This window comes from Ciconia boyciana, chromosome 1 (genome assembly GCF_034638445.1).
Source record: "Ciconia boyciana chromosome 1, ASM3463844v1, whole genome shotgun sequence".
In the NCBI taxonomy this organism is placed as follows: domain Eukaryota; kingdom Metazoa; phylum Chordata; class Aves; order Ciconiiformes; family Ciconiidae; genus Ciconia; species Ciconia boyciana.
Window position 1 is genome coordinate 121214722 of NC_132934.1, and position 120234 is coordinate 121334955.

At 42.3% G+C, this 120234-nt stretch overlaps 2 protein-coding genes across 2 annotated transcripts; both read left to right on the forward strand.

Annotated features, from left to right (window-relative positions):
* Positions 1-23447: 23447 nt before the first annotated feature.
* BACE2 (beta-secretase 2) lies at positions 23448-78591 on the forward strand. The gene is made up of 9 exons (XM_072846880.1): positions 23448-23901; positions 45939-46027; positions 53080-53296; positions 54715-54843; positions 56081-56215; positions 59418-59519; positions 63571-63720; positions 64887-65055; positions 71140-78591. The coding sequence occupies exons 1-9, from the start codon at positions 23590-23592 to the stop codon at positions 71391-71393; spliced, it is 1557 nt and encodes a 518-aa protein (XP_072702981.1). The 5' UTR covers positions 23448-23589; the 3' UTR covers positions 71394-78591.
* A 6164-nt stretch (positions 78592-84755) lies between these two features.
* FAM3B (FAM3 metabolism regulating signaling molecule B) lies at positions 84756-98313 on the forward strand. The gene is made up of 8 exons (XM_072852171.1): positions 84756-85097; positions 88828-88971; positions 89800-89923; positions 90638-90696; positions 93013-93063; positions 94267-94354; positions 95207-95339; positions 96252-98313. Exons 1-8 carry the CDS (start codon positions 85076-85078, stop codon positions 96336-96338), a joined length of 708 nt encoding a protein of 235 aa, XP_072708272.1. The 5' UTR covers positions 84756-85075; the 3' UTR covers positions 96339-98313.
* Positions 98314-120234: the final 21921 nt, after the last annotated feature.

The window sequence follows — 120234 nt, forward strand, 5'->3', positions numbered from 1 at the left end:
AATGAAAAACAGTAAAACCAGAAAACCCAAGATACTCATAAACAAATGCAATCTCCTTCCTGCTACTTGCCCTAATTACTGAACACCTCTACTCTCCAGACTCTGCCCTGAGTTCAAAATCAGAGACTCGACCTTGGCATTTTGGCATCCTGGGTGAGTGCCAGCACCATCAGAGTAAAGGCTGTTCCTTATAGACTACATTATCCGGGACCTAAAGAGGTGAATGTGCCTTACAAGACTGCCATGACTAATAAATTCTGGCAGAAAAGCTTTGCACAGCTGGAATATTTCTTCTTGCTGGTGCCTCTTTTTATCTATATCATACTGACATCTGGTGGGAATGGGCATGAATTGACCTACGTGAGAGGGCTTGGACTGTTCGTGCTTTAATGTAATGGCAGACAAGAATGTATCCTGAAATGTCAACAAATTATGCGAGTAGAAGGTGAAAATTATTTATAATTAGACTTCTTTATAAGAATTTAAAGACTTTTGAATGTAGCTTCTTTAGAGAAATCTATGAAAGATTTTTTTTATCAGGTTGTTGGGTTTTTTTGTGATAATATAGGCATAGCTAAAAATTTAATGCACACAGTTGACACAGGATGTGTCATTATTACTCAAATATAATTTTTCATGATGCTTACTGCTTCTTTGTATGATGAATCAATGCCAAAATACAAATACTTTTCCACACAGAAGCTGATGCTCCCATCTTTGCAAAATCTAAGATTGGAAATAAGCTTACCAAAGGCATTCCTACCTTGTCAATTTGTTCAAATGTGTAAACAGAATTAAATCGCTGTACAGATAAACAGTATTTTTCTTTCATATAGTATGCAAAATATAACCACAAAAATTCACAATACTTTAAAGTATTTACTTCTGAAAAAGAAAGCATTCAAGTTACAAGGACAAGATTATACAGTGAGTGTCTGAGCTCTTTATCACCAGTTATCTCATTTACATGTCTCACGACAATGTTGTTCAATTAGAAAAATAATTAGTGGTCTTGGAGAAGTCATCATTCCCAGGGAGAAGAGAGCTCTCTGCATTTACAGAGCAAACTCCTGTGTAACTGAATGTAACTGAAGTCAAGACCAGAGATATAATCTTCTCAATACACAACATCACAGTAACCGTTCTGGATTGAAAGCTTTTGCATTTAAGGTGTTTGACAGTAGGATGCCCACTTTCAGTATCACAGACACTTCACCCTCTTGATGAAATTGCCAACAGCAGACCATAACAAGTATATCGGGTTCCTCCCTTGACCTGGTACCAATAACATCTCCAGTTTTGCTAGACCTCTGAGGACTCACTAGCCTCAAAAGAAAAAGGAAAGCTCGTCCTTCTTCAAAAGCAAAGAGTGTATGTGACCAGTTGTTCCATACAGTTGCTCCTAGATCTTACACTGTTGCTGGTCTGTGAGTTTTATGAGTGAGACAATGGTCCAGCCTTCTTGTCCCCTGCTCCAACTGCATTTTCACGAGGTTCTGTATCAACATATTGACACCTCATTGGGCTTAAACAAAATCTTTCTCCACAAATCACAGCATATAACAAAATGCTAACTGGAAAATATTCCAGATAGTACAGAAATGAAATCTTGGCTCATACACATAACATTATCTTCATCAAAGGAAAAGTACTATTGTAAGTAGTTTCATTATTTGAATGAGAGACTGAGGTGGGTGACTCAATACATCAGCATGCAAGGAGCCTATGTTTCCTACACCATTTTTCACTGAGAATGCTTTAAAATGCAAAGTCCTTCATAACCTTCATCATTAGTCATTTCACTGACTACAACAGCTATCTTTCACTTTGTTCTCAGATTTGATTCACTCAGTAATACAAATATCTGTAAACTATGCATCATACATGACTGGTAACCCCTTGAAATTTCATCAGCGTACTTGGCACAAGCATGGAGAAACTGTCAGACTAAGGGACTCTCTCTCATAGATCACAGAGCTACCCCTGGACAAGTTTAAGCGCAGTTCTCAGCAGCTTTCAGCTGCCCTAGCTCTACAATTTATGATTGTCCTCTCAAAGCAGACCCTCCTTGCTTTAAACATGTTGTGATCTATGGAAGTGGTTAATTATTTATTAATTTCTTTCCATGGTCAAGAACAATGTTGCATATTTTGCAAAACAAAGTTTCTCAATGTTCCAAGCTGTTCTCTAAAAGAAGTTGATAAAATTATTCAAGGCTGAAGCTAGAAATAACACTACCTTGTGTTTAATTGATTCTTTAATGGTAATGGCTCTACAAGGTAATGTTATGTCTTTATGTGCTGGCCCCAACCAGGACTCTAAATATTACCCTTTCAGCTTTCAGAGAGACCTGGTGACATCTGACCTGTCACAGCAGAGAATTTATAAAGCTGAGCAAGCACATGATCTGGACAGTCATGAACTGCCATCACCCAAATGAATACCCCACTGGATGGGGGGTACTGACCACCCTGTGGTCAGATGGCTGCACTGCCCCAGGGTGATCAGAGGTTACACCAAGGCTCTTCTCTCATAGCTTCACTTCTACAGCAGCTGAAGCAAGTCAAAGTCCACCAGCCCATATTACTTTCTCCGTAACTGTTACTGCTGTCTAATCATTGCTTAGGTAACCCGCTTGGACTTTCCGCCTAGTAACCTTTTTTACTTGCATCAGAACGTAGCCAACCATGTATTTTAAATACACTAAATGTATTTTAGCTTCAATCTAGCCATTGCTGTCTAACCCCAAAAAAGAAAGTTTTTTACTCATTTGCCTATTTTGTACTCAAACGAAACAAACACTATCAAACATTTCCCCCTGTGTATGTAGATGTAACATCCTGTCGAGCTTTTAGATATCCAGAAGTCCTTTCTGCTAAGAAAGCTTACAGTTTAGGCCAGCACATGCAAAATGAAATATTATTTATAAAGTAATTTTGGTGTGTTATTGTGGAAATTGTTGGGATGTAAAAAGACTAGAGTCTAATATATGCTCTGTCCTCTCTAATTGGACTTATAAGAGCTCAGTAGTTTGCAGACAAGGGATCTAGGATATTTCTATACAGTTTTAGTCTCAAGAAGTTGATCAGACTAGTTTTAAATGACTTAAACAATTCTGCTACATCCCCTGAAGTCTTGCAATGAAAGGCTTCCCTGTTATCTGTCCTAAACCTTCCTCTTCATTTCATACTGTTATATCTAATTACACAATAATTTTCTTCCTAGCCCAATATTTATGTTGTTTAAAAACATGCTAAAAGTGTTTTTAGAAAAGACAGATAACATAATACAAAGCAATGTTTCTCTGATAAGAGGAGAAAAAATGTAGCATAAAATACCAGTTCCCAAGACTTTAGAGATGAGATAAAGTCCATGAGAGAAAAATCAAGGCTGAATAAAGAAACTGTGCAAGGCTCCCAGCGCAGATGAGACTCCAGCTATTATGATCTTTGGAATTCTGCCCTGCAGCCCAAATAGGAAACAGATATTAATCTCATGTCTTATGCCCTCTGCTTTTTCCCTGGGGACACCTCCTTCAGCACTTAGAATCATAGAAAGATTTGGATTAGATGGGACTTCTGGTCCACACTACTCCTCAGGGCATGGCCAACTTCACAGTGAGATCAGGTTGCTCCAGGCCCCATCCAAGAGAGTTTTGAAAATCTCTGAGGATGGAGATAACACAACTCTCTCCAGGCACCTGTTCCAGTACTGAAACACTCTTCTGCATGGGATATTCCTTCCCAATTCTGGTATTTCTTTCTTCGCCAAAGAATCATGAGATGAGTGATAAGTCTGCATGTAATTTATTAATCACACAACTACACCATGCTCCAAGTATGCCACTTGCAGTCCAAACTACCTAGTCTGGCCAGTGGCCAGCTTCAAGTTACTTTCTATTCTTCTCAGTCTCTCCATGGCAGTCTGGTGCAACTTGGGAAATTCCACGTAAACAAACCAAAAATCAGCACATACTTCTCCCCAGCCTTCTTTTGGAGTCCCTCAACAGTCAACAGGTGGCAATTTACTCAAACTCTCCCTGACCCCAGGATCATTCACTCAGTCAAACAGTTTCAAGATAGCTTTCGTGAAGAGAGAATAAGAAAAAAGCTTTGTCTCCTATGAAGGATGGCAGTCATTTTTAATGCCTTGATTCCCTTTCCCAGTTGCCTGCAGTTCCAAGCAGTCCCCTAGATTACAACCCCTAGTTGACATAAATATTTTAAGAAAAACAGAAACTTAGAACACTTTGCCATCCCAAATGTTCAGTGCATATATCACCAGAATATTAAATAGTAAGCAGAGAGACAGCATTGACACTTGGCCTAAGGCTGGCACAGCCAAGTGATGTTTAAGAATGTCTCTTTGAATTCTGAAGCACTCTTATGCTCTTTTCTGTTCATGTACCCCTGCTTTGAAGTTCATAAACATTCCAGTGAATAGCTTTTTGATTCATGTGAATGCTTGAAAAATATCTATTCTCTACAAAATGCCTGCACATAATTGAGTTTTTCAATGCAGCAGCACAAATATTTACTATTCAGTATTCTACTGCCTAAAAATCTGTCCTTCAGTCCAGGAACAACTATGTAGCCACGCAACCAGCCATATATCAGAGGGGGCAAATAGTCAAACTAAATAGTTTGCACATGTAAATTGAAAATTGTTCATCTATATGATCCACTGAACAGATATGCAGAATCCAGATACAGTTTATAAACAGTTCATGAACAGCGAAAGTATTTTCACAGTACTCAATATTTTTACTTTTTGGACCATTATTCCTTATTACCTTTTGCTTAAAGGTAAGAAAACTACCAGATATTTAAGTGCAATGCTTTTTCATGTGCATTAATGACAATGAATAATGAGAGTCTGCTGCATTTGTCACCTGCAGATGAGATAGTTTGGTACTGCAAATCATCACAACATTGCCTTGGAGCAAATACCCCAGCACACTAATTGCCTCACATAGGACTTGCTGGACATTTATTTAATCAGGGAAGTTTTAATTATTAAAGAGATTGAAGTGTTTTGCAATCTTCACACACTAGTCTTACATAGACAAAAAGAGAAGAATTGTGACTCAAGGTTCAGCATTTATGACAACTACTAAGCTTCAGATATTCCCGAGGAAAAAATGAAATCCATAGTGTACCCAATGGTTAGTATAGTTCTGTGACTGAAAGTACTCCTTGCGAGCTTAATTCTGCATGTTAAACTTGTGTCCTGAAACATTAGCTATATTCCCAGCTGTATCTTTAGCATGGATACAAACCTTACCTTTGGATGTTGTGGAAGGGCAGAAATAGCACGAGGCACCATGAGGCTTTACACAAGGCTCATTTTCCACCAGGAAAAGCTAACACATTGGCCTTTTGTTGGCATTTCTCCTGATTCCTGCTGAAGGAGGGTCTGTTGAGATGATGCTGGCACGTGGGACACAAAAGGGAGCAGCATCGCTCATAGATTCAGCCTCTTTCTCCTTTACACAGCTACAAAGGGCCAAGGGACCTAGCAGGTAACTAGAGCTTCCCCAAAACCACTCCAACTTACACCAGGCACTGGGCAGCTGTTTGCCAGGCTCTGAGCTCAGAAGGCGCACAGACTGGTGTGGCTTCCTCAACGGTCCTCAGTTCCTATGCTATGAGGAAATGAGCCCTTCACCTCTCTTGCCTGCAGCAGGTCGCTATTACACAAAGCACTTGTGGTTTGAATTGTTTGTTATGAATTCACCACCTTTCATTCTTGTAAGGAACTTCTTCTTTGAAGTGGGAAAGAGAAAAAAAAATACTTGTTTCATAATCTTTTAATCTGAACTCTTTACCAAGTTATACAAGCACTTTGTTTAAGGTTCCCATTGTGCAGAAGCATGACTTTGTCCTGCAGTTCTGGTCCACCTTATCAAATTCTTCTGATCTCTCAGATAATTTGATTATCTCTTGTTTCAAATGATAGAAGACTGTCCTGGTCAACTCTTGTTTGGAGCATTACCTATTAGTAGAAGTAAACCAAGGCAGGATGTCAGTCTCACATGGTTCTGTTGCCCTTGCCCTGGTGGGAACACAAATACCCTAAACACAACATATGTCCTGAGTATGAAGACTTGTCTGCCTTCCTCCACATTACTTTTGTGCAGCCCCCTCCAAAGCACTCTGAGGACTACATCGCATTGCAACTTAACAAATTACCATGTACCCGCTGAGCCATGATCATTATATCAGCATTACTGTGCTCTGAAACCATATAAAACCTCAAGGAAAGCATTCAGCACGGATGCACATTCTTTTGCATTAGATGCAGTTGTAAAGCATGACTGTTTCATCAAAATGAAGGTTGCCTGAGACATTTTCAACAGACTTTTTCAGACAGAACACACTGCACCTCAGCTAAGACACAGTTTTGAGTACTACAAACAGGGTCAATCTGCCGCAATGCAAAGCTATTATTTTTTAAATCAGCATTGGCAGTTTACACTAACTCTCTGAGAACATCCCAACAGTACATGCACAGACAGTGTGTACTTCGGCGCAGGCACAGAGATGGACAATGCAAAAAGTGGCAATATATTCAATGCTTTTTTTTTCCCTTAGTCTTCAAAGTTAAAGCCTTGTCCAATTCCTTTGTGCTTACCACAGTATTTGGGAAGGAGGACAGCCAACAGTGGGAGAGGAACTGGTTGCAGACTGTACAGAAAAGCTAACCCAGATCTGCAGGATTTCCAAAGAGTGCTGAAAGTGCTGTCTGATGTGATAGCTAGGACCCTGTCTACCACTTACACAAAATCATGACAATCAGGGAAGGTGACGTGACTACCAGGAAAAGGGGAGTAGTTGACATGCTGAATGGTAGAGCTTGGATCCAGAGGAACCTTGTAGAACAGGAGGACTGGGCCAACAGAAACGTCCTGGCATTCAACAAGGAGAAGCACAAAGTTTTGTAGCTGAAATGAAACAACTCCATGCATCAGGACAGACTGGGAAGCAACTGAAAAGGACTCAGAAGGACTTGGGGTGATGGCGGACACCAGGCTGTATAAGAGCCAACACCATACATGCCCTGTGCATACTTTACACCAGGCCACATTTGGAGGGCCACATATGGACAACATATCCAAGGAAGACGCTCTCCCCCTCTGGTCAGCACTGGTGAGACCACACCTGGAATAGACTGTGGCTAGCTGTGGGAACCCAGTTCAACAGGGATCTGAAGAAAGAGAGAGGGACTGGCAGAGGGCTACCAGACAGATGAGGGTCCACGAACACAGGACCTGTGATGAGAGGCGGAGGGGAGCTGGGATTCAGTTTTGCAAACAGAGGCTGAGGGGAGATCTCACAGCAGCTTACAACAACTTGAAAGACAGTTACAAAGATGACACAGCCAAACCTTTCTCTGCAGCGCCAGACAATAACACAAGGGACAACACCCAGGAGTTATATTTTGTGAGGTTCAGGTTGAACCACAGGAAATATTTCCTCCGCTGGAGAGTGTGGCACAGCACTGAAACACACTGCCCAGGGAGAGCATGGATTCTCCATCCTCAGAGATTTGCAGGAGGAGTTGGCTGGGCAGAACCACAGCTGACCTAGTGTCAGGAATATTATGACTGCAAGCGGGAGCCTGATCTCTGTAACCTGCAGAAGTCCTTTCCAACCCGATTTTTCCATGATTCTATGATATTTAAGTGATTGTGTCTCTATGTATGCAGAGACATTCATTCAGGTATATTTCAGGGGAACAAAATGCCAGGGGAGAGGAGGAGAGAGGACAAAAGAACTCCACAGTCTCCAAGTTTAGATGGTAACAAGCACAATGTCCTCAGGACCATAGTTTGGACTGAAATGCCTAAAATAGACATAAGGATTTCATGGCTTTTGAATATGTCTGTGCAAGAAGTCAACAAGGAAAATGAGAATCCACTGCTGACACAACAGAATGCCATGTTATGTCTTTTGCCCAGAGAGGCATGCAGACACCCTGAAACAAATATTCCCTTGCTATTGCAGGAAAGTGGGAAACACATGCAAATCTCTTCCTTCCCACCCCTTAATCCCAAATTAGCCCAACTAGACTACCTGCCAATTCCTATAATTCATTGCTAATACAGCCCAGCTGTGAGTCTGCATGAACACTCTTTCAGGGCATGGAAGAAACTATACTTCAGAGAGGCTTTTCTCCTGGAGAACAATTCCTTCCAGAGCTGTTTTGGAAGTGCAGACAATAAAACACCCTGCAGTGCAGGAGACAGAAAATGTCCACATGTTGAGTCCAGCATGCAGACCAGTTTCATCAGTCTACATCCATCTCATAGTTTCAGGTCTGTCTACATCTTTCAGACGACCACAGGACAGATGTTCCCCAGGCCAACAAATCTGTCTGGTTCAGCATAGCAGCACCCACACATACTGGTTGAGGTTCAAAAGCTCTATAACTGTGTTCTGCAATCTGACATTCAAACTAAAGAATTCCCCTAGATGGGCTGAACTACTTCTGCATCTAGGCAGTCTCCTGAGGTGTCAAGGAAGCAGCAGTAAATTGGCTATCAGAACCCCTGAACTAGGCCCACTGGGTTAATAACATATTGAAAGTGGCCACAGGCTGGTCTCACCTTCCAGGATAATGAGCATCATGACTCTCACCTAGTGAGAAATCTCCTGACTGGAGATTTCCCTGGAGGAGCCCTTTTGACTCCTCTATCTGTCCCTTCCTCCCCCCATAAAAAGCCCAGGGCAGCTCTATACAATGAAGACCAGGATCCCTCAGGCTTCCCTTACCTGAAGCATATCCTTTCCCTTTCTGAGAAGCACTATTAGTCTCCCCGCTCTATGCTGGTTCCTATAAGCCAGACAAGAAATCAAATGCTTGGCCTAAATCCCTGCAGCTGTGCATCACTGAATTGCACAGGGGAGCCAGCCATCCTTCCAGGTCTTTAAAGAGCCTGCGAGCTTTATTACAGGTCTCCAAGCTTCACACTTCTGAACCAGAGGCGTAAACCCACTCCAGACTTAGCTACAGCTAAGAGCATTTTAAGAGATCTTTATCCTCTCAGGCATGCCTCCACATAAAACGGTTTCTCATAACTCTCTCCCAGTTTCCTCAGTTTGTACATGATGGGGCCTTTCCCCCAGTAATTGGGGGAAATCATACAAATCATACAAATCCAGCTTCTTCAGTGATTTTCCAACAGAAATACTCCTCTCCCCCGCTGTCCCTCCTATTACAAAGGCCTACCAAAGGAAGTGATCCTTCCACATCTCCCCACCTCTGATAGGAATGAGAGGTATTTGCATTCAGTACTGTCAAACTCTGATTGTGATGGCAAATGACAAATCACCTGTCCCCCAAATCAAGAAGATGGATTTAAAAATCATAATATGATTTTTTTTAAATTTTAAAAGTTTTAGAAGACTTCATACAACAACCACATTCTGGTTTATGAACCTTTCAGACATAGTGACATCAAATGTTCTTTCCTGTAGATATGTAAAGGATAGAAAAATGGGGTTTTTTTAGTGAAAGGGGATACTTGCACCAAAAGTATCTGTCTGCAGGAGCTGAGTGTTACATCAAATACAGAAAGACTAGAGATGAAATCAGGACCCTAAATAATACAGTGAATTCCCAAACCAGAAGTATTTTACTTCAACTTCTACAGTTGGGTTCTGCCTCCAGGCTTCCAGGCACCCATGAAGCACAGTTTTGTAGTCTTTTTCTTTCTCCTTGCAGTCTCCTTTCTTTCTCCTTTTCTTTCTCCATTCAGCACTTCTGAAATCTGTGGCCAACTGTATTTGGCACATGGCATGAAAATGCATCAGATGATAGATAAAAAAAGGCCAAGAAACTGTCTGCAGCCCAAGGTGTTACATGTAGCTGGGCCTTGAACCCTCTCCAAAGTTTTCCTCTCCCTTCCGCAGTTGGATTGCCCAATGCAATATTTTTTCAGGCACTGAAGAAGATGCTTGTGAGTTCTTATATCTTTGATCCCTTTCAAATGAAGTCTTCTTATATTTTTGTCTTTCTGGGAAATATAATCCTAAAATTACCCTAGTTCTGAGCAGAAACAGAATAATGACAAATCTGGAAATAAAAGGCCCATACCCCCTGTAACTGTTTCCAATATGACACTTGGAGGAAGATTATATAAAGAAACAAACAACAACAAAAACATAAAAACATCAGGCAAGCTCAATACCTCCCAGGGTAGTATAGCCCCGTAAAGAAAACAAGCAATGCTGATCCATGAGAGACAGTATGCTTGGGATTAAGTAGCAAAACACAGAAACTCCTTTTAAGAAGAGATTTAAACTATGGAAACAAACAAGAAATGAAAGGGGTTAATGAAAAAGTTCCAAAGGACAAGATGAGAAAAGCATGATGTAGAAAAAGCAAGGAATGAGAAAAGTGTGCTAAAAAGAAAAATTTGAATTGGCAGGCAGTGAGGGAGCTGAGAAGAATAAACAGAACAGCCATAATAAGGATAAGGTAAGAATATTAGACTAACAATAGGTAGTCTTCAGAAAAGATGGGGATCATGAGGAACAGAGTAAAGTGAAAAATCAGTCTGATCTGCATGAGCTTTAAGAGCCTGCAGAGGGTAGGTAGGGAAATGAAGAAATAGGTATAGATAATATGGTTGATGTTGAGGCACAAAACAAGAGATACACGGAAGGGCTTGTCCACTGAACCAAAATTAAGCATTGCAGTGAACTGTGCTTAAAAATATACATGCTTCTTTTGATAGTGTGGGAGACAAGGGTCCGGAGCAGAGCACCACTGGTTTTTAAAAAGGTATTTTCCTGGCAATAACAACAAAAATGACACAAACATTGCTAGTGAGAAAAGAAAGATGAATAGTGAGAATCAGAGGGGAAGAAAAGAATTTCTGTTTTTGTTATCTTTAAAGCAACTGCATCTCTCCAAGAGGGAGATAAGGGAGGTAGAAACAGAATTATTGATGAGTACGTGAGCAGACAAGAAAGAAGGAACATACCTGGGTGCTATGAGCATACCAATATCACTGGCCAGGAGCAAAAGTGCTGCTGATAGGGTAAATATAAAGATAACATAGAGACCCTGGGCACATTGCTAAGAGAAGCGCCTCAAAACTGCTAAAAACATGAGCAGAGTCAGTCAGTCAGGTTGGAAGAATGGTGAACTGAAACTCCAGTACCACGTACCACGTACCAGAATTGAAACTCCAGTACCAATGATGAAGAAGAAGGAAACAAACTGCGGTGTCAAACACAGCGCGGGTGATTTGATTCCTGAGCAAAGCAAGGATGTCTCGTAGTAGGATGACATGGAGTAAGAGCATTGAAGGGCAAAGTGCTACAAAGTGGCTCATCCCTTAATGCTTGAGGATTATCATTAAGGTTACATTTCTTTCCTGAAGAATCTCTTTCTAATGCGGTGTGTTCCTAACTTGATGAATCGCACTAACTTGTGCCTGGGGTTTCTCTTCCCAGAAGGGGCAAAGCAGTCTTACAGCACGGTGAAGGAACAAAGTCAGAGGTGCAGAGAAGTATAGCACCACCATTTTTCTCTGCTACAATAGGTATACCATCACTGCCCACTCAAGAAAATGGCTATTGTGACCTTACACACTTCACCTGTAGCACAAACAGCTCTAGGGAAGACTTCAAAAACAGGAGAATGGAAGTGCTGCGTGACTACAGCCAAAATAATTTACAGGGCAAGGATGAGAACAAGACGTAAACACTCCTCTAGTCTGTTGTCCGTAGAATAGAAAGATGCTTTAGAAAGCAATGTTAGTGCTTTTACAAAAAAATGTTGATGCCAGCTCATATGGTAGGAAACCATTTTAAGCTTACAAAGAAATATATGGAGAAAGAGGAATCAGAGCTCAGGAAAAGAAGGCACTGATAAACTCACTGTGAGACTGAAGAAAGCATAAGACAAAAACACTGATCAAATGAACTTGAAAGAGTTAAAGTAAGAGTTAAAGTCTTAGAGAAATAATCCATGTAGATGAACAAAAATAATAGGTAAGTGCATCATAGGTACCTTGATAGTTTCCGTAGTAACATACCTCAATCTTAAATTGACCTATAGGGCCCCTGGACAATGTTCAGCAGTCACTCAGGAGTGGTTGCTCTTTAGTCATTAGTGAATTCCAGTATGGCAATACTTGTAAGAGTCAAAACTGTACAGAAGAGACACTCCACTATAATCCCATGTTTTCACTGACTCAGATCTCCCCAGGGGGAAAAAACTTACAGGATCATTTCATGTTCCTAAGTACAAAGGGAGCTTCCTCCCTGCTCCCCCCGCTAAAACTTGAGAATTATTCTTTGAACTACAGGGGTTTGCAAAGAGGGTGTGTGTACATAGATAAACATGGTCATGTGTATACTAGAACTCCTTCAAAAGAACATTAAGGAAGCATAGTCAAGCACTAAGTTAAAGTCAGAATTAAAGCTGTCGGTATAGTTTTCCCTCAGGCTCCCTCCCTTTTTACTAATTATTATTTAGCATCGTTATCACATTCATATTTATTCTGCAGGACCTCTTCCTCATTGAGCGCACAAGGTGGGCAGCAATCACTAAATGGACAGCTATTCAAAATTACCTTTTATCCTCACTATTCAGTGCGTGCTCCATGAGTTAATTATCACATCACCCGAATCCTGCCTTTGAGCTTTTCTATGATGCCCTTATTGTAGCATACTAGTTCTTCACAAACAGTAATGTAAATGTAAATACATTTTCACCAAAATCCTCATGTGACTAACTGGTATTATACCTTACTGACTAACTGGTATTATACCTTACCACTTGAAGAGCTTAAACAAAAAGTCATTTAATACTCTATACCACTTAATATGTATGCCCACAGTGTCCTAGGAAAAGTCATCCTGAAGACCAGATTCACTGTCCATCCGGACAGCAAGCCTGGAAGAACAAACCTAGGCATGGCCAGAGCGTACCTCCATATCGCACAGAAAACCACTCGGGGGTTAGGACCCTCTGAAGCAGACTGTTTTAAATAGGACCTTATATTTGGAACTGCGAGGGACTACTGAGCAATTTCACTGGAGTTTTTCACAACAGGGATACCAAAAAGAGATATTATAATATTCCAAGGACAAGAAGTCAAGGACATTTTAGGAGAGGCAGTGTGTTGGAGGGGGTGTATCTCTCTCTCTCTAATTAGAAAGACCTGCTCTATGAGACTTCATCTGTCTCAGGTTGATGCGAGGACCCTAGGACTACCTACACAACAGAACCCTTCTTTCAGACACTTCCCTTTGGTATTCACAGAACCACACAAACCTGGCAACACTGATCTGCAGGGACAGGTAAGGAGGAAATGGTCTCCATGCATTCTTCTTCCTCCCCACTTCTATTATGAAGAGGAAGTACTGCCTAAATTTTACAGCTGAAACTGGGAGTCAGAGGCTGTATGCAGCAGCATACAAGGGCACTACAGTAGCACACTAGTATGAATAATAACTTGCACACCCTCAGAATCATTATAAGGCTGGCATGTGCACATCACCCATTACCACAGCAATGATGAGAGCATCGATTTCTGTATCACCATGTAATGATGCTGCAAGGTACCAATTTGGTCTATACTTTTTCTGGCAGTTATCCTGCAATTCTTTTGGAAGAAGAATAATGCAAGATGAAATTTAACTTTTATATAGTTTTCCTAAAGCTGCTTCGCTCTTATATGGGGCTTTTAACTGGGAAGAAAAGGGAGTATGGAGGGAGAAGATACGTCAGATTATCCCTCACATCCAGACGCATCTACAGCAAAGAGTGGAGAGAACATTCCTCAAGACAGGTAATGAGATTCTTCAGCAAGGAAAGAACAGTACAAGTCTCCCCTTCCGCACATGCTTCACTCTTGGAAAAATTGGTGTTGTAAGTTTAAAACCCTCCTTTTGGCTTGCGTGAGCTGCATTTCCTCAGCAGATTATCCCTGATCTCACTGCCCTTGGCAGCATTAGAGGGGTCACATTTTTACACGGCTGAACTACTTGAACAATTTCTTCAAAGTATGAAATAAAAACGTTCTTTCCTTCAAAGCAGCCATGCATGCTTTCTTCTTTATTCTGTTTGTTCAGTTTTTCTTTTTAAGTCAATAACACTTTATACCTTGTATTCATTGCAAGAAAAACAAATTCTACTCTATTACTAGTATCTACATTCTGTTTACAGCATCAGCTGCTGAAAATTAAGTATTTCACATGTGTCTTAAATTCCCTTCTAAGATTTAAGTGCAACCCCTAAATTATTTTCTCCCCAGCAAAAGTTCTAATTATATTTGGCAGGAATGGAGTAGGGAGTGACATCTCTGATTATCTTCTGCCAAGCCTCAAAGAGCTGCTGTGTCCTCTTTCCCAGCTCCCAGGAGAGAACCAGTACAGTAAACACCATCTTCGTACTACATGTAACAGCAGCAGACGCATTTGCAAAGGTCACCTAGCAGAAGGCATTCCTGCCAACTTTCCTTCAAATCCAAATGGTTATTATGAACTATTTAAAGCAGAGTCTGCTTACACATGGTGACATGAACCCAAACTGCATGTTATAGCTCTTTTTTGTTATAAATGGATAAGATTTACCCAGGTGTTAACAGAGTACAGGAGATGGATAAGGATATTGCTAGTATAAGGTAACTGAAAACTTACTCAGTCCTTTTATATGGTCAAAATATGGCACTTCAGCCTATATGAGACCCTAGAAAGATGAAACAGCCATTCTTGAATGCTTTTTCTCTTTGAAACATGTATTCTCATACAAGTCTAATAAAGAAGATTACCTCCAACATTGAGTCAACTTCTATTTCTTTTTTTTGTTTGTTTCCTAGGCAGACTAATAGGATTATCAGTACTATATCCTGAAATTCATATTCAAAAGCAATAGCAGCCGAACCTTTGCCATGGAGACCAGAGTACCGTGAAGGTTTTTTTGTGTGGTTCTTCAGAAGGTATTAAAATGCAGTCAATAAACTCATCCAGCAGAGAGAGACTATGAAGGAAAAAGCAATGACATGCCTGTAAGAATCCAGAAGGTCTAGTTGCTCTCAAAAAAAAGACAGAACAGATTCCTTTATAGGAAATCTTAATTAGTTAACAAACCACTTCATCTGAGGCATATTGGATTCATGCACTCATATCCTCATTTGGTAGGAAGTGCTTTAAAGATGGGCTCTTCTGCTCTGTGCCCATAGCCTGTTCCTGTCGTTCCAACATACTTACCTTTTTTTCCCCTCCAAGTCATGCCACTGTGCAGGTCCATTCGTCTTTGCGCAGCTCTTCTCTCCACACCCCTGTGCATGCCAAGTCCTGCTCCATTTCAGTGTGGAAGCTGTCTTGTCCTCCTGTACTCTCCTGAGAGGTCTATTGTTGCTTCTGCAATCTCTGTCCCTGTATCCAGCACTGCAGTGCCCAGGAGCAGTAACTCCAAAGAAAGTCTTACTGAGCCCCACACCAGGACCAAACAGTGCTCTCCAGCTTGAAGGTGAAGACCAACAAAGAGATGGAATGTGTTCCTTGTGAAAGGGGCCCTTGGAAGAAATTAGCTGCTAGATGGGTTGCCACTGAGCACGTGTAAACTGATTTTTTATAGGATAATAACTATGACTATGTTCAGATTTGTTGTTATGAAAACAATAGAAGAAATATACTTCACAGATAGGCAACTTTCCTTTGAGTCTTTTTTCCTAGTACCTGGACATTCCAGATCTGCTTCTCACACAGAAATACCCTCAAATGGACTGGGTTTTTTTTAAGCTGCAGAAGAATATGCTTTTGTCCAGTGCGTTTCTCAGAAAGGCCAGGAACAAACTTGCAGAAAATAGGATGAGTCTCTGGCAGACCTGCAGCCCAAAAAACTTCAGCCTCTGAGTTTAGCAAAGTTATAAGCTTCTCTAATTTGAGGTTCTGGGCATTATCAACCAGAAGTCATGCAACCAGCTCAAAGTAATGTATTTCTGATGCCCAACATAAGAAATAGTATAAACTATGAAGAAGGAAAGAAAAATTGAAGTAAAACAGCTAGACCTTGCCCTTATGAGCAGCAAATCAATCTAGTTTACTTCAGCGGGCTCTACAATTACAAATAAGGGAAGAATCACGTAAAGTTTTTTAAGATCTGTTTTCAGACTTCTGCCTCTTTTGGCTGGCTGCCTGCGAGAGTCTGCATCTCTGAAACAGCCTCCCTGATGCATTGTTTCCTGAAAACAAAGAATACGAAAAGGCAAGCATAATTATTCACATTGTTGGATACTTGAAACAAACGGCAGGAGACATAAATTATGAGAAGACCTATAAGCCTGTATCTGATGAGGAATAATGAACTATTGTAAAGACAGAGAAAAATTAAAGTGCAAAGGCATGTAACATTTTACAGATTAATAATGTAATCAAACTTTCTCAGATCACAGATCGTTCTCATTTTTTTAGAAAGGAATCAGAGTGTTTTGCCTTAGGGCATATTTTATCTGGACTATTTCATCTACTGTCATTACCAGGCAACTGTAGAATAACAGTCCTTTTACTAATTGACTTATTTAACCTTAAAGCACCTAAACAATTTTTTAGCTCTATCCTGCAGGAAGTCCAACATTCACAGCTGAAAACAGTTCATTATCAGTTTCTTAAAGTATGTGTGAGTTTTAAGTAGCATTTGGGGCTTATCATTACCACAAACACTCAAAAGGCTAAATATACCCTGGTACATCATGAACTAGCATTACAGTTGCCACTGGAGTCCATTCTGTAAAACACAATTCCATTTCACCTTTCTCTAGCCCCAGTAAAGCATTTCAGGGGTCTCCAGAGGCCCAGAAGGATAACAACAAGACCTTATTTTACAAAGCTGATAGCTGCAAACCTCTCTTAAATGCACTAGGTTTTCCCCATGGCTTAGAAGCCAAGAATATTTCAGCGCTTGTGGACTACTTTGCTAGCAACATATTCATTTTTCATGCACATGTTTATCTTTATGTGCATGAACAGAAGAACTTCAATCTTTCTAAGAATTTTGGAAAAACAGAGCTCAAGTTTTGGGGTTTTTTTATTAGAAAGAAATGGGATATAGAATAGGTTATTTAGATCAAGGTCACTGGGACCAGTGTAATAATTTTGTTTCCAGTGGGATGAAGACTTGACTCACATCCCTGTTACTATTTTGGACCAAAAAAAGGCAAAATTTATAAACAAAGTAGCATTTCAAGACTAAAAAGCCAAAAATAAAAAATAAACAGCTCATTGTCAGGCTGCAAATAATCTTTTATCAAAACAAAAATATTTTTTTAAAATCCTTAATTAATCCTACTAAATACATGTACTTAGGTTGTCATTCCAAATTCTCCTTCATCCAAGTGTCACTCAGACACTTGGTCTGAAGTCTGTGGTTCACGCTCAGTCTTCAGCATTTGGGATTTTATTTACTACAGCAGCATATCTAAACTAGAATCCAGAAATTTACTGGTCCAGGAGGAGAGAAAAGGAAGGAAGGAAGCTCTATGTCTAGCTGGCAGTCACTGAGTTGAGGAACACAAGTTAAGGAAACCCAAGTAGGGATCTTTATAGATTATGGCAAAACATACATGCTGCATCCAGTCTTCAGAGGCTCTGCCACAGTCAGCATCAGGGTGATAAAGGTGGACAAAAAACAAAAAAAAAAGCAAGTTATAAAGATAAAGACAGGCTGCAGGAACTAATTTTGCTGTGCATGAGATCCTTTATTTCTTGAACTTCCTAGGCTGAAGTGGTTATGCAGACTACCACAAAGAAAATGAAGACAGCCAGCAACTTCCCAACTTAAGGTTGGCTGTTCAGACAACATGGTCCATCACAAAATTTCTCAGTCTCTCCAAGAATGGGCATAAATACAGACTTACAGCTCTATTAAATGACAAACTTATTTAAAAAACATTTCTGATTGCAGCTTTAAAGTGGGGTGCAGCCAGGAGCATGCCTGTAATCTCCTCGTTGAATGCCTGGCACACAGGTAGATTGGAACAAAACCATACTCCATGCATTTACCTCCCCAAAGTGACTAATACCTAGACATCCAGGAGGACTCTCTATCCCATGTCCTTCACTTCCCAGTAAACATTGTGGAGGTCTAAGCACTTCTGAAAAGTCTTGACCAAGCGGACTAGTTTCCTGAACATCCACTAACAAGCAATTCCTACTACTCTTACTATAAACAATAAATGAATAGTCTACCAGTGCTGGGCAAGTGGATTGCAGCCCTGCACGTCTATGAAAGTATCTGAGTAACCTCAGCAGTATGTGCCAACTCTCAATGTGTTGTTTTTAAAGTGCTGTTATAGTTCACTGCATGTTTAATTTTTCATAGTTTATAAATTTATAACCATTGCTGTTTGTGGTGTAGGAAGGTCTAGAATCAGAAGGTCAATATTGGATCATTTTAAGGTCTAACCCACAAATTATTTGTTCCATGGTGCCAGCTAGAAAGTAGAGTTGAGGAAGCCTACAGAGCTTTCTGAGGAAAAATAACACTTTTCTGAGAGTGGTCAATACATTCATCAAGAATTCTGCAGGCTGCCTCAGATGTAGAGCAGAAGCTCAAACGGCCACTCTCCCAGATAGCAATGAGCTACACCAGGCCCAACACTAGCAAGATTCAAACAAAAGGTCATAAAAACCAGACAAAACAAACACAATCCCAAAAGTATTGACAGTACCGTAGCATCAGGATGTCCATGACCCTAATCTTGACTTCTGTTCTGTGCTGCCCTTTGAGCCTACGGGGCCTGAGTGAGCCTTACTTTGAGCCACTTGGACCTGCAGCTGTGTTTCTGCCTCCCCTTCCTTTGCTCCCACTCCTTTCCACAAAGGAGGGATGGTGGCTTCTGCACAGCCCCTCTGTTCCAGCACTGGGACAAGCAGAAAACAAGCTGGGGTTTGCATCTCTTCCCTTTGATTGGTGATACACCACTTCGTCAGAGAAAAAGCGATGAGGTCGGACAGAGGGGAAGGTGTTGTGTATGTGAACTTGAAGACCCAGGGGAGAAAGAAAACATTTTGGGGCATGGAGATTTCTATAGGAGAAAGGGCCTCATGCTCCAAATGGAGAGAAGCTCACATCCTGTGAAATCTTGCTGGGGTGGAGGACCTTGCTCCAGGGAAGAAGATGCAAAATAGGGACCTCAGCACCCAACTGGGTGACAACCTCTACCACAAAACAAAGTCTTGGGATGACTTTTGAGATCAGCTCAGCCAGGCTCCACCACTGATTACATGCCTTCAGCAGCAACTAAGGATGATGTTTTGCTTGTTTTTTAATGGAACTTTGTCAGAAGACAGCTGGATTGTCAACATCTTACATGTTCAACTGTAGCCAAAGGGATATATCATCGTTCAGAAAACTAATTGCACAGACAGTGATCAAAGAAGGCACCCCTACCCATAGATTCTCTACCCACAGTTAAGAGATGAAGGGCACTAAACATCTGCACCTACATCCCCAACCACATATTCTCCAGCCACAAGATTCATTTTGGATGAGCTCTATACACAGTGCATACACTCAGTCCTTAAGCAAGCCCCAGAACTGTCCTTGCCCTCACTTTGGCACAGGAGATGTTACTAGAGCCCTAGCAGTACCACTGGCATAGCTCTCCTGGGTGGCACATCTCTCATCCCATGGGGCAGCTGGTTTGTTCGTTGCCTTCAAAGACATACCGCCTTGGCAGACACGCAACAGAGCCAAATCTTGTAGCCTCTGCTGCCACTTGATTGTTTACTGTTCTGTCATTTATCAGCAGCATTTCACTGGATTAGGCCCAAAACATGAAAGCACTGATTGCAAGATGACCACAGACAGAGAAGACCATTTCCCAGTCAGGTCCAGGAAGAAAAAAAATCTCCCCTCTCCTAAGGCTACCGCATTCTGCAAATTAACCATTTGTACACTGCAGGTCCAGCTGGGTTTCTTTCAGTACTAGTGTGCAATTAGCAGTAAAGAGCAATCAGTCTTCTTAAAAGTGAAGTATTGATTATGCTAGCAGTAGGAACACAGAAAATAGACAAAGCAATTTTAGAACAGAAGTCTTTATTTTGCATCCATCTGCCCTTATCGTTGCATAACGACAGCACAGGTCAGCCCGACTTCTTCAGACGCACAGCAGAGAACCGCTTCAGTCTCAGCAGTCCCCTAACAGCTTCCCCTTTTGGAAGGAGAGGATCTCTTTTTAGCCATCCAGAGTTCCTCTGCTCGGATCAGTTCCAGCACTTCCTCTGCATCTTCAGCCACCTTCTCCATTCCTTCTTGTTTTCTCAACAGTCCTGATTTAACATCTCTGTGTAGCAACTGTCCTTCTGACTTAGTTAATATACCTTGTCCATAACACAGAGCAGTTGCATTTTTATGATGCGCTGTATTCTGTAAATCCTGGTGGAAGGTTATGTTATAGAGGCGTACGTTAATTCACTGTCAAGTGGCTCAAGCTTTAAAGCACCACAATACCATCAACTTAAATTAATGCAGAGTTGTATCAAAGTCAAGATATACCTGCAAATTTATATGTGGACAAAGGACTTTTTAAAGGCCTATTCACAGGGGCTGATATTTAATTTTTTTTTAATTATTTACTCAAAGAATACATATTTGGAATAACAAAAATACAGAAAACAAGATTCTCCAAATATTCTAGAAAACAAGCAGTACAGACACTAAAACTTGTGTCTATTTCTAGCATTTCATTTATTTTCTGTATGTGATACACAAAGAAATAAATGTGCACATTGACTGTAGTGGCATTCATTGCATACAGATGATTTCCCCTCCGAGGAGTGTTTTGGTTGTAGTTCCGTTCAGCTCTCTGGGAGGACTTTATAATGTCTTCTTTCAAAAGCAGTTGTTTACACTGCTCTTTTAAGGCCCATTCCTGCCATTGCTCATAAATGCATTGGGACTACTCACCTGCACATGGCACAGTCTAAGCCTTATCAGATACTTAGGTAAATAAAGGAGCCGACGAGGCAAGGCAGAAACCTCACAACATGCTATTGCATGAACACGAGCCCTGCTGTGATGATGTGATGGGAGGACAGAAAGGTTACGCATACACCATTTCACATGCAGCAGCTGTCTGATATGCATTTACTAAAAGACTTATCTAGGACTGTGGAAAACAGGACAAGAAGAACTTTTAACAAACAGGATGAAAAAAGACAAGTTTTCTCTTGAACACTTGAAGGCTATGCTATATCTGCTATACTTCGAAAACTATACACTTCTTTTGACTGGGATTGCTTTACCCAGAAGCATGGTAACGTATCTTAGCAACAGTGGCAAGGGGGAAGACTTACTGTACTGTAAAAGAATTAAAACAAAATGTATATAGCTGCTGACTGTTATAAATACATCCCCTACCACTCTGAGGGGGTGTTCAATTATACTCCTGATTACTTTTCACATTTCCTTTTTCAAAGGGGCAGGGGCATTTCTCCAGTTTTCAGCTCACCCGTGAAGAGCCCTAAGCATTTTAATTCCTCTTCAGCTCTGACTAGACAGGCCTTACAGTATAACCTGTCACTATCCCAGCTACATTAGAAAAAGCCATTACTGTAGCACCCTGGAGATAACCTCTTTGTGTGAGCCAGGCTGCCACTCCCTCAGGTGTTGAGCTGCCATCAGCCTACAGCAGCATTTTCCAGCTCTGTCTAGAGCAGGTGAGACTAGACATACCCGGACTGCAATATTTCACATTCCTACTTGTCAGGCAAATAGAAAGCTTCCTGCAGAGGGGGAAGTTTGCACAAGCTCACCTTTTACTAAGATGCGTAGTTTCCCACAAGTAAAATAACCTCCTGAGCGCAAGCTTCATCCATGCCCTCTACCCAAGTCCCCAGCCAGGCCAAGCCCTTTGCAAGCTTCCCACCTCCCGCAAAGCGAGGTTAAGAGCACTACAGCGCTTTCCTCCGCCTACAGAGAGCTCTGTGGGCAGCAGGGACAGGGACTGCATCCACCTCCTGCTGTGGATACAGGGGAAAGCGCTCAACTGCACTGGGGACACTGACCCAATCAACGGGAGGCACTACGAAGTGAGAGCAAGGGCTCCGGATTTTAAGTGACCGAGAGCCCTAATACTGAAACCATCAGTGAAAAAAGTGAAAACACCTTTTTTCTTCAGCAAGGGCAGGTGGACTCCAATTTTCTTTTTAAGGATTATCCTCTGCAAGCAGCTCTGGCAATGGCTACGGATAACAGCCTCACCTGGGTACCCTTCCAGCAAATAGTTTGCTCGGCCTTCCTGGGAATGAACACTACCGCTGTCCACCTCTTAGTGAAACTTCATTTAATACCTGTGAAACACTTGGAAATTTTGCAGGCGATTATTCCCTCTCAGGGAAGGGAGGGAGAAAGCCCTTGCTGTTTACTATAGCAGGGGAGGGATCTCAGTCCACGCAGCTTGGAGCAGATTTACACACAAGGTCGGACCAGGTGGTTGCCTAGGACAGCAAATTGGTCAGGGGATATTGAGAGTGTGCACAACTTAGGCTGGATATTTTTCAACTTTATCTACTATAGAGGATGGGGGGGAAGGGTCAGAAACAAACAGAAAGTGACTCTGCTTAGACTTGCCCAGTGTTATTTTTCAAGGCTTTTGGACTATCTGCTCCATCCAACGATCTGTCTGGCACTGTCATTACTCCAGAGGTGTAGAGACTAATTCCGTCCTAAGTGTTCCCATCTTTCGAAAGGCCGCACCTGAGTGCTGTTATTAATTCTCTGCATGATGAAGACATTTAAAGCCTCGCAGGCTTTCTCACAAGTGGACGTCTTTCATGCCTCTCTCTTATTAGTACAGCAGATGAATTTCCACACACACACGCATACACATGCCCGCTCCTCACACCAGCCGCCGCCGCTGTGAAACGCGGCTGCCGTCACCTGCGCCACAGGCACACACTGCCACGGACACCCGTGCGGGAGACAGCCGCATCCCCGAGCGGCCCCACACCCGGCTCCGCACTCGCACTCCCACTCCCACTCCCACCACCTCCTCCTCCTCCTCCTCCTCCACCTCCTTCTCCGCCCCCTGGCCGGCCACTGCCTCCGCTCCCGCGGGATCTTGAGGCGAGCGGCGCCCCAGGGGGGCTGCCAGAGCCCGGACCCCCGGCGGTGAGGGTCGAGCCGCCGCCACACCGGGAGGGACCGGAGCCTCAGTCGCCCCCAGCGCGGATCCCCGCTCGCCCGCCCCGCCGCTCTCCCTTTAAGGCTTTCGGAAACTTTTCTCCCCACCGTGCCATCACACTCCGTTAGCTGGGCTACGGGCCGGGCTGAGCCGAGCCGGCAAGTTTCTCCCGCGGGCGCCGGGCCGGAGCAACTTTCCCGCACGGCCCCCGGGCAGCCGGAGCCCCGGCTGCCCGGGGGCCGTACGAGAGAAACGCGAGGAGGAGCTCGGTTCGGGGGAGGGGGAGATGAAGCCGGGGCGTGGGGAAGCCGCTCCCTTCCTCCTCCTCCTCCTCCTCCTCCCCCCCCCGGCTGCTCCAGCCTGGCAGCCAGGCGGCCGCTGCCTCCGGCCGGAGCCGCTGCAGTTGGGAAGCGCCCCGCGGCCCCCGCGCTGCCGCCGGGATGGGGACGCCGCTGGCGGCTCCCGGCCTCCTGCTCCTCCTGGCCGGCACCGCGGGGCTCTGCCGGGCTTTCTTCTCCCTCCCGCTCCGTGTGTCCCACCCGGCCGCCCCCAGCGGGTCGCCGCCCGCCCCGGTGGTGTTGCGGCCGGGGAGCGGCAGCCGGCAGCAGGATCCCGTCGCTGGCGGGGACGGCTTGGCCTTGGCCTCGGATCCCGCGGGCACCCTCAACTTTTTAGCCATGGTGGAGAATCTGCAGGGGGACTCCGGCCGCGGCTACTACCTGGAGATGCTGATCGGGACCCCGCCGCAGGCGGTAGGAGGGGGATGGGGGGGGGGCAAACTTCTCCTCGGTGGGCGGGAGTCTGCCGCCCCCCAGCCCGAACGCAACTTTCTCCCGGTGCTCAGTGCTGGCGCCTCCCCCCACCCCCCGAAAGACCGGTGCCGGTGCCCGGCGCGGGGGAGCGGCGGCGGCAGCAGCGAGTTTCCGCGGGCCGGGCGGGAGGCGCGTCCCCGCCCGCCCTCCCGGGGCCCCGGCGGCGTCGCCGGGCGCAGCGGCGCGGGGGAGGCGGCGGGGCGGTGCGGTGCGGTGCGGGGAGCGGCGACGGGCAGCGGCTGCCTGCGAGAGGCTGCCCTGCCCCGGCCCGGTGACTGCTCGGGAAATCCTGCGGGGCTGGTCCCCGGTTTCAGGCTGTCTCACGGCGTTTTGACTCGAAGCGAGTTGTTCTGTCAGTCGAAATAGCTGTGTGTTAGAGTCGGAGGGTGCGTTTTTATTCTTTTATTTTTTAAGCTGCTTTGCGTTGTGATTGGGTGCTTTGATCGATCCTCTCGGTGCCCCCGGGAGAATCACTCGAAATCTTCCTGCTGAACTAAGTGATGGCTAGGCAAAACCAGCCCCTTCTTTCGGGAATTCATGTGTTACTCATTAATAACACAAAGAACGTGTGTGTTTTGAATATTGTTTTCAAGCCATGTTTCCTTGAATCTCCCCCATCTGCCTTCACCAGCATTGCTGAAGTTTTTTTGCAATGTAGTTGCTCTTTCATCTGTGTCATGAGATCCCAGGAGGAGCAGTGCTGGGCTGCTGGTGGGGATGACTGGTCAGCTGAGTGGGGATTAATTTCCTGAAAACCCTCGGGGCTTTCCCTCAGAACTTCGTGTTTGCTTCGGGAGTTCAGGTCCTTGCGTTCCCAGTGTACTCCAAAAAATCCTTATTCTTCTGAATGCCAAATGAATGCCAAAATGCCTAGCCAACAGGGAGCGTTCAGCTGTTGTTACATTTTTGGACTTCTGTGAGCTTGTGATTTTTCACACCTTGAATGTAAGAGGATCGGTCACATTGTCACTCTAATTGAAATGCATGACAGTAGGATCAATACGTGTATTGAGAAAGGGTGGCGTTGTTTTATGATCAATAGAGTTTAAAAAAAAATAAAGCTAACTAGGTCTGATGTGTGAAGGTGTGGCCCAATAGCCACAGGGGCCGTGAAATAATTTTTCCTCTGTGTTGTGCGCTGCATATTTGACTAGTTCTGTTAGTGTGGAGTTGTATGTGCTTCATTACTCCAGGGAACATTCAATATTGGTTTCTACCAGAATCAAGATACTGGATTTGATTGGACTAATAATCCAATTCACTATGTCTTAAATGAAAAAAATAATTTTAGGTAGAAGAAGTGACTACCAAGCGTATCATCTCCTTACATGTCTAGGGGGATTCTGAAATTGGAAGAAATGGAGAAGGAAAAATATGACAGGCTTTTGATAATGTGACTGGAGGTCTAAGAGGGAGAAATGTGCTGCCCTCAGTGCACCTGGTGGCTTCACTTAGGCTTAACAGCTAGTATTACTTGTATTACGTGTGATGGAAGGTTTCAGATAAACTTGCCTCAGTGGTTTTTTTCCATCTGAAAAAAGCTCTGAATCTAGTTGCAAAGCTTTTACTATTTTGAACTAGTTCTGAGTTCCTGCAAAGTTAATTATTTAAAAGACCACCGCTGGTGTTTAGCACATGTGAAGTTTTATTCATGAGTAGGCCCACCGAGGTTCTAAGTAAGGTTGTAAATGCGCTTGTGTTTCCAAAATCAGATCTTGGCATGTAGTGACTCAGTAGAGTGCAGTTAAAATTTATTCTCTACTTTTGATGGAGACGAATTTGTTATCTCATTCCCTGCCTGAAACTGGAAGACTTAAAGATCACAAATGTACTTGTTTTTCTGCTTTGCAGTGAATAGTATAAAGCTGCAAAGCCGCTACAGGCTAGTGCTACTCGAATCCTTCACAGTGCTGATACTAAAAGCGAGTATCTTGATACTGCCAAGCGTTGGGATCGTGTTAAACTCTTTGGGCAAGTAGTTGCTGGAGTCAGAGTGGGCCATGATCAGGTAGAAAAGGAGAGATGTCTCTTATTGAGTTAAATGGTCCCCCCAACCTGACTTTGCCTCATGTTAGAAGCTGCAGTGTAAAGTGATGCTTGGACACCTTCCTTTACTCTTGCACCCCTCTGGCATGGGACTTTCCCCCAAGCTAACTCCCTTCCTCACCCAGGCCTCTCCCAGGACTGCCGAGCCCACACAGCGGGTAATGCTGCCCTGACATTTTGCCAAGGGGGAAGAAGGATACTGGCAATGAAGAAGAGCTGCAGAGCAGCACGGCTTCGCTTCTGCGCTGTCGGAGCAGAAACGTGGATGGCAGAGCTGCTGCTCCGGACGGTGTCGCAGGGAGGGGGTGGGTAAATGCAAACAAGGCAGTAGTGGACCAAGACCAAGTAGCAGGTTGTGAGAAAAGAGGCACAAGACTCCGTGTCGCGGTTACGGTAGTGTTGGTGCCTGGTAACTTTGGAAGCGTGTGCGTTAAGTGTTGAAAGCTACGGTGCCAGTATGGGGAATGAGCATTTGTGAAAGACTTCAGCACCCCTGAGCTTGCTTTACTGCTCAACTGCATTTTTAGAAATTTTCCTTTTTTGATTTCTGTTCTTGGAAGGAAGTTACTACGAAAGAATTTCCTTTTTCAGGTCATTTAAGGCACACTGTTTGGCTTTCGTTCCAATTCTGATTTGTCACATAGCAGATAAACACAGCACAGAACTGAGTTTCACAATGGCAGTTCTGAAATACTTGTTCTGACGATATAAAAATAGAGCAGCTGTGTGAAGTCAAATTTATTTTATTTTCAAGAGAGAAAACTTCAGTGCAGTCAATCCAGTTTTGCAAAGTGTTTGCAGCCAAAGTGTTTCTGCTCGTTTCCAATTTTATAATACAGTATCCTTCCTAATCATATCAGATCTCCAGACTAGCTACCAGGTCGGTGTCAACTGTCATTACCCCCATTAATTCTCATTCATTCACATGCAGATCTACTTAAGAATTATGTGAAAGGTGAAAAAGAAGGTCTATTGTATTGAAGTGCGATATATTTGTCTCTTATTTAATGGATGCATTATTGTGTCCCACTTCTGATAAGGATTATGTGCCTTACACCTGTCTGTATAGGTGCACTTCTTCCAATTCCAGATTTAAATAAGAGGTGGCAAGAGCCCAATATGAATTGTGTGCACTGTTCTTACTTCTTATTTCTTCAGATAATCTGATGGAATTCCTTTGCTCTATCTTTTATTATTTTGCCTGCCCTGAGATTATAAGCACTGTGAGGAATTGAATAAAAGATCATTTAGGGGTTTTTTGCTATCTTCACTGCAGTTCTCTTCATATTAATTTTGTTTCTCCTACAAGCTTTTGACCAATAGAATAGTCAAACTCTTAAAGCACCCCATATTCTTTCACAGCTTTCTTGAAGTCCATCTGGACTGCATTAAATGTTTGCAAAGAAAGTACTGTTGCCTCATCTTGCCTCTTGTGCTAGTTTTCATTGTATGAGCTAGTGGTAGTCCTGCCGGTCCCACTGCATTTCCAAATTGTGTTTTTATTAAGACCAGGTAAATGTTATTCCTGCAATTTCATTGTGAAGAGAGGCCGGGCATGTGCCTCCTGAGAGCTGAGGGTTATGTAGCTGTGGTCTGATTAGTGGGTATTGAAATCACGATAGGATCTGACTTGTGCTCTGAATGCCACAGCTCCTTTTTGAAATTTCAGTGTCAATTTTTCATTCTATGCCTGAAGAGGTTTTGTCTATTGTTTTTTCCTAATGGCGGTTTGTTCTGTGCAGGGGGTGAGCAAAAACCTGTCCTGTACACTTGCTCTGAAGTTTTAAGGTCAACATGAATGTTGGGTCTAACGGCCTTCACTGTGAAACACAAACTCCCATTTCCATGTAATTGATGGGAGGTTATCTTTCCTTCAATTTCTTCCAGCTATTAAAGAAAAGAAGAATAGAGAGGGGTATGTATTAAACACCTCAAGTGTGTCATGAACTCTTATAATTTATAGCTTGGTATTTTGAAGATGATGAACACACACATTAGCACGTTCTGAACATGCAGCCATTCTTCCTTAATTGTTGATAGCTCTTATTTCCTGAGTGTTGGAAGGAATGAAGATTGTGAGGAAAGATTCACCTGCTCTTGTAATTTCATCGCTTCACTAGTCTTGCTATATTAGGTGATAAGGGCCTGATTTCTGGAGCTGTGCTATTCCAAAAGAAGCTAAGCTCTGCTTAGTTTTGCTGAAGGGAGGTTTACTGTCTTTCTAGATACAGGAAGTTTTGAAAATGTGATCCTTCCATGTTCAAATACTAGCAGGCAAGCTCCAACTCAAGTCTCTCTCTCTCTCTCTCTCTCTCTCTCTTTTTCTTTACTTTTTTTTTTCCAGTAATTATGTGGGTCTCTTGTGTTTATTTTTGAGCTCTTTATGAAAGCTGAAAAAAGTTGAGGAGCAAAGACTAGTGCTGTGGTGTATTGGAGTATTTTGAGGTGGCAGCGTCAAAATCCCTCCAGATCCTTCTAATGGAAGTACTATTGAAATGCAAAATATTCCTGTTGTTAAATGATGAGTTGGGTAGATTTTGGCTGTTGTTGTTGGATGCCTGCAAAATAAAAAGGACAAAGACCTGAAAGTCATAAGACAGGACTAATATAGTGATGTACTGTGGTGCAGTGGGGTGTAATGTATTTTTGACCAAAGACAAAGCAAACAAACATACCAGGTTTGGGTATGACAGAAAGGTCCCTGCCTTGACAAATTAGCATTCTGGCACCTCCTTCCTTACAAAATTAGCCCTCGCAAGAGGGACTGCATGGAGGTAGTGGAGCCTGTGCTATAAAAATAACCTAAAACACGAGTATTAATTACAATGCACTTGCCCTGAGTAGAGTATAGCAGAGTTAGTGTTTTGTAGCAAGGCTTTGCCTTGCTGTGTTTGTAAGCGGGCTGCAATGGCCTGTGATGTCTATGCGCAGGGTGACACTGAATGGAAGAGGCTCATCATGGTCATTCCTCAGGATGTGCTCCTCTCCCAGGGTCAGTTGGATTAGAGCCCCACTAACTGCTCCTTTAAAGGTGCTTTCTCTCCTTCAGAGAAATGGTGGAAACTTTATTTTCCAGGGTCGCCGACCATAGCAATCATGCATTCAGATCCTGGTGGGTTGGAGCAGAAGATCTGTTGTGAGGAACAGGGATGGTGGCAACAGGTGTCAGGTTCACGCTTTTTACCACTCCTTGCATTTCATTCCCTATCAAGGCAAAAGCATCAGTTGAATTTGGAAAGAGGAAAGTAGAGAGTGAGCAAATAACTATTTTGCCTGTTATTAAGAAGTGAATTAGTTGGGATTTGGAGTAGAAATGAGATGAAAACAAACCAGTGGACAAAAGAAAGCCCATGTGGAATTCCCGTATGTTTGGGTGTTTGGGATTATTAAGAAAGGAATCCTTTTTCCTTTGAATTTTTTCTTTCCCCGCCCCCCCCCCCCCCCCGACCAGAGGGCTGTGAGCTCTAGGGATGGTGTCTGGAAAGACAGATTCAAAAACTACTACACCCTGCAGGGGTCTTTATTTTTGTGAAGGGCACTTATGACTTTGAGTCTGCGAGGACACATCAGCTATTACATTGCCTCCACATTTTATTATCTTTGAAAATTTCTCACTTATTGTAGGTGAAGTGAGTCTGACCTGAAATGTTATCTGGTCATTGTCAAGTATAGCTACATTTGAAAAAGGAAGCTGATACAATGGCATACCCTTGCACGTGTGCATCTCCCGTATGAATCAGACATATCTCTTTCCCTTTTCTTACTGGCTGTAAAATACAGATTTAATCATAAATTGTGTAAATAAGTGAAGGAACTTGTTGCTCCTATTTCTGCCCAGATTAGGACTTGAGATCAGATCTTCAAAGTAAAGGAGGCAGCACTCAGCTGCCTAAGAAAAAGGAAGTGTTTTTTCCTGCCATTGATGGGACTGTCATACATCTTGCTGCTTTTCAGCCTGGTTTTGCTATGTGGATCTGAGCTCATGAAGCAAATGCAGTACATGTTCTACAGATACCAGACTGCTGTTAAAATCAAAAGTTTTACATTTGAATGTGTACCTGTTTGTTCAGTGTCCTTCAAAGTACTTGAAATAGCCCAGGACTGAAATAGATTTTATTTGCAATTTTTTGCACATTAACTCCCTTGGTTTTAAAATAACAAGTTAGCTGACTATCTATCTCCTCTTCTCTGCATATGCCTACATCGCAGCCACTCGTGCGATTGGATTGCGGCGTTCAAGAACCGAGCTAGTAGAAACCAGCTAACTCAGGTTGGTAACTGTCTGGTTGTGACAACAAGGACCTCCGCATGAGCGATCTACCGTGCTTTTCCGGGTGGCTCTGCAACACGCAGCGAGCTCCGTTACTGCTGGCAGCACCTGAGGTAGCTCGAGCTCATCTGCATCCACCGCATGTTTTGGTTTTGCTACAGCAGCGGCTGCATGCTCTGCGCAGCAAAGGCTGCAGCAGCCCAGAGCCACCCGAGAACCTTGCTGAGGAGCCTGGTAAACTTCTTCCTCTTGGGATGAAAGTTTGGCCACTGAACCTGCTACTGCCCACGTGCCAGCCCTTTCGGCGGGCTTCCTCCAGGCATGGCTGTCCAATGGGCTTTTGGCCGTGCTTGTCCGAGCGCGGTCATGTAGCAAAGTCAGCTCTCATGCCTTCAGAAAGCCTTGGGCCAAAGTCAACGTTTGCTCCCTCTTTTGCCAAAGGTTGATAAAATAATACTCTTTCTCCTCTTCTCTCTCATCCACCAGAGTTGTTCCCTTGTTCTTCCTTTTGCCTGTCTCTCCTTCTTCTGCTCTCCCTGCCTTTTTATTTCTAAGAGTATTTTATGAGGAGGGTGGGGGGGGACAGATGTTCTAGAGCTTGGTTTTGGTTTTGTAAGAATCCTTCTTGAATAGATTAAACCTATGGGGTACGGCAGAGAGGGAATTTGAGGAAAATAAGCTACATAGGAAAAATCTTATTTGAGTGAAAATTACAATTCATTGAATACAATTGATGTGTCATAATTAAAAGGATCTTTTGAAGGGAGTCTGTTAAGACAGCAATTGCACTGTACAATCCTTTTTTCCCCTCACCACTGCTTACTAATAATTTGAAATTGTGAAAAATAACTTACTTGTAGATTTTGTCCTCTTTGCTCAGCTTGTGAGTACTAAAATTAGTTGATTTTATTTAGCTTTATGGTTGGTTTATTTTTGTACCTACTTACTAGCAAAAACTGCTGTTAAGCTAGACTGTATGTGTTTAGGGAAAATGTCTCAGTTGTTGCTAGTCTGGTTTTATTTTAAAAGAGGAAAGGTATTAACACTGCATTGGTAAGCTTCTCTTCCTTAAAGACACAAATGAATCCATTCCTAGGGATCTAAAACTGCTTGATAGCACTACTTTTTCCTATTAGATTTTTTGTTTGTTTTTTAAAGAACAAAATGACAACTCAAGAACTGAGAGTCACCTCTCCGCTTGAGGGAGGGAGTGTAAGCCTTCTCGCATTAAAAGCCAGCTCCTGCCATTTGGCAGGGAAAAAGTAATTGGCTCCTTTTGACAGCCATCTCTCAGATAATTCCTTGATATTAATTTGTGGATCTCTCTGAGAGAGTGGGCTGTAGATGAGCACCTCGGAGCCCACCGCGGTGCTGTGGCTTCTGCTCAGGCTCAGGTCAAGGCCAGATGTGAGAATTTTCTCGCCCACCCAGGCTCGCTCTGTTTCTTACTTTGCTACCATAGGAAGCTTCATATGAGAGAAGATCAGCCATTTGGAGCTTCTACAGAAACAAAAGACTTACCTGCTAAGCCATCGTATGGAAGGTTGGGTCCTGCGTGTCCCCCCTTGAAAATTTTATTGTGGTATTAGGGAAGAAAAAAATACATCAGGTCAGCAGAAGGTAAATTTTGAAGATTGCCTTTGGAAGCAATAGTTTTGGCATAGAAAATAATATATGAGGGTGTTTATTTCAACTGCAGGCTTCCAATCTATCTTTGAAATTGCGACTTTGCATAATCTTGAGGAAGGTTTTTTCTCTCATTTTTTTCTACCTAGTTGGAAACTTTACTTCTGAAATTCAGTTATGATACCTGTTGATACAGAAGCCTTGACTGTCAGTGTTTGCAGCATAAGAAATTAACAGTTGTAGCATCTTGTCAAGACAGAGCATGCTATGCCAATTTGGAAGGTCTTCAGGGCGATATTACCATGCTGTTTAAGCGTGGTATGGAGAGACCTATGCTTTCATTCACTGTGCTGTCTACTAGATGTCTGCTACGGGTAAGAGTGAAATGTGAGGCATGTCAGAAAATGATTCATCAGTCCTACTGATGCTTTTCTGTGACTAAAGACATTTTTATTTAATTCATTTGTTTTTCTTCTTGGTGACTCTCAGGTTGCAAGTAAGACAGAGGAGTCCAAAGGTGGTCACACCTTCAAAAAGTCTGGGAAGTGCTGTAGCAAGATAACATCTGATGCAGTCACAGTGCTTCAGTTTATCTGTCACAGAATAATCTTCTCATTACTTCACGGATGCAAAGTCCTTCAGGGAGTAACACAAACATTTCACATGATCCAAAGTGCCAGATTTTTGCATTTGGACTGCTGAGATAAATAATGTATGGGAAGAAAAAAAAAGAAGCTCAGAAAATGTCTCAACAGCTGTAGTCATGAATGCTGGTGTGTGTTACATGTTCCAGCTAAAGTTAACTTTCATTTGCACTGGCTGAGCCTTCAGGTTAACCTTTTCTTGGCAAGTGACCAAATACTAGTGATACTATCTGCGCATTTTTGTTCAGGTTTGGAAACTTTCTCCACGGCAGGTGTGCATGACGTTTGCTGATGGGTGAACTTCCACAATTCCAGTGGCCTGAGCACCATCAGCTCCAGCATGTAGGCAGCAACGTGGCTGCGCTTGCTGCCTTCCTCATAGTGCGTAAAATGTTGGAGCCCTGGGCTGCTGTGGGACCTGAGGTACCATCATCACGTGATGGGTTGTAAGCCTTGGCCAAAGTAGAAGGTAGCTTACTCCTACGTACAGGTTGATATTTGGAGGAATGGGTAGTGGGAAGCTGTCTTCTGTGTGATGTTGCAGTGCACAGTAGCAGACTTCGTCAACTTGAGAGCGTAAAAAAGTCTTTTAACTTCCTGCCCTACAAACTCAACCTGGTATCTGGAAATAAAGCTGTGTTCCTGCACGCCTCTGTGTTCTCCTGTGTAATAAAGATTTTTATAGTGGAACTTGGTTAACAATTGTAATGATGTATGAGCCACAGGCGAAGCTAGTTCATTTCCCAGAGCTGCTGCCTCTACAGTATTAGCCAGGGTAAAGAGTAAAGAGTGCATGTTTGAGAAGGAGAGAGAGAAATAAATGAGTCCAATAGCAGGGGGAGGAACACTGCTGCTTTAAAAAAAAAGAATTTTAAAAAAATCATCTCTTATTTCACTTGAGAATCAAATCTGCCTTTTAAATTGCCCTGCCAAATTTTTTAGTAAAAATGTTAGAATAAATATGAATATAAAAGATTGTTCTTATTTTTAATAAATCAAACACATTATTGTGACATTGCTTAACAGCTTCCCCCCCCCCTGCCCTCCCTCCCCCCGATCAAGTAGTCTTTCCTGCTATGATGGAGTGGAAAGCTGCTTTCTGTGTGTGCCTTTGAACTCCCCTGTACAATTCCAAGAAATACCCATGATGGCAATCAAATTCTGCTCTTTGGTAATATCCTACATAGGTCAGGTGGAATGGGGAGCAAAAGCCTTCTGTCTGTTGTATTGCCTTTATTAATTACAAGGGAAATAAAAACACTGGAGTTGCATCACCTTGTTTGTGCTCTGAGACCTGGGTCTGCCTGTGTACATTCCTGTGGCTGCTTAAGACGGCACGGACCAGCGGGCAGCTGCCTGACCCTACGCCTTTCCCCAGAGATGTGGCACAGCTTTTCTAGCAGGGAATACAATCTGAATAACCAAATTCCAGTCCTTGTGCTTGACATACCTGCACTTGCTTTTTTTTTTTTTTTTCCCCCTCATCTCTTCCCTCCCTCCCCTTGCCTGCAGCAGCAGATCCAGTCATGTCCCTTTACTGTCCATGTAGCAGCAACCCAGTAGGTGTGCGAAAGTATGCGATCGTGGCTGTTTCTGGGCAGAAAAGCAGCAACGGAGGTGGGAGCTGCTATGGCAGGCAGGGAAGAGGTAGTTCAAGGGAGTTAAAGGATGGGTAAATGCAGGGACCGGTCTTTTCAGCTCCCCAGGCTGAAACATCCCAGTCTGGCAATATGAAATACTGTTTCAGGTCTCATATGTTAAACAAAATCTGGCAGTGCTACAAGTCCAGTCCTGAAGAACAAGTTGTGGCATTTTTATAGCAGAGGTCATGCCTTGAAGTACAGGGAGTTCATAGCTGGTTTTCCAAGGTGTGTGCTAATTTATTTACCTCTCCATGTCCAACAATCTTGGCTAATCCAGGGATCCCAGTGCGTGCATGTGGGATTGTCGGTAGTTTCCTGGCCTCCAGGAGGGAGAGGCTGCTTTCACAGCCATGAACTTGATTTAAGCAGCAAGGTGGAGTTTCCCATGTAATCCTGTCCGTTGGCTTTCATGTTTTGGGAAGGTTGATCATTTCACCATTGCAACGTATGGATAGAGAAAACTCAAGAAAAATGATGCTTATCCACTTTGGTTTTGCTACAGTGTTTTAGGGGAACAGCTGGAAAGTATCATATAAGCATTCGGTGTCCTTATTGAAGAAAAGCACTGAAAAAACATGAGCAAGCCCTTCCTGAAAGCAGGCAGTAAGTGCGGCTAGAAGGACGTTACAGTGAGCAGCCCCACTGCGGGGTAGGGCAGCACCGCTGGGAACAGCCTGTTCTGGGGAGAACAGATAGACCTGACATGTCAGGAGTGTCCTGCCTTCACCTTTCCTTCTCGCAGCTCTCCAGGCTTTGAAAAACCTTTGCTACCAAACACCCATCTCCAGAACTAACATCTTGACAGAGGAGGGGAAAAAAACCTGAAAAGAATCGTGTCGCTACGAGAGCGAGTTGACGGGGGGAGGAGAGGGAAGAGATCGGACCCGGCGTGCAGCCTTCTCAAAGCACTGATTTTTCTCACTGCTGTCCTGCAAACTTCTTTTTCTTCCTACCTGTCTCCAAAATGCAGCCTTTTTCAAAGTTAATCGCTGCCTTCAAAAGCTTCTTAAATATTGCAGGAGCAGCTTTGGCACTTGGTTTCGTATCTCCAGTGCAACTTGAAATCCAGGTGTTTGTTTAAATTTGAGATTGAAGTTCAGATCTTTGGTGTGAGGGAGAGACCTTTTAATGAAGGTAGAAATACAGGAGCGAGACTGAATCTCTCCTGAGAGGCTTCTGCCCGCTGCTGAAGGGCAAGGGTACTATGGTGTCTTTGACAAAAGGGAGATTTAAAATAAAATAACAGCACTGGTGAGGTTAGAGATACCTCCTAGCCTACGCTCAAGAGCGTTAGGAATGGGCTTCGTAGGCTATGGTGAAGTTTGAAATGTGGCCCTTGATTAATTCTGATATTTCAAAATGGCACAGTAAACACAGGCAGTGACTCATGGTGTAGAAGCTTGTACAACATGAGGAAGGTTTAAAGATTAGTCAGTTCAAGCCTTCTTGAGTTTACACAGTGTAGCTTGGCTCTGTGCAAATGTGTAAAACTGTTTCAGTCTTACAGATACTGCAGTTGGAGGGTTGTTGCTTTAGTTTCAAAACAAACTTTTTTTTTTAATAGTGTAGGACTTCTGAGGCTAGGTAGAGAAGAACTAAAAATGCCTTTTTTTTATTTTTTTCCAGACAGCAATTTCTCTGAGTCTAATGAACAACAGAGGTAAAGAAAAGGGTGACCTGACAAAATGAATTGGAAGCTAATTTTGGAGAGCAAAAGCCTCAGAAAATTGAAATTCTGAACTGTATGCAGCTTCTAACTGTAATCATTCACTGGGTATAATACATTAATGTAGGCTTACTGATTTCATTTCCTTTAAAAAAAAACCCAAAGCAAAAAGCCCTCCTTGGATATCATATTCTGAAAGGTAGTGTATTAGCATGATGAGTCTCTTTCTCCTCTTTTTTTTTTTTTCTTCCTAAAAAAACCCCTCTGAGATTGTTTGACATAAGACTCTTTTTTAGAAGTATCATGCCCTAAGTAGTGCTGGTAAACAGAACAGACGTAGCAGACATTTAACCTAAGACACTTGAGGTGGATGGTTTGTTGTTTTTCAGTGAGGTGGTTGTCTTTTTTTACAGAGAAAGTTTAGCTTCAGGTCAACTGAAAAAATTTGACAGTGGTTTTTTTTCAGGAATGAAGCGAGACAGGCTGTGGTTAAGCACAAGGGTACAAGTGCATAGAGGCTTGCTGAGGGAGCTATCTAGGCACAGCAAACCCCTTTTTCGCTGGCTGGTGGTGTGTGTGCCCCTGCATTGTGAAACACAGCCGTGCAGCCCTTTGCCCACCTCCACTGCCCTCCTATTTACTGCGCAGCTAGAAGCTGTCCCTCTCCTCAGGTCCTCCTACAGCACCCATAGCTCCGTGGACTACCAGACGTCTGATGTGGCTGGCCATTGCTCCAAAGAGTTCAAAATCCTGCTGGGCAGCACCCAGCAGTGCTCGCTTGGTGGTTTCAAAGCAAGAAAGAGGTTTAAGTTGAGAAGGTGACTTTGAAATCTGTAATGGCATTCACGAGCGTATCTCCAAGAGTCAGGCTGGTGGTCGAGACAGACTTCAGGCTTTTCTTCAGTTTCTTTTTAGCTGTTGAATTATTGAATTAATAGCTGTCTCTCCAACACCTTTGTCCCCCACGTTGTCTGGGGATGGAGGAGTTGGGCTCTGGATGAGATGCTTACTAATTTAGATGTGGCACAGAGTGTAGACGTAGCTGGTCTCTAAACCAGGGCTGTGTGGGCACAGGGGTTCCTTGTGAGTCTTGCAGTTAGACCTGAGAGTTGGTCCCAGTGGCATTCAGCTTGCAGTCTCCCTTGTCTCATCAGTGCTGTACTGTAATTAGCAGAAAATTGATGGATTTAATTCCTATGTACCTACTAACAGGTGGAAACATGCTCTCGGATTTAGCAAGAGCTGTGTCCATACTTAAGTGCAATTAGCTGATGTCTTCTGCATTCATTCTTTAATTTCAGGGTGTGTTTGTGGGATTTTTTAAATCTTCTATTCATCTAGACACTCATTAATCTTTCAATTCAAGAACATGTTTAGTATAAATATAGAAAATATATAGATTTTCCTCACTCAAATTTTGAGCACTTGGGTGCCATACTGCTTTAGTAAGAACAAACAGTCTACCTGATGTTAATGTGCGTTACTGGCTACACTGGGAAAGGCTGATAAAGATATTAGTTGGCTCACATGCAATCCCTTTTTTCTGGAAGTTGCGGCTCTCAGGGGAAGTTTTTTTTCTGGAAGTTGCGGCTCTAATGTCTGTTAGAAGACTATCACAGTCTTCCTCAGTCTTATCAAACCAGTCCAAGCCTTCCAATGGGTATTTACAGGTGAGATTTTTCTAGACCTCTAGATTATTGTTGTTACTGAACTTTCTCTAACTAGGCCAGATTTTCCTTAAAACCCAATGCCTAGAACAGGGCATGACTTCAGGTGTAGCTGGTTTAGGTGAACGAGAGGGTTTCTTCATATACCTACGTTCTGTAGGGTATGGGAGAGGGATATGGGATATGGGAGAGCAATTTGTATCGGGGGGGGGGGGGGGGAAGAGGAAAAAAAGGTTAATCTTTTCCGAAACGTCAATGAGACAAAATTGCTACGATTCACACAGCTCTAAGATAAGCAAGTAATAGCTCATGTTCAACAGCAAACCATGTTCATATAGCATGAATAGGATGGATGAGTTGTATGATAAATCTAGACACAGCAAATAAATTTCAGCCTGAAAAATAAGATACCACATGAGACAGCATGTGCAGAAAGAATGCTAATGTTTAGGGAACCGAAGACATTGGCAGAAAGGAGAGAACAGAAATGAAGAATAGATATTTTGTTTTGTTACCAGGATTGATTGGCTGACTATTTTTTTTGTCTTTAAACCATAATAGCCTTCCCTTATTGTCAAAATGATAATATATATAAAGCACTTCCTGTAATATTTCTTTTCAAAATGACTATTCATCAGTCCCAGAGTCAGATGCTCATATTTCAACTCACAATTTAGTTTAGCAAGTTTATACTTCAGAGCAATCAGTCATTTTAGCATTTGTGTTTTTAATACAAATCTCAACTACAGAAGCACGCAGTGCTCTTAAGCACGGATAGATTGGCTAATCCAGATAGTACTTTGTAATCTTCTGGCAAAGAAAGAGATTATTGCTTTTCAGAGAGAAAAAAAAAATAGTAGAGTATTCCTCCCAGTCTAGCAATGCAGATCATGAAAAGATTGAGGGCAAAAGACTCTTGGTCTTCTGCTGGACCCAGTGCAGGTGTGAGAGTGTCTAGGCATAGCTGAGTGGTTTAGGTGGCTGGGGGAGAGAGTGAATGTAAAGGTAGTATAGATACGGGGTCAAATCCCAAGTCCTGACACCAGCTGGGAATGTGGTGAGGGGAATGACAGCAAATGCCAAACAGGTTCTGGTGGGCTTGATCTGCTACAGCCCTGAAGAGCTTCCATTTGCCATTTGTTCTTCTGCTTACTCCACAAGCTACAAACACACCACAGTTTCTGTGACAAACTTCTGCCATTGCAAAAGCAGGAATTATCTTTAGTGATATACTTGACTTTCTGGTTTGGCCAAGTTTTCATGCTGTAATAAATCACCTTCCTCTGCGTCCCCAGTGTGACGTTGCAGGGAAACGTGGGCACCACCTGCTGAACAAACGGCATTAGAAAATCATTAATCTCCGTTCCATTTTTCTTTCTCACACCACCTCTCTTATCTTGGCTGCATGGTTAAACCCTTCTTACAACTATGGGAGGATTTTTTTTGGAGGTAGTAGCAGATAGGTCTGTTTTCTCTGGTGAGGTGACCTCCCTCAGGGCACCACAGGAAATCCTTCTCCTCCCAGACTCTGCGTAACATGTGGGCCTGCCCCCTTCCTCCTCCTCCTCGAAGGTGAAGTTTGATACAGTCCAAGCTGCAGAGAGTTGTTTGGCTCTGGGTGGGGTGTTTCTCCATTGTCACCAGTGGCCATGCAGCTGTCATCCAAAAAGCTGAGTTGTTTTCTGGATTCCTCTAGTCAGCACTGGTGAGACCACACCTGGAGTGCTGTGTCCAGCTCTGGGATCCCCAGTACAAGAGAGACATGGACATACTGGAGAAAGTTCAGTGAAGGGTTGTGAAGACATTTAAGGGATTGGAGCATCTCTCACGTGAGGAAAGGCTGAGAGAGCTGGGACTGCTCAGCCTGGAGATGAGAAGGCTCAGGGGGGATCTCATCAATGTATGCTTGAAGGGAGAGTGCAAAGAGGACAGAGCCAGGCTCTTTTCAGAGGTGCCCAGTGACAAGACCAGAGGCAGTGGGCACAAACTGAAACACAGGGAGTTCCCTCTAAACATAAGGAAAACCACTTTTTCACTGTGAGGGTGACCAAGCACTGGCACAGGTTGCCTAGGGAAGTTGTGGAGTCTTCATCCTTGGAGATATTCAAAAGCTGTCTGGGTATAGTCTTGGGCAGCTGGCTTTAGGTGCCCCTGCTTGAGCAGGGGGTTGGACCAGATGACCTCCAGAGGTCCCTTCCAACCTCAACCGTTCTGTGAAGTGCCGCAGAGCAATGAGGACTGGGCTGCTCCAGCCCAGGGACCACTTACGAGCAACGAAAAATGGGGGAGTCCCATTCCTGCCCCAGTGTTCAGGAGCAGTGTGGCGGTCTATTGTACAGATAGACAAATTTACCCCTTTTTGGTTTCAGTCTTACCTGTTCAGCAAAATACGTATTACTCTACAAGCAGAAATGTGTCGTCGTGGAGGCTTTTTCGGTTTATGCCTAACTTTGCAGGCCTCTGCATCTAGACATGCTTCCAAAGATTCCTCTAACTCATCTTTTAATTAGGTTTTATTTCTGTATCTTAAGAGGAACAGATGAAGAATCTATATTAAAGCCTAGTCTTCTGAATTTTATTGGAAAGTAGGCCGTAAATGCTAATTCCAAGTAACACAGAAAAAAAGCATACAATAACTCTGCTTAAAAAGCCGCTGTATATTGTAACGTTATTAATTTGTAGAAACAAATTGCTGAAATAACCTGACGGATAGTCTGTGCCAATAATAACACATAATAACTGTAGGCAAACACAGCGTATAGTTGCTAGTGTGTTTTCTTTTTTGCATGACGGTTGTAAGCAATTCTTGCCAGATGGGCTGATAATGTAATTAGGAATCGTTGTGTTAAATGAGGCAGTATTTAAATTGGCAACTAATTTTCCTATCTATTAACCAGCTTGAAAAAGAAGAGCTGTTACCCAAATGATTTCTAGCTGCTAATCCCTAACAAGAAACATAGCACTTCTTTGCACCTTTTTTTAAGCACTGTCTAGCAAATTATTTTCTGTAGGGTTTATAATGTGTGGGACAAAATAAGAAAGAGGGAGTTAAGAGATGTTACAAGTTCAGGGGTTGTTAGATGGGGTGGACTTCTACTAAGCCAGTACATCGTGATGTGTGGTAACAGCTCATGAGCCAGTAATGGGATGCTTCCTATTTATAGTTTTTACATGTGGACAAAAAAACATTTTTACTTTGTGATAGTTCACTGTGTGGCATACTCCATCAAGCAGAGTAGGACTATAAGCCCTATTTTAAGTGTGTGTGTGGGAGAAATCATGAAAGCACAGCAGGACAAGATTTTGAACAGCATATGAATGTTAGTAGTGTGGAATGGTCGCTCTCTTTATTGGGGACGGGAGAGAAGGGAAGAGAAAGGTGTGCCCTTGGGTCAAGTTAAAATCCCAGAGAAGTCATGATCACTTGTAGTTTTCATCATGAACTCTTATGGAGCCAGCTTCTTTGGTCTGCTGGCACGTGTGGTGCAAACTATCAGTTGCCTATCATGAAGACTTTGACTGGAGCCCAGAGTAAATGTAAGGCTGAATGAGATTGATTATTATATTTATGGCTCTATCGGTGCAAATCTTATTCCTTCCCCCCCTCCCCCCCTGCCATGCTTCAGCTGAAGCAAGGTTGAAGAGCCAAATACATTTTTACAGTTTGGTTTCTTCTGTCCAGTGGTGAAACTTTATTGCTTGACCTAAGAGGATCAGACCCATTAACCTGAAAAAAACCTACAGTGGATTTTTCCATGGGCCAGTCTTTTAATGGGGATGAAGATTATCACTAGCTCAGTGTGGGTTACCCAGGGAATCACATCAAAAGCAACAGCACGACAGGGTTGCATGCAAGCCCTAGGATTCCACACCTGAAAAAGGCTGTGTATGCTAAATCATGCAGAGAGCTGCTTCAAAGAAATGCATTATGCATTTGTAGCCTGTGGGATTTGTTTTGTATATTTTTCTGAAAGTTACCAAAAACTCCCAACCTCAAACTAAAACAGGAAAGAGAAACTTAGGCGAAGTCTGAGTAGGGTGTAGAGCAGAACAGGGGCAAGGTCTGGCCCTGCTAGAGGTTGCTAGCAACCTCTATGCAACAAAAATTGAATGATTGCTACATTTTATCACTTTTCCTTGAAAATGTGAAGGAAGTCACTTTCTGAATGCACGGTGGGATAACTGCAAATTGCTGTTCACCAGGCAGTTAAATGAGGCATAGATAATGCCTAGTGTTGATGACGTATTGACACCGCTTGCTGTAACAGATAGGGCAGGTGCCTGAGCCACAAATGGATGAAGCTTCGCTGAATGAAAAAAAGATGACAGATCAATAGGCAATTTTTTTTTCTGATATCAAAATACAACAATATTCAGCAACTGAAAGCTTAAAAATATTAAAGACATAGTGGTAAGTTAAATTATTGAAGCAGGATAGCATACAGTAAGTGCTATTTGATGTTGGCACTAAATCAAGCACTGGAAAGTTTGAGGGATCCTTGAAGTATTGACAACGTGTTTGACTTCCAGTTGAAATAAATCATTATGACTGGGTTTTTTTCAGTGTCTCTACCCCTTCAGAGTAGAAAATATATAAAATGCATGGCGTAAGGAGGCTTCTGCTTTCAACGTCCCTGACTTTCAGTAAATAGTTTTGGATTTGTTTCTTTTTATAAGCACGACCTAATGGCATATAGATAGGCTGTCAGATTTCCTCTGTAAGTTTGTCATGGCAAAGGTGGATGTTACTATCTTTCTTACTCTATAGCTAGGGATCTTTATGAACCTCTTATTAATACTCACCCTATTTCAGTATAGGAAATGCATCCAGCAAAATAATCACCAGGTATGGTACTAGGTGCAGATTTTATGTCCCATGGCTGTGGTAAAGGTGACCTTCAGCGGAAAAAAAAATGGCCTTTTGCATTTGCTGTCTGCTTTGTGCTATATAGGTCTGAAGTTGAACTTGGAAGACACAATAAAAAAACCCCAAGGCTTTCCTTCTGTGCCTCCAAAAGTGAATGGAAAGTAGTCTGTCATTGTTTTTAATGCTGGGCACGTGATCCATCAGTAGTCTTTGGGCAGTTTTTCCTTCATAGCCTCGTTCAGCCGTGTCTTTCTGACCTTGGCTTTCGCAAAATCTGACTTCATCTGACACTTTCTGACAACACAGGCTGATCGCTAAATAATCAGCTCTCGGTGACAGGAAGTGATTCACTCGAAGTGGCTGTAATAAACCCAAGGAACCTGCTCCGCCTGCCCGCGAGAGCTCTGATTCACCATTTCTGGGGCTTCACAAGGAGGCAGCTGGAGAGGATGCTACCACTACTGTTGGCTCTGCCTCCACATCAGGGTCTTCTGTCCCTGGGGCAGAAAGGTAATGGCACAGAGAGGTATGACCGCTTTCCAGCTGTCACAGCGCATAGCTCAGTGAATCAAGCTGAGGTGCTGTTGATTTCGGGTTTTCGTTAGTAAGCCGGGCGGCACGATGCAGTGGCAGGGGAGTGAGCAAAGTGAGGAAGTTTGGCTTCATCTTTTAGGAGAGGGCAGGGCTGACCTCTGGAGATGGGGCAGGCCAGCAGCCCTGGACCATAGCTCCTTCGGTTGCCACCCTGTGACTTGCCAGATCTTGCCTGAAGCTCCCCCAGCAGCACCATTAAACCAGCAGCAGGCAGTGCGGAATGAAGTAGGCTCCAGTGGTGACATGAAAGTGGTTCTTAATGAGACGTGAAGGCACTAAAGAAAATTCAGGCCCAAAGGGTAGCCAGGAGAGAAAGAGAACTCAGTAAGTTATACCCACCCCAAAATGAGCTGCTAATCACTGGCGCTATTGTGAGGACTACAATAAATCAGTGTCTGCCCTGGCCGCCTGCATCTCATTATGCACAAACATGCGGATAGAGAATGTCAGCCTCAATAGCGATCTGTCATGTGAATGCTGCTGTGTCCGAGTGGGCTGGCACTTGCATGGTTAGCCGGCTTTGTATTTGCTTTTTTTTTTCTTTTTTTTTTTTTGTGGAGGATATCTGTTTTCTTTTGGAAATGTTGATTTGCTCAGTACTGTGGGTAGTAAATTTGCCCTTTTCTTCAGTGATTTGTGAATTCTGTGATGATTACATTGTATTTAAGGTGTGGGGGTAAAATATCTTTCAAACATGTCATATTTAGTGATTGGGGTTTTGTTTGGGTGGGTTTTTTTTTTTTCCCCGAAGTCCTCCTCCGTGTATGGTGTCATGCATATTACTGAAGCTAGGGCAACACCTACATGTATTTATGCAGCTGATGTATGGTTCCCATTACTCAAGCATCACAGACGGCCTCAGAAAGGCTAATTAATTTAAGCCCTGCAGCACCCCTTTGAGGCAACTTTTGTTGGTCCTGATAGATGCACACATTGTAGCTGCTCTTTGTTATTTATTTTTAATATGATTTCTATCCCAGAGAGGGGGCGGAAAAAGAACAGTTCTTACTTTGTTAGGTAGTTGACAAAATGTTAGGCTTTTGATATTGTTGAAATAAGGTATGTGGCAAACTTTGGATTTTATTGCAAGCCATGCCTCAGAGGTTCTTATTTTTTTTAAAGCCTCAGCTCCTGGAGCCAGGTGAACTTGTAGATGTCCTTTTGTTTTTAAATGTCTGTGTCTAGCTCATGTGGTTGCAAAATAAATTTTAATGTATTGTCTCCACTTAGTCTAAAATCTGGGATGCAGTGAGGCACTTGACTAAGGTTGTGGGTTTGTTTCTTTTTAGTCTTAAAATTTTTGCACGATTAGGACTGGGAATACCAATGAGAGAGTGTGCATGCAGTTCAGAAGAGAGTCCTATGTATTACTACTTGGTTTTGTGTTCATGTTTTAATTTCAGAGCTCCTCAGTCCCATAATATTAACTAGGTAAAACAAGGGTAACCATCTCCTCCCTCCCCTCCATGTGCAAACCAAAGATGTTCTTGAATGATGACTCATACTTTTTTTGTCTGTGCTCAGTCTTAAACTTATTCAAGAAGGATTCAGCATATCTTCTCCAAATTCTTTATCCTCCTTTGTCTTTACTCTCCTTTCTGAGCTCGGCCCTGTTTCTCCACTTCCTTTGTCAACACTAAACTCGTTTCCCCTGTCGTTCTCTCTTACCCTTCCCACGTCCACTTTCAGTGCTAGATCCCTAGCTACCTTACATCTTAAGAAGTGATGAGGACTACTAAAGTGGCTGGTTCGAGCTGGCTTTAAACCACGGGCAACCCAGTCCTCGTGTCTCACTCCCTCCTACATGAAAATTCTTAATTCCTTAATATTTTTCTGAGGAGCAGGTGTCCCCTACTGCCTAGGGCATAATTTCACGATCATTTTAAGGCAATCTGAGACCACACTGTCATCAAAGGAAGCAAACGCCCTTTTCTAGTATCTGTTCCTACCATCTCTTTTCAAGTAGCTGTCTGGTATGGCAGATTGCTAATTTTTTTTTGGTAGCTGTAGGTGAGGAGCTTGATCTCATTTGCATCACAGCCCCATGGGTATGAGTGCTTATGCCAAAAATCCCTGGGAAGCGTCCAGCCAAAAGCAGGGAAAAAGTGTGACCACTGTTTTTGGTAGCAGTACAGTCTCTGACTGACTGAAATTGTCATTTAATGCCACCTGTAGTTTCAAAGTCTTGCTGAAAGAGGTGATCCTGCATCTGGCTGCTCGCTCCCGTGCTGTTACCTTCTGATTTGTGTTAGCACAAGCTGTCATGCAGCTGTGGTGAACCAGCCTGCTAACTTGAGCCAAATGGGGAAAGGAAGCGTCTCGTTTTGTCTGTGTGGTTTTGTTAGGCAATTTTTGTCCTAAATCATCCTCCCAATTAACCGAACAAGTGGCCCACTCTCAGGCCGCCTTTCAGTCCATGCTTTTTACACTGTTTATAAATCTGCCATCCTCCTATTTAAAGGCAGTGAAAGCTGTGGTAGGTTGCTGCTGCTTGGGATGAACTGGGCAATGTTCCTGTGCTCTCCAAGCCACGAGGAAGCTTCGTGCTTCTGCTTACTTCTTCTCAGACTCGCACTCAGCCCCTACCTAGAAACCTCATAAGCTCTAAGGCAAACAGTGCTTTAAACAGTACGCAATTCAGCGTGTGACCCGAACGAGCCAGGTTGCCGAGACACATGGGTTGGGCCAAAAAGAAATTTAAGATGGTCGTGAATTCCTCTGCTGTGCAAATATGAGCTTGTTGGGTTTTCCCCTTTCCAGGAACATGACTGTTTTAAAGCATTTCAGGGGCTGCAGCAGCATATCTTTCCCAAAAGTGACACTTTGTATTTATTTTTCAGGGCAACTTTCATTATAATGTTAAAACTGAAGGTAGTTTAGAGAAAAACTGTAATGATTTTTTTGTTTGTTTAGTTGGATATGAAAAACACCTCTCCTTTCTTCTGTTTCGGCAGTTAAATATTCTGGTTGACACTGGGAGCAGTAATTTTGCTGTAGCAGGTGTGCCTGATCCTGATGTCACCTCCTACTTCAATACTGAGCTGTAAGTACCTGTTCTGCACGCCGTGATGGGTTAGGGTGTCTTTTAGATTCTGACTCCTCCATGCAAAAGAGATGGTAAGGCAGTTCGTGGGGCTCCTGTGACATTCCATGAGAGTGGGATGTTTGTTGCCTGAATGGGAAGATTGGCCTTGCCTGATGCGAAGCCCTGCCTGACACCATGAACGGTCCCACTGAGCTCTGAGCGCAGCACTGATTAGAGCTGGAGAAAAAATAAGATTACAGGGTAAAAATCGTCTGCAAAATCACACCTATTTCAGCCAATTTCTTATCCGAATAGCCTTGGAAGGAATTAAAAGTTTAAATATACTTTCCCTTTGTTTAGAAACAAAATTAAAACCCAGTAATTGTATCTGTTGCTTGACACTTCATCCAAACCCAAAATTGGTTAGTCAAATACTAATTTGTTGTTTAGTTTGGCCAAGGGCCTCAATCAGTTAGTGATCTCGACAGACCCTGCTGAATCTGGTTGTTTACAAGATACGACTTGCTGGGTTTGGTGCTTGTTATGCGCTAAATTTGCTGTGTTTAGCATGAGCTGACATTAGTCACAGCCACACACAGCTTTATCTGTCTGAATCACTCTCCCTCCTTTCTTCCTTCCTTTCTGCCCTTCTCTAGTTTCAATTATTTCAGGTAAACTTCTCCAAAACACAGTGTCTGTCTTTAGCTGAAGCACATGGATAAAAATACTTACAGGACTGGGGGGCTTGAGAGTATCACCATTCTCATTATCTCTTTATGTATTTTAACATGGAGTTTTGCACTTTTTTTCCAATCAGATGCACTGGTGATGGAGGGAAAGCCAGTATTTCCATCTGTTGCATATTCAGATGTTACTGGAGATATTTCACATCTCACTCTGATATGACACAGGTCTGGAAAGTCCAGAATTTGCACTTGAAAGCTGTTTCTGTGCTACTGCAGAGTTTTACATACCAGCTATCCCCTTCTATAGGTAGTGGCTAGAGGAAACTTAATTCCAAGGAATTAGAAGCAGAAGCATTCCTTCTCCCTTTTCTCTTAAGTGATGTTATTTTGTCTGGAAGGGCAAGGCCTCTCTCATAAGAACCATGAACCATTAGAAACAGCAAACACAGTTGTGTGTTGAGAAAGGCTGTGAAATCGCTTGAAGGTTACAGTCTCTTATCAATGTTCTCAGTGTACACTGTGTTTTGAGACCTTTGATATAAAGTTAATAATGAAACCTTGAAATTTAGGCCCTGAAGAGTTAAGGGTGCTTTGTAAAATGATTTGAACTCAAGTCATTATAGTCCAGAGCAATTGCAATAGCAATTTCTGGTTTGGGTTGGATTGATGGAGTACTGCAATATGCTCAGAATAAAGTGCAACCATTAGCATGCTTGAACCTGGCTACACCATGCTTCTTCCATTTTAAATACTTTCGATACATTTAAATAAACATCATCTGAGAGGGATCCTGGCCCCACTGAAATCAGTTAGATGTTTCAAATATGTTGTTTGCAAGAAAGCTCTGTAGGTCACCTAGGACATATCCCAAATGAGGCAGGGCTGTCACCAGATCAGGTCAGCTATGGCCAAGTCCAGCCAAGTCCTGTGAACCTTTAAGGGTGGAGAATCCATGCTCTCCCTGGGCAGTGTGTTTCAGTGCTGTGCCACACTCTCCAGCGGAGGAAATATTTCCTATGGTTCAACCTGAACCTCACAAAATATAACTCCTGGGTGTTGTCCCTTGTGTTATTATCTGGCGCTGCAGAGAAAGGTTTGGCTGTGTCATCTTTGTAACTGTCTTTCAAGTTGTTGTAAGCTGCTGTGAGATCTCCCCTCAGCCTCTTGTTTGCAAAACTGAAGCCCAGCTTCTCTCATCTTCTTGTCACAGGTCCTATGTTCATGGTCCTTGACCTATTTGGTAGCCCTCTGCCAGTCCCTCTTCTCTTTCTCCAGATCCATGTTGAACTGGGTTCCCACAGCTGGCCACAGTCTATTCCAGGTGTGGTCTCACCAGTGCTGACCAGAGGGGGAGAGCGTCTTCCTTGGATATGTTGTCCATATGTGGCCCTCCAAATGTGGCCTGGTGTAAAGTATGCACAGGGCATGTATGGTGTTGGCTCTTATACAGCCTGGTGTCCGCCATCACCCCAAGTCCTTTTGAGTCCTTTTCAGTTGCTTCCCAGTCTGTCCTGATGCATGGAGTTGTTTCATCTCAGCTACAAAACTTTGTGCTTCTCCTTGTTGAATGCCAGGAGGTTTCTGTTGGCTCAATCTTCCCATTTTTCAAGGTTCCTTTGGATTCAAGCTCTGCCATTCAGCATGTCAACCAATCCCTTTAACGTAGTGTCCTGTGCAAATCTGCTGAGGGTGCAGTCTGTCCATTGTGTAGGTTCTTGATGGAGATGTTGAACAATTTTTCTTCCTCTCACAACCCCTGGGGCACTGTGCTTCTCACAAGCCTGATGTTGAGCCAATGGTCACTGCCCTTTGGGTCCAGTGGCCTAGCCCATCTTCAACCTACACAGTGGTCTGTTTGTTCAGCTCCACATCCTCAGCTTCTGAATAGGAATGCCATGGGAGATGGTGTCAAAAGCCTGACTGAAGTCAAGATGTGCTACAGCCACTGCGCTCTCCTCGTCCATGTAGCCAGTCATCCTGTAGAAGGCAATGAGGTTGGTCAGGTATGATATGCCTCTGAAATTCCTCGTTGAGCATCCATGATTACCTTCTTGTCCTTCATGTGCTTGGGAACAGATTCCAGGAGGTTGTTCTCCGAGACTTTTCCTGACCTGAGGTGAGGCCTATAGTTCCTTGGGCCCTGCTGCCCGTCTCTTTGAGACTGGCCTTATGACAGCCTTTTCCCAGTAGTCAGGTTACCTTCCCTGATTGTCATGATTTTGCATAGATGGTAGACAGGGACCTTGATATCACATCAGCTGGATCTGTAAAATTACCTGAGTGACCTTTACCCATGTGTAAATGAGACAAATGATCCATGTGCACTTTTCTTCCACACTATGTGAAACACTTCAACATTAGATAAAGAGGTTTCCTCTCATCTGGTAACCATTCCTGCAGTTTTTCCCTATATTGTCATGAAGCGCTTCCATATCAAAGTCATAAACTGCAAATTGAAGATGAGGGGAAAGAAGGATTAGTAATTTGTTAAGTTAATGGCTCTGAGTTATAGATGTGTGCATATTAGAATATTAATACTGTCTTGGAGAAAGAGAGTGATAGGTCTGAATTTCCTGACTGACATGCTCTTAGTTTAATTTCATTCAAATGATCAAAATCTGAAATTAAATGCATGGTTGTTTTTTGACTGAAGTTGAGGAGGGTGCATAGGAAAGGCATTATCTTTGCTTCAAAGGACTCAGAGGGTGTGTTGTTCAGGAAGACCCCTCCTTGAGCAATTTTAGAACTAGCTTGCTAAATTATGTTGTGTTGTATAATTCTATTGTTTAATTATCTGTGTCTTTCTATACAAAATGAATAAAGCTGTTATCATGAACTCTTTCAGCTTGGACTTTTGAGTGGCTCTGACAAAACTTTGCTGTGAAAAGTTCTGAGTCTGCTGTGATGATCATGCTGTATAAGTCACCATGATGTATAAGGTTTTGGGAAATGGCCTAATTTGTCCCAAACTGAAAAGAAATCACAGCGTTTGTTTCTCATGCTGTTCAAAATAACAAATAGTTTGTGTTGAGTATGTTACTTATGATAAAAGAGCTACTTAAACAGATGTATAAAGGATTTTTACACTTGAAACTCAATTATCAGTCATGGCTCAGTAGCGGTATGTGAAAGAGTGATGTACTCTTTCACATAGTGACATACTCTGTCACATAGACTCTGTCACATAGTATTCAGCAACAGTATTCAGTTTTATTTCAGTGTGAGTACTACTGCCTCACCATCTAAAGTTTCAAGAGCAAACTGCTCAAGAGTTGATCATTCCAAGAGATAAGGAGGTAAGAAAATTATGGGCAATAAATTGAGGTAATACAGTACTAGCAAGCAAAAGTAAGCTGCTGCTTTGCAGTATGATCCTGTGAGTTTGGCTGTGTACACTGTACAGTTTATGGTTTGAGGTAAATTATAAACTTGTTCCAGAATCCCTGCAAATTAGATGGGACTTCTTGGTTAAAAAACAATAATTTATGTTGTGGAATAGTTTGCTTTTTCTTAAAGTTGTTTGCCCTGAATCTTGTGCCATCCATCTATCACTAGAGAGGAGATCAAAACTTCTGTTCAGATTTTTTTGCCCATTGCTGTTTTCTGTCCCTTCTTTGCCATTGCTGTGTGTGGAGACATTGGTTTGGTGCTTAGGAAAAAGTGAATGGGTGAGCAGGAAAATCTGAAGTCCTGGTTTGTTGCAGAGCAGCAAGAGAGCATGGAATTAAGAAGGAATTGCATGTGTTTGGTGAGGTCGGTGTTAAGCAGGGCTTTCTACATAGTGGATTTGCTGTTGCCATGTTGAGCTTCCTTCACATGACATGAGAAATAGTATTTTGGCTATATTTTGTTCAGTGCTATATGCTGGTAATGCTGGTAATGAGGAGTAACTGCATGAGAAAATGAACCTGGTGCTAATTTTCTCAGCTTGAGATCCATTTGAGGTTTGAGGACCATGTTTCTGTTTTGGAGAGAAGGTACTAACCAGCAAGGAGAGGGAGAAGGGAGTAGTGGCACTACAGCACCATAATCTAGGAGCCTTTTTACTTGCCTCTGGCAAAGATACACTCTGTCCTGCCAGAAGAGTTGAATATTCTTATTTTCTCATCATAGCCACAACAGCTTGTTTGGAATTTTTTGTGCTGTGTGTTTGTTTAAAACACTCAGCCCATGAATAAGAACAAGTCTTCAGTTTTGACCTCCAAAGAAGTTTTCTTCCTTTGGATCAGTGAGGTGGAAAAACACAGGCTGATTACAGTCAAGAAGATAGAGCAGGAAGTGTTTTTTCAGGACAGAATATAGTTACTGCCACAAGGATCATGTGAGATCCCTTCCACACTAGATATTTTGCTCCTTGAAAGAAATAATAAAGCCTTCTCTTCAATATGACATTTGTGCGCCTTACAAATGAGATGAGTATCCTTATACCTATTTCTACAGGTGGGGAAGCTGAGGCACAGAGGGTGAGGAAGTGACTTGTTCTGCCTTTCCACAGGAAAGTTTACCAGCTGTGCTGGAAAACGAACCCAGTCTTTCTGTGTCCTGGTCCACAGCTTAATCCATCAGGCTGTTACCGCTTACGGAACAGCTATGTGCTGCTGCGGTTGCTAGCCATGCAGTGTCTGCATTTGCAGATTTGCTTCACTTTATTCTCCCAGCACTCACTTTTCTCTCTGATTTCAGATGTTTCCTCTTCTGTTGCACAGCCAGACACTTTTCTACATGAAGAACCCTGTATTTTCCCTTCCTTTTCCTGTCCCCCCTCGTTTCTCTTATGTCACTAATTATTCAGACTCTATTTTGATTTATAAAATGTACTGCCGGTATCACAGTGGTCCTCTGAAGACCCTGCCTGAGCAGAGATGTCCCTTTGTATAAGTGTCATACAAATGCAGAACTGCGCAGAAAGTTAAAACAGCAGTAGCAGTAGAAGTGACCGGACCCAGGTAGTAACAGTATCTCTGGAATTTGTGCATTTTGAAACATAACCTGTGGGACCTATTATCTCATGTATCTCTGCTATCTTGGATGTTACAAGCTACTGAGCCCTGAAGACCTCTGGAGGGTTAGGTGTTGGAAATACCTAGGAACTGCTTAGGGTTAGAGCCTGGCCTCTTACTACTCCCTCCCTCCCTCAGCTAGGAAGAGGGATCAGTTGCATGGTCCATATGGCCAAATTGTCCCTCAAGATAAAAGTGTCTGCTCAAATGGATGGGAGTTGTCTGCGTTGCCATCTACAGGTTGTTCCCCATAATAGGCAAAATCACACCAACTTCATTCTGGTGAGCTGTACAGGGGGCCATGAAGCCACTTCATGTGGCTGTTTCTGTCAGAGCAGCCGTTAGATTAAAGCTGGGTTGATAAAACTGTCCACACTTGATAAATCACCTGCACTTTCTATTGTTTTACACACATGTAAAGGTGGTGTTATGAAATTATTTTAAACTTACTTTATTTTTGTAATTTACTTTTAAAAAAGCTGTCAAGTGAAAAGTCTGTTCAGATGAACCGAGCATGGTCATCTGTTTCGTCAGAAGGGGAAGCTGTATGCCGAGGAATGGGACCAAAAGAAATTGTAAGAGATCTAGAATTTTTGTAGCTCTTTAATAGTGATGTGGGTGGAAGATGATTACTAAGTTTATACTACAGGATTTTAAAATGAAATTTCTATTGATGTTTTTTCTAATGTTTTTGTTAAGCCTTCTAAACAGGATTCTCTTCCTTTCTTTGCTTGCCATACTTAACTGCTCCTTTGCCTTTGTTGCCCTGGTCTAGAAGGAACTCTTTCCTTTCCTCCTTCAAGTCAGTGAATCATTTGTTAATAATATCCAAGTCTACTTACTTCCTGACAGACAGACCAAACTACAGGTTTAGAAAACCTGTGTCTTACTGCTGATACGCACAATAATATTCCAATTTATCCAAAATGGATTTTTTAATAATATTAATGAGGTATTAGTCTACAGCTATTCAGTTAGCTTGGCATTTCAATTTTAGATTTGAATTCAGAAGCTTTTCATTTCCAAGCACCACTTAATACATTCCGTCTCCATTTAAAGAGTATTGCTTCTATTGTGATGGACCAGTCTGAGTCAGAGACACATTGCACTAGATGGCATAATATCGTAGATTTTAAAAAAAAAAAAAAAAAAGACACATATTGTGAAGATTTGAGTCGTTGATGGCTTCAGGATAAAAACAGGGCTTCAAGGTTTTTTTATTACTGCTTTTACAATCCATACCCCTTCTTCTGTGAGTTTATGTGATTGACTTTGCAGACTTCACTTTTTTTTCCTCTCTGGGAAAAATTGAGATTGAATATATTCTGTTGTCTTGCATTGTAAATGAACAGCTCATGCATAAGTGTATCTTTTGCTTTCAAAGGTCAAGTACGTACAAATCTCTAGGGATTGATGTCACAGTTAAGTACAGTCAAGGAAGCTGGACTGGAGTGCTGGGTACAGATGTCATTACTATCCCAAAAGGAATCTATGGCAGCTACACCATCAACATTGCTACCATTCTTGAATCGGAGAATTTCTTCTTACCAGGGGTTAAATGGCATGGGATTCTTGGTCTTGCCTACGATGCCTTAGCCAAGGTAAATCATCCTTTCCCCAGCTATTGTCTTTCACAATGACAATAAATAGAAATCTAAGTATTAAAATAAAGTGAGCAGATGATCTGTCAGCATTAGACTCCTCCCTTCCAACCACTCTTTCCTATGGATCCTTTGTGTTTGTTCCAGAGAGACAAGACTTGTCAATGCATTGATGAACTTACTTGGCAAAGCCCTTGGCAGTTCATCCTAACACATTCTCCATTCATCAAGTAAAAGCTGAGATGGAGGGCATATATGGATAATTTCAGAACAAATATTAGCTACAGTGTTTTCATGAACATAGAATCAAGCACATCCTGTTCTTGTGGAGGTAGGAAATTCAGGTAGAAGTTTAAATTAAAACCTAAAATTTATAGTCTAAAATTTATAACCTCATAATCTAAAACTGAAAATGTGATTGGAATACTACATAGTCATGGTTTTCAACCTACACATAACTGTCTGAGAAATTCACAAACTGAGATATATCCCGTTAGAACAAATGATTCAATACTGACAGCCAACTCTGGAATTAAAATGCTTTATCAAGAGTTGTGTGATCATTGTATTGACTTCTGCTGTATTTGCTGTCATACACTGTCAACAGACAGAGAAGAGCTGCTTCTCAAACTCTGGTTTGGGCAAATAGTGTATTCAGAGCATTTATTTTTCCCTTCTTCCAAAGACTTGAGTGTTGTTGGCTTCTGAGGCTGCTCTGTGCTTTGTGTAGTAAGAGCATTTGGCACCTCGCAAGCTCACCAGGGTCTCTGCCTGTCATGAGATGTACCTGCATGGAAATCTGAATTACAATGAAATTGCAGTACTCTAATAACTGCAAGGACAAACATGACATACAGTGTAAGAAAGAACCTGTTGGCCAGTAATCATCTGAAGTGAGTGTGCTGGGATATGAAATTCTTTACAAGAAAGAAGAGGAAATTAGGGCCATTGAATTCAAAGTTCATTAGAATTAAACTATGTTTAAAAACTTAATATCCTCACTTTAAAATTCTGCCTTTTAACTGTGGAAAGGTGGGAAGGGCAAGTTACATTTGACTGTTCTAATAACCCAAAGCCTTTTCCAAACAGAAAGCTTCGGTGAGAGTTTCTGCCTGAAACTGAAACTAGTATCTGAGTTTGAAAACTATGGTTGAAAAATACTCTCGTGCTTTAGGGATTTCTATGACAGTGGTCAAGAATAAAAATGTTTTTTAAAAACAACAGAAACAGAGAAATGACAGATGTTGGGTTTTTAATGACTTATTATCTAGAATTTTCATCACCTCATTGTCAGAAATTCAATTTATTTGTGAAAAGTGGTCTTGTTTGAATGATTTGCTCATTTCTGCAAAGAAACTTTTTAATGAATACTTCTGCAATTCTTTTGGGTTTTTGTTTTGTTTTTCAACACCTTCAAGCCTTCAAGTTCTGTGGAGACGTTCTTTGATTCTCTTGTGAGGCAGGCAAGGATCCCCAACATTTTCTCCTTGCAGATGTGTGGTGCTGGACTGCCTGTTTCTGGAAGTGGTACCAACGGAGGTAGTCTTGTGGGTATCTGTCAATCTGAGAGGGAAAATGTATCTTTGTTAATCTCTCTCCCTCTTTTCTATGACTATCCTAATTCTTCCAAATTTAGTGTTTAAATATATGAAATGTTTAATAATTTTTTAAGGAAAAATTAATTATTTAGGCAAAACTCTAGTGTCTGTTTTTATTCTCCATTCTTTTTTTCTCTCTCAATTTTGAGTAAACTTCTGCATTTCAAGTTTAATTTTAGTAAAGAAAAACACAAATGTTGTGGTGTTTCCTCAGGGCAAATTCTGCTACCTTTCTTAAACTGAGTAATCCCTTACTCAGCTGCTAAGCTTGTAAACTCATCAAAATGCTACAGTAATTTTTTTACATGATGTGAAAAGGGGGAGAGGAATCAAGGCTCTTTTCTTTTTTCTTTTTCTTTTTTTTTTTTTTTTGTGACAATATACCAAAGGAAATAATCTGAAGACCAGATCTTCCCCTTGTTGTTACTTTAGGAAGTCTTTCCATCAGTTTTAGTGGGACCAAGAATTGGCCTTTATTTGAATCATGAGTTGGAATGACTGTTCCTGAATTATGCTGAAATAAGCATATCAGCACAGGAGTTGATCACAAATAGTTATTTTGCTGTAAATTCACAAACTGTAAATGTTAACACACTTGAGACAGATGAAGCCCAAGAAAGAACTCACTTTTGTTAGTTCAGTTCAAAATCTGATGGTCTAGGATGTTCCCAGTCAGCTTCAATGTTAAGTCTTGATGGAAGCTAATAGTGATAGCAATGATGGGACGATCATATTCCATTTTGGATGTGTGTAAGAAAAATTAAGTGTTCTTAAGCAGTATTAAGGCTTTTCTGATCTGATAAAGTGCATTTATGATGTGCAAGTTTAATATTCTGTCCCATTTTTATACATTGCCCAGATTAAACCACTGAAGATACTGTTTTGATTTTAAACAGTGGAGCTTTCATAAGAGAATCAGTGTGAGCTTGTAGATGATAGATGCTGGTAATTTGGCCCAATATGGGAATTCTGTTTGACTGAAGCATGATCTATTTAATGTCTAGATGCTTCATTCTGCTTTATTATTTGCAAAGAACTTGTGAGTAAAGTCCTTACCAATGGTGCTAAATTAAAATTTTGATGCCGTGTGTATCACAATTAAATATTCCCCTTTTTTCCTGTACTTGCCCCAAAACTAAACATCCGGGATTTAAAAGCATGTGAATTCCTTTCTCCTTTCCCTTAGGTTCTGGGTGGAATTGAACCAAGTCTGTACAAGGGTGATATTTGGTACACACCGATCAAAGAGGAGTGGTATTACCAGGTTGAAATTCTCAAACTGGAGGTCGGAGGACAGAACCTCGAATTGGACTGCAGAGAGGTATTTGCGATAATGTGTTTCTGTCTATATAAAACATGAGTTTGGTTAAGAAAAACACTTAATTGATCAGTTTTGTCTTTGCAAGCAGATGTGTATTGCAGTCTCCTCTGAGAATTAAGGCTGCATTGTAAGTTTGAAAAGAAACGAACAAGTCATGTGAAATGCAGTGTGTACATTGAGCATGCTAAAATTGCTTTAAAGAGGACTTTAAAGTCATTGATAGTATTTTCAGTAAATTAGGGACTAAGCTACAATTGTCAAGCAAGCAGTCCACTGAAAATAAGGCTGCTGTGGTTTGGAAGGGCTCAGCCTCTTGAGTATTTTCAGTTGTAACGAAGGTATCTAAGCACTGAAGATGGTGCGTTGATTCAAGGAGTCTTTAAACAACTACAATTTATGGTTTTCTGTTATACAGTAAAATCAAACCAAAGGGTTTTAAAGCAATTCTGGTCAAACAAAGAAAAGGGAAGATTTTGGATTGACCCTTGTGGCGATGTCTAAGCGTGTAATTCACTATGGCAGTGGGCAGGTGTCATCCTGGGATGCTTCCCAAAGTTATCTCATCCTATGCTTCCTTTTTTTTATTTAGTTTTGTAATTTGCTTTTGCTCGCTTCAGCCTTGCCAGTTATTATTCCTGATGGGTATGTTTTCTGTTTTTATTAGGAATAATGTTCTGCTATCTCTGGATCAGTCTAATGAGACTGTGTTGTTGCAGTTTTTATTCCAAAGCTGTTTCATTTTTTTTTCTGGAGGATATGTATGTATGTGTGTATTTCATTTGTTTATTACTCTTGCTTGTTGCTATTCATGTTTTGATTTTAGTTCTGTAATTGTCATGCCCTGTTTTCATTAGACATCTTAATTTTCTCTTTATCTGGAAATCATTGGGACATGATAATTCTGAAGTTTTTATAGTACATACAAATTAAATGAAATTAATGATAAAAATCTTACATGTGCATAAATATTGTATTTCTGTACAAAATATGGAAATCATATTGCCATATAAAATATTTACAATGAGTCGTACTGCCTTTCAACTTAATAAGCAAAACAAGGTCTATTTAAATGCCTCTCTCTGTCATACTGTTAGGGAAGGAAAACTGCTGATCCTCTAACATAAATGTTTGTGTTTGCTTTTCTTTCTTGCCTTAAAAAAGAGTCAACATGTTTTTGAAGAGGAGCCCTTGTACTAATGGTTTAATACAAGCTGTTTCCAGAAAACAACTCACTTAAAAACCTAGTGGTGTTATGAAAGTTTCCTGCTATTGTCGCTCTTTTCTGAGCCAGGGTTTGCTGGCATTGTACGTATTAGCATAGTACGCTAGTCACTGTTACAGAAGGCATCATTCCTTTCTTGATCAAAGGAGATCTTCCCGCAAAAATTTAGAGGAGGAACAGTAAATTAGAGCTTGTATGATTAAAGTTTGGCTGGTTAGGGGCTTGCAGAGGATGCATAATTCTTGTATAGGGTGATGAACTATGTGCCCTCTCTCCTCTTAGTTGTTTTCTAGGAAATGGAACATTTTTTGTAACTGTAACCGGAGGCTACTCCTTTCCTTGCAAGGGAAAAGTAGTCCTCTCACTTCAGTGCCGGGAATCTGTCCAGTGTTAGGCTGCAGCTGTGGCCTCGAGCCTGGCAGACCAGGGCTGAGAGAAGTACTGAGCAGCCAGCAGTGCATGCTGCATAGGGTGCACTGTTAAATATTAACCGGGAAGACTGAGAAGGCACGAAGTTACTGCCCACTGCAAATACGCTGTACACAGCAGGAAAATCCAGGTGCTTAGTCCCTGGCCAAGTGATCCTGCTACTCCAGGAATTTTGCATGGTTTTATGTTAGTGATTGACCCTCTTGGCTGTGCCTCCTACCTACTTTTTTTCCAAGGGTGGCTCTCCAGGATGCTGGTGATTGTGTATTTGTGGTACAAATCTGTTAAAATGGACTCCACAATGCCTTGATATTTCTCTCCACTCTTTAGAAGTATTTCTGAGTGTATAATAAATGTGTTCCTGTTTGCTTTTTTTTCATCTCTGCTTGGCAGCCTATAGCATCTCTTCTTTCAAAAAGAAAACAACTAACTCAGAGTTACTTTTTTACTTTTTGGTGTGTTTTATTTTTGTCACTGCGCTAAAGATATTCCACGTGACTTGATAACATCTAAACCAATGTATTTTAAATTCACTTGCTGTTTGACCTCTTCCTAAAAAGCTTATGCTGTATATTACCTTGTGTCTTATGGTTATGCAATAAACATGCCACTGTTCAGTTATGTTGATCCTACTGCCTAAGCTGGTAACAAAAGTAGTTAATGCAAACAGTTGCCACTGCTACTTGTCTTTTTTTTTTTTCCCTCCACAGTTAATCATAGTTTTTAAGGAGTTCAGGAAAAAAGATGTACCTTTTAAAATGCTTATTCTTTGTTTACTGTGTCTGAAGTTTGCTGAAATCTCTTAATCTGAGGGTTGGGGTTTTAATAATGAAGAGAAATGTTTGCTTAGGGTTTTTTTAGTGCAGATTTTGAGGCAGCAAGATTGAAATTTCAAGTTTCTTTGCACTTGTTGTTGTCTGTGTTTTAGTGATTTTCAGCAGTCGAGAGAGAAAGGTGTGGCATTTGGCATCTGTACTCTTGAGCCAGTCCTGAACATGACATGTAATGGGGCCCAATGTTCCCTGACTATTCTTACATTAGATACGCCAGTCATTAAAAGTAGGCTGCTGTATTGTGTTTAAACTAGAGCGAGTTGTTTTCATGATAGCAGAGACCTTGATCCAGAGCTTGGACCTATATGTAAGCTACATCAGCATGCTTAGCATCTGTTTGCACTGACCATGAGAGTGCTTTTAGCCAAAGCATATGGGAAGTAAAGTGGATTAGCGCACACCTCTGAGAGGGGCTGGGCTTTACTTCTTTTTACAGTGATTTGGCCATTTGCAACAGCTGTGGTGACACACAGTAATTTCTTGAGTGGTGCAGATAAACTCACTCTTGTGTTAGGCTGACCGTGTCTTACTTTTACTCTCAGACTTCATTTGAATTCAAGCTATCAACTAGAGCAAGCTGCTGACAGGTATGACATGCAGGTCTGGGGAGACAGCTACCAAAAAGGAACAGCTTTGTTATTGTTATGAAACAGTGGAATCTGCATTACATCAACTACAGTGCATAACTTCTTTCCTTTTTTTTCCCCCCCTTCCCTAGTATAATGCTGATAAAGCAATAGTAGACAGTGGGACCACGCTCCTCCGTTTGCCCCAGAAAGTCTTCAGTGCTGTTGTGCAAGCAATAGCTCGCACGTCCCTGGTAAGCTAATGTCATTAAATCTGCTCAAAATGTTAAATACCTATTAAATGATCACATGATCTTTGAAAGGAGTGTCATCTTTGCTATCTACCGTGTAAGTCATAGGGTTTTAAGCTGAGGGGAGCAGAATCTTTCCTGGTCTACTCCTGTTAATAAGTGAGAAATGACTGATAGTCTTTGATGGAAATGGAAAAGGGAAAGGGAGGAGGGGAAAGGGGGGTCCAAGTACAGACAAGAAGTGTGTATGGAAATGCATCAGAAATAGTGCAGAGATGGAATATTTTGTTCTAAGCATTTCAGAAACATGGACATAATCCCTGTTGCTCTGATTCAAAATATTAAGAGTGCAAAAATCAGTCCTTTCATTCAAAACGGAATGTTTATAAAGTAGAAGAACCTGCCACTGCAAGCAGTTCCTTTCCAAGTATAATGCTTATTGTTGTATAGAATGGATGCCATTCATTAGGATTATTCATACCAATAAAGCTACTTTTGGCCTTCATTATTGAATTATTTATGTTTAAAAGCATCTTTCTTTGGAAATAAAGTGGGCTTTAGAAGTAAGGCATGGGTATGGTGGATTTCTCTGACTGTAGAGTAACTGAAGCAGCATTTTCTGGTTAATAAAAACTATTCATAAATTTTGGTTGAATACAATGAACAGCACCAAGAAGGTTAAAGAAGAAGAAATATCCCAGATGTTTCAGTGTGAACAATTTTAATATTTTTGTCATGGATTCACAATCAGACAGCAGTAGTCATTGCAAATCACAGGAAATACAGTAACTGGACTATTGGCCAGCTGCCCAAAAGACAGAGTATTTGCCTGTAGGCTGATAATTCAAGACTGAGATCCTTTTCCTACCTGATTGAGAGCAGAGATTTGGTATGAAGTGTTCTTCACTGCCTGCAGGTGTCCAGTGTCTGAAATACATGTACCAGTTATCTTATGTAGCTCAGCTTCCCTGGTTGAAAAGTTCTTCTCTTTGCAAAGCACTTAAATATTGACTGGAACAATTTCAGCCGATGGGGGGAGGGGGGGCAGGGATTGAAAGAAGCTCTTGTAAGGGCACCTTGTGGATAGAGCATCCTCCTGTGAAGTGGGTCACAGTGGTCCACACTCCTCTCTGATGTTGGTCAGGACATTTGAACTAGGGCCTTCCACATGACAAGTAAATAATCAACTGATCGGTAAGGTATTAGAGGGGAATCACTCACTCACTCTGCTTAATGGTTTTTGTTCTTCCTATTAAAAATGCATGAACTAACCCTAAATCTCAAGGACCTTGCTGCTGTACCCCTTTCCCTCCACACACACCAAAAGTTACTTTCACAGCTCTAAACAAAGGAGATAGTCTGTTAAATAAGAAATCAGTTACAAGATGTAAGGATCAGATTCCACCTGTGTAGGAGCAATGTCAGGAAAATGGGTATTTTCAGCAATTGTACCATGGCATCACAACCGTACTCTTAGTGCTCTGTGCTTCTGGCAAGCTATGTACCACTGAAACGTAAAATCACCTGCCGTAGTCAGACATACTTCTCTGACCACAGGTGACCCAGGTTAACAAGTTCCTGCTCCTAGCAGCTTGTTATGAGTTTCCCAGCAAGATGTTATTGCCCCCTCAGGTATGCTGGGATAACTGCATGTGAAGCATTCCTTTATTCAGCTCCATTAAAAACCAAGGCTGTGAGCTTTATGCTCTTTAGTGGTGCAGGTTGTTTTTTAATCCTTACTTATTTGGACTGAAGTCTTTCAAGGGAGCAGCTATAGATGCAGTTTGATGTTGGCAGGTCTGAAGGGTGGTGGCTTTGGCAGATGGGCAGAGATGAGCCACAGAGGGGTGGCAGCTACAACACTTCACTGAGCTGAAGTCAGAACAGCATGTCTACTCACAGCATTAATATAATGCTAAGTTAATAAGTTCAAGAAAGGAAGGCTCAAATAGACCTAAAATCTTTATTTTAATAACCTTTTAAGTATCATACAGCCAAATCCACCCCCAATACATTTCTTCAGCATACAGAAGTAAGGCAAAGAAATGCAATGTAATAAGCAGTCTTTCTGGGAAATGAAAATGGAGCACTCTATAGACTTGGTCCGTCCCGTCTGGGTGCTATCTTGCAGTTTTTCTCAGATCACAAGCTCTGCTTTCCAAGAGAAAATGGAAAGAGAGAAGAACTATATTTTTCAGCAGGTCTGGCCTGGGACTTAGCTGTGAGGGGCAGAGCATTCTGTCCTATGCCAAGAGACATACTTAAGCGTGGATTGAGAGTTAAGGGTAAAAGCAGTCTGTTTGTGACGGTAAGTCTCATGGCGTGTTTACATGAGTGTATGCTTGTTGGCCCAAGAACACAGATGAGCACCAGGAAGTATTAAGTCTCTAATACTGTGCAGCCCGAACAAATATTTCATTGGCAGGTATGTGGGATGGGGTGAATACTTGTCACCTGTAAAATGCCATATAACTAATGTATGAGCTGATGTTTACAAAATAATCAATATCACAGAGAAATACAAATGAGGGGAGCGGAGAGGCTAGATTCCATCTTTCTTCTTCACCCAAAGGGGAGGCTTTGCCTGTGCAGCGTCAGAACAAGACGCTGCCTTGGATGTTGCTTCATGTGTGTTGTGGTTTAGCCCCAGTCAGCAATTAAGCACCACACAGCCGCTCGGTCACCCTCCCCCCCCCCGCCCCGGTGGGATGGGGGAGAGAATCAGAAGAGCAAAAGTAAGAAAACTCATGGGTTGAGATAGGAACAGTTTAATAATTGAAACAAATAATAATAATAATAAATAGTAATGAGAAGGAAAACAACAAGGGAACAAGAGAGGAACAAAAACCCAGGGAAAAAAAAAAAGACAGTGATACAACCGCTCACCACCCGCTGACTGATGCCCAGCAGCCCTGAGCAGCGATCATTGCCCGCTGGCCAACTCCCCCCAGTTTCTATACTGAGCATGACGGCATATGGTATGGAATAGCGCTTTGGCCAGCTTGGGCCAGCTGTCCTGGCTGTGCCCCCTCCCAGCTTCTTGTGCACCTGGCAGGGCATGGGAAGCTGAAAAGGCCTTGACCAGTGCAAACGCCACTTAGCAACAACCAAAACATCAGTGTGTTATCAACATTATTCTCATACTAAAATCCAAAACACAGCACCATACCAGCTACTAGGAAGAAAATTAACTCTATCCCAGCCGAAACCAGGACAACATGGGATTAAGAACCAGCGCAAAGTAATGCACTCAAATAAGGAAGGTTTTTCCTCTGATCTGGCAGCAGATCAGCTTCAGGAAGCATGAACTTCAGACAGGATGTTTGTCTTAGGCAAACAAGCTCTGTAGGGGTTTGCTTTTTGCTTTGTTAGTGCCATGGATATATTAAGAAGTACTGTTAATCAACCTTATTTCAAAAGCATGTCAAGGTGTATTGGTAGTGAGTGGCAGGGAAGCAAAAGAGACAGAGGGACGTGTTTCTTTCCATTGACTGTAGCAGACCTTGATTCCCTTAGTTCCCAGGAGATTTTGACTTAGCCCTTGGCTTCAAAATCCTAAAGCTGAGTAAGAAGCTGTAGGGAGATGACTCCATTACATATTTATGTTGTTTGTATTTTGGTTTGTGTTTTTAAAAAAAAGCCTGCTGCTTCAAAATGTTGGCGTTTGGTCAGAGCTGTTCGGAGAAGAGGTAGATAGGTAGTAAAAGCCTGCTGATGCTTTGCCTCTTTGCGGTACTGATTGCTCAGGGAGGTCATAGGTGTCCATTGTGGAAGTGGAAGTAATAAGACACAAACGGGGAAGAAAGGGAGAGCTAAACTTGCTTTTGCCTCTTCCCCCTTCTTCCAAGTCATAATGGGTTATGACGCACCTCAATTTGTGTGTTTGGTTTTTGCTTTGATCCTTAAAGAAAAAGCTCTTTGTCAGACTTGCATTCATGCTTGAATTTCTGTGGGAATGGAAGAAGGATCAAATAGCAGTAGTGATCATTTACGAAAATCTATCAAAATGTATGTAAACTGTATGTATCACTTTTTTTTTTTTTTTTTTTAATAGATACAAGAATTCTCTTCTGGTTTCTGGACTGGTTCACAGCTTGCATGCTGGGATAAAACTGAAAGACCCTGGTCCTTATTTCCCAAACTCTCCATTTACCTGAGGGATGAAAACTCCAGTAGGTCGTTTCGGATCTCTATCCTACCACAGGTCTCAACCTTCTTTGTTTATTCAATTATGCATTTATTTTTACTATTATAAAGCACATGCTCTTAAAAAATAGGAGCTATTTTTAGCAGTAATAGAGAACTGGCTTATTGCATGCAAGGGAAATAATTTTAAATGAAATTTTTAAAATCAATTTTTAAATAGAGAAAATAACAAACTTGTGAAACCTAAAACCGAAAAAGGAAAGCACAGTTTCCCTCTGAGCGCAGTCCACATAGTTGGGAATTATTTTTTCAAATTGTCAGGAAAAAAGGCAAGTTTTTGTTTTGTTTTCATGAGCTTTAGCCATGTTAGATGTCAATAGAGAATGTCTATGCTCATTTTGATCTTCTCATTTTGGGGAAGGAAATCGATTTGGTTTTTGTGGCATTCTGAGTTGGAGCACTTCTTTTTAATATGACAGTCTTGGCAATGAGCCTATGTGATCTCTTCACCAGTTTCTTTACCTTGGTTGGTGTATCTTTTATTAATATTCCATCCCAGCTTTTAGAATATAATGTACCGCTTTTATTTTTCCTCTCTGGCTTCCCCTCGCAATACAGGCTAGTATCCTCTAACATTACTAATACAGTCTTTTACCTCAGGGGATGGTCAGGAGCAAAGGGAAGAATGAACCTATTAAGTACATTTTAACTTGAAATATAGGAAAGCCTTATGATAAGCTTTTTCTGTATTGATCATGTAGCTTGGCAATCTTTCATCTTCCCTGAGGAGACAAGGGGTAAAATGTGACTTGAATTTATGAATCTAGAGCCTTGAAGCTGACACTGAATGCTCTCTGAATCAATTCCATCCTGATAATTTTTTAAATAATAAAATTATTCTCTAATTTGAGTTTATATCCCAAGTTCTTTCTCAGCTATCCTTCCCTTATGGAAAATACAATAAGAAGTGGCTCTAACGAGTTTGCTGTTGACCTTCACATAGTGACTGACCATGTTCAAATTTAAGCTTAGAATCCAAGAGCTTTACCTCATACCTGCTTGTAAGCTTTGACCAGTTTTAAATCACGTACAGAAATCTGTTTGCCCCTATTCATTCTCTATCTCCAGTGGAGTTTGAGTGCTTGAATATAAAAATCAAAAGGTCTGAGCTTCTAAGTACTGTGTGGTGTTGCTTTTTACCCTCTGGCTTTTTTTTTTTAATAGCTTTATATTCAACCCATCCTTGGAATAGGAGAGAATTTACAGTGCTACCGATTCGGCATCTCTTCCTCCACGAATGCTCTAGTTATTGGTGCTACAGTCATGGAAGGCTTCTATGTGATATTTGACAGAGCTCAGAGGAGAGTGGGCTTTGCAGTGAGTCCGTGTGCAGGTAAGAGAAATATTGTTCAGGACTTGGTGAGTGAGGAGACACCTGCTCTCTCAGAAAAGCACCTTTGCCACTTATGTGATGGGGAAGAGCATGGTTACTCATGAAGTGTGAAGGGTATATTTTTGAGCAATCCCAAGCTATTCAGATTTCAAGGGGAGGAAAAAAACTGCAGTATTGCACGCAACAGTCTTTTGGCATGAAGTAAATCAGTGTCAGCTCTGGATATCTTAGCTGTGTTCTTCCCTCTGAGAGAAGATCTTCTTTCTGAGACATCTGTCTGTGTGTGCAGTTTCCCCAACAGCTACATGAGACGAGTCCCTGTTTTTAATGCAGCTTCATTTTTGTGTAATTCCTGTTCTAATTTGCGGATAAACGCATTCTTCAACTAACTTTTGCTATGTGCAGTGAAGTACCTTACTCACGCTTTTCTCTTAATGTAAATTGTGCCTTTTTCAGCCTCTCAGAAATACTCAAAGAAAGAGCCAAGATGAAAATGGAACTCAAATTAAGACTTGTGGTGTTTGTGTTGGTTCTAAACAAATAGTTTTCTCAGTGTAAGTAGAAAGCCATTAATTTTGTAATTAGCTGATGAGAAAATGTGAAAAAGCTCATAATTTTTGGCAGATTTTACAGTGCTGGTTAACTTTCTTGCTTTTTCATGATTTCTCTTATCTCAACAAGGGTAGCTAAAATAAAAAATTTGGGGGTTTCCTCCCCTTGTTGTTGAGACGTTGCTTTGGCACCACAAGAACATACAAGTGGGAGAGGAGGGAAAGGATGTGCACCCATAGGCAAGCCTCTGTCCCAAACAGAAGTGGTCTATGCCCTGAAAAACATTGTATCACCTGAGATTTGCATGAGAAAAGGACTACAACTGACAGTGCTTCTTTAATCCCCAGTATTTGTGTTAGAGAGGGTCAGTATTTGTGTTAGAGAGGGTAAGGGCAGTAAGTACTTGAGTGCTTAATGCAACCAGGTAATTGAGGGAAAAAAGAGAGACAGTAGCTAGCTGAGTTGTAGCTCCAGGGCATTTTAAAAGCTTCGGGTTTTTTTTTTTAATCTCTCCATTGTTAATGGGTTCAAAATTGTCGTCTTTGAGCTTGGTATGAAAGAAAATCTGGATATTGATGTGGGTTGCTTAATGAAGACCTCTATGAGGTACCATACAGTGATGAAAGACACATTTTGAAGGCATCCAGAAGGAGAATGTGACGAGACAAATACTGCAGACCAGGTTTTCCTGCCTTTCATTCTTCCTTGTGCTTCCTGACTGCAATTTTAGCAAGCACAGAGCTGCCTCCTGTCCCTGCCATGCCGCAGCCATTAATGGAGAGGGGAGGAGGCATTTTGACAGAACATATTGACCAACATCTGGTCAGCAGGGGACGCGAGCCAGCTGGTGCTCATAAGAACTGCTTTGACAGCACATCTTTGTTGAGAAAAAGAATCAGGGAACCATAATAGTACCTTAATGTTAATATTGCTACACAGAAGCATAGAGTTTGGCCACTTCATGTAGTTCTGCCGACCTCGTCTAGAGAGGAAGAACTGAGCTTGCTGAATAGAAATGAAATCTGAATTTACATGAGCTTGGACACATGATGATACCCAGCTGGTGCTAGAAGGCATTTCTTCCTTGTTTCTTTGTCCATGTTTCATGCATATGCCTAACCTAGCATCACGGGAACTTAGCTTCCTGAGAAATCAGATGACACAAGCCACTGACTGAGACAAGATATACTGATTTGTCAGACTCCACTCACATGGGGCAGATGACATTTTGCTGGATGTGCCAGTTATTCTGAATTCACTTCTTCACAGCTTGTGGTTTCCATATTTAACACTACTTTCATCAGAAAAGCACAACTGTGAGTGGTTAGCAGTCAGTGCAGTGTGAGGGATTAAGCTGCCTAACTGGCTTCCTGTGGAGGCCAGCCATGTCCTCCATAGCAACTATATTAATGTAATTTATTTGGAGCTTTTTAGTCTGTTCGTGGGCATAAATTAAATTGAATTACTGGTGGCATAAATCTTCAGAAATAGAGAAATATGAAAGACCATTTGGTGTGGCTTTGCAATGACCTATGCTTTCTTGTTTACAATAAAGTGTTAACACTAAATTTAAGCCCATGTTTTTATAAGATGTTAGACCGGTATGTGCTGAATACAAAAATGAGGAGAACAGGACTAAAAGCCTTAACTTCATTGAACTCCCAAGTTTCTATTGAGACTTGGCTAGAGATGAGAACTGGCTTATCCCACAATACTCCTTGCACCATTTTCATTCTCCAGGATGTACCAAGAGTGAAGAGAGTTAGACAGATGGCTGCAGGAAGCTATTCCATTGTAGTAAGAAAAGAAATTTGCTTTTTCCTCAATATGGGAAACCCTTTAAGACTTATTCTGCCTAATTTCAAATTGTTTCAGGTTGCCTGTTGGTAACTTCAGGGATAACCTACTGTTTACACGATGACTAGGAAAGGTTTTGGATCGGGTCCCTTCTTGAGACAAGATGTTCAGATCAACTAGTTAGTATTAGCAAAGCAACCTAATGGTACGTCGGCATTGAGCAGAATTAGACCCCTAGTATTTTTGTAGTAAGTGAGAAGATCATAGGAACAAGACTTGTGTATTTTTTAGGGAAGAAATGCACCAAGCACTGTAATAATAAATGGCTTCTGCACAAAACTGTGATGAGACAGAATGCACCCAAATTTGTGGGCACTAAACTCAGGAGAATGGATGGCATGATGAATAGCAGAGCTTCAATCCAGAAGGACCTTGGTAACCTGGAGAACTGGGCAGCAGAAACCTCAAGAGTTTCAGTGAACAGAAGTGCAAAGTTGTGCACCTTCGAGCAGAAAACCACCGTGCATGGGTACAGTCTGGGAAGGGAACAGCTGAGTAGCAGCCCTGCAGGAAAAGAACTGGGGATTATGGTGGGCCCTAAATTGAATGGAAGTCAAGGGTGAGTGCAAGTGAAACTACGTAACAAAGGGCAACATCCACCAGTTACATTCAGGAAGGTTCAAGTTGGACATGAGGAATTTCATCTTCACCAGGAGGGTGATACAGCACTGAAACAGGCTGCCCAGAGGGATCATGGGGTCTCCGTCCTCAGGGTTTTACAAGACCTGGCAGGATAAAGCTGCAGCTGACCTGATCTATTGATAGTGACAGTCCTGCTCTGAGTAGGAGGCTGGACTTAGGTGACTTCCAGGGGCCCCTTCCAAGCAGCACTTTACAATTTTATGATAAACTTGGTCTAACTTCAAGTTTGCTTCCTTTCCAAACCACCCCAGATGGGAGTTGAGACTGAGTGTGTCTGAGTTCTACACAAATGTTACAAAATAGCATTTTGCCAGAGGTGCCATTTTTGTCCTGCAATCATCAATAATGAAGAAAATCTCATTTATTCAAGGTCAAGAATTTATTGTAGGTAGATACCACCATATGTTCTAAAAAAAAAAAAGCCAAAATATCCTAATTCAGCTAATGTGCAATATGCTAAGTGTGTGTGACTGTTGGTTTATATTAAGGGCTTGTTTGAACAATTTAGGCAAATTTCCTCTCTTTTGATTTCCTCTCAGTTTCTCTGAGGGTGGAAGAGAGTGAGGGAAAACTTTTCTTTTTGGAGGGAAGAAAGGAGAGGCTGTGCTGCTATCAAGCATTCTCAAAATGTAATTTAAAATGTCAGCCACTATGGCAACAGTTTTGTATTGCCTTTTTTAATAGGAGTAATTATTGTACTCAAGCCAAACAATGAGTAATTAGGGACAGTTTATTTTCAAAGCTATCTCCAAGGTGGAAAATTGTGCTGCTTTTTTTTTTTTTTTTTCATTTCTTCAAAATACTAAATTCCTAAGTAGTAATACTTATGCCTTGCATTTCACATTAGTATTAAATGTGGTTTAGTTTGGTTTTGCTGCAGGACTGCGTAGAGACAGATGAAATGATGTGGGGGGGTGAGATGTCCAGAAGAAACAATTGCATGGTAGACAAAGTGCAATACTGGGACTCTGAACAAAATGGATTTCTGCCACACCTTCTTCTAGGTAGTCTTTTACAAGTCTGTCCACTACTGTGCAGCTCCCTTACCATATCTATGTAATAGCAGTGTCTTGGCAAAGATATGCTGACGATACAGGGTGCACAGGCCAGTTTATTACCATCTGATGAGTTGAGAGAGTATGTGTTTGGTATTCACCGGTGTTGGGGTGCTTGTGGGTGCAGCCTCAGGTTTCACCCAGTCCACTATAACAGCATGTTGCTGCTAAAGGAGTCTTCCCTCACTTGCAGCTGGAGAAGGGTTGGTTGAGTGATCCTACAGAAAATTCCTCGTTTGGGCATCTTGTTTGTTTTGACAGGTTGGTTTTCCATCAGGTCAGCGAGTTGCCCTGTTTCTCCTTGCAGCCTACCAGTTACTAGCACCAATACAGAAGAGGCAGTGAGAGACAGGAGTGAGGGCGAGCAGGACTGTCTCTTTCAGCAGCAGCCCGTGATTAGTTGAATTAAGTCTAATGAGACTTAAACCTTAAAATAATATGAGGTGTTGGGAGGCCAGGGACTGAATGCCAACTAAAATCTCTCCTAATAAATTGCAGATAAAGCAGCCCACCTATTCTGATTCTTTGTTTCTCCACAAAGAATCTTAAAGGCCACCTTCCTGCCTTTCCAAAACCCAGGCTCCCCTCTTCCTTCCGAAGGGTATTTTATGCTAATCTCTTTAAACATGCTTTCAGGAGTCGTGTCTAAGATATATGTAAATAAGAGATACTGTTTTCAGTAGGCAGGATCACTTACTTACAATTTGGCAAGAGTGTGTCTGTGTATAAAATGAACAAGGAATTAAGCAGGAAGGTTAAAACTGAGGCCTTTATAAGAAATACACAAATGTGCCTTGAAGTATCTGACTAGAGAAGTGAACTACAACTGTTCGGACGACTTGTTAAAATGCACGGACAGTACTGCGTTACAATTGCAACTGCAGGCTCCTAGTTGCCCCAAGCAAGCTAAAAGGTATCCATCCTTCCCCAGCTGTGCACCTGCAGATACGAAATGCTCTGAATATTTTGTTGCCCTAGGCAACTCACTTGCTCTGCCTTTACAATACGTGTAGCTGTGTCCACAACTCAGGGGAACTTTGCTGCGCTTGCCACGGTTACTGTGACAACCATGGGCAGCATAACCCTTTTTAGCAAATACTGGTTTAACAAGTAGAGGTTTGTGATGGTAATGGAGCAAGTCACACAGTCTGTGATGTTACTGAGACGGATGGCTGCTCGAAAACGGAGCTGCCAGGGCAGCCCTTCATGCTTCTTGCCTTAGCTTTGTCATCTCCATTTTTCGAGCTGCTTGGTTAGCTTCTCCCTCCCTGCCCAACAACACTGCTCCTTCATGGCCCCAGCTCCTCATTCCTGACATTGACCTTCCTCTCCACCATTCCCCTTTTCTGTGCAGCTGTCACCCAGCTCTCCTGCCTCACCTCCTCTTCCTTCTGAATTTTCACCTCCACTCACAAGAGTATCTGTGCTGCTTTCCACCCTGCACCTTGTGTTTAGGATACAGTCCTTTAAGATATCTGTGAAGCTAATGATCCTGCATGATGCTCCCTAAGGCCCTGGAAGATAGCAGACACAGAAGTTGTAAGAATCATCTGAGGTACTCTTCCAGTTGTTGCGAATGCCAGAAACAAACCAAAACTGCCCAGGCGCTGACCTACTCCAGTGTAGGTGTTGTAGGATTTTTAAGCTCTGTTAAATTGACATTTCTGAAAGGTTAGCCCAGAGAGAAAAGGTAATCCAGTGGCTTGGGCTTTAATTTGAGCTGTGGGAAAACCGATTTAAATGTCTGCTCTCTTGTTGACAGCCTGTGTAGATGTGGGAGTATCATGGTCTCCTTATGCTTCAGATTCCCATTTTATAATGTATTTTTATTGCAATGAGAAATACAATAAAACATGAGTATGCTGAGATGTATGATGATGGAGGAAAAGGGATATATAGGTATTTAAGCTAGATCTTTTGTTATTTGCTTTTAAATGGTGTCTGTAGATTTAATGTTTTTCTTTTTGTAATTTCTCAGAAGTTGATGGCTCTCCAGTATCTGAGATTGAAGGCCCTTTCACAACAGCAGATGTTGCAAGCAACTGTGTTTCTAGCGTTTCTTTCCATGAACCAGTGTTGTGGATTGCCTCCTATGCTCTCATGAGCCTGTGTGGAATTATCCTCCTTGTACTGATCATCCTGCTGCTTATTCCACCACGGTGTCAGCATCGCTACACCGACAATGACGTGGTCAATGACGAATCCTCCTTAGTGCGTCATCGATGGAAATGAGAAACTTGATTGTGAAACCTGGGACTTAAACAGAATGAAGAACAAAGTACTTTGCCAAGGGGAAGAAGCCAATGCCTCAGTCCTTTCTACGTTCGTTACAAATTGCTGTTGAAATCCTGCCAAATACCCTGCATCATAACTTTTTAAGCTTTATTTTCTAACACAGATTCTGAACCAAAGCACTGTTAACCACCTCTTAAGTGCTACGGTACTGGATTTGCTACTGCAGTACAATGAGCCTTTATGCTCTCAATAGTACCTTCTTTAAAAGAAAACAAAACAAAAAAGATGGGGGGGAACCACACCATGATGTTCTTCTACTGTCTGAACAAAATTGTCCATCCCTCTTTCACAAAAAAAGGAGCTGTCAGTATTTTCTAACTAATCGAGCCCTGACTGTAGAAAAAGAGAAAAAAGCTTAATAATCTTTCTTATTAATTGCATTAAATTAATAGTGCTTTCTGTTTACATCAATTCATTTTGAAACTGTGCTTATCGTGCGGGGGAGGGAGAAAGGTCAGACTTAAGCAGCAGAGAAAAGCAAGTGAGGTCAAGAAGAAATGTTGGTTTGTGGTTTTTTTTCCTCAAGATCACTGCTGCCACTTGAGAGGGTCGCCCTTCCTGAGTGTCACTGCAGAATAGTTTGAGGAGGTGAAAACTGGGAAACAAACTTGTTCAGCCTTAGTGTAAAACAAGACTACCTCTCTTAATTTACAAGGATGCTACCACTGGTAAGCGTGTGGCTTAGAACTGGTCTTGAAGCACAAGACGCTCCATACAACCAAATGCAACTCCTTGGCTTCGAAGTAGTGGATTTTATAAAAATTAATACTTCATGACTTTCCACTTTGGTGCACAAAAAAAGCCTTCCAGTTTTCCCCCTAATGTGGGGTTTTGTGGGGTTTGTTGGTTTTTTTGAGTTGAGGATGACTGATATTTAGAAAAGGCTGGTCTGCATATGTATGGACAGGTGATAAAGCTAAGGTCTGTGTTCTGCCATCTCTTTTGGTATTCCTAGTGAGTGTGTAACAAAAAGGAAACAACAAAATGAGAATGACAACCCTTTTTTTTGGCTGAGCTCAGCAACCTAGAAGTTCAAGGGAGAAGTATCTGTCTTCATGGACAGACTGTGAAGTGAAAGTCTAATGCTGGCTTGTTTTTCAACCTGAACAGCAGTTGGAGGTGTTTAGTTTAGCTTCACCAGTGTGTCAATCAAATGAAAAGCGTGTGTACTGACCGGCGGAAAACAAACATGTGGTAAGACTGAAAACAATAGTGGGAGAGAGCAGGGAAGAATATATTTGACGAGACCTCCATTGTGCAAGCGTAGATCTTAATGCTGAGGTCAGAACATAGTATTTTCTTTGCAGATAAGACATTTTTTCTTGTATCCAGTCAGTGAGTGTTGCAGGACCTCCATTGCTTTTCTATACCACTGGCGTAGTGGATTTGAAAGATAAACAATGCAAGGCTGAGGAGTCCAGTAGTAACTATTAGTTATCTGGGTTTTTTCCTTTAAAAAAAGAAAGGAAAAAAAAAATCCTTTGCATTTCAATAGCAACGCAGTTTGCATATCTGTGTGGGAAACGAGGAAAAAAAAGGAAGCTTAGCTCTGAATCTCCCAATCCCTTGCCTAGAAAATTTTCTGCCTATAATCCCTTCATATAGCTTTCTGATTCACACTGCCTCTGCATCTGACTCTGCATGGAATAAGCAAAGATTTCTTTTTTTCAGGAATGGTGCTTTAACAGAGGTGCACATAACGTGTGTGAAAATAAAGCACTGTTGGGTTTTTTTTAAACTAACTTGTGTATTTCACTTCATAACTGGAAGTGCCTGTGGTTTTCTTTCTTTTTTAATTCTTGCACTTTCAGATTGCTTGGCTGAATAGGGTGAAATAATTGGCGTTGTGATCCAGCATCTGAAAACTATTTCTCTTGGAATTAGGAGTTGGAAATAGGGGGAAATTTTGAATTTTCTTCTTTCTTCCTCTGCCTGTTAGTTTTTAAGAGGATAAAAATTATGAATTGTAAGGAATGTAAGAAACTATAGAGCTTAGGTGTTTTCTCCCTATTCTATATTCCATATGTCTCTCTCAATGTCTTATAATTAGAATTTTTAGTACACGTTATAACAAGAAGTTCCCTTGAGTTTTTCTTAAAGCAATAGACTTTGCTCTGAAAAGGAAGAGACTGATGTTTCCAATTCTGTGATTCAGTTCCATATCATCCTCCTGGGTTTGGTTTGACACATAACAAATAATTTCAAAGTTGTATTCCTTCTTCTACTGAAGGAAGTAATATAAGTAATGTTTCTGTCATTTGTTTCAAACAGAAACACAGTGTGAATGTTTGGATTGATACAGTGGTAAACAACGAGCCCATTTGCAGTTCAGAAAGTAATAACACTTTTATGCTCTTAAAATGTTTCTTAGCTGCTTCCCTCTCCCCACCCCCTCCTATCTCCTTACCACAAGGAGTTTAAGCAGGAATTTATTGGGAAAGGTTCCTAGTATGCTTTCTGATGACAAGCGAGATTTCTTCTGAGTTGCTTAACGAAGTCTTTCTAGTGCACTAGATTTCATATAAAAGCCATTCAGTTTTACCCTTTCACTTTGAATGTCATTGGTCAAGACATTTTAATAGAAACACTTGAATTATATGAGCAATAATCAAGTAGCACAAATTAAATAGTAATATATTCTTGAGTTTTCATGGCATGCCTTGGCACTAAAATTTGGCTTATAGTAAAAATGCTGTTAGCAACATCTGCTAGCAGCGCAAACTTCATCTCAGCTTGTAAATTGATACTTACACTGGCAGATATTCAGGTGAGTATTGCTTTGTTGCTCTGGCAACAAGAAGAGCAATAGAAACCCTTGAGGGTTCATTTTTAGCCTACAGTACATTAAGAAAAATAATGCTCTTGAGGATTTTTCTATGAAAGATGAAATACAGTGATAGACTACAGTGTTACCAAGTGTGTCTTACTAGTGATGTCTTTCCCTGATATATTTTCTTTTAAAGAAGAGTGCTGTGAGGTATTTTATACTCCTGTTAACTAACTTCAGAGATAAGATTAAACTATATCTTAAAAAAAAAGGGGGGGGGGGAGGGCAAAAAACAGAGCTTTGAGTAAAGTTGGTGCTGGAAAATATTCTCTATTATGGAAGACAGGGTGCTCCATATCACAGCACTCCAAATATTCCTTGTACACGTGTCAATATTTCTTGCAGAACCAGTGTTTTCCTAATGTGAATGCAATATCATGTACCATGAAAATGTCAGAAAGCCATGTTTCATTGGATGCAGCCTTTTAGATAATTGATGCTATCAGTTCAATCATTAGGGATTTGAAGATGTGTGATTTGAGTTCAAGCAGTTAAACCTGAGTTCAGGTATGGGAATATGTTAGTTCTATCCCGCTGCCTTCGCAAGTTTTAGAAATATTATCATGGGCTTTTTGGCTCAATTTAAATGCTGAAGAAAATAGATGAAGAATTTTAATAAGCCTTTTTTTCAGGTTCTGTAAAAGAAGTTAGGTAGAGGGGATTGTTCTGTTTTTAAGGTGAAAGAGCTTGTACTGTAGGATTTGTATGTTGGATCAACCTAAATGCAATATATCAAGGCAGTGTACCATTCCCGTTCTCAGCTTTGATGCTGTGCAGGTTAACAAGTGGTAATCACAGAGCTATCAGTTTTGGTATCTCTTGTTAACATATCAGTTGCTTAACAACAGTTAACTCTTTATCAGCTAAAGTCAACGTATGGGTATTCTACCTAGTTACTTGCTGTGCATCGGCTGGCTATGTTTCACTGAAGGATGAGCCATTTGTATACTAAGCTTTTCCTTTTAAATATGAAAAGGCTTATGAGTTGCTTAACACAGCACGTTTTCAGAGAGAGAGTGGTCCTTAAATTTTCTGATAATCCAGAACGATTGTGCTGCTGAAAGCTTCTTTGATTTCTGTAGAGGTTTCCAACAACTAGGTTGGTTGGTTGGTTGGTTGTCATATCCTGATCTCAGACATGAGCCTCATACATATAGGCAGTAATATGAGCTGCATAATGAAGGGGGCTGGTACAATGAATGACCTGTGGAGGTGAAAGTAAAGGAAATTATGAAAAGAAAAATAAGTAAGCTACCTTTAACTTCTCTTCATTAAAAATTGTAAGAGCATAATGGATTGATCCTTTTAAGAAAGGTCTGTACAATTTACCAAGACATTAGTTCCTGTCAAACTTGACTCCCTGGATTGATAAATTGTTCATTTCTGGCTGCTGAAGTTCTTGCTGCTGTTCAGAGAAGTGAAGACAGACTGGTAATGGGATACGAGCACTCTTCTGAGCCAGTCAGATTTTCTGGCTTCTGGGGCCTAATTAGATGTTAGGCCAGGCTTGTGAGTAATCCAGAGTCCTGGTAATGGCTCCTCAGGAACATTATCTGAAATATAATTGTTGGCTTCAGCCAAACCCCTGGATGAGATGGATCCATACCGCAAAAGCTACTGCTACGACTTGCACTAACTGACAGAGGGGCTATGGTGAGCTGAAGCTGCTGATGTTGTGAAATGTGGAGATGCTAAATAATTGAGTCTTCTACAAGACTTCCAGATCAAGGCTGAGGTACCTTGGTAGAGCAGAATGGGAGAGCGACTGCAGTTGCTGACAAGCTGCTGTAAGTGTAACGTCAGTCAGTCACCTGGCTTCTTTGGTAAGGGTTCACTTGTCTGAATGTTTTGAAAGCCAGTGTACTCTAAGGTGCCTATTGTTGCTACTGGGAATTATGCACTCACAGGTGAATAAGGGGCATGATCATCTTTAAGTAGAATCATTGGCCAGTTATTGAATATTCCCCTCTCCATATAACAAAGCGCATAGTGATATGTCTCACGCCTAGCAATAGTCTGTTTGTAAGAAACAAAACATGTTATTTTAAAACATGTTGACATCGGTGACTGTACAGTAGTAATATAAGAATGTTTTGTGTTTGCTTTTTTTTTTCTTTTCAATGTATCTAGGCTTTGGCTGGATCTTTGTAGTTGGGTAGTTTTTGAAATACTGGGAATTTTAGATTAGACTACGAAGGCACATGCAGAATTTCTTTTAAGTTAGCCAAAAAGTAAAACACAGAAGGTAATTTTCAGCATTTAAAAGGAAGTAGCCCTCAATAAGTGTTCTCTCCTTTTTTTTTTAATTGATGATAATCACTTAAAATCAATGTATTTTAGTATAGCTGCTGTCCTACTAATTCACTGGCTGTAAATCTTCTGATTTTTCTTGATTGTCTTTTGGCCCCCTGTCATGGTTTAACCCCAGCCGGCAACACAGCCACTCACTCAGTCGCCCCCAGCGGGATGGGGCAGAGAATCGGAGGAGTAAAAGTGAGAAAACTCCTGGGTTGAGATAAAGGCAGTTTAATAGGGAAAGCAAAACAAGGAATTAATTCACTACTTCCGATGGGCAGGCAGGTGTTCAGCCATCTCCAGGAAAGCAGGGCTCCATCACGCCTAATGGTTACTTGGGATCCGAATATCCCCCTCTTCCTTCTTCTTCCCCAGCTTTTTATGCTGAGCATGACTCCATATGGTATGGAATAGCCCTTTGGTCAGCTGGGGTCAGCTGTCCCAGCTGTGTCCCCTCCCAGGTTCTTGTGCACCCCCAGCCTCCTCGCTGATGGGGTGGGGTGAGAAGCAGAAAAGGCCTTGACGCTGTGTAAGCACTGCTCAGCAGTAACTAAAACATCCCTGTATTATCAATGCTGTTTTCAGCACAAGTCAAAAACACAGCCCCATACTAGCTACTATGAAGAAAATTAACTCTCCCCCAGCCAAAATCAGCACACCCCCTCATCCCCCCCCCAAAAAAAAGTTCCTAAAATCTGAAGACCTCTATATCCAAAATTCAGCCTTCTAACAAAAGATATGTTTTTCTTGGTGACCATTCACAGACCTGTTTTAAAGTAGTTTGTAAGGCTTTAGAAATTAACTCTTGTTGTAAAATACTTGCATTAGTATTAGGAGGAGAATTAGAGCCAAAACTTAATCTATGTTGGTGGCCCCTGAATTTGTCTGTGTGCAAAGAACTCCTTTGTGCGAATTTGTGTGAATTTGACTACATTTCCTAGACATCTTTCACTTCCCACCTGGAAATACTTAACCACTTGGTCTTCTTCAGTGGTCCTGTACGTTTTCCTTTTTCTCTGTCCTGATGAAATACAGGGGTGGAGGGGAGGACCACAAGGAGCTGTGAGAGTTAGTGCCATTCCTTAAGCAGATGACGGCCCCTTCCTTGAAGGCCTTGCCATTTTTTGTCCTTCCACCTACTACCACCCTTACTGTCTGTTGGCTCTTCTTGCTGACTGAGACACTTCTGCTTTTTCCAGTTGAGCAACTCAGCCTGCTCTGATTTTCCAGCGAAGTGGGCTTAGGCAAAATACTTGAATAAACTACATTGTTTGTAACCATCCTCTCATCACATCCCTCTTTGAAGAGGGAAATTTTCACAGAGCCATGTCAAACCTGAGAAGGGTATGTTTATTCCTGTGTTGTTAGAGAGGAATTATATAGTTGAATGTTTAAATGGCCGTATTTGCAACATAGCTGTCCTTTGGAAAATTCTGGGGAAAAAAATGGGCTTAAGCAAGTCATGTTGAAGTGGTACTGAAAAGACAGCTGACAATTTATTGATAGCACGAAGGCATGGATTACTGCAATATGTCCCAGAAAAAATTGCTTTGCTAGCCAATACTTGCTGTGTGCATAAACTATACAAGGTTGGGTGTTTAAATAAGATTTACCTGAAACAGGCAGTTCACATTTTTAATTGAAAATTTTATATGGAGATGCAGAAATCTTTTAAGACTTTAACACTACATCAACTGTTATTTGATAGTTCTTTAGGAAGCGTGGAAAGGATTTCACCTTTAAGGAAATTATTCCATCTTGTAGAGGCATTTGTTCACCTGATTTTTTTTTTTAATAGATGAGATGTAACATTGACTGAAAGGAAAATGGGATCAAAATGTTGAAAAAAGGGGTACAGTCTTTTTAATTCAGTCTTCAGCTGCATCCCACTTACTGTCAAGCCTCATTACTGAATTTTCCACAAGTTGATATTTTGTACTTTCAGGTCTTGCCATTTTCAGATAAACACTATGTAAAAATCAATTTTTCTGATGCTTAAAATAAATTATTAATTCTTTCAACCTATTCAGTGTGTCTTTTTAAATCGTGGTAAGGTGAACTTCCAAGCCGATAAATTATATCCATCCAAATTCTTCCTAGTACTTTGGGACTTTCAATTCTAACTTCTGAAAAGAAAGCAGAAATGCTCTAGATCTCATCTGAACCTTGAGGGAAAGGGAGGAGGCAGACAAGTTTAGCTCCCAGGTGATTTTTCCTGCTTACACCCAAATAACTGACATGTTCTTGCTTCAACTTTTCATCAGTTCATTTCAGTATTGAACAGAAATCGGGCACAGAAAACATTAACTTGAGACGATGAAGCTTCTGATCATCTGGAATGGATTCAAGTAATATTTTGGACTGGTGCTGTCTACTGCCCTAAACGATAAAAGAGGAAGGCTGTCTACTGCCCTAAACTATAAAAGAGGAAGGCTGTCTACTGCCCTAAACTATAAAAGAGGGAGGCACACAAATTGAATGTCCCTGTCCTTAAGACAGCCAGCCACCCTGAGAGTTGGTTTCTTACCTTGGGAGAGCCCGGAGGAGGGTGGTTACTGTGCTCTGTGTTTTGTACCCCGGGAGGTGGCGCACATGGTTTGTTTTTCAAATAGGAGAGTTTTGAGCCCTTTCACAGGAAATTCTGTTGTCTTGCTTGAATTCTATTAAAAGGACTTTCAGTTTTTCTCCCTTTTAAATATCCTACCTAAAAAGGTCCTTAACTTGAGGTCTCCTGATCATTTGGTAATATCCCTCTTCCCTCCCTCTAAAAGGCGCTTTTAAAAAGTCTGTTATTTTTAAGGCCTGAGCTTTTATCTTTAAAGGTAGCATGGTGTATGCATGTTGATAAACTTAGAGGATTGGTCAAGGAAGACAGATGAGCACCAACTGTGTGGTGCTAATATGGTAGTTTTATTTCACACTTTGGAAAGCTGGCTGGTTTTGCTTATTACTGTCCTGATATTTGGTAAAGCCTACCTATTATTATACAGCTCTGCTCACAGAGGTACTGTACAAGTTTTCAAATTTTTTCTTCTGCTTAAACTTCTCCTACGTTTCTGAAATTGCCATCATCTTCAGAGCACCCTCTGTGCTTCAAGCTTATTGAATCCAAAATTGTAAAACTGTCTGTTTGTTCACACTTGTCTTGATCATCTTTCCCCGTTAAAGCTGGCCCATCTAGACCTTTTAAGTTTGTGTATGAAACACGAAAGTAAGAATTTATTGCACAAACATGGCTTTTTTTGGTAACCACAGTGCAGTATAGACAAATACGTGAAGGTTTACAATTCAAGTGCTCAATGTAATTTTTCAGGACAACATGTAATTCTGATGGCCGCTTAAACTGTGAACATTAACTATTCTTCCCTTTCTGCACCAAAACAAACCTTTTAAAAATAAATGGTTTGGATTTTTTTTTTTTCCTTCTAGAGGCTTAGAAGTAACATCTGCCTACACCTTGACTCATTGTTTGTTCTTCTAGGAAATTCAATAGCATTTCCTAAGAAATACAGGTTATTGTAAAGACTACAAGAACCTATGCTGCTAGTGTATACATAAATATTAGCATATTGGATTTTTATAGTTGTTAGCTAGATAAAACTACTTTTTATGAACAAAAAAAGTATTGTGTTTTTCAACTTATTTATTTTCATGCACCCAGCACTGTTCTGAAGTACTATGCATGAAAACGCTACTTATTTTTCCTTTGGTTGAGTTTTTTTTTAAATTGTAAGCTTAACATTAACTTCAGCTTTCCGTATTCTTACTGTGTGAGGTTGTTTTTTATTGTTGTACATCTTGGACATTCTCTAACCTGGTGTTTTATACTGATTTTTAACTGCTGATGTGTTTTTACACAGCTTTCTAGTTTGCTCATATATTGCCTTTCATTGACTGACTTGTACCACCTTTTTCCCCACACTGTCCGGCAATATCGACCCGCTGTGACTGCCGACGTCTGTTGCCATCCTGGCCCACAGGTAAGGTGATAGCTTTTTTCTCTCTTCCCCCTCTCTAGAAGACAAGTCTGAAAGAAACCCAGCTCTCTCACTCTGTGTGTGGACTGGGCTTCAAAAGTGGATTTACTGTGTTTTTTTGCTCTTTTAGAACTCCAGCATCACCTTTGGGTGACCTGAGCCCATCACAGCAGTGTCAGCCTGGGTTCCTCTTGAGAAACCTGGTGTTGGCGGAATGGATCAGGGAAGAGCTCCAGGACATACCCACAGGATGTCATCTCAGCAAGCTACAAGTGCTTTGGGATTGCTGATAGCAGGGACCTTGCCAATCCAGCTCCGTCTGGTAAATCTCTACTTGATTGAGTGGGCTTACTGAATTGTTGATGTCCAGACTTGGTTGTAGACCATGTGGGATTGCACAGGGTCTCTGCTAATAGGGACCTGTAGGCCTAATGACTGTTGCTGACAGCAGCATTTCAAGAAAACGGACAACAGAGAACCTGTAGGATTGTGCAAAGCCATATCAAAGTATCCAGCATTTAATAGAAGGATTTTCCTCTCCCTCTCATTTTGCCCTTCTCCCTACCCTTGCCTTCCTCTTCTGAAAAGTTTGGGCCGCTATGTATTAAAGATGACTAGATTTAGGCCCATAATGTATTAAGCTATTGCTGCTAATACTGAGGAAACTGTGCCAGTCAACATCTATCTGGATGAAGTGCTATTGAATATATTTTCCTTGTATACCTTTGGATTAATAAAGCATAAGAAAAACACACAAATATGCCCCACCTTTGTGTTGTTTAACAGGCCAGCAATGTCCTGGCAGCTAGACTCACTAGCTTTACAGGTTTTCTAGGTTATCAGCTGGAAGTAATCATTGCTTGCTTTTTGCCTTTTGTTATATGATCCATTTTTTCATGTCTGGGGGCAAGGTGTTAAGTTTTTAATGTATCCACAAAAGAAGTATCTAAAAGCTGTCATCTTGTTCTAAGTATTTGCTCCTGGGTTTCATAAAGCTGTTCAAGGTATACCAGAAAAAAAAAAAAGTAATTGTATTAAAATATACATTTAAATCGCTATTTCTCCACATTACTCTTTATGCTACTGCAATTCTGGATGCTTGGGTTCTACCTGGATTATGGGCAGAGGCACACAGTGAAGCATGGCTGAGTTACAGCAGCTTAAAGAACTGCCCTTCCACATTGCCACTGCTGTTGTCCATGTGTATGTTCTTATCTGTCCCAAGTCTTAGGTAAAATTAGTTAACATAAACATCAGTTCCATATTTTATGGAGGTGGTCTAGTTTTTTAGTAGACCTTGAAGTCCTTGTGACCTCTTCAAGCAAAGATTTGGTACAATATTCTTTCTCTGCCTTACAAACTCTGCCTCCATTTTAAATCATTAAATTCTTTTAACTCATCCTAGCAGGATTAAAAATACATTGTTGGCCATTTGTGGATGAGCAGAAAACATGTAAATTAAATGGCTACGAGGACTGGAATGACACTTTCGCTAATTTGTTAGGCAAGTGAGGTGGATGCGGAAAATACCTCTGGACGTACAGTGGCTCAAAGGGCAAGCAGAAACTTGCTCAGCTGTAATTTTACAGTATTAGCAAATGCCCATAAACTTTCTCTGAGGACTGTGGCTTTTGTGATGATAAGACAAGACTAACACATAAGCACTGTGTACGTACATTCACCTGTTGCATTTAGCATCCGCAAGAGTCGTTTGTTTCCTGAGTAGATTTCCTGTGCTGCTTATCACCAAGGGGTCTTACAGCCTCACAAGCATCCAGAGTGAAGATTAATGTCTTGGAAGTTTTTCTCTAAGCTTTCAAATTACAGAATGAATGGTTACAGAATAAGAACAGAAACGATACTTCGAAAGTGTTCTGCATCCCACATCTTTGATTAAGTACTAAAGAAAGAACAGTATCCCATTTCTTTTGCAGACACAAAAGTGAGATACTTGAAGTAAAACATTTTAAAGTTTCCTAGTCCTTTGGTTATTTAAAATCCCCTCAGCTGGAGACCACTGGATCCCTGGGCTCTGGCAGGTAAGCAAACCAATTACTGTGTTGCCTGGTTTTGTAGCAAATGCCTGGGTGTAGTTCAATGTAGTTCAGGCAGTGATGAAAATAAGTAACCTGCTACATTTTTCTTGGGGATAAAAGCAGGTAAATTGGCAGTTATCCAACAGACACTGATCACTAATGGTGGGGTTTTTTCACAGTAAGGTGTTGAAGTGGTGACAAAGCTCCTAGGGGCTTAAAATTTTTATCTATGGAGTCTGTGACCCACCAATGTTCATACAATAAATTTATTTCAGAATTAAATTATCTTGACTCCTAGTTAATTTTCCTTGCTTTAATAAAAGTAGCAGAATTTTTCATTTGGCTACCATGAGCTGTAGCATTTTGGGTTTAAAGACACATTATTTTTACTTTAAAGGCTAGAAAAGCACTCTTCAATAGTTTCAATCATTTATTAGCAGAGACATCACTTTCTGATGCGCCATCTTGCAGGACAACAGTTCCTGCAGAAATAATTGCATATTTGGAAAAGTAACCCCGAACAGTGTTGTCCTTAACTTTTCGCTCGCCTCCTCATAACTCCTTTTCCTTTTTGGCCTATGCTTTTCATTTCTTTAAGTTTATTTGTCCCATGCTGCCACTTTAATTATTCGCGTGCCTAAGTTTTATGGGATGTTGCTTTTCATTTGCAGGCTCCGGTACATTTGAAAATAACCAGCAGCAATTACTCCCTCAGGTTTTACCTGCCATTTATAGGATACTATAATATCCCACGCACAAACGAGGACAAGAAACGCCTCTTCTCCAGGGACTGGAAACATTTATAGCTTTCATGTGTGTCCTGGGAGGAAGGCAAAAGCCCAGTCTGGCTGCAGTCCTGTGTGTGCCCTCCTGCAGGATTTTATTCATCTGTGTGCTGAAGTAAACATAATTTCTGTGCATCATTAGAGGCAGAGGGAACTAAGAAGCTTAAGGGAAACTAAACCAGAGAGTTTTAAGGACAAATACTAATTCACACTATAGTTTGAGCAATTTTCAAAATGAAATCACTAGCTTCCTTGTTTGGGTTTTGCCCAACTTGGGGGTCTTCAGCTCAGTTTCCTGAACATGTTTGAGTGGCTACTTCAGTCCTTAGAAGTTGTCTTTGATGTGAGCTGTGATTTCCTCGGTCCAGGGTCAGGGCTGACTGGTGCTGGTGGTGCTCGGCACCCATGCAGGCCTGTAAACGCCCATTGACTACAGAATGTTGGAAACTGGAACTTTTAAAAAAAGAGAAGCAAGCCGATGATGTGGGGCTCCAATGCTTTTATCTCGCCTCATCTGCTACAGACTAGAAAGCATGCATTGCCAGCACTGTGCTGTAGTTTCGCACTCTTTACATCTGGCCTGGGAGGCTGGAGAGCTGGAGAGAAGCGGGTGTGCTGCCCCACATCACAAGCACAAGCGGTGCCAGGTTTTTTGGTGAGGCGATGAGACCTGGGGACTGACCAACCTACCCCACCAGGAAGGAAGCGTCCAGGCGAGGGTGTGCGATGCCTTGCTCGCAGCACTGTCAGGGCCCGCCCCAAGAAAAGATGAACCAAGGGCTCGGCCCGGTGGGCTGGTGCCTATGGTAGGGCTTGTGCCATCCCGGTGCCATGGTGGTGGGTGGAGGAAAGAGGAGGGGGCTCCAGTGGGGCCCTGCCCCACAGCCTCCACAGCTAAACCACCAGGCAGACCCTGGCCATCGCCAGGAAAAAGCCCACTCTTGCTTGCTGTTTGCTTTCGGGGTTGGGTTCAACAGACTTAAAAATAACTGGTTCATTTTGAGATTTGGGGGGAAACAACTTTTCGAACGGGCTGCCGGATGGTGTGTCAGCCTTCCTTTTCATCCCGCTGGCCAGCTGCTTTCTTTCTGCAGAAAATAACTTTTAGCACTACCTCTTATGTTTGAGTTTTTAGGTGGCATCTACAGTTACATTTCCTTGGCTCAAAAGGGGCTTGGTTTGGCGGATGAATCCTCCCTCCCCTAATCCCGCATGTCCTCTCCCCCTGCAGAGCAGCCGAGGCCATTACGAGCGCCAGGCCGGCCCTTCACCGGCCTTTGCCAAGGAGGTAACGTGAGGCTTCGATGCCGCCCAGCCCTCCCCGACACCGCCAAGGGGCAAAGCGGCCGGGAAAGCGAGGGGGGCGTCGCGGCTCCGCTCCTCCGAGGTGCCCCGCGGTTCCCCCGCCTCGCCTGCCGGGGTGGCGGCGGCAGCCGCCGTCTCCCCCGCCGGCCCTCCGTGGCCTCCCCCTCAGAGCAAATCGCCCAGAGCAGCGGGGTGCGGGCCTCGACCGGCGCTGCCCTGCCCTGCCGTGCCGTGCCGCCGGCGGCGCCGGGGCGGTGCGGCGCTGATAGGTGACCGCTCCCCTTCCCGCGCCGTCCCAGTGGCTGTAGGACGAGGCGGGGGGTCGGCCCTGCCCGTCCCGAGAGGAGGAGAGGGACGTGGAGGAGGAGGGGTGGGCAGCCCGCGCCCGTCTTGAATGATGGGGCTGAACCGGCAATGTGAGTAGCAGCCCCGCGCTGGCGGGGGCTCGCCCCGCCGAGTGAGGAGGGAGGCGCGGAGGGCGCCGGTGGCGCCGCCCGAGCTCCCGGGGAGGCAGCCGGCGCCGCGCTCCCGCCTTGCGCCCTCCTCAGGTGGGTGCCCGGAACCGCTCCCCGGCCGGGCGAGCCGAGGCCGCTGTCGCTGTGGGGAAGGGGCGGGGGGTTGTTCCCGGCGGCGTCCCCTGAGGCGAGCGGGGGCTGAGCCCCCGGGCCGGGGCGGAGGGGCCGGTGCCTGGCCTCGCGGCTGGGCCCGTGGCCAACAGCTGAAAACGGAGGGGCACCGAGCTTTTTATGCTGGAGTAATTTAAGCTCGCGCCTTAAATAAATTCTTTTTTTCCCCCTGTTAAAGTCCTGCTGCGTACGGGTGGGTGTGTATTAGCGAGGTGTGGCAGCGTGGGGATTTTAAGTCAGTTAAGCACAAAAAAATTATAATATATGCTTACATTTAGTGCTTTAGTTGCTGCCAAGGGGCAAGCGAGCACCGGAGGGAGAAAGGAGATTGGGAGTTGCTGTAAGGTGGGAGTGCTAATCCTCTCCTTTTCCTTCTGCTTTGCTGTCTTACGCGCCCTGCCACACCGCCATCCGGACTGTCTGCACAGCTCCTTCCTCCCTGCTCCTCTCTGCCCTCGTACCGGTCTGAGGCTGAGAGTATTGCCGAGTATCTCTGGCTGAGTACCTCTCCCTGGCAGAAACGGAGTGAGGGAGCTTTGTGCCACCTGTCTGAGCACAGCAAGCCCCTCTGTGGCACGCCGTCCCCATACCGCTCCTCGGTGCTGAGCCGAGTGGTGGGCTGAGGGGCCACAGCCTCTACAATCAGCGGAAGCACAGTCTGGCTTTCGTGGAAGTAGACCGGCTTGTGCATTTTATAACTCCTAACTGCTGTGGATAGCAAATTTTAAGCTCTCTTAACTATCTTAAGTTTGTCTGAGCTTATGGCTTACTGCTGTTGTGTAGGGTTTTACGTGTGTCTATGCAGGTACTCAAAAAAAAGAGTGTACGTGTGCGGGATATGCAACCTCAGTAAATCTAAGAGATCCAGGTGGACCCGGCAGAGAGCTTCAATGCGGTCCCCCAGTGCCTTCTGAATCCAAGAAAGCAAAACCAGACGTGGTGGACAGTGAAAACATTTTCTGACAATTTTGAGAACTAAGTACAAACTGTGCAGGAGAGTTGGTAAATGTATTCCTTAAACCTTAAAAGGCGTATTTTAGAACTGTTTAAGAAGCTTGCGGTTTAAGTGAAACATGGAGTAGAGTAACAGAAGTTAGACATTCTCTACTTTCTCTTCTACTTAGGTAAAATGCTGTGCTATTGAGCCTATTTTGCAACAGAGTTGCTCCATAGTTTTGATGAAAAACAGTGCAAAATCATTGTAAAGATAAACCTGCTAAGCCAACAACAGAAAAGGCAAAACAAAACCTGACTGATTATCTCATAGATCTTTACAATGCACCCCACCCCCCCAAAAAAAAAATCACTGAAATCTTTAAATAAACTTCTAGTGTTCACTTAATTCTTCCTGGATTTTGTCTTTGAAACTTGTGACTTGGTTTCCTTTAAAAATTATTTTGTGTATAAATCTGACTTTTTTTTTTAATATTCAAAATGAGAAAAACTGAGTAAGTTTCATTCTGCATGGTTCCTGCAGCTTCCTTCTTCATGTGCGTGAGCTTTGTCAGTTTTCACGTTCACATTCACTGTATGAATTAAGTGTTGGAGTAATTTTCAGTATTATTTTAGTGCAGGTTTGCACCACTACTAGTGGTAGAGTGAGACAGATTTCTCTTAGACTGAGGTAATAGTTGGGAATTTTTGTTATATCTCTGAAGATTCATTATGTTACTTTCTCAATCTTAATCTTTCGATGAAAATGCAGTAAGTTTCTCACAGAATCTTCCATACAGTCACATAAATGCACACACTTATGGCTCCTTAAATACAGTGACACAGAACATTTTAAGAGCTCAAATCAGTATCTTAAAAGGGCTTCCTGTCCTTTCTTTTTGTCTTTTTGTCTTTTTTTTTTTTTTCCCTGATGCAGGAAATGAGAAACTAGGATTATTTACAGAAGAACGTTCAATGTTCATAATGATCTGCATTCTTCCTTACTGAGGTTCAAGGGGTAGAGTACAGCTGTGCTTCAGTTCTTAAGGATGACTGGGTCAGAGAGGGCCACCTGCTACTTCTGTTGCTATTATAAAGAAGGAGGAGTTCAGGTGATAGTACTGTTCAGTGTTAGCTTTACTAATCTGTGTTTTCTACAGTGTTTTGTTAGACTTTTTATTTTTAAAGCTAAGTGGAATGCAGGAATAACCACATGCACAAATATGGGATAGGGAATAGCTAGAGAAGTAAAATCTTTACAGGAAAAAAGATTTGGTCTTTATGGTGGATTATAAACAGAACCTGAGTGTAATTAAGTTTACTCTTAAGAAAAAAAGTCAAACTTCCTTCTGGCAGGAATAACCAGAATTAGAGCCTCCAGAACATGTGTGTTGGACTAGTGTGTCTATTCTGCAGTAAAAGATGCAGACCAATTGGGCAGAATTCATGGGGGAGCGGTAGGACCTGCAAAACAGGACTTGAGGAGAACAAGTGAACAATTTGGCCTTATTCTAGAGAAGGGGTAGGGCAGAAATCTTAACATTTATAAAAGGCAGTTCCAAGAAGGAAAGGAATATCTTCTTGAGTGTAAATTGTTATAAGGAAAATTTAGGCTAGATAATACACAACTATTTTCTAGCAGGTTGGCAAAGTGAACATATTGGATATTTTTGGACATTGGTTCTGATGAATTTGATTTTCAGGACTACGAAACAAAAAATTTTCCTTTTTCACTTCAACAGACCATTATGTTCAAGGACATGTTTCTTTACAGATCAGGAAGTATCTCGTGACATCAAAATGTCAGTGTTTCACAATTGCAGTGTGATATTTCCTTGTTTAGCATTACAAATTAAGTGGTGCATTTCTTCTAGATCAGGAATGCATGTTAGCATTTCTAATGAAGAGGAAGAGGAGATATCCAATATGGAATTGATTTATATTTCTTCATAGTCAGGAAAATTGTGAATCCTGTTTTCATAGTGTGTAGATGCGCTGATAATACAGTCCATGGAAACTGGGGTATAACTGAGAGAAGGTGAAACAGTCACTCCAGTCATGTTTGAATGCAGTCAGACCTCATTGTGTGAATGAGATTGTTTGGGCCTCCTTCAGTTATTTTTACCCAGCATGTGAAACGGGTGGATGGAGGGAGGTCCCTGTATGGTCAGCGTTTTAAACCATTCCTGTAGTGTCTGCCTATCACAGAAAATCAATAGTAACTGCAAACTACCTGTATAGTCACATGTAGTATCTGGTACGTACTTTTCAGAGTCAAAATCCTACTAGGATTAAGTTGAACTTCATGTTTCTTTGGGGTATTATGGGTGTGGGTTGAGGGGAGTCTTGGGGGGAGTTTTCTGCTTGAAGGCGAAGTTTTAGAAACAAAAGTGGTTGTGAGAGATGGGGATGCAACAAATACTCTATTGCCGCATCTCTGAAGGCTGTGGTTAACACAGTATATCAGAAATAAAATAGCCAGTTTGTATAGCAATGCCAGAGAAAATATAAGATTTTGTGTGTTGCTATGAAAACTTTTTTATGTCTCTGTGGTTTTCTTTCTTTTTTGTTTTTTTTTCCTTGGCAGATCTTGCGAAATTAGCAGGGTTCCTGTTGATATCGTGGGCTGCTTGGTACTTGGGATACTTACTCACTGTTTTTGTACCCAAAGAGACAATAACAACATCTATTGCTAATCTTAAAGGCATTGGAAAGAAACCGGTGTTGAGAGGTGTGTAGCTGTATTTCTTTTTTTTTTTTTCCCTTATACTGTATCTAATGTTGTGTATTTACATGGTAAATGACAAATGGCTTGTTAGCTAATAAGCGATTTGGTATGTGCTAATATAAGGATGAATTTGGCTGTGTAAAGTTAATTAATTAGTGCAAGTCTGAACTATTTCTTAGACACTGTCTTTGAAGAAACACAATGTCAGCTGGTTTTTGCCAGTATGCAAATATAATTAATTGAATAGTAATGTAAGAACACCTTATTTGTTTGCTGGCATACAAGCACAAAGCTGCAGCTGCAGCTTTGGTTCTATCATCACATGTATTTTACGGTTATGGTAAACTGTTGAATCACTAACCAAACTTTGTGACTAAATTCTCATTATTTCTTTCCTCTAATCTGACTGGGTGGCTTAATGTGTACATTTTTCTCATTCTATGACTATGTTATCCTGTGAAAAAGGCTTAAAATGAGAATGATAACCATTAACTTCAAGCTATTGGTAGGAATCCTTCATCACTCTAGCCCTTGCTTTCTGTTATATGAAATAGCACAAAGTAATTACTCTAGATTCAAATCAGATCATACTACATGGGGCATTTTTCCCTAGATAAGCTTGCTCTTGGTCCCAGCAGCTGTTTGAAAGTCAATGGTAACTTAAAGCCCAAGCAAATCTGTGATAATGTTGCCACAATACTGGAAAACTGGCAGGATTGCCTTCCGTGTATATACGTTTGAGCTTAGCATGTTGACATTAAGTAATTCTTTCCATGTAGAAATTGTTTATGCAGCATCCAAGAAAACATTTTCTCATCTTTATTGTTGTAGCCCCAGTCCCAAAAAGGCAGAAGTGTGATCACTGGTCTCCCTGCTCACCTGGGAACTATGCCTATCGGATTCTTAGTGGTGGTGGCAGAGAAAAGCTGGCTAAAATTTGTTTTGAGGATGAGCTGTGAGTACCAATCTAACTTTAAAGCTAAGCAAGTACTTTGTAGTGTGAAGAAGGGTGTTTCATTTTGGTTCACTAGCAGCAAGTAAGCTCCTACCAGGGGGCTCCTATTCTGGTAATAAACTTCATAATATATCTGACAGTGTTGAACTTTTTTTTTTCCCCCCTTTTTGTTCTTTTTTTTCTTAAATACCTAATCTCGGGTTATTTTCTTCCTTCCTCTACATTAGCTGCATTCAGCTGTTAGTTTCAAATATGATTTTTGATTTTCACGGTGCAGGGTAGCCAGTTTACAGTATGTTGAATGGTCAACACCTTCTGAAAGTGAAGTTCTTTCATGGCTTTTCAAACTGGACAGGTAGAGTGACTTCATAACCTTGCAATGATCTTTTGTGTAGATATAGTCCACACAGAATACTGCCACAAAACCACATTTTATCTTGTTTTTTTTCTACTTTATCTTTCTGGCTGCATTTGTATGAAGTACTTGCTTGATCTGGCTCAGTTTGAAAGACTCATTGTGCATCGTTGAAGGAAACTGACTGATATAATGTGCAAGATTTTTAAGCCATAGCTCTTTTTTACTACAAAGTCTTGAATTAAATAACTGAAGGAAACATGAACATCAGAAAGTGACTTACCATTAGTAAATATAACTTTGGATCACAGCTGCTGGATGGATGTATTCTACTGATACTGTGTTTATTTTGATTCCAGGCTTATAAGTGAAGAGAAAGGTAACGTTGGAAGAGGTATAAACATTGCCATTGTGAACTGTAAGTAAGAGAAAAAAGTGTTAGAGACATACCTTTGTACTGCAATAATTTACAAAGGTTTGGGGGGGGGGGGGATGTTTTGTTTTGGGGGTTTTTTTACTAGCTAGTATAGAAGGAAAGGGAAAGGCAAAAATTGCAAACTTGATTCATGTTAAATGTAAGAAAAACAAATCCGTGTTTGAGAGAAATAGTCTTCTGGATAAACAAAAGAAACTTGTTCATAATCAGTATAAGAAAATAGAAAATGTGTACATAGAAGCAGTATATGTGTATTTTATTAGATTAAAGAACTGCTTCTTATGTAACATAGTAAAAATACCTGTGATCTCCAGCAGTAAGACTCAACTTTCAGGTTCAGTCCTTGATAAAAGGTATCTGCTGCTCCACTGATACGGGGCAAGCAGTAACTGAGAATTGCAGTTCTGCCCCAAGGTACAACCAAGTTACAGCTTCTTTTTCCAGACTTGGTCAGTGCACAGAAAGACAAACTCAAAGCTTGATTAATATAAAACTGTCATTATATGTCTTTGCTTATAGTAGGAGCTATTGGAAAGCAGAAGGTGCAGTTCATTCCAGATCTGGAGGCACTATTTTAATTTAGATGAATAGGAATGGTGATGAAGTGCAGTGTATTCAGTAATGGATCCTGAGAAAAATGAAGGCCTAAATGTTGTGGGGGAGGGGAAGAAAGGGAGATCAGATGCACAGTCAAGTTGACTTTGATCACAAAACACTTATGTTCCAGTTTTTTTGTCTGAGTATTGCTAAGCAAGACCTTGACCTTGTCTAAACTTGCATGATTTTATTGAAGTCACTGGGTTAAATTACCATAGACAAGAATCTGTTCCAAAATTTTTTTTTCCCAGTTAACCACTGCATTTTTTTTTTCCAGTAAGGAATCATAAAAACTTTACTGGTTGTAACAGGTAAACAGTTTAAAATGAGTTTTCAACATACAGCTGTAGAGTAAGAGGGCAAATGCTCATCTTGAATGCATAAGCAAGATTATAGCAAATAGGAGTAGGGAACTAGCATTGTCTTTGCATCTGACATTAGTGAGGAAAAAGGAACGATATATCAATTTTTACACATTTTTAAACAGTCATTTCCTTCATCACACATATAGTTGTTTTAGCTACACTTTCATCTCCATCTGCAGGTAAATCTGTCCATTATCTTGAACCACTTTGTAGTGAGACATGTTTTCTACGTGTCTTCTAATTAGATCAGTCAAGCTAATGACTGTGCTCAATAAGTTTCCTATGGCATCACACTTGTATTTTATTCCATAATGATAACTTTCTTCTCTGAATGCATATGGTCTTTTGTAAGAAGGAAGACAGAACTATTAAGCCCAAGCTAACAACACAGAGGGAGAGAGAAAGAATTTTGTGGATTTCTGCTGTCCTCACTACAGCCTTTTCTATTTCTTTGTGATCTCTGCTCGAAAGAAGCCCAGTTCCAGAATGCTGTTTTACCACTGACAGATTTTTGCCAACTTTTCCCCTCCTCAGTGTGATAAACCTACCATTTAGAGTCCTATGTTCAGAAGAATTTGCCTTCATGATTTTACCCTATATGGATCAAAGATAAGCCAGAAAGAAATCAGGAACTGCTGGATCTTCTCACTAGAAATGAGCTGATGCACTCTAAATGGAAAAGACCCTCTCATGTAGCAGGGATCCAGGGAGGGTCTTGGATAACAAAAATCAATTAACTCAGTTGGTATGGATTTAGAAATTTGAAAAGTATTTCCAATTGTATATGTCTTGTTTAAACAAAGATAGCCATCTAAACAGCATAATTAATGATGAATATTGACTGAAATGTTTTGGAATTACTAATTGTTTGCATGCCCAATTTCTGATACAGTAATGACGAGTGTTGAGGTTCTGTCCACTGAGATTCAAATGGTATGAAAGCTTGCACATCTGAAATACTGCGCAGAATAGTATTAAGCTCATTCAAATAGTCTTAACCAATTTTCCCAGTTATGGTTGTGACCTAGTATAGTATATATAGATATAAAAATATGAAAATACACAGTAAACTGAATTCCTTCTTTAAAATAAAAAGTAATAAAAATGTTTTAGTCACATTTGATGATTCAGAGACTACATGAAACAAAATAGTCTCCCCAAATCTTACTTACGTTATTCCATATTCCTTCCAATTTAAAAACTTAAACGAAAGAAAACTCAGAAGCCCAATAATAGACAAAATTAGAGATGCCTAGCTTTAGCTGAAAATGCTGTATATGCTGATTGAATTTAATCATTTTTGCTCATATTTACACAACTTTTTTTTTATTTACAGATAAAACGGGAAAAGTTACATCGGCAAAATTTTTTGACATGTGGGAAGGAGGTAGGGAAAAGAGTACAATAGAGCTTTTGTTAGTGTTTCAGCATTAAGAAAGGACTTATAATTATCCTGCTCTTTCAAATTACTATGATTGTATTATCGACAGGGATCAGCTAGAAACAAACAGCTGTTGTCTTCATAAAATATGCTCTGGCCAGATCTGATGACAAATTTTGCCTGAAAAGCTGAATTTCTCCTGTTGGTTGAGATAGTTAATTGTCTTTTTTTTTTAATTGTCTTACTTTTTTTTTTTAATTGTCAAATGCCATTTTTTGTCTTTTTTTTTCCCTCTATTATTTCGGTCCAGTAGGAATAGCATTTAACGAGGTACCACATCCAGATACTTCACTCAGCAAAATTCCTTTTCCTGACATATTTTGTTCTATTTTAATTGTAAAATCGTCATAGGAAGTATGCTAGTCTGTCTCTTAACATCCTTCCATGTAGCTAGAAAGATGATCTGCTTTAAGAATAGCTTTGAACACATTTTCCAAACTTTGGACGATAGCAGTTTCCTTACCTATTAGTAAGGAGAAACAGAATGCTATGAGGCACTGTAAGCTGATTCTCTGACCACTTAAGAATGCTTGTGACCTTACATGCATTAATAGAAATCACATTGGGACTAATGATGGGGCTACAATTTTACATAGGGTATATAGACTGTAATGTCTTCAGGGTGCCTATTACTTTTTTTTTGTATGGAAAATTAGTGTCTTGTGTATGTTTAGCAATTGCAAAACCAGTAAATAGCTTAGTGCTGCAAATAGGCTGCCACTTAATGAAAGTGGGGGTACAGTGGGGTGTGTAACTCAGCTCTGCAGTTAGCATGGTAGTAGGAAGCCCACAGAATAGCAATGACTTCTCCTGGGCTGTTCCATACTTTGCTTGCACGTATAATATTATGTGAGGTAAACATAAGAAACGATGTATATACTTACCCTGGGCGTAAATGGCTTTTGTAGAAGGTCAGAAGTATCTTTGTTTACTATTGGGAAATGCAGATGAAGCTTTGGTCTCCTAGCCTTCAGTGAGAGCTAGCAGCTTTCTGCACCTTTCAAGATTAGGCCCTCTGCATGTAAACAGAAAAATTGCCTAATTAGGTCTCATTTTGAATAAACAAGTCCAAAAAGTGAAAACAAGTTGAAAGTAGGTGGAATACAATATGTGTGTAATGAATAATCAGTTGTGTAATTGATTCAACAGACCACTCGGGAGAGATGGTGACTTTCATTAAAAATGCACCAGAAGGGTCCCTCCTTTTGATGGTTACTCATGATGATGGAAGCACCCGGTAAGCAAGTTATTCATGACAGGCTGAGGAACAGAGCTTGAAAATCACTATTGCGTAATGGTGTAAAGGAATGGTAAATTTCACTCTATAGTCAAGGTTGTTCTATCATTTCCTGCCAAAAAGGTTTTGATTCCATGTCCATCCAGTGCTTGCCCGTATCAAGTATGTTGATGCTTCCAAAGATGGATAGATAGCGTTATACTTGTTTCAAAGCACCAGTCGTCCTCATAAAGGACATTGCCGTTACCTCTGGGTCACAACCTTCTGTTAGGAAGGTATCCACACCTCCAATTATAATGTATCTAGTTTGCTTTCCTTCCTGCATCTTAACCTGATTGTTCAAGTGCTTTCAAATCTTCAGTTTTTTTTAGTTGAATTCATGATATCGTAATTATACAGGGAAGGACTTAATCATTTGGTTGACAAGCATTTGATGCCCTTGTCCTTATTTAAGAAGGGTTGAAACATCAAATAGTATTTGAGATGCATTTTTCTTTCTGCTATGCTGTTACAAACAGGTTGTATTAACATCAGGAATGTAGAGAGGAGGAAGAAAAAGAATTTTGCTCTGCGAGTTTAATGGCATGCTACTAAGACAGCTCTCAGTGTTGTCCCAAAAATCGGGGTTGATTTACCCAGTGTGCAAAATGCCAATATAGGGCTTTCTATAGCAGTATCAATCATTATGTGAATTGTATATTTATATTTGATTACTACAACATCAGGATTTTTAGAATTTCTCAGTGTTGCTTCTGCTGACCTACTAATGTAAAGCATGAATCAGTTGTGTTCTTTTTCAGCACTTTTCACATCCTGAATTTTTAACACTTTTTTTTCACTAAATTTTCCTAGGTTGAAAAATGAAGCCAAAAAATTAGTAGAAGAGCTGGGAAGTAAAGAAATATGGAATATGAAGTTCAGGTCAAGCTGGGCTTTTATAGCTGCCAAAGGCTTCAAGCTGCCAGATAATATCCAAAAAGAAAAGGTCAGGTTCATTTTATTTTCACTTTGTATTTGTCTGTATATCAGGTATAACCTTCAGATGCAGATTTCTTGTTAGCTATAATAACTGTAGTCTGTTCAGTAAGCCTCAGTCGTACAAAGCAAGTTCCCTAAGGTGTTATCATTCTTTGCTTTGGATCTGGGCCATGTACAGTACTGACTTCTACCACACCAGCACTAAATCATCTGTAGACAAATTTCAGAAGTGACCAGCAATTCTAGAGAGTCTCAGTTTTGAAATGTCCAACCTGACATGCTGTACAGAGACTTACATTTTCTTCTGGAAGGACAAATTCCAAGGACTTCCTAAAAATAAAGACTCTTTTTATATGAAAATTGGGCTGTCTCAAATTGGCCGTGCAAATACAGCAGTGCTTGCATCACAAAACTTTTCTGAATAACTTGCCCTCAGGCTTCAGGAGGACTAAAGATACCATTTTTATATCAGATTTCTGTTTGCATCTGTGACCTTGTTGTATTTGCTTTCTATAAGCCCAGTAGTGCTCATCTGTATGACAGAAAGGCAGGCAGAAATTAGAAAACCCAATAGAGATGTCAGTTCCCTTGATGATACTGACTCCCTCCAAAGGCATGTGAAATTTCCGTAGTTGTTTTTTCTCCAGAATATTGTTGCAGTCTTCTTCACATTACAGAGCTTCTGCAGGAAAAAGGTATTCAATTTAGTGTATATTATGACAGCCATCTGAGAAATAAATAAAGCACTCTGTGTAAGAGAGAAACTGGTGGAATCTTCACCCATTATGTCGAGCAAGATGTGCAACATGCTACCTAGCTTCCCAGTCCTACCCCATTACCCCCTTCTGTTGTATGAGGTTTGACAAACTAGTTTGTAAATGGAGAACCAATTTTTTTTTTTTTTTTTTTTTTTAAACAGATAAACCACTCTGATGAGGACAACAGATACATTGGCTGGCCAGCTGAAATCCAAATAGAAGGCTGTGTCCCAAGAAACCTGATCTGAACAAATGCATACCTCATTAGTAAAGATGATTCTATATTTTTATATCTAGGACTAGTAAATTGCCTCTGAACCCAATAAGCATCTGAACACTAATTGTAAAATAAGTCAAATGCACAGTTTTTAACCTTTCTTTCCTATGTAAGGTTTTACTCTAATCTGAAAACAAATAGGTATTTTGATGACAAGTGGAAATAAAATACTCTGGTTTGGAATTACAATGTTCAGGAAGTCAGTCATAAAATACCAAGATTTTTGAAAGTGAGTATACATTGTCATTAGTAATTTTAGGGATTTGGTTTTGTTTGTTTATTTGTTTTTAGTATGTGTTTTCTTTTGGTTCCCTTTAAAGATTAATATGCAAATAGCACTTAGTCTAAATTACAATATAAAATCACTAGCAATAAAGAAAATTATTTTGATGTTAGTTAATTAGTAACTTCAGAAAAAGTATGAAAATAGCAGTTACATTTGCTGAGCTGGTTTTAGTGATGGTGACAACATGGAATAGCAATGTTAACATATAAAGATCAAGTTACTTGAATTATTTTACCAAACTTAATCTGCAAATCTACATGGTTTGTTTTAATTGTTTTTTCTTCTTCTAAGTTTAACTTACTTGTAAAAATGTAGTGACTTCATGCAAGCTTAGGTGTTATTCATGCTAACTGTAGAATCAAACACGTGATTGTAAGGAAACTGTAGAAGCCATTTATTCGATTTCCCTTTTTGTGAAGCACATCAAGTATGTCTGGACCTTTCTTAACTGGTGTTTATCCCCCTGTTGTTCTGAAGCCTCCCATATGGCAGATTCCACAGCTTAAGTTGCTTCCTGTAGCATTTCACTGTTATTCTATTTATTCCCCAAACATACTGAATTGACCTAAAAGGACCAAGCCGATTACATGGAGAATAAGTCATCACCATTCTTTTTATGCCAGTCTATTATGTACCTGAAGACTGTCCTCATCAACTCTCTCATCCCTAGACTGAACCTACCTGGTATATTTTAATCTTTCTTTACATTTTTCTCAACATTAAAACATTCATTTAGCAGCAACTTCCTTAACGTGCTGTGCTTCAAATGGGTCACAGCACTCTAGACTTTGGGCAGGAGAAAATCAGTAGTGGTGACCTGAGAGGATGGCTGCCAACAGCCAGATTCAGTCTGCTCTGGCTCTCCATGTTGCCTGGTTGAAGCCCTCTCAGTGGTGCTCCAAATCTCTACCCTGTCGCAGCTGCCACTACCTACTTGTAGTCACTGCTGTGTTCCCAGCAGCTTTCTGGTACCACATCCCCCACCAATTCCTAAAGCTACATTTCTTGCTGCCAGTTGGAGAACTGCTCCATAGCTCCGGGACACTGCCAAAGAAAGCAGTTAAATTAGTTTGACGCAGTTTGACTTTGGCAGACTCACAATGGTTGCTACTTATCACCTTGCTACTGATGAGGTGGTTACAAATTGAGTACTTAAATAGCTGTTTCAATATTTTTCCACATCTAAGTCATTATTCTTTTGTTATTTTTGCTTGTTCATCCTTGTCCTGGTTTCGGCTGGGATAAAGTTAATTTTCTTCCTAGTAGCTGGCATAGTGCTGTGTTTTGGATTTTAGTATGAGAATAATATTGGTAACACACTGATGTTTTGTTTGTTGCTAAGTGGTGTTTACACTGGTCAAGGACTTTTCAGCTTCCCATGTTCTGCTGGGCGCACAAGAAACCAGGAGGAGGCACAGCCAGGACAGCTGACCCAAACTGGCCAAAGGGCCATTCTGTACAATATAACGTCATGCTCAGTATAGAAACTGGGGGGGAGTTGGCCGGGGGGCCGCGATCGCTGCTCGGGGACGGGCTGGGCATTGGTCGGCGGGTGGTGAGCGGTTGTATCACTTGTTTTTTTCCTGGGTTTTGTTCCTCTCTCGCTCCCATGTTGTTTTCCTTCTCATTACTACTACTAATAATAAATAATAATAATAATTATTATTATTATTATTATTATTTTGTTCCAATTACTAAACTGTTCTTATCTCAACCCACGAGTTTTCTTACTTTTGCTCTTTCAATTCTCTCCCCCATCCCACCGGGGGGAGGGTGAGCGAGCGGCTGTGTGGTGCTTAATTGCCGACTGGGGCTAAACCACAACAATCCTACAAGTTGTGTAGGTCAGGGGCCTCGTTTTGGTATGTTACACATCTAATAGTAAATGAATGTGAACTGTTGTAACACCTGCTGAACTTGGCGTCATTCTTGAAAGCTAGGGATTTGGATGGAAGACCCAAGGTTTGCTAGCAGTTGCAGGCTACTTCGCCGTTAAGAAAACTTCTCTGCATCTGCTGCTGTTCCTTACACATGTGTTTTAGCAAGAGAGGAGAGCTATCATAGGCATCTAGCTTCCATATGAGCCTGTGGTAGGACAGAGCTTTTGTGAAGATAATTCAGTGCTCGTTCCTTGGGAGTTTTGAAGCAGTGGGTTCCAGGTGCCTTGTATGTGGTTCCTAGGGATGTTATAGCATTGCAGTGAAACCAAACCTCCCCTGTTGCTTCGGATAAAGTGATCTAACCAACTGTACATCAGCGTTCCTGTCATCCAGATCAATGCCAAGATGTATGGCTTCTGTATGTTTATTTTCTTAAGTGTACAGCTTCATGTCACGAGTAATTTATGCAGGCAGTGTTCATGTTACTGGCAGAACATTTATTCCTTTACATTGTAATCACCCTTTGTTGCATGCTTGAATTATGAAAATAACATAATTATAGTACTAACAGTTGGCAATCCTCAGAGTGCCAAGCTCTGAGACAGTCCTCAAACTCTGTGCAGTCTGACAGTCATTGCCTTCTACTCCAGGCCACAATTAATCTTACATAAATTACAATTACATTTTACATCAATTTCTGTTTAGCAGTTAGCCTGAAGTATGCAAGTACTCCAGGCACTCCATTCGCCGCAAGTACTCCATTCTTTACATTCTTTACATTTGCTCTGTTCTTGACACTCTGTGCAAGTACTCCATTCTTTACAAATGGAGTAAAAGGTGCATACCCATAATCTGAATCACAGATAAAATCACCGAGAACTTTTCACAGCACAAGTCCCTGCAAAATGTTCTTTAACTCCATCGTGTTTTCACTTTTTCAGAGATGCCATTGAGTCATCTAGACAAGAGTTAATAATCTGCAGTATTGAGTAGCTATCATCAGCTTTGTTTTTCTTTCTCATGCCACAGTGTTTAAATATGGTAGGCAGAGGAGCCTCAAGTACTTTGGTAACTCTCTGATCTCAAGAAATCATGGAAAAGTGGTCACTTGAGAAAAAAAGGTGCCACTTTTTCAATCACTTTTCAGAATAGAAGCAATCAGAGAGAGTTGGTTTGAAAGTGGGATTTTGACTTTGCACACACAACTTGAGCACTTTTAAATTAACTGCCTTCTAAGGAGGAGTGAAAAGCTTTTTCACGGACCTGTAATTCTGAAAAATTAATCTGGGGAAATGTTAAATAGCTTCAGATTTCAAAATAATCAAAAAAACAGCAAGTTAAACATTTAATTTTATTTGGGGGTAAGGTCCTAGGGTGTAGGATCCCTAATGCAGATCTCATTCCTTACCTTCTCTGTCATGTGCTCTACACCACAGGCAAACTTGAGTGGTGGAGGTCAATGCTGTCAATGCCAGGTGACACTGTCAACCACAAGCAGTGGGTAGGAAGTGATTTGCTGCGCTCTCCTGGGCTGGGTAGGTGCTGTGGTCTTCACCATGCCTTGTGAAGTACTTCTGGGCGGTTAGTACAGCATGCGGGATCACCACCATGAAATGAGGTTAACATCTGCAGAGCAATTCATCTTTATCTAAACACTAGTAAGTAAATCCAATGGGAAAACATGGGCTTTAGGCAGTAGCATTACTCAGGGCTTGGGTTTGTGTATTTAAAAGCAAAATGGCACAGCAGGTGGCAGCAGTGTCTTTCCAGATCGTCTGCATCTGTTTGTAGAAGTACCCAACCTCTCTGCGGTTACCTGTCCTGGACAGGCACTGGAAGACACAGACACAGGTGGAGGTCACCCTGCCTTTCACTCGCAGCTGGGAGGGAAGCCAGCAGCTTTGCCTCTAACATGCTAGTCTTTCTTTTCCTGTGCTTTGCCAGTGGCAGGCTCCCATTTCAAATATCCCCACCAGCACCAGCCTGCTGGTCGGCATTCCTCACAAGAAATATTCAAGTAAGTCCCTCGTGTCCCCTGACCATTTAGGTAGACGTTTTAGATAGAAGCAATTAGAAGAAGTAGCTATCATTTCCACTTTCCTCCAGTGTGAACATGACACGACCAATCCCATAAAGAACGAAGTACCTGGACAGAAGCCCTTTTTTATCTCTCCGTTTAAGGGAATGAAAAGCATTTCATGGTCTTGACATGTCTCTTAAAAATCCCTGGATCCCTGGCAGTCCAATTTGATGGCAGTGGTAGGAAACATTGATCAAATAATAGGTAACATTTTCAGTTTCTCAGTGGTAACTTTTTCTTTAGGCTCTTTGTGTAATGTTATCTACCGCAAAGCGGGAAGTTTCCACTATATTTAAAAGAAAAATACAAGAAAGGAAAAGTTCTTCAGTGAAAGATGCCCTTTTGCAGACAGGCTGTGCTTAAAGCAAAACTCTAAATGACTGCAATCCACTCAGAAGAGCAAAGAGAAGCTGATGCTTTTACTTATACATAATGCCTGGTGGGAAGTAATACATGAGTGTCGTATCTCTGATCTCTTCTTAGCTGGAAGTGAAATGCTGAATGATGACTAGAATTCAGGGGATTAAGATGGGTGGTTTTAATAATGTTTGAGCAACAGCAATTCCTCATTTCCTGGGACTCTGAAGTTTTGATTTCACTTCTCTGCTTGGTTTTTTGTGTCTTTTTTTTTTTCTTTCCAGGGGAGATTTTCAGCACTATAGAAAATGTAGATTCTCCCCCTTCAAATACAAACTTTACACTAGCAGCTCTAACGTGACTTTTTCCCTCGTCCAAAGACAAAAGCATAGCGATAGATGCTTTAGGCTGGCCCGGTCTCCATTGCAGGTCTCCATTGCAGGTCTCATAAAACAACTTTTTTAATAGTTGTATTTCAGCCAAAAGCAATACACATTTCAACCTTGTACTTCTGATACAAATCTTATGTGGTTATGCTTTTTATAGCTGCTTTCTATCTCCTGGGCATTCCCTACCAGAGTTCTCAGGAATGAGACTGAACTTCTACCTTCTCCCTCAGGCCAGGAGATCTATGACAACCTGGACTTGGAAAAGAGGAATGAGGTCTTGAAGTAAGACTTTCCAAAGGGTTATTAGTGCTTTGAGGTCGCATCTGACTATAAGTTCCAGTTTTGCTCCCATCCTGGTTCACTGAATACCATTGTGCCACACAATGAGATTTTATTGCTTTCAAGGACTAGAAATGGAAAAATTAGACTTTGAGTATCTCTGGATTTTACAGCCAGAACAGAAAACACCATGTACAGCTAGTTTCTTATTTTCCTACTGATAACTTACAGGGTAGAACTGGAGCCCAGGAGCAAAGCTCTGCTTTCTGTGAGAGGTGTGTCCATCACAGTGACCCACACCTCTGGATGTTTAGTTAATTGCTGAAGTCTCTACTTGCCACTTTGCTACTCACCAGCTAAGCAGGCATTCCTTGTGGCAGGTGAACAGGAGCTCAACAGTCCCAAATCAGCAGTCTTTTGATTTTTTGATCCCACTGTAACAAAAATTGGAAGAGAAAGACCACTCGTCCTCCATCCTCACCTCCTCCACATTCATGAGGGAGATTTCTGTGTGATGTGAGGTATTTGCTCTGCATGGTGGCAGAGCTACGGGAGGAGGCAGAAAGGTTAAGGAGCATCAGGGAGGCTGAGAAAGAGATAGACTGGTGGTGCCATGCTCTGCCCCCCCTGAGACAGGAACAGGAGCAGCAGCAGCCACCAGTAAGAACCCACAATCAAGGGGATCCTCTATCCCCCCCCCCACCGGGCTGAAGGCAGCAGCTCAAAGGAGGAGAGTGAATGGAGGAGAGTCCACGCTCGTGGCGGCAGGCGAAGGCCCTCCCTGCCCACCTCGCCTCCCCAGGTGCCTCTGTACAACAGGTATGAGGCCCTGGAGGTGGAAGGCCAGTCAATGGAGGATGGGGATGACAGTCTATCTACACCAGAGGTGTCGCCCAGGTCAGAAGAACGTACCTCTCGTATTAACACCACCTCCACAAGGAAGAGAAGACGGGTTATAGTTGTGGGTGACTCCCTTCTGAGGGGAACCGAGGGTCCGATATGCCAGATGGACCCTCCTCTTAGGGAAGTCTGCTGCCTCCCTGGGGCCCCGGTGAAGGATATCATGAGGGTACTCCCTAGCCTGGTACGGCCCTCGGACTATTACCTCCTACTGCTCTTCCATGTGGGGGGCGATGAAGCTGCAACACGAAGTCCTAGGGCAATCAAAAGAGATTTCAGGGCCTTGGGACGGCTAGTAAGGGACTCCGGAGCACAGGTTATTTTCTCCTCTCTCCTTCCAGTTGTGGGCAGCGACACTAGAAGGAGCAGAGACACCCAATCTATTAACTCATGGCTCCGTGGCTGGTGTCATCGCCACGGATTTGGTTTTTTTGACAACGGGATGGCTTACACAGCACCAGGTTTGCTGGTGTCTGATGGGATTCATCTTTCTCAAAGGGGAAAGAGAATCTTTGCTCAGGAACTTGCGGGGCTCATCAACAGAGCTTTAAACTAGACTTGAAGGGGGAGGGGGATAATATCAGTCTTGCCCGAGGGAACCTGAGGGACAACGTGCCACGGTTAGAGGGAGCGGGTGCCAGCGAGGGCACTTGGCCTGCGTCTCTGAGGTGTGCAGGGTACGCTGGGGCACAGCCGAAGTCGAACAGAGTTGAGCTAGGGGATACTGAGACAATAGGAGCCAAGAGGGAAATGCCACTGAAACGCCTCAAAGCACACAAGGGGTGTTCTTCTATGAAGGAGACATGGACGACAGCCCAGCTGAAGTGCCTCTACACCAATGCACGCAGCATGGGCAACAAGCAGGAGGAGCTGGAAGCCATTGTACATCAGGAAAACTATTATATGGTTGCCATCATGGAAACATGGTGGGATGACTCGCACAACTGGAGTGCAGCGATGGATGGCTATAAACTCTTCAGGAGGGATAGGCAAGGCAGGAGAGGTGGTGGGGTAGCCCTATACGTTAAGGAGTGTCTGGATAGTTTAGAGCTCGATGATGGTGACGATAGGGTGGAGTGTCTATGGGTAAGAATCAGGGGGAAGGCCAACAAGGCAGATATTGTGGAGGGAGTCTGTCACAGACCACCCAACCAGGATGAGGAGACTGATGAACTATTCTATAAGCAGCTGGGAGAAGCATCACGATCGCTAGCCCTTGTTCTTGTGGGGGACTTCAACCTACCGGATGTCTGCTGGAAATACAATACAGCAGAGAGGAAACAGTCTAGGAGGTTCCTGGAGCATGTGGCAGATAACTTCCTGACACAGCTGGTGAGTGAGCCAACTAGGGAAGGTGCCCTGCTGGACCTCTTGTTCACGAACAGAGAAGGACTTGTGAGCCATGTGATGGTTGGAGGCCATCTTGGGCAGAGTGATCACGAAATGATAGAGTTTTTGATACGTGGAGAAGCGGCGAGGGGGGTCAGCAAAACTGCCACCTTAGACTTCCGGAGGGCAGACTTTGGCTTGTTTAGGAGACGCGTTGACAGAGTCCCCTGGGAGGCAGCCCTAATGGGCAAAGTAGTCCAGGAAGGCTGGACATTCTTTAAGAAGGAAGTCCTAAAGGCACAAGACCAGGCTGTCCCCAGGTGCCAAAAGACGAGCCATCAGGGAAGAAGACCGGCCTGGCTGAATAGAGAGCTCTGTCTCAAACTCAGGAAAAAGAGGAGAGTCTACAACCTCTGGAAGAAGGGGCAGGCAACTCAGGAGGACTACAAAGGTGTAGCAAGGCTGTGCAGGGAGAAAATTAGAAGTGCTAACGCTGAGCTAGAGATCAATCCGGCTGCTGCTGTAAAAGACAACAAAAAATACTTCTTCAAATACATTAGCACCAAAAGGAGAGCTAAGGAGAATCTCCAGCCCCTAGTAGATGGGGGAGGGAACACAGTGACCAAGGATGAGAAAAAGGCTGAGGTACTTAATGCCTTCTTTGCCTCAGTCTTTAATAGCAGGGCCAATTGTTCTCTGGGTACCCAGCCCCCGGAGTTGGAAGATAGGGATGGGGACCAGAATGGAGCCCCCATAATCCAGGGGGAAATGGTTAGTGACCTGCTGCACCACTTAGACACTCACAAGTCTATGGGGCCTGATGAGATGCACCCAAGAGTACTGAAGGAACTGGCAGATGTGCTCACCAAGCCCCTTTCCATCATTTACCAGCAGTCCTGGCTAACTGGGGAGGTCCCAGCTGACTGGAGATTAGCAAATGTGACGCCCATCTTCAAGAAGGGCCAGAAGGAGGACCCAGGGAACTACAGGCCTGTCAGCCTGACCTCGGTACTGGGAAAGCTGATGGAGCAGATCATCCTGAGCGCTATCACACAGCATGTAGAGAAAAACCAAGGGATCAAGCCCAGGCAGCATGGGTTCAGGAAAGGCAGGTCCTGCTTGACCAACCTGATCTCCTTCTACGACAAGGTGACCCGCCTAGTGGATGAGGGAAAGGCTGTGGATGTTGTCTATCTAGACTTCAGTAAAGCCTTTGACACCGTTTCCCACAGCATTCTCCTGGAGAAACTGGCTGCTCATGGCTTGGACGGGTGTACTCTTCGCTGGGTGAAGAACTGTCTGGATGGCCGGGCCCAAAGAGTGGTGGTGAATGGAGTTTACTCCATTTGGCGGCCAGTCACAAGTGGTGTTCCCCAGGGCTCAGTATTGGGGCCAGTTCTGTTTAATATCTTTATCAATGATCCGAACGAGGGGATCAAGTGCACCCTCAGTAAGTTTGCAGACAACACCAAGTTGGGCGGGAGTGTCAATCTGCTTGAGGGTAGGAAGGCTCTGCAGAGGGACCTGGACAGGCTGGATCGATGGTCAATTGTATGAGATTTAACAAGGCCAAGTGCAAGGTCCTGCACTTGGGTCATAACAACCCCATGCAACGCTACAGCCTTGGGGAAGAATGGCTGGAAAGCTGTCTGGCAGAAAAGGACCTGGGGGTGTTGGTTGACAGCCGCCTGAATATGAGCCAGCAGTGTGCCCAGGTGGCCAAGAAAGCCAATGGCATCCTGGCTTGTATCAGGAATACTGTGGCCAGCAGGACTAGGGAAGTGATCGTGCCCCTGTACTCGGCACTAGTGAGGCCGCACCTCGAATACTGTGTGCAGTTTTGGGCCCCCCACTACAAGAGAGACATTGAGGTGCTGGAGCATGTCCAGAGAAGGGCAACGAAGCTGGTGAAGGGTCTAGAGCACAAGTCTTATGAGGAGCGGCTGAAGGAACTGGGGTTGTTTAGCCTGGAGAAGAGGAGGCTGAGGGGAGACCTTATCGCTCTCTACAACTACCTGAAAGGAGGTTGTAGCGAGGTGGGGGTCGGTCTCTTCTCCCAGGTAACAAGTGATAGGACAAGAGGAAATGGCCTCAAGTTGCACCAGGGGAGGTTTAGACTGGATATTAGGAAATTTTACTTCACTGAAAGGGTTATCAAGCATTGGAACAGGCTGCCCAGGGAAGTGGTTGAGTCGCCATCCCTGGAAGTATTTAAAAGACATTTGGATGAGGTGCTTAGGGACATGGTATAGTGGTGGTCTTGGCAGTGCTAGGTTTACGGTTGGACTCGATGATCTTAAAGGTCTTTTCCAACCTATACGATTCTGTGATTCTGTATTCCTGCTCCACTGTGTTTGCCCAGGGATGCCCACTGCAGGCACAAGACGGCTTGAATGGATTGGGTCCTTCTGCAAGAAACCTTCAGCCCTAAGGATAAGTCCCTTCTGTAGTAAATTACTTCCTGCTCTGCTGGGGCCTCAGTAATTTCCTTGAGAAGGAAATCTAGAAACAATCAATAATTTTCAAGTAAAAGGAAAGCGACATGTAAGAAAAGGGATTCTACAATTCACAAATTAATTTCCGCTTAGAAACATTTCAAGCCATTGGGTGGAGATAAAAAAGCATAGTTAACAAAGATAAAATACTGCTATCCATTTAGTTTCAGCTCTAAGCTAGCTGATTTGGGTAGGTCGCAGAAACTAGCCATAGCAATATGGAGCTCGGCAGACTAATGTAGGCAACGCTGAGCCTCATGCTGCTCCAGCTCGACTGCTGCCAAAGTTGGTTTCAAGTCAGCCCCTGAACTTTCTCATCGGCTAGTGGCCTTCTGGTGTTGCAGCACAGCAAAGCACTTACCACAGCACCATGCAATTAGCCCCACAGTTTACTGAAGAACTTGAGCCTTAATCAGTCCTGGAGAAGCATGGTTCTTGAGAACACAAAGAATAACAGACTTTTCCCTCATTTATTTTACTAGTTCTTCGTAAGCATTGTCCTAGCAGTAAATAAGCTCTTCTAGTATGAATTTTTCATTGATCATAATTTTAGTCCTTTCCTCTTGTTTTCTTTTTATGCCTATAATTATGCTTTGTCATTTTTTAAAAAAGGAAAAATTGGAAATATACCAGCCCTAATATTGCTCCATCTGAAAAAGCATTTAAGCACACAGAAGCACTGCTGCCCCAGCTGGTACAAGTGCTAACCCTGATTATCATCTGCTCCAGGAAATGGTATAGTGATATAAAAGGTGAGATTTATCTAGATCCTCTGAGATCTGAATTGTGCTATTTACTAAAGGCTATGGCATTTTATTTTATGTCTTCAGCTTTCCTGGTGTTTCCTGCAGTTCTTCACGTGTTTCACTGTGCTCTGATTAACACAATAATTAATTTTTCCCAAGTCATTCGCAATAGTCGAGGTTTTAACAAAAAGTACTGAGAATCCCAACGTTTATAACCACTACCGCCACCAGCTGTACCCTCTGCTGAGTGTGCCTGGCTCCATAGCAGAGGTGGCAAACAGGAATGTGTTCCCCACCTGACTCACTAATGGTCAGTTAAAAAAAAAAAAAAAACAAAAAAAAACAAACCGAAAAACCCAACCTGCAGACCTGGAGCTGGACAGAACTGGTTTTAGGGGGAGCAAAGAGAGCAAGGAATAGTATCTAATGTGTAAATGGCACTGTATATAGTAAATTCAGATGTAACCTGGAGCTGCAGACCAACGAAGAAAGAGAAAGGTGTAAATATATGTTAGCAAACTTATATATGTGACCCTAAGTGGAAGGAGGAAGAGAGGAAAAAAAAAAGAAAAGAAAGAAGAGAGGAAGAAAAAAACATCGACATGAACATCGTATTCCTCCCTGTGAAGGACTCCAGGTGCTGACAACTCGCTGTAATATCCCACCACCAACAACACCAGCATGAAACCACTGACCTTAGGACCCAGAGAAGCAGTGGAGGAGTGAGCTAAGAAGTGTGTGTTACAATTTTAATTGTATTATTGCTATTATTGCGACTTTCTCTGTATACTATCTGCATTATTGTTCTTTGTTTCTCTGTAATAATTAGATCATGTAATAATGATCCTTGAATTAGTCTGTTAAGATTTCCATTATACTAACAATCAATTGATGGCCTTACTATGTATACATATAGTGTGCTTCCTTTTTGCCCATAAGTAAGAGTTTGAATGTAAGAGTGCTCCAGGTCCTGCTTGCAGTGCACTTTCTCTCTGGTGACCCAGCAGGAGTGGAAATTTGTGCCTCTTCTACTACCAGCTAAGAGCTGCAGGAGACAACTTCTCAGGCCCTTTTATTGTGTTTCCCTTTCCACTTCCCGACCTAGGTATTCTTCCCACTGCTCTTTGAGGGAACCAAGCCTATTGCCTACAACAAATTCTTGCCAGTTCTCCAGGTAAGTTATAGGAGCAGAACATGAGTGTGTACAAAATGGCCCTACAGGTATTTGCCTTCCTTCAAAGCTGGAGCCATACAAACTGTTTTTTTACAGACTCAGAAGCACTCTGTTTTATACAGGGTGTCTCTGTCTGTATGAAGTTATTTCTCTCGGGATCATGGGTGTATATGCATGCCCTGAGTATGCACCTTCTCCATGTTCAGATGGGGACGTTACCACTGATTCATTTAGAGATATGACTTGGCAAGTGCCATTGAGAGGCTGTTTGGGAATCCCTTCACTCCTCACCCCCCTCACAACCTTCTCCTTTCCTGGAGAAAATAATGACAACGAGGCTATGAGAGTAATTTTGGCAGCCCAGATGCCATCCTTTTCAGTTTCCTATCTATAGCAGTCTAGACCGTCCCTCACTCCTCCCCCAAATATGTAATATGGAGAGATCATCTCTCACCCTCTTTGTCCAAGTTCTTTTGTTCTGCAAGGATAGCCAGCAATGCCAGGGGCTCTCCTTTCCAACATTTTCCAATGTGTGAATCATTTAGGAACAGCAAATGGGCTTGCAGGGTCTCACATACAACTAAACCTCACTGATCTACCCCATGTTTGCATGGAAGAATGAGCTAATTGCCCTAGGGCTTTTCCAAGCAGCAATGTGGAGGCAATGTTGAGGAAAATGAACTCCATTGAGCAGGAGACAGAGAAGCGGTAGGAGGAAGAGAGAGCAGTCTGCTGCTGAAATGGGCAGGCCTTGTGGCTTGGCCTGTGTTTGCCCAGAGCTCAGCTTCGGCGTAAACTGCCCCTCTCTGCCAGGGGAGCCAGGTTCCCCGCTCGCTCTGTCGCACACGTGCACGGAAATTCAGGACCCTCGCAGTGATCAGAGGCTTTCACCTGCTGACGGCTGCATCCCTGGGATACTATAAGCAAGAAAGCAATCTCTCCCGCTCCTTTCGACAGTAAGGGAGGGAAAGGGAACGAGAAAAGTTTGAGAGGTTAAATGGAGCCGAGAAAGAAAAAGCACAGAGCGAGCCCTAAAATAAGAGCCTCCCAGGGCTACAAAACCCAAGTCTGTGTTCAGCAGAAAATCCTTTCACACAATCCTAATCAAAGTCTCCTTGTTCCCAGAATAACAGCCCTGTCTACAGAATTAAGTTGTTTCCCTCTGCTCAGAGCTGACGGCACACAGCGGTCTTTCTCTGTGCTAACCTCACAGCCCTCATTTGCTCGCTCTGTGCTGTTCTCCAGGGAACAAATTGCGGCTCTGCAGGACTGCCCCTCATGCACAGAAAATCTCTCCTAAGACCAGGACGCTTTAACTTTTGCTCTTATAAATATGCCACCTTCCCAGCCAGCGCCCTTTTAGGCTCTCTCTGGGTTCAGCATCTTGAGCTCGTCTCCCACAGCTGATCTCACGGTCCCTGGCATCTGAGAGGCGGGGGACCTGATTTCAGTGGCTATACATGCTTGGCTAAATACACGTTCCACTAGCAGCCATTAAATCCTGGTCTAGGGACAGGAGACCCAATACTCAGTGTATCTACAGGGGTATTTATTCAGACGAGCTAGAAAAAGAAACCAGAATGGAAAATAACCTTTCGCTCACTTTGCCGCTGTAGGTGATATGTTCAAAGCAAAACAAAAGCAACTCCCTTCTGCAGAAAGAATGAAAAACAAATGTTCGCCTCCTCTTCGGAGGCCACTGCTGTGTGACCTCTCCCTCACGAGTCTGTCTTTTATAACTGAAGACACCAGCCATAATTGCTCTGCAGTTGCCCAGTGTTAAAGATCAAGGAATCTAACATTTATTGTGGTAAGTGCTTTCTCCTGACACAGAGGATTTTCTGATCAGGCTTTTAATCCCCTTCACTTAAAACGCACAGTGCTCTTTACCATTGTATATGTGCATGTGCAAGTGCGTTATAGTTAGACTTGTTTTACGAACTGGTAGCTCAGTTTGACAGACAGGGTTGGGGGGCAAAGCTACCCACGGGCTGCCACAGCTGAGAACCCCACTCGGGTTTCCCTGTCCCTGGGATCGCAGATACTGCCCGGTTCCCCTCCAGCTCGCTCAGGCCGTATCCGGCTCCCTCAGCAGGGACCAGCGGAGGTGGGGCAAGATACTGCCTGCCAAAGCCTCACTGTACACAGCTCCTGGGGAGGAGGAGGTTGCTTCAGATGACATTTTGTTTGCTTTCAGGGACTGTACACCTGAGAGTGACTGAGGTGCATTAGGTGCACTCCTGGCACACATCTGCTGGCTTGCTCTTGTCCAAACACAATCCAGTTTGGATGCACTGAGCCTCCCCTGTGAAGTGAGGCAAAATGTCGTAGTTGGGGACGATCCTGAGATTTGCTTCAAAAGCAAGTCAAAAGTCACGGAGCTGAAGCAAAATGCACCCTTGGACAAAACAGTGCTGCCTCTGCATGCCTCGGTACTGTAGGAGACTTGGAGAGGAAAGCTGATAAAGTGAACCCTTCCTGCAGTCTCCAGGAAAAGCAACACAGACAGGGCTTTTAGGATTGAGCTTTTGCCCAACCATCTCCGGTCCATGCAATTGCTGGCAAAGCCCGGCCATCTTCTGCTCTGAGGGCTCTCAAGCTGTCGATGAGTTAATGCAGGGCCAGGTCTTTTCCTCTCATTCACCGCCCAAGGTAATTTTTGCTTTCTGATATTAAAAAGAAAAATAATCCCCTATTGGTAAAAACAGGAGCTTAACTGCTGCTTTCAGTAGCTAGTCTCCCTGTGCGCAGGACTACCATCACAGTACACAGTGTTGGCTGAGGCTGAGTTGCTTGGCAAACAGCTATTACAGCCCAATACAACGTTTGTGTTTCTGTACCAGTAGAGCATCACTTGCATTGGCACTTGCTCTCAGAGACGCTCCAGTATATCATATGGGAGATCGGGATATTCAATGCGCAGTGCAAAGAGGTGATGGCTTAGATGTGTGGAAGCAGCAGATGCCTCCAGCTGGGGCAGAAAAGGGTTAGGCTGCAGGGCTTTTTCTGAGGGCCGCTTCTCTGGGCATTGCGGATGTTTGATCTAAAATTAAGGCTAATCTATTGATCTTTCGAGCGTGTTGAAAGGCTTGCTGTCGCAGGAGAAGAAAGGACCTCTTGCAGGAGTCATTCCTATACTGAATGAGGAGTTCCTCCTGAGTCATTGTTGTTAGCTACTACTTGAGGTAGCTTTTTATATCAAGTACACAAGCTATACTGTTCTCTAGTCATCACAAGAGGGTTGCAAAGGCTCAGCTGGGCATGCATGCTGATTTCATTGGCTGACAAGTCCTGTAGACTCAAAGCTTCTTTCACACAAATAAACAAGTGATTATTTTTAGAGACATGTAAAGTGTCTGGACCTCAAAATTTACCAAGAATCCACACATCCGTGTTCACTTCATCGACTACAGTGCTGGCCTGAGGGTGCCTCTGCATGAAAACCAGCAACTGCTTTAGAGTCATGTTTTCTGCTTTACTGACAGTCCCACCTCTGACGGCGCATATGAACAAACTGTGAGGGCTTTTTCATCCCTCTTCTCTAGGGTCCTGGGGTCCTGTTTCATGTCATTTCAGAGAAATGGGCCGGGAGCAAAGAAAGTTCAGGTCCCTGTGGGCTTCCCTGTCACAAAACCCATGTCCACATACAGCTCCAACTGATGTTGCTGAGAACGCCCTCCAGAGGAGGGGCTGAGGACTGGTGAGAGTTTGATGCAGAATAATCTTATTCTGGGAGACTGTACTTCCCCAAACACCTGGGGTACTTCAACAAAGAAGTGAAAGAAAATTTCTCTGCTGCTGCCCACAGCTCACACCTTCTGGATCAACGCGTAACATTCCCCTGAGATGGGAGCCCAGCCCAGCACCACACTGCGCCACGCTCCTCCCCTGCCTTGGCTAACAACCCCATGGACAAAAAAGGGAGGTCTTATTTTGTTGTTGTTCTCTTAACACTTCTACAGCATCGTACTGAAAACAAGGGCTCAAGAGTTTTCTATGATATAATTTCGCAGTGTTTCTTGCAGGGCACCTTGGCAGGGATGCAACACATCCCTTAGCTGTTGGGGCTGACTTTAGCTCCATTAGGGATGCAGTAAGACTAAGGAAAGGGAGGCTTCCTCACCCTGCTCAGCAGAGCGTGAGAGACTCCTTGTTTATGCGTATACCACTACAACAGTCATTCTAATGCTGCTGAAACTAATGTGTAATATGCCAGGGATTTCCCACAGAGAAATTTGCATTTACAGATTTACAAGATAAGGCATTGTTTCACATGTATATAATTTAGCCACAAAACATCAGTGAAACATATATACATTAGTCAGGGATCATGTCATTCCTTATAAAAAGGCTGTTTCTGAAGTACTTGAGCATTTGTAAGACACAACTGATGCAATTCAGACATGAAACTGGCCCTGCAGATTTCCTTATGTAGTTGTCCCTGTGTTTATTCCCAAGATGTGGTGAAAGAACTCTCCTTCTTTCCCAGTCCACTGCTTGGTGTCTGCCCCTCTGTTTGTTTTGCTGGAGTGGAGCTCAAACAGCTTGAGCTACAGACGTATTTCATAGCAAAGAGACAGCATTGATTTAGTTCATAACCTATTTTGCTAGTATGTCATGGAAGGGTAAATTCAAATTGTAACTGCTCAGCAATGGTCATTCATGACCAAGGAATGATCTGGCACGGAGGGCAAGAAGGGGTTACCCTGGCTGGAAGCAGGGATGCCAGAGACAGGACTGCTCCCTGTAAGGGAGTGAAGTTTCCCTGGGTCATGAGATAAGAAATGCCACAGCATTGTCATGTAGCAATGGCGGCTGTGAGAGCTCAGGGGACACCTTTGGGCAGCAGAGCTGGTGCTGGGGGATGGACCATGGGGCTGAGGTGCCCTGTGCTGATGCTCACATGATGGGTACAGGTGCAGGTGTGTATCAGGATTCGGCCCATGCCACATCTTTGCATAGTCCTTGTAGAACCACTTATGGTGGCAGGACTCTGCCCAATATATTGCCCATTAAATCTTCTTGTATTTAAGCACAAACGCGTGTTTAATTCGCCTCAAGGGGTACAATAAAAACTCCCCAACACTATTCTGCCAAGTCCTCTGCTACTATTTAGTTTCCTGTTGAAAGTGCTAACGTACATGAATTGAGGAGCTCATCTCAGTAATTTTTAATGTAACAAGATCAAAGGAACAAAAGTGGAGTAAGCACATGCAAAGCTAGTTCCACCTAAACAGTTCATGGGCAATCATATATACTACATGCAGTATTTTATGCTTCAGACTCCGCCTCCCCCTGCCCAAACTGTAACACTAAAGTGCTAAACAGCTGTGAGGAACTGATTTTATTTGCCTTGCCTGTAACAGATAATGCTCTTCTATTCCTTTCTCATTGTCAGAAGCTAGGAAAGTATGAGAAAGGTTGGGGAAAAATATCACCACTTGTAAATATCCAGAGGTCAGGATCCATTCTTTCCTGGCAACTGTTTAGATACCATCATCATAATGATCATTAACAGGTTTCAATATCCCTTGAACAAATAGTTTTAATACTCTAGATAACACAGTTTCAATTCTTAGCCACACTGCCTTATACAAATTGAGGAAATTGTCCCCCTCTTTGAAGGAATTTACATAACCTAAAATAAGTTTCCATATGCTTGATATTAATTCCAAAGGTTTTGAATGTACACCAGCCAGCCATTGCTCACGTCACCCAGGGAATGATGGAGTTTCCTACTCCAGGCTGACACTGCTCAGACTAGGGATGCATTGCATTGGACACTAAACCCCCAAACCAGACCCTTCTCCCTTGACAGCACACATCTGTGCTGTGCTAAAGTCACCCTCGCTGTGGATGCACAGCCGACTCATCTGCAACTACCAGAACTAGGCCCTTGCAGCAGCAGAACTACAGGTAGCTATGCAGTTTTAAAGGACCTGCTGAGTGGGCTTGTGGGCTGAAAGTGCTCACTTTCCTACTAGCTGTGTCCTACACTGAAATGACGCCCCAGCCAAGTTCTCTTTTTCATAAAGAAATGCCATTGCTACTTGCTCCACCCAGCTTCTCCGTGGTTGGAGCTCAAGAGACAGCTGAAGAGGAGAGACTTGAAATGAGGACACTTCCCTTGCCAATTTATGTTTGTCTTCCCGAGTCAAGCACTTTTTAAGCAGTTTAAGGGTTTAGTTTTCCTTTTCATTTTACACCACTTTGGATATTTTTCTTCATTTTTTTCTCTTTCCCCTTATTTTTTGGTAGCTTCTGTTTGTTGGGGTTATTTCTTTTTTTTTGGCAGGATGTTTTGTTGTGTGTTGTTTTTTGGGGGGTGTGTTCCTTTCCTAGTAGTTGTTTGTGGGATTTGTTTCATTACTGCCGGCTTTGTTTTTGTTCTGGCTTGTTTGTGGGACTTTTATTTATTTATTTAGGCAGGGGTTGCTTTTGTAGGGATTTTAGGCTTGGTTGTTTTGGCAGTGTTTTTCTTAACAGTTGTCTGAGGATGTGAAATTATTTGGGGTTTTTTTTGAAGGTCCTTGTCCACTCAGCAAGGACAGATGCAAAATCCTGCTCCTGCAACAGAATAAATCCCTGCAGTGCCATGAACTGGGGACTGGCCAGCTGGGGAGCACCTCTGCCAGAAAGGACCCTGGAGGTCATGGTGGACATTAGGCTAAACGTGAGCCAGTGGCATGTCCTGGCAGCAGTGGACGCCGACAGCACCCTGAGCCGTGTGGACAGGAGCAGGTGGGAGATGGAGGGATGTGACTGTCTCCTCTGCTTGGCACTCGTTAGACCTCATCTGGATATGGCCCCCTGTTTAGGGGCTCCAGTATGGGAAAGACATGGACAGAACGGCAAGTTTGAGGGAGGTCAGGGCAGGAGCAGTGGCCCCGGGGCTTGCTCAGCCTGGGGAAGGGGTGGCTGTGGGGGTGGGCTTGTAGAAGCCCCCCAACACCTACGTCCGAGAGGATGGCACTGGGCTCTTTGCAGAGATGCACGGTGGGGGAATGAGAGACGGGGCATAAACTGAAACAGGGGGGATATATCTGGCCAGATATCAAGAAGAAGAAAAAAAATCACTCTAAGACTATTTAATCATTTGCATGAATTTCACAGTGAGGCTGTGGAATCTCCATCCTTGGGGGCTTTCAAGACTCGACAGGATACAGCTTGAGACAACACGGTCTGAATTACTTTGAGTCATAAGGTGTGACTAAATGATATTCTGGTCCTACTGGAATAATTTTATGATTAAGGATTTTCCCTAATGGTTTATGACACATAATAATACTGCCAACTAGTGCATTTACATTACATTTTTATATTCCATTTTTCAAAATTTGCTTTGACAAATGCTTGGTCTTTCATCTTTTGCATTGTGTCCCATTTTTCTGTTCATTAAAATTATTTCAAAACATACTCTACACTTCTGAGTTTTGAATGAAATTGTGCTTAATCTATTTTTAAACGTCCTTTATTGTGTTATCTTAGTCTATAGAACCGTATTGCCAGTGAAACAAGCATTACGTAAACATGAAACCTGTTTTCAATGTATTGCACTAAAACATTTCCAGTACTGGGGTAAAGATTTTATTTTTCTGATTCAGGGGAAAACAGGAGAACTAAAATCTTGACATTTGGAGAAAGAACCCCAATTTACCCCTTCACAGCAAGGGGATACTGCCCAGAGCTTCTCTTTTTCTTTGAAACATAGTCCTGTGATTAAGCAAAACCCCGTAACCGAATCAACCACATAACAAAGGCACCCCCGAAAATTACTAAGTTAATCAGTAGTGTGACTTAGAAGCCCATTCCCGCACGGACAGGTCTCCTATACGCTTGAGTGCAAGAAGAGGGGTGGTGGAGGAGGCCAGGAGAGCCTGCAGCTGGGGTCCCCTGCCACAGCCCACGTCCAGCCGTGGTGCTGCCCGTGCAGCGCTGCCTCTGTGCCGCTCCCTGCCTCATGCCTGCAGCCAGAGTTCAGAAACAAGCCCTCTGAGTCACTGCTAGATGAGGAAGTGGGAAGAAGGGCTGGCTCTAATGAACACTGCGACTGCTGTTTGGTCGGACCCACGGACTAGGGAAGGCAGGTTGAAACCCAGCTGTCGTGGTTTAGCCCCAGTCGGCAGCCAAGCACCATGCAGCCGCTCGCTCGCTCCCCCCCGTTGAGATGGGGGAGAGAATCTGAAGAGCAAAAGTAAGAAAACTCGTGGGTTGAGATAAGAATACTTTAATAACTCAAGCAAAATGAAATAAAATAAAATAATAATAATAAATTGTAATTAAAAGAAAAACAATGAGAGAGAGAGAGAGGAACAAAACCCACGAAAAATGAGTGATACAACCGCTCACCACCCGCCGACCAATGCCCAGCCCGTCCCCAAGCAGCGATTGCTGCCCCCCAGCCAACTCCCCCCAGTTTCTATACTGAGCATGACGCCATATGGTATGGAATAGCGCTTTGGCCAGCTTGGGCCAGCTGTCCTGGCTGTGCCCCCTCCCAGCTTCTTGTGCACCTGGCAGAGCATGGGAAGCTGAAAAGTCCTTGACCAGCGTAAGCACTACTCAGCAACAACTCAAACATCAGTGTGTTATCAACATTATTCTTATACTAAATCCAACACGCAGCACCATACCAGCTGCTAGGAAGAAAATTAACTCTATCCCAGCCGAAACCAGGACACCACCAAAACCGCCAGGAAATGAGAGCAGCTGATGGAAGCAGCAGTCAAACCCAGAGGGAGTGAGAAATAAGGGCTGATCCTGCATCGGATTTGCAAAGTCCCTGACTGGACAAAACAAGGTGATTTTGCTTAACAGCTTAGAGCCTATAAAAACACAAAAAATGAGGGCAGGAGAGCAAAGACAGCAGAAGAGGGAGCATCCTGACCCAGTAACATCGAGAAAACAGCACAAGGACCTGGGAAACAGCTCGAGACCTCAACTGCTCTGAAGCAGTGCATACCTGATAAATCACACTTTGCTTTCTTGTCACCCATGTTCAGCAACCTCAGCCGTGCCCTGCAGCCTCTGACAGCAAAGACACAGCCCAGGTGAGTGCTGGTATGGCTTGCTACCCTGGCTGGTCTGGAAAGTCTCGTCATGAGGTGGAAAAAATACTCCCTCTCCTGTGGAGGGGGCCCTCACCCACTTGCTTTTCGCATGAAGGGATGAGGAGGCTAAAAAGGTCCCCCGGACGGCGCGGGGCCAGCATCCCCGGCAGGCAGCTCCGGTGGGAGTGGGGCACAGCAACTTGCCCAGTCTCTGCTCAACCCATCTGGTTTTGCCCCATGTGCAAGTGAGCTGACTCAGTGAGCTGACTTTTGGGGGAGGAAAGGGGGCTGTTGCTCATGGGCGCTATGTCCAAGTACCTCTGCCATTTGCCCCTGTTGCCTGGCCGCACAGTACAGCCAAGCGAGGAAGTGGCCAGCTGTACTCATGGGGAGTTTCATTTCTGCTCTCAGCTAAGCAGCAAGAGGAAAGTCAGCTGGCTTATAAGGAAATGAAAGAAAAAATAACACATTGCATTATTATTTCCAGAGCTATCATGAAACAAGCCTCTTATGATGTTGGAATTGGTTTCATTTCTCCTGATTCTTGTCACAGTGTGTAGGTGGAGCCTGTAAATAAAAAAGCACCAGAAGAAGTTGAAAAAAGTTATTGCTTCTCCTTGCTACAGGACACTACACAGGTAGAGGTTTCTCTTTTCTTTCTTCTAAAATTAATCATGCAATTTTGGACTGCTATCTTCATTCCTTTTAACAGTTGATGTGAGAAGGCTGCATAGGAGTCTAAAGTAAGTGTGGTTAAACAAGGCTGCCAGGAGTAGGATTTGTTGTTTTCTGGGGTGGGAAAAAAGACAAGACATTAGTATTATTTTCTCTTTAAAGGGAGATGACTAAGAGACAGCATTAAATTGGAACACATTTTTTTAAGTATGTACTATGGGGGGGCAGTGTTCGGCAACACGGTCTAGCTGGCAGTATTCATGTGTAGCATCATAAGCTTTGCATTGCTTCATTTTTTTTCTGAGAAGATAGCTAGAATTAATAAACATACAACCCAGAGACTGTGTGGTTTACCCATATATCCTGAAGTCACAGGATATCTTAGGCAGAAGTCTGTGCGCTCCTCTGGCTGGACTCAAACTGAATAAATGCAAGGGTGGTGTGGGTTCAGCACCGCAGCTTTGCGCTTTGGGTTCGATAGCGGATTTTGTTACTAACCTTCGAGATGCAAGCCAGGATCGTTAGAGAAAAATGAGGCAACTCCTCTTCACGGCCATGAGCAGGTTGGTGCTTCATGCAGATGTGGTTTTGTAGCGCAGCGCTTTGTGTTGTGCCGGGGCAGGCAAACATCTAAAGGTAAGCTTCGAGGAAACCAGTACTGTCCCGATGACGATGACGATGACGATGACAGAGGCAGGAGCAGCTCTGGTGAGGTGGGTGTTATCAGACTTGCAGTATCAGCCCATCATCCAGGTGTCACATTTCGCATGTGAATTCTGGCCAGTTTCAGAAAGGCACTTAAAGTTGCAGCTCTTTTTTTCCTCTCCTTCTTTCTTTCTTCCATCCGATGTTGTCAAGGCTCAGTACACAAAGAAGTCATTATGCCTGCATGGCACAGTGAAGGGTTGCACTGACCTATCTAACCTTTTTCGGTTCCAGGTGGAGAAGAGCCGGGTAGCCCCAGAAATCCACGCAAGCTGATTTACTCCGCTGCTTACTGTGGGTATCTTTGTTAGCCTGCGTATCTGTGTGCGCACGCTGTGGTCTGCACTGTAGGCATAGCTAAAAAACCTTCTAGTTATGTGCTTAAGATAAAGCCCTTGCACTAAACTGTTTCAAAGTTGTCACGTTTTTTGTCAGACTCCTTAAGTAAGTCTCAGTTTCCCAGATGTCACGAGTTTATCTTGCAAAAATCTTTCTTTTTCTTTGTTTTGTTTTTCCTGGTGGCCTTAGTACACTACTTTTGCATTTCATCCTATTCATTATAAGGATGGCTAAAGCTTGCTGTATAACCTCTTTCTGAAGGAAACACATCCATGTTTAGGAGGCTGTATGCTAAAACCAGTACATTAATAACTCTGAACACAGCCCGATGAATATAAATAATAATGTAAAAGGGATGGAAAATTGTTCCTGGGTAATATTTATGTTAAATCAAAAATTTATAGGAAGTGTTCATTCCACTAAATTGAAAGGCAGATAGAGAATGGGAGAGACAGTAAAAGGGATTACTGTTGGAAACATTATTATCAGTGAATTATTTCCTGTAGCAATAGAAAATCATAAAAGAATCTTGTGGCCAGTGAATGGGGAATGTGTGTTTGTTGCAGATAAAGCACCGAGTCCTCATTCAAGGAAGAAAAATCCTGTAATTCATTAACAGAAAGAGAAAAAAGTTCATACTGAAATATTAAAGAAAGGGGACATGTCGAGAAAGATGAGGGAACTGTAAAATGAATACCTATAAAGAAATTAAAGTAATTCAGTCATCTTTTATTGCTGGTCAAAATTGAGACATTTCCCTGTAGTCATTTATTTTTTATTTTGATAAAAGGACACAGGCATATCTATTTTAAAAGTTGTATTGCTTTATTAAAAAGAAAGTCTCAATAGCAAGTGTGGAATTAATCTGGGTTTTTCTAAACTTGTTTTACCCATTGAAAGTATAACTTATGTTGTGTCTGATCATCCTGCTTTGACATCTGCTCAAATTAGAACACCTGTAAACTTAATTCAACCAAAAATCTAAAAGAACAGGAAGTTATTTCAAGCAAAAATATGTTTCTCCTAATTCATTTTCCCAAGTGTTTGAGTTAAACAAATCTTGGTTTTGGCAGGCCTCCCCCTGGCCTTAAAAAAAATCTAGCTTTGAAAAAATACTGTTGGGTTTTTTTCTTTAAATCATTCTTTCTGGAAATCACTTTCCCTGGAAAATGTCACATCAAAA

Bases quoted from the DNA above. Each gene is read 5' to 3' on its own strand.
- FAM3B (XM_072852171.1), top strand. From the start codon at position 85,076: ATGATGGGGCTGAACCGGCAAT. The intron at 88,972-89,799 runs GTGTGTAGCTGT...TTATTGTTGTAG, and splicing joins AAAGAAACCGGTGTTGAGAG to CCCCAGTCCCAAAAAGGCAG. The intron at 90,697-93,012 runs GTAAGTAAGAGA...TTTTATTTACAG, and splicing joins AAACATTGCCATTGTGAACT to ATAAAACGGGAAAAGTTACA.
- BACE2 (XM_072846880.1), top strand. From the start codon at position 23,590: ATGGGGACGCCGCTGGCGGCTCCCGGCCTCCTGCTCCTCCTGGCCGGC. The intron at 53,297-54,714 runs GTAAATCATCCT...AACACCTTCAAG, and splicing joins CCTACGATGCCTTAGCCAAG to CCTTCAAGTTCTGTGGAGAC. The intron at 59,520-63,570 runs GTAAGCTAATGT...TTTTTTTAATAG, and splicing joins CAATAGCTCGCACGTCCCTG to ATACAAGAATTCTCTTCTGG.